The 118,931-nt window shown below is 40.1% G+C and overlaps 3 protein-coding genes, 1 long non-coding RNA gene and 1 pseudogene across 9 annotated transcripts; 4 read left to right on the top strand and 1 right to left on the bottom strand.

The window, feature by feature from the left end:
• The first annotated feature begins 38,841 nt into the window (after positions 1 to 38,841).
• LOC143857285 (NAD(P)-binding Rossmann-fold superfamily protein) lies at positions 38,842 to 57,502 on the top strand. Of its 2 annotated transcripts, none has more exons than XR_013238571.1 (6): positions 38,842 to 39,182; positions 40,439 to 40,598; positions 43,732 to 43,919; positions 46,726 to 46,849; positions 56,431 to 56,515; positions 57,180 to 57,318. XR_013238571.1 is itself a non-coding variant. In XM_077367704.1 (6 exons), the coding sequence occupies exons 1-6, from the start codon at positions 38,955 to 38,957 to the stop codon at positions 57,309 to 57,311; spliced, it is 963 nt and encodes a 320-aa protein (XP_077223819.1). In that variant the 5' UTR covers positions 38,842 to 38,954; the 3' UTR covers positions 57,312 to 57,502. The 2 variants fall into 2 exon arrangements, 1 of the variants encoding a protein (XP_077223819.1); XM_077367704.1 differs by having other exon boundaries at positions 56,385 to 56,515; positions 57,180 to 57,502.
• A 14,117-nt stretch (positions 57,503 to 71,619) lies between these two features.
• On the top strand, positions 71,620 to 102,262 carry LOC143857339 (serine/threonine-protein phosphatase 7 long form homolog). 5 transcript variants are annotated; one of them, XM_077367767.1, is made up of 12 exons: positions 71,620 to 71,768; positions 71,918 to 72,009; positions 76,636 to 76,740; positions 77,496 to 77,645; positions 80,577 to 80,662; positions 80,821 to 80,978; positions 82,386 to 82,481; positions 84,059 to 84,751; positions 84,836 to 85,413; positions 94,207 to 94,317; positions 101,072 to 101,202; positions 101,960 to 102,262. In XM_077367767.1, the coding sequence occupies exons 8-9, from the start codon at positions 84,101 to 84,103 to the stop codon at positions 85,367 to 85,369; spliced, it is 1,185 nt and encodes a 394-aa protein (XP_077223882.1). In that variant the 5' UTR covers positions 71,620 to 71,768; positions 71,918 to 72,009; positions 76,636 to 76,740; positions 77,496 to 77,645; positions 80,577 to 80,662; positions 80,821 to 80,978; positions 82,386 to 82,481; positions 84,059 to 84,100; the 3' UTR covers positions 85,370 to 85,413; positions 94,207 to 94,317; positions 101,072 to 101,202; positions 101,960 to 102,262. The 5 variants fall into 5 exon arrangements, with proteins under 5 accessions (XP_077223882.1, XP_077223883.1, XP_077223884.1 ...); XM_077367768.1 differs by having other exon boundaries at positions 80,556 to 80,662; XM_077367769.1 differs by lacking the exon at positions 77,496 to 77,645.
• LOC143857390 (uncharacterized) lies at positions 86,884 to 89,883 on the top strand. Its single transcript, XM_077367820.1, has 4 exons — positions 86,884 to 88,546; positions 88,644 to 89,019; positions 89,108 to 89,439; positions 89,527 to 89,883. Exons 1-4 carry the CDS (start codon positions 86,884 to 86,886, stop codon positions 89,577 to 89,579), a joined length of 2,424 nt encoding a protein of 807 aa, XP_077223935.1. The 3' UTR covers positions 89,580 to 89,883.
• On the bottom strand, positions 98,682 to 99,979 carry LOC143857161 (small ribosomal subunit protein mS75 pseudogene; annotated as a pseudogene).
• Positions 102,263 to 108,662: 6,400 nt separating the features above from the next.
• LOC143856921 (uncharacterized) lies at positions 108,663 to 109,744 on the top strand. The gene is made up of 3 exons (XR_013238431.1): positions 108,663 to 108,891; positions 108,991 to 109,116; positions 109,208 to 109,744. It is a non-coding gene; the product is annotated as an uncharacterized LOC143856921 (long non-coding RNA).
• The last annotated feature ends 9,187 nt before the right edge of the window (positions 109,745 to 118,931 follow it).

The following is a 118,931-nucleotide window of genomic DNA, read 5'->3' as shown; positions in this document are numbered from 1 at the left end:
AATGGATAATTAAAAGTTAGATATGTGTGACATGCTACTTGTTATTGACACGTATTTGTCCTTAGGTAGCAAAGTATGAAACTCATGCTCATGGATTCACAGATCCTAGGGAGCAAGGATATATGGGATTCTGGTTGTTTGCAGACCTTAATAGTTTCTAGTTGGATACCTTCTCCTGTATACAACTAACATCTATCGTGTCTACATGCACAAGATGTGGAGTGACTTATCTCAATCACTCGGGTAGTGGACCCTAAGCAAGATAGAATGGGTACGATAATGAGATTACGTATTGAACATGATCACATTAGAATAGCTTGTGGACAGAAGACAATTGAGCTATTCTACCAGACAGGACCCTTTACATGTTCTTTAACCTGAGGGGTCATATTGTTCTGTTGACAAGTCTCTCATTCTTGGTCTATCTAACCGTGATTCTCTTGGAGGCATCAAAGGGTAGTACTGGAGTGTTAGACAAACCTTCGAGGTCAATAGTGATACCCGATATGAAATTCTCCACCTATATGTTGCATTCCTTTCCTAACGATATTGTTTCTAATTCTCCAACTTTTCATGGAGTCAAAGTGGGCCATCTAATTTCCAAGGCCAAGGCCAATTCGACCAACCTAGGCCCACCTTCCCTCCCACTTTTGTTCGGCCATCCCCTTCCCCTCCTACTTTTCAAAACCCCATATTAATAATGTTTCAAATCAGCAACCGCCGGATTTTTAAAAACAAGGAGAGTCGGCCCGCATAGCTTCCTTAGAAAAAAGCATAGAACTTCTCACTAGCACTTTCATGACAAGCCAACACAACATGGAAAAGCAAATCTCCCAACTTGCCATGGCGTTGCATGAGAGAGAAAAGGGGAAGATGCCAAGTCAACCCGTTCCTAATCCAAAGAACGTGAATATGAATGTGAATCAACAGGTACCGTCAAATCAGTTGAATACCATTCAACCAATTTTACCGCCGCAAGAGCCCTCCAACGAATGTAATGTCGTATATGTTTTAAGGAGTGGTAGAGATCACCACAAGGAAAATGTCATATATGAACCTTCTATAGATATACAAGATACATCCAAAGAAGTAGGAAAAGACTCCCCTCCAACAAGCTCAGTTGCAGAACCCATACAGGTAAGTGAAGAGCAGGCTGTTTCTCTACTTAAAAATGAGTATGTGCCTAAAGCTCCTTTTCCAATGAGACTTGTTAATAATAAGAAGGTGGATGCCATGGATAAAATTTTAAATGTGTTTAAACAAGTGCAAATTAACATTCCTTTATTAGATGTGATTTCTCAGGTTCCTACTTATGCCAAAGTGTTGAAAGATTTGTGCACACAAAAGCGCACAACTAATGTGCCCAAGAAAGCTTTATTGGCCGCAAATATAAGTTCCATCTTGTCTCAACAAATGGTGGCTAAGTATAAGGATCCAGGATGTCCTACTATTTCTTGCACTATTGGTAACACAAATATTGAACATGCTCTTTTGAATTTGGGTGCAAGTGTAAATCTCTTGTCTTTTTCTGTATTTAAGCAACTAGGATTAGGAGACCTCAAACCAACCACCATCACTCTTCAATTGGTGGATAGATCAATTAAAACACCCAAAGGGATGGTTGAGGATGAGTTAGTTAAAGTAGGTGATTTTTTATTTTCCGTAGATATTGTTGTGTTAGATACGAGCCTGTTGCTAATATCAAGGATCAAATTCCTATCATCCTTGGTAGGCCGTTCCTTGCCACTAGCAAGTAGCAACACTCTAATTAATTGTAGAAATGGATTAATGAAATTGTCTTTTGGAAACACATCGGTTGATTTTAATGTCTTTAGATTGGGTAAGCAACCAAATTTTCATGAAGAAATCAATATGTTGCATTCCTTTCCTGACGATATTGTTTCTAATTTTGAAATTGATTTTGATGCAGGATTCCAAGAATGCTTGGACGAACTAGGAAATGATGGAGATGATTTCTTTTCCAAAGCTTTTGCCATCCAAAACGTGGAGCCTGTTGGACCACTCGCAACATCTCTTCCAAAGACATCAATCGAAGAAGCGCCACAGTTGGAGTTGAAGCCCTTGCCTTCTCATTTACATTATGCATTTTTCGGTGATAATTGTACTTTGCCTGTAATAATTGCTGCGGACCTAACCTCCCCTCAAGAGGAGGAAGTCATTAAATTGCTAAAAGATAACAAGGAAGCCATAGGTTGGACAATGGCCGATATCAAAGGAATTAGCCATTCGATTGTGCAACATCACATCAATCTCGTTGAGGGTGTCAAACCTTCAAGGAAACATCAAAGAAGGGCTAATCCTGTGATGAAGGAAGCCATCCAAAAAGAGATTTTAAAATGGTTAGATAATGGGATCATTTATCCCATCTCGGATAGCCAATGGGTGAGTCTCGTCCAAGTAGTGCCTAAGAAGTCGGGAGTTACCGTTATACAATCCGCCACCAATGAACTTATTCCTACTCGTATTCAAACAGGATGGCGGGTTTGTATTGACTACCGAAAGCTTAATGCCGCTACTTGGAAGGATCACTTTCCTTTGTCTTTTATTGATCAAATGTTAGAAAGGTTAGCGGGTCATGAGTATTATTGCTTTCTTGATGGATATTCCGGTTACAACCAAATTCCCATAGCTCCTGAAGATCAAGAGAAAACGACATTCACATGCCCCTTTGAAACGTTTGCTTATAGACGCATGCCTTTTGGGTTATGCAATGCACCAGCAACTTTCCAAAGATGCATGATGAGTATCTTTTCTGACATGGTGGAGAACTTCTTAGAGGTTTTTATGGATGATTTTTCTATTCATGGCTCCACCTATGCCGAATGTTTACATCACTTAAAATTGGTCTTAAAAATGAGTAGAGAAAATAACCTTGTCCTCAATTGGAAAAAGTGTCAGTTTATGGTAAAAGATGGCATAGTTTTAGGTCATGTGATTTCTAAAGAGGGAATTAAGGTTGATAAAGCCAAGGTGGATCTCATTATCCATCTTCTACCGCCCAAAAGCATGAAGGATATTGGATCATTTTTGGGCCATGCGGGTTTTTACCAGCGTTTTATAAAAGATTTTTCTAAAATTGTTAGGCCTCTAACCAACTTGTTAGCAAAAGATCAAAAATTTGAGTTTTCCAAAGAATGCTTCGATTCTTTTGAGTGTTTGAAAAAGGAGCTAACTACGGCTCCCATTATTCAAGCACCTAATTGGACCGAACCGTTTGAAATTATGTGTGATGCTTCCAACTTTGCAATAGGAGCTGTGTTGGGTCAAAGATTCAATAAATTACCGCATCTAATCTATTATGCAAGTAGAACTCTCAATGATGCACAACTCAACTACACCACTACCGAGAAAAAATTTCTAGCTGTTGTGTTTGCATTAGAGAAGTTTCGGTCCTACTTGATTGGATCGCATGTGACAATTTATACCTACCATTCGGCAATCAAGTATCTTGTTGGAAAGAATGATGCTAAAGCTCGCCTTATTCGGTGGGTTTTACTTCTTCAAGAGTTTGATTTGGAGATTAGAGATAAAAAGGGTACGGAAAACTTGATTGCCGATCAGTTGTCTAGACTTCCTAATGCAAAGAATGACGAAGGTGCAATTAATGAAAACTTCCCTGATGAGCAATTGTTTGCTATTTTTAGTGAGCCATGGTATGCAGATATTGTGAATTACTTGGTTACAGGTGCTACACCGGATCATTGGTCCAACCAAGACAAATACCGGTTTCACTCACAGGTAAAGTATTTCTTTTGGGATGATCCCTATTTGTTCAAAACTTGTTCGGATCAGATTATCCGACGATGTGTGGCCAATCATGAGCACCAATCGATTTTATCTTTTTGCCATGATCAAGCCTGTGGTGGCCACTTTAGTGCAAAGAAAACCGCGCACAAAGTTTTACAATGTGGTTTCTATTGGCCAAGTATTTTTAGGGATGCTGTAGACACCCCATTTTGACGGGACCCAACTTCGCATTACTTGTGCAAAATCTCATCAAATCGGTGAGTTGGGGTCCCAAATTGAACCTTAAACTAGCTTAGGGTCCCACCGAGGTCCCCGTAAAGTTTCGGCAAAATCTACCGAGAAATGGCAAATAGGACGAGCCAAGAAGGAAGCGTAGTATAAATGCATAAGGGGAGTGAATTATCTGCTGAAGGGGATGTCCAATTGAGAAGGGGAGTGAATTATCCTGCGATGGGCGCGCCCGAGCCGAATAAGACAAATCTGGCGGGCGCGCCTCATCAATTTCCGCGCACTTCATCAAGTGGGGGTGCGGATATCAACACTTTTATTTTAATATATAAAAAAAATCATCAAAAAGAGAGAAAAACTATTCATTTTCGTCGAAAAAAATTCATAGAGAGATAGAGAGAGAGGGAGAGAGAAAATTTCTTCTTTTTAGCCTTCTACATCTCAGATCTGTATCATTCAGTTTCCAAATCCTAACCGATCATCTGGTTCTTCTTCTTCTCCGGTTGATCTCGCCTGAGATCTGATCTAATTTCTAATTTTTTTCTCCTCCGATCTTTAGATCTGAGAGTGAAAGGAAGCTCAGACCGAGATCTGAACAATACTGACTCTGATCTATGCATTTGAGGCTTGGATTGGTGCTTTTCAAGTATAAATTGGAGTATAAGTACCAAAGGTAAGAGCATCTTCATGTTTATTTACAAATCTTGTGTTAAAATTTCTTGAGAGGTGAGCCGTAATCAGATCTTTCTTATTTACTCAACTTTTGAGATAGTTTAAATCTTTGATTTTAAGCTAGTAATTTTAAAAGCTATAGATCTGCTCATTTATATTTGATTGTGTGCCTGTTCGTAGCTTGATGAATGATTCATGAATCCATATCATGTGATTTTGATTTTGAAATTCAATTAGAAATTCATGTTTATATTGGAGGAGATTTGAAGCAGAGCATTAGCTTTGGAAGCATTTTTGTGATGAGAATTTTATAAAATATGTGATGTGTAGTTATACTTTGTGATAAGTTTTAAATTTTGTTTTTGAAATTTCTCACTCAAACTTAATCGTATCTCATGTAATTTCATCAGCCAAGGATTTGAAGGGCTTGTGTAAGCGGTTGGCAATTATAGCATTTTCTTTATTCGCGGATTCATGTTGAATTAGTGTTTAAGCTCGTAAAAATAAAAAATAAAAATGGAATGAGTTTGATTTGGGCATTCTCTTATTTTCGTTCTCTCATTCTCTTATGGCTTAGATTGTAACATAAGATCTTCTTGTTTTACTTAATTGGAATTTACGCTGTTTGGTTTTGATATTGGCACAATATATATGCTTTCATGTCACACATCGTAGTGTTGAGTGTTGTATAAAGTCTATATGTCCTGTTTCTGTTGTGATTAATCACATGTGGTTTTAAAAGGGATACAAAAATCTGCAGGACATGTGATGATATTGGTTAACAGGCTTATTATCACTTTGATCAAAATCCCTCATCAGCTGCTTAATGGAGCGAATGACTTTATTCTTTAATATCTTAAGATGTGTGTATCACTGGCATGGTATTGGAGTTTGGTTTTCATTGATTGATTTGAAGCCTATGATTGTGGATGGATTAGTTTAAAAACTTGTTATGGTCTTCGTTCAGTTTGTTTGCTAATCAGGTTGTGCTTCAGGGTGTATATTCTCACGTGAATCATCTAAATTTTTTTCACAATTATAGCACAGTTTCTGCCCTATATGCTCATACATTTTACTGTCATAATTTTTCACGATTGTACCACAGTTCAACCCCTGTTTGGTAAACACAATTCAGCCCACCATTCACTTGTAAAATTGTAGCTGCCCATGCTGCAGGTTTACATTAGTTTTGGTTCTGTCCATTTATGTTGAGACTGCAAGTACAGATTTGTGTGGAATAAATGTGCCATGATCCGGATTTTCCCATTTGTTCTCATGCATAGTTTTAAGGATTTGTAAGTCACTTTTAAGAAAAACCATTTGTTTGCTCATTCTCTGCACATTTTTTTTTAGTCCACAAATCTGCCCAGTTTTGGTACAAGACTTGCTCATTCTTTGCACAGTTTTTAGTCCACAAATCTGTCCAGTTTTTGTACAAGACTTGGCTCATTCTCTGTACAGTTTTTAGACCACAAATCTATCCAATTTTTGTACAAGATTTGGCTCATTCTCTGCACAGTTTTTAGGCCACAAATCTGCCCAATTCTTGTACAAGATTTGCTCATTCTCTGCACATTTTTTTAAGTCCACAAATCTGTCCAGCTTTTGTACAAGATTTGGCTCATTCTCTGCACAGTTTTTAGGCCACAAATCTGTCCCATTTGAGCACAGGTTTAAGCACAAGTCTGTCCCTGTTTTAAGCACAAACCTGCCCCATTTATGAACTCAAATTTGCCCCGTTTGGTCCCAAGTTTTTGTCCATAAAACCTGTCCCTGTTTGGCATAGTTCATGCATGCCATCTGTTTGCATTGTGAACATTTACTAGGCTACTGGATTTGATCCACCTGAGACTATTTGACAGTCTAATTTTGATGATGGGAATTGATTATTACTGTGATTCTATTATGCTCGTTTGATAGGGTTTGATCTGGTAAATAACTGTACTGACAGCTGCTATGCAAATGTTCACATCTTCCTTAGGCTCATAAATCATCTGTCTAGTGTATTTTTTTATTTTTTTATTTTTTTTATTGATTTTGAGCTCATAATTCCAGTGAGGAATCCTTCAAGCCTTCGTGTGTGGGAGTGGCTGTGTGTATCCATGCACACATGAATGAATACATGTGATTATGAAAATACATATGGCTTTGGGTGAATATATGTGAAAATGTGTATATATTGGTGTATGTATGTGACTAGTGAATATATGCGAGAGTGTGTGATATGGCAGTACTTAAGTTTCTCCATTATATTGCATTTTGATTTGTATAGCTATCAAATTCTGAGCGAGAATCAGTTCATAAAATTCTCATAATCTTGGTTTATCTCAATTACTTGTGGCCTTTAGATTCTGATTATCTAGAGTTTTATTCTACCTCTTACAATGCATGATAACAGCTAAGGTTACTTATTAAGTTGGTAAAGGTCTTTTGATTTAACAAATTCAACACATACCTTTCTTCATTTTGCTCATGAATTCTACTGAGTGTGTTCTGCAAGTTGAACTGTTATTATATCATTGGGCTTATCTGTACTGTGGAGGCAAAATGATTTAAGGGCAAGTTATATGTGAATATTTGCCTAGTGGTTTGAATCTAAGTTCATTTCTCACTTACAAATTGAATTAAAGCATAAGATTATGAGAACCTCGGTCTCTTATATTGCAATGGCATTTTGGCATCTCAAATTTCAGGTCACGTTAGCTTACATATTAACCTGAGAAAAGGGATGCAATTAATAATTTGAATCTCATCAGCTTTCAGGAGATTTTAGTTTTCTTCCAAATCTTTGAAATCATGTTTTTAATCTTTTCTTTGCTTTTGCCCTGGTATTTGTTATGACTGATTTTATATTTATACTAGTGCAATTGAGTTATGATCAATAGACTTGCTCTTTCTTAATCAGGTTTATGACTATCATAATACTCATTTGAGAATAGTGGTAATCTTTTGGGTTAAGATCTATTGGGAAGAGTTAACTGATTCTAGTGCCATCACTGAGATTAAGGGTAATATTGTTAATGGCCCTTCTCGCTTTCTCTTAGCATTTATCGATTTTATAAGGGATCAAATTCTTTATATATCTGTGTTAAGGCATTAGAGATTTGGAGGAGAATTTAGTTCTATAAATTGGATAAGATAGGTGGTGTCTGTTGGGATAAAATTGGAAATTTGGAAGATAGTTCAAGTCATTTGATTTGCTCCTTATCTCGGTTTGTAGTAACTGATTTTAATCAAGGAAAATTGTAGATGTTGAGACATAAATGGACCTGTTTCATAGTAAAAAAGAAAGAAAGAGAGAAACTGCAATGTGCATCAGTTTAACCAGGTTTTGATAATTATGCACTCTTGGTCGGTTTTCACTCTTAAAAATTGGTGAGCAAAGAAAAGCATAGCTGCTGTCTTCTATGGTCATATGCTCGGCAGTTGTAATTTTGGTGGGTTAAAAGGCACATAACTACTGAATATCATTACACAACTGCTGTCCCATAGTTTCTACACTTTATAATTATGATTTCAGTTGATTTAAAAGTGCATATGTGCTGTCCATAATTGCGTAGTTGTTGTCCCTTAGTTTCTACACTTTATAATTGTGATTTCAGTTAATTTAAAAGTGCATATGTGCTGTCCATAATTGCGCAGTTGCTGTCCCATAGTTTCTATACTTTATAATTGTGATTTCAGTTGAGCTAAAAAGGCATATGTGCTGTCCATAATTGCGTAGTTAGTGTCCCATAGTTTCTACACTTTATAATTGTGATTTCAGTTGAGCTAAAAAGGCATATCTGCTGTCCATCAATGTGTAATTATTGTCCTGCATTTTATAGGCTTTGTAATTATAATGTGGTTTGGTTTGCATGATATAGGATGTTTTTCTTTAAATATAATCCACTCCTTTGTATGCTATAAGTATTTGGAGCGATTGTCTATACTTTTGATACCTTCAGACGTTGGTTTTTCATTTAAAGGCGATGAAGGCGCTAGCCCAAGCCCATCCTTAGGAGACTTACTCAGTCCAAGTAGTGCTCCCCTCTTTATTTAGTAGACTAACACAGTCTTTTAGACACCTCTTAAATAGTAGAGCCCTCATTAGGAGACACACTATGTCTCATTAGGTGGTTCTCATTTGGAGATAATCCTAGTTTTAATTTTACCCTTAGGGAGTGTTGTTTGGTTTAATAGAGAGATACCCAGAGGAGGCATACAGTGTCTCATTTATAGAACCTCTCATACTTGTACCTCAATTTGTAACCCTTCTTTAGTTTTGTCTGGTTTAGAGGTTTATCCTTAGAGACTAGCTTAGTCTTGTTCGGATTTGACTTGTTAGGAACCTTATCCTTTCTCTTTTACTTTAGATTTCAGTTACTTGTTTATAGTTTAGTTCAAGTGTCTTTGACACTAGCTTGCTTGTTCGGGGTTTCCCCGTAGCTTTAGGGTTTTGCCCTAGTTTGTTGCTTTGTGTGTTCCCTTAGGTCTTTGACTAAAAGGGTGAAATCAGAAATTAAAAATCTAAAAACATCGGAAATTCGAAATCCAAAAACATTTGAAATATCTTAAAATTCAAAAACATATGAAAACTTTAAAAAATATCAAAAGCTTTTTAAATCATTTGGAGGGTTAAGCTTTTCAGTGGTAATTAGGAGAGTTCGTTTCGAAGTACGTTGGCTTGATCCTCTTTCACGAGGTACGTAGTGCAGCTTGGGATCTTTATCCCAAGTCCAGCCAAACCTCTAAAAATAAATTTGTCAAACCTTCCAAAAATGCAAAAACTTCTTCAAAACCTTTTTTTTTTAAAGAGATCTTCCCCTAGAGTTAGGAGTCTGTCCTAGCCGTTTGGTTTGTTTTAGAGTTAGGAGTCTGTCCTGATTTGTTTGATATGGTGTGTCCTGTCGTGTGAGTGTCCCTAGAGTTAGGAGGCCTCGAGTCGATCGGTTAGACATTTAGTCGAACCGATGGCTAGACTAGGAAGCATATAGTCAGCCCATGATTTTCATTAGGTTGCACAACCTAGATACACATAGGTTATAGGACCCACCTGCATTAGTTTAAGGCTAATCAACTTGCATTAGTTAGGACATAAAGAGAGTCCTAAAAATTACAATTCACATGAATTTAAGCAGTTATACAAAAAGCTTTAAAAAATCAATCAAGTCTAGTGGATCGAGTCTAGGTTAGTGGTTCTAGATGGTTAGGCATCGTAGTTAGAATAGGTCATCGAACTACGTTGACTCCGATTCTTCCCGAGGCCGGGATACGTAGAGCAGCTGGGATGGACGGCCATCTTGGTCCGAGTCAGGTCGCATTAGAGTTAGGATTTGTTTCGTTCTGTCATATATATATAGGATTGATTTGTGTTTTATGTTTTGATGTGTTTTCTTACTTTCTTGTACTGATACTATACCTTTAGCTATAGCTTGTATGTGTATGTCCACCAGAATTTAGACACCCATTAGGTTTGTCACTCATAACCTAGCTATGCTTAGGTGACACATCTTTCATTTTATTTTATATGTGTTTATTATCTTTATCCTCAGGAAATGCATGCTTAGGTAGACGATTCCTGATGATTGTTCCCATTTCACATGATTTTTACCCAAACTCCTTTGGAGTTAATAAAAATGGCATAAGAGACCAAGTGCTTACACTCGGACGAATTGGGGGTGCTCTCAGACCTTCCCCATTCGTAACCAGGCATGAACCCATATATATTTCTGGTTATCCATTGCACAGAGGATTTGATTTTAGGGTTCCATGGCATATCCATGGATGGCGACTCTGAGTTTATTTCAGGTATGTCTTGGTTTTGAGCCTTGGCTCCGGATCGAGACATATCTCTTTCTTTTGTATATCGCCACTCGTGCTATGCTATGAGGGTGGCATCCGTTTTGAGAGTTCCTTGGTAAAGCTTTCCTTCACACGTGGATGATCCAGAGTGCGTTAGGGACCAGTTCCCTCGCCGCCTATCTCGGATCGGGGTCCACAGATGCTTTTGATTTTTGTAAGGCATGTAGATCTTGTCAGTCGTTAGGAAGAGTTACAAAGCGAAATATGATGCCCCTCAACCCGATCTTAGTGGTAGAAATCTTTGATGTATGGGGTATTGATTTTATGGATCCGTTTCCCAACTCTTTTGGAAACTTGTATATTTTGTTAGGTGTAGATTACGTGTCAAAATGGATTGAAGCCATTGCTTGCAAATCCAATGACCACAAGGTGGTGGCCAAGTTTCTTCAAGAAAATATTTTTCCGCGCTTTGGTACACCTCGTGCCATCATTAATGATAGGGTTAAGCACTTTTGTAATAGATCGTTTGAAGCTCTTATGAAGAAATATGGTGTTACTCATAAGTTGGCAACCTCTTATCATCCTCAAACGAGTGGTCAAGTAGAAGTTTCAAATAGGTAAATTAAGCAAATTTTGGAGAAGAGAGTGAATCCAAACCGCAAAGATTGGTCCATTAGATTAGTGGATGCCTTGTGGGCTCATAGGACGGCATTCAAACAAATCTTTGTCAGTCTCCTTACCGCCTTGTGTATGGAAAAGCTTGTCACCTCCCGGTTGAATTGGATCATAAAGCTTTTTGGGCTATTAAGAAACTAGACTTTGATTTGCCTTCTGCAGGTGTTCAAAGGAGATTACAACTTTTCGAATTGGAGGAGTTCCGCAATGAAGCGTACGAGAATGCAAAGATCTATAAAGAGAAGACAAAAGCTTTTCATGACAAACATATTTTGAGAAAATCGTTTCAAGAGGGTGAAAAAGTGCTTCTCTACAATTCAAGATTGCATATCTTTCCAGGTAAGTTAAGGTCTCGATGGGATGGACCATATGTGGTTAACAAAGTTTTCTCTCATGGTGCGGTCGAGGTTCTTAATCCAAGCATGGTGAGATTTTTATAGTTAATGGTCAAAGATTAAAGCCGTTTATTGAGTTGTCAAAGTCGGATATGGAAGAGGTCTTGGATCTCCATGAACCTTCCTATTCGAATCATGCCTAAACAAATACGGTACGTACCCTCCTTTCTATTTTTAGTCCTCATATTTTTTTTCTATTTTTGCATGCATTGAGGACAATGCAGAATTCAAGTATGAGGGGTAGCTTTTAGAAACTTTCATTTTCTAGTCTTTTCTATAAGTTAAAGTTAGAAATTTTCTTTTCGTTTTGATTTTGGTAATTTTTCAAATTAGAAAGAACTTGATATTCTTAAAAAGAAAGTTGTTTTCCTATTTTAAGAAAGAAAGTTAGTGGATATTTTAATTTTGAAATTTGAAAAATTAGAAAGAATACTTTTCTTTCTTAGTTTTGTTTTCTTTTGGAATCTTTCTTTTAAAATGATTTGAATAAGAAATAGAAATAAAAACTTACTTTTTATATGGTATGGATAAAAAGGAAAGAAAGGTTGAAACAAAAGAAAGAAAGAATGATTTTTAGAAATTTTGTTTCTTGATTATAGTTTTGATTTGTAGCCTTTTTCACTTGAGCTATTAAGTCTGAAGGATTTTTATGCCTAGTTCCTTAAAGCCAACTGGCCTGAGAGTAACTGAATGAAAACTTGATACATGGGTCAATTAGAAAGCTTAATAAATCAAAGCATTGCACATAATCAAAAGTGATTTTGGATTCATATGCATCAATATCTATGACATATGCAAATCAAAGATTAGTCTGACACTGCTTAGTAGCCTGGGTGTCTGGTGCATGCCCTGCATGTCATTCACGCCAAAAGTAGTAGAGGATTACAAAAAGTGAGTTCTATTCGAAAGTGTGGTGGACCATATAAATTTGTAATTTTTCTATTAAGTTTCAAATTCAAATTTCTTTTATGGTATGATTACATTAGAGGCAAGTTTAAGGGAGCAAAGTAGGACAAATTCAAAAGAAGATTCTTTGATTAAAATATTTTTCTAATTTTTTTCAACTTGGGATGGAATCCAACCTGGGTGTCTAGTGCATGCCCTGCATGTCATTAAAATATTGTAAGTTTAGCTTATAAACTTATTTTACTAAAATAGTCATAACTTACTCATTTAATGGCCAAAATTAATGTGTAAGTACTTGTTTCGAAGAACTTTGAAAGATCTACAGCTTTGTAGTTTATGATTTTTTCTAATTCGGCCATTTACTTGTCCAAAAATGAGGTCGAAATTTGACCTACAACATTATAGCGGAAATGTAGAAAAGAAAAGAGTGTAGGAGATATTTTAGAGATTTTTTTATCCAATAGAGCAACCCTCATTTTTTACATGAAAAAAATCAATTTAGGGATTTCTAAAAGTCCAAGAATTTTTAAAAACATTCCCACATTGTTTGGTTTGTATTTTGAAAAAGCAAACTAGCTTGTTTCCAAATTGGAGCTTCCAATTGTGGCTATTTTCCATTATTTTTGGGATTTCTCTATAAACTTTGGATTGTGATGATGCCGAAATCCGCTCTACACGATCTAGTAGTGATAGAGTTATTCCTATAAGCAACTTGCACTCACAGAAATATATTAATAGTATTGAAATTATGATACTTCAAAGTTTAAGCTATAAATCGGAATCACAGGTGAATTGAAGGGAAGGAGATGAGATTCAAGAGCATTACCAATGAAGAAGATGGGGAGATGATTGTGACTGAACCTGGTCTTCCCAAGCTGCCTACGCACCCCTTTTTTTAGGATCAAATCTAACGTAGTTCTATTATGAATATGAGGATCCCTTTTATAGATAATAGAGTCCATGATGATTAGAATCTTACTATTTTAGGAGTCTTTCCTAATTGGTCGACTTCCTTGGGAGATCAGTTTAGATCTATTTTCAATAGATATATTGTTTCCCTGTACAAGTAAGTTAATAGTAATGGGTCTCCTTTTCTTAGAAAGCCACTGCCTTAGGGCGAGTTGCCTCTTTGAGAGGCGGTTTCCCAATTATGGACGTTGTTAATTATAAGGAGAGGATAATATCTCATTCCCTTGTCCCGTAGATCGGTTTCTAATTAGTCGGAAGTGTCACGTGTCATTCATCCTACGGTAATGTGGACCCCGATCCGGGACGGGCGTGAGGGGACGGGCCCCCGCGCGAGTCTCTAGACCATCCACGTGAAGGAGAGCCCCACCAAGGAACCCTCGAAAGAGTGCCCCTCACAGCATGAGCGGCGATGTGAAGTGAGATACCTCTCGATTCGGGGACTAGCCCGGATTCGAGACGCACCTTAAGCAAAGAAAGAGTCGCCATCCAAGGAAGTGGGCCCTGGATCCCATGCTGTGCTCTGTTGCAACGGATAACCAGAGATATAAAATAGGGTTCGTGCCTGATGACGAATGGGGAAGGGATTAGGCGCCCCCAATTCGCCCAAGTGCTAGCACCTGGTCTCTTATGCCATTTATTATTAATTTTGAAGAGTTTTGGGCGAAAATCATGCGAAATGGGAACGAATATCTCCGAGATAACGTCTAGCTAATCATGCATGTCTCGGAGATGAATAAGAAGCACACACAAAAGAAATGAAAGATATGTCGCCTAAGAATAGCTAGGTTATGAGTGCCATGCCTAATTGGTGTCTAAGTTCTGGTGGACAAGCACATGCATGCTACAGCTAAAGGTATAGGATCTGTACATGAAAATAAGAAAACACAGCAAAATACGCAACACACGACTCAACAAGACAAATCCTAAAATTCTAATGCAGGACTTGACTCGGACCAGGATGGCCATCCATCCTAGCTGCACTACGTATCCCGGCCTCGGGAAGAATCAGAGCCAACGTAGTTCGGTGTCCTATGCTAAACTACAATGCCTAAACCTCTAGGACCGCTATCCTAGACTCGATCAACTAGACTCGACTAGTTTTTAAAGCTTTTTGTGCGATTGCTTAAATTCAAGTGGATTGTGATTTTTACGACTCTCTATATGTCCTAACTAATGCAGGTTGTTTAGCCTTAAGCTAATGCAGGTGGGCCCTACATCCTATGTGTATCTAGGCTGTGCAACATAAAGAAAACCATGGGCTGACTATATGCTTCCTAGTCTAGCCATCGGTTCGACTAAGTGTCTGACCGATCGACTCGAGGCCTCCTAACTCTAGGGACACTCACACGACATGACACACCACATCAATACAAATCAAGACCGACTCCTAACTCTAAAACACCCTAAATATCTATGACAGACTCCTAACTCTAGGGGAAGATCTTTTTGAAAAGGTTTTGAAGTTTTTTGTATTTTTGGGAGGTTTTGAAGTTATGAAAAATGGTGAAAGTTGTGAGAAATATTTACAAAAATGGTGACTGAAAATGGTGAAAGGGTGTAAAAATGGTGACTGAACTCAGGGTGCCAGCAGCACGCCTGAGCTGCCTACGTACCCCTCAGCTAGGGATCAAGCCATCCGTAGTTCGGAACAGAATTCCTAACTACTCTGCACATGACTCAAGATTTTTTGAAATTTTGATTTTTAAAATGTTTTTGGATTTTGAATTGTTTTTGAGATGTTTTTGAATTTTCAAGTGTTTTTTGGAATGTTTTTGTTGTTTTCAAGTATTTTTGAAATGTTTTTATTGTTTTTTGACACCAGAGAATAAAATCCTATCATCATACGGGTAGGGAGACTTCTGGAATCCCGCAAAGGTTGGATAGCATCCTATGCTTTGCGGGGGAACGAACAGGAAAATAACTCGGCAAGGGTTGGACAGCATCCTATACCTTGCAGGAGCGGGTAAAGATCACGACTTGATGAGAGGATGGACAGAATCCTAACCCCTATGATGATAGGAAAAACTCCTGGACTGACTGAAGGACTGACTCCTGTGCTGAAGACTGTTATAATTACTATTTATAATTACTATACAAGATTACTATTCAAAAATACTATTCATAATTACTATTTATAGGTACTATTCAAAACTACTATTCATAATTACTATTTATAAGTACTATTCAAACTACTATTCATAATTACTATTTATAAGTACTATTCAAAACTACTATTCATAGTAGGACTCGTTGATGTGGGACCCGCTGATGTGGGACCCGCGGATGTGGGACCCTCTGTGGGACCCGCTTTGGGACCTGATGTGGGACCCGCTGATGTGGGACCCGCTGTGGGACCCACGGATGTGGGACCCTCTGTGGGACCCGCTGTGGGACCCACGGATGTGGGACCCTCTGTGGGACCCGCTTTGGGACCCGCTGTGGGACCCGTTGATGTGGGACCCGCTGATGTGGGACCCGCTGCGGGACCCGCTGTTGTGGGACCCGTTGATGTGGGACCCGCTGATGTGGGACCCGCTAATGTGGGACCCGCTGATGTGGGACCCACTGTTGTGGGACCCGTTGTGGGACCCGCTGTTGTGGGACCCGCTGGGACCCGCTGTGGGACCTACTGATGTGGGACCCGCTGTAGGACCCGTTGTGGGACCCACTGTGGGACCCATGTAGTGCAAAGAATGAATAATTAAAAAATAAAAAATAAAAAAAAATGAACTTACGCCACAAGAGATCCAGGAAGGTGTTGACAGAGTCGTGCTTGTGTGGGGCCCGCTGATGTGGGACCCGCTGATGTGGGACCCGCTGGAGGTGGGGTGGAGGAGATGTGGATGCCGGTGGAGCTCCGGTGGTTGGTTGGGAGGATGTCGGAGAAGGTGGTGGTGATCGGTGGATGGCCGGTCGGAAATGGGTTTGGCCTCGCCGGATTCCGGCTGGGTTGCCGGAGGAGAAGACTCTCTCTCTCTCTCTCTCTCTCTCTACAGATCTCTCCTCTCTCTCTCCCCTCTGCAGATCTCCCTCTCTCTCCCTCTCCCCTCTGGTTTTTTCTTCTTTTTTTTTTTTTTTTCTCTTCCCTCTGGTTTTTTTCTTCTCTCCCTCCTCTCTTTTCTCCCCTGGTCTTTTGGTTTTTTCTCGCGAGAGAGAAAACAATCATGAGTCATCATGATTTTTTTTTTCTTTTTTTTTTTTTTCGTCAAATGGGAGGTGTGGGCCCAAGAAAAGAGAAAAAGGGGGGACAATGATGATGGGTTTTTATTTTATATTATATATATATATATATATATATATATATAAAAGAAACCGACGATTCGCTTCTCTCTCTCTCTAAAAAAACGGATTTTTTATTTTTTTTATTTTTTTTATTTTATAAAAACAGGGTGGTGATATTGGCACTACCAATATTGATGGGCGCACTATTGGCGGAAAAATTGATGGGCGCACCATCCAATCGTGTCTTATTCGAAATCTGCTCTGCACCGTTCCAGGATAATTCACCCCCCTTTTCTGGTTTACACTACGGTCCTTTCTCTGCTCGTTCGCTAGGCGAACGTACTCGGATTTTGACGAAATTTTGCGGGGACCTAGCTGGGACCCAAAGCTAGCCTAGGGTTAAGTTTGGGACCCTAGATCATTGATCTGATGGGGTTTTGCACAAAATTGGAAGGTTTAGGGCACGGTCAAAATGGGGTGTCTACAGATGCCCCTCTTTGGCAGAGCGTGCTTGTCGCGCGAATGTCAAAGCTGAACAGACAACACATTTTGACTGGCCCAAAATCAGAGGTTTTTTTTTTTTTTTTTGATTTTTGAAAATGATACTCACAAAGATAACATGGTGAAATAGCCTTTCACCGGACTCTGACTCTACAAACGCTGGTGAGATAGCCTCTCTTGAACTCGTAACTCAATAATGGATGTATGGATGAGATAGCCTCTCTTGCAGAACCTTAAAAGATTGATTTGGCTGCGAGAGAGCCGGGAAAGATATTGGCATGGTTGCGATTGAACCAGAAGCCTAGAATTGACTTGATTGCGAATGAGTCGGAAGGTCAAAAATTTGCTTGGTTGCGAGCGAACCGAGAAGCGAAGGGTTGACTTGACTGCAAAGGAGCAAAAATCAGGGATACTGGCCGAGTTGCGAATGAACTATGAGACCGAATAATTGACTTGGTTGCGAATGAACCAGAAAGTCAGGGATTGACTCGACTGCGAATGAGTCAGAGTTAGGGAGATTAGCTTGATTGCGAATGAGTCAAAGGAACGGGAACTGGCTTGATTGCGAACGAACTGAAGCGAACGAACCGAAAAGCAAAGGGTTTGACTTGACTGCGAGGGAGCCAGAGTCAAGGATACTGGCCTAGTTGCGAATGAACTAGAAAGTGAGGGATTGACTCGACTGCGAATGAGTCAGAGTCAGGGAGATTAGCTTGATTGCGAATGAATCAAGAAATCAGCAAGAAACTTGGCAGCGAATGAGCCGAAGAGTCTAAGATTTTAGCTTGGTTGCGAATGAACCAAAAGGATGGAATTTGATTTGAGCTGTGAATGAGTTAAGAATTGAAAGATTGACTCGACTGCGAAGGAGTCGAAGTCAGGGAGATTATCTTGATTGCGAATGAATCAAGAAATCAGCGAGAACTTGGCAGCGAATGTGCCGAAGAGTCCGAGATTTTGACCCGGTTGCGAATGAACCAAAAGGCCGGAATGATGACTTGGTTGCGAACGAACTGAAGTCAAAGAGATTAATTTGACTGCGAACGAGTCAAGAGTTTAGAAAACAGGCCTGACTGCGAATGAGTCGGAAACCTAAGATTTTGACCCTGTTGCGAATGAACCAAAAGGTCGAGGATACGAGCTAGACTGCGAATGAGCCAAAACTCAAAGGATTGACCTGGTTGCGAATGAACCGAAAGGTCGAAGATATGCAAACCTGAATTGGGATCTGAGAAGATAGCATCTTGGCAGATGAACAGGGCGGAATGATTAGACAGTTATCATGATCAAACCTATGACCTGGTTGCGAATGAACCGAAAGGTCGAGGATATGAGCGAGACTGCGAATGAGTCAAAACTCAAAGGATTGACCTGGTTGCGAATGAACCGAAAGGTCGAAGATATGCAAGCCTGAATTTGGATCTGAGAAGATAGCATCTTGGCAGATGATCAGGGCGGAATGATTAGACAGTTATCATGATCAAACCTATGACCTGGTTGCGAATGAACCGAAAGGCCGAGGATATGAGCGAGACTGCGAATGAGTCAAAACTCAAGGATTGACCTGGTTGCGAATGAACCGAAAGGTCGAAGATATGCAAACCTGAATTTGGATCTGAGAAGATAGCATCTTGGCAGATGATCAGGGCGGAATGATTAGACAGTTGTCATGATCAAACCTATGACCTGGTTGCGAATGAACCGAAAGGTCGAGGATATGAGCGAGACTGCGAATGAGTCAAAACTCAAGGATTGACCTGGTTGCGAATGAACCGAAAGGTCGAAGATATGCAAACCTGAATTTGGATCTGAGAAGATAGCATCTTGGCAGATGATCAGGGCGGAATGATTAGACAGCTATCATGATCAAACCTAAATTGGGATCTGGGAAGATAGCATCTTGACAGATCAACATGGTGGAATGATTAGACAGCTATCATGATCAAACCTAAATTGGGATCTGGGAAGATAGCATCTTGACAGATCACCATGGCGGAATGATTAGACAGCTATCATGATCAAACCTAAATTGGGATCTGGGAAGATAGCATCTTGACAGATCAACACGGCGGAATGATTAGACAGCTATCATGATCAAACCTAAATTGGGATCTGGGAAGATAGCATCTTGACAGATCAACACGGCGGAATGATTAGACAGCTATCATGATCAAACCGAAATTGGGATCTGGGAAGATAGCATCTTGACAGATCAACAGGGCGGAATGATTAGACAGTTATCATGATCAAACCTAAATTGGGATCTGGGAAGATAGCATCTAGACAGATCACCATGGCGGAATGATTAGACAGCTATCATGATCATACCTAAATTGGGATATGGGAAGATAGCATCTTGACAGATCAACATGGCGGAATGATTAGACAGCTATCATGATCAAACCACTCTAAGAATCAAGAGCACGAAACTCAAGGAGGAACAATTTTGATTCAAGAAATCGAGATTTCGATCGATTCCATTACATGATTGATTGTCTCTTGCCGAGAACGTTAGGAGTGCGCGATCTCTGCTGAGAACCAGACACAGGTAACTTGCTGAGGTTTTGAGTATTGACCATTTTTCTGATTTTGCCGGGGATTGAAGGCTGAGGGAGCAAATTCTAGACTCTGCTTGGGAAACTGATTTTCTGGGGAAGTAGACCTTTTAGATAGTGCACTCGTCTGAGAAGTTTGAAGTTTGGCTCGAGATATACTCGTACATCTCTTATCTCAAATTACTGAAGACATTGGCACTGATTGCCTTTTGTGCTTGATATCTTTTATGACGCAAGTCATAAAAGATGCCCCTAGTATATTGTGTTTCCATGACAGGAGTTTTAAGGAGGCAGGGCAATGATGGTTGAAGAAAAGATGCTTCGTTTCATGAAGGCTCGAGAATGCAAAGTTCTTTTGTATGGAGAGAATAGGACAATAACCATGATGGCTGAGTCTGGAAATCTCTTCTTTCGCATGGCTCACTTTTGGAGGCTTAAGGTCTCGGGTAGGTTTGAACAAGATGTCTCCCGCCCCTTCTGATACCTAAACCAGGATTTACTCTGAATTTTCTTCGCAATTTGGAGGACACGCTCCCATTCTTCTAGCACCCGACAGTTTGGACTTTGCAAGGAAAGGGAACACAAATATGAAGGAGGAATAGATTTCCAAGGACTCGGTCAAAGAAGATTCTTGTTGTTCGGAGGACTCGACTCGCTTTCGACTCACTCTTGGATCTGATGTGTTATTTTTCAAGGGTATGGCTTAGCCACTCTTAGAGTATTTCGAAGACCGTGTCAAGAGGCACTATTCTCCTTTTTCGGTGTTTATGTCATGATTATTATCCCTTTCGGATTGCTCGGTTTCAATGCCCCTAGTTTAGATGAATGTTAAAGTAAGCTTGCTGGCACTACTTGGACTCCAAGATTTTACCCTGGTTGAAGACTGTTTCTCCACCTCAATGATTCGCTTTTTCGTTGGAAGTCATTGCCATTGACCAGATTGCCTTGTCAGGTTTTCAATCTGGCGGACCGCTTGCCCTAACTTTTGCCTGGTTCGCCCTTTCGGGTTTTCAATCCAGCGGGCTCGATACCCTAACTTTTGCCTAAGCTGAATTTTCAGTTGTCAACTTAGCGGGTAAATGACCCTAAATTTTGCCTAGACCGCCCTCCCGGGTTTTCAGCCTAGCGGGTCTTCAGATTCCATCGTTTTTTGTTCTTGACTTTGAACCTCTGCTTGTTCACCAGAAGGACTTTCTAAGTGGGCTGGGGTTCAAAACGGTTGGATATTTCTCTTGGATTTCAAAGTTTCGACTATACTTGGATTGGCCAGGTTGCCTAAGTACCCCAACAATGGAGGATCAGGTTCGAGTGGTTCGCTGAGGTTTGGAACAGAATGATTTGGCTTTTAAGCTCAAAGGTTGAAAGGGAATAATTTGACTTTTATCCCAAAGGTTGAAAGGGAATAATTTGACTTTTATCCCAAAGGTTGAAAGGGAATAATTTGACTTTTATCCCAAAGGTTGAAAGGGAATAATTTGATTTTTATCCCAAAGGTTGACCGAACCTGAATTGATCAGGTTGCCTACGTACCCCCGAAGAGTTGGGGATCAGGTCAGACGTAGTTCGGGACGAACTACCCCTGATTTGTAGGTGCTTGAAAATAATGTTTGATTTTGTTGAGGCTTGAAAGTGTTTGCAAAAGGATTTTTTTTTTTAAACTTGGGATTTTGGCATTTAAGGCTCAGGCGTCCAATGATGGCCTTCTGGTGTTTTGGCATACAAGCTTCTTGAATGGCTAAGGTTCAATGGCTTTGAACTTTTTCTCTTTTTCTTTTAGGAGTCTGGCGGCATTTCCTGGCAAGACTTCATCTGTACTGCGCAAACTTGACTGATTGAATTCCCACTTTGTCTTTGGGATCTTGCACTGATGTTCGGGATTCTACGGCTCTGGGTCTTCTATGAATGCTGAAGATGATTTTGAAATTTTCAATCCATTTATCGACTCTGCTTCCTGCGATTCTGACGTTCTTGAGGAGTTGACGTGGGGCATGCTCCCTTCTCCTTTCTTCTCTGGATTCTATCTTATTTTTCTTTGTTCATTCTGATTTTTATTTTTTTGCTTGGATGTGGGGAATGCCCCTACGCCTGGAATGCTTTAACTTGAAATTTCATCGCAATGTATAGCCCAAGTATTCTTTTTGGGGTTCATGCTCTATGCTCATGACTTTGTTGTCTGAAAGTCTTCTCTCAATTTTTCATTCACTGCATTTGATGTTTGGTATTCTTCATTTGAATTTTTTTGCTTTTTTGACCTGTCTGAAGCCGAGGGTGACTCACATTGAACGATGCCAAGGCACGCTTCTGGTTTATCCTCATAGGACCAAGCAACACTTCTTTGAACCCTCTAAATAGGTTTATCGATTCTTTGCGCTCTTCGGGAGATTTTGCCAATCCTTACTTCCCGAGTTTCGGATTTCGATACCACTATCCACGGTATCGATTTCATCTGCAAGTGGCTTTGCTCGACGCTCTTCCTCTCGTTTGATTATCTTTCAAATCACGAGGAGAATTTCATCGGCATCCTCGTCCGAGGAGGGTGTCTTTAGTTATTTTAAACATTAGATCCAAGAGTGAATCATAAAACATTGAAGATATTGAAATCAAACTTTATTGAATTGAAAACTTTCAAGTACATCAATAGTTCTCAACACGCCTCAGTGGGCTCTTCATCAGACTTGACAGAAAATAAAACACCGACTCTAAATGAAAAAGACTGACAAACAGGACACCCCCTTCTTCTTTTTTCTTTTTTTTTGACATTGACACTATGACTCACCAACCTTCAACACAAGAGTTGGTATACACTCGATAGAAGTTAAATCTTGAAACATGATATTTGGAACACCTCACTTGAAACACGACACTTGGACACGGACAAGGACTAGGCACTGAAGTTCAGAAGTACACGTCTTTCTCCATGATGTTGTCGGCTAGTGGTTTCGGTCCTGGTATAGGAATCTCGGAAGAGGTGGTCCCATGTAGTTCTGTCGACCTGGCCCAAACTGCCCCTGAAAACCTGCTGGTGGCATCATGCTCTCTGCCCTGACATTCTTCGGAGGCTCACATTCTGACATTTTTTCTTTCCCTTTTGATGCATCCCTCTGCTTTGATGCAGCATAAACAGAGGTGGTGGAACCGTTGAAGGGTTGAATAGGTCTAACCGGTGCATAATTCATGAAAGCACAGAGTTCAGGAAGAAGGGAAGAGTCTTCATCTATCTCGTCCTGAATTTTGTGTTTCAATGCCAGGCACTTTTCTGTTGTATGACCAATACCTCTATGGTACTCGCAATACTGATCTCTTCTCCAGTGCTTGGGGAGTGGGTTAGGAATAAGCTTCGGATCTAAAAGTGTCAAACGACCTTCGCTGACCCATTTCTTCATGATAACTTCCTGAGAACATGGTAGCTGAGCACATTCCCTCCTCAGTCTCTGACCCATCCTCTCTTCCACTGCTATGATTGGCTTCTTAAAAGGTTGACGATAGGGTTCAACATTCTGAACTTCACTGGGAACAAATACAGGCTTCGTCCCACTATGCAAATCAACATATCTGTCAAGAATTAAACTCTGAACTGATGTTTCTTCTGTCATAGTACCCATATCGGCAAACTGCTTAGGAGCTGAATCACATCCGGTAGACAGATATCGTATCTGAGTTTTCATCTCCTTCACTTCTTCAGTTAACATGGACATCTGACCAAAGAGTTTAACCATCCAGTTTTCCATTCGGATGAGGGCCGACCTTTCAAAAGATTCCTCCATTGGTCGAAAGTTTGATGGAACAGGTGGCATTTCTGAGATAGGACGAATAAGGGATGCAGGATCCAATAATGGTTCATCTGTAGAGATAGCTCCTACCATCGGTAAAGGGCTAACTGATCTTTGCACTGGTTTTTTGGTAGCCCCGGGTTCTCCAACAACTACCTTACCATCCTTGATAAGTTTTAGGATCTTATGCTTCAAGGCTTGGCAACTGTTGGTTGAATGTCCATGAACTCGATGATACTCACAGAAGTCTCGTTCATAAAAATTGCTAGGAAGAGGATTTGGAGGAGAAGGTTCAGGAAGTTCAAGTTTACCCACTTCGACCAATCCTCTCAAAGCTTTTTCAAAATTCTTCGGCAATGGAGGAATCTCTTTACCTGGTTTCTGAATAGGCTTATTTCTTTTCTGAGCCACCTTCTTGAAAGGTTGACGGGAGGTCTCCACATTACTGACTTCTTCAGCTGCTACCATAGTCCTCTTTCCGTCTCTAACATCAGTTGAGGTCCTTGTCTTTAGGCCTTTAGCCAGTGCATCCTCTACTTGGATTCCCGTCTTGATGAGATAGTTGAAATCGAGAAAGTATTGGATAGCCATATGATGGTAATACGGTGGAGACAGATTTTTCACCACAATTTTAATCTGATCTTCATCGGACAATCTGTGGGTCATCTGAGCAGCTTTTCTCCTCCATCTTCGGATGAAGGAAGTGAAAGTTTCATTATGCCCATGTTTCAACATTTTCAGATCCCTTTTGGTTACCTCTATCCCTTCCTCCATGGAAAATTGATCCACAAACTTGTTAGCAATGTCTTCTAAGGTTCGGATCTCTTCAGACTTCAGACTCAAAAACCATTTCTTTGCAGTTCTGACTAGAGATCGAGGGAATACGAGGGCAATCTGCTCTGGAGAAAGTCCATGTTGCTGTAGAAGAGGAATGACAGATTTCAGATGACTGGTGGGGCATCCCGTCCCATCATACTTGTCAAGATCAGGTACTGTGAACTTAGGAGGAAGAACAACTCCCGGGACTATCATGAAGTCGGACATGCTCAACTTCTTAGGGCCTTGGAACTTCATGCTTTCCATTTCTCGGGTTAGCTTATCCAACCTATCTGTTATCGCTCTGCCCTCATTGGCTCTCTCCAGATGAGGGAGACAATTATCTTCTGCATACTGCTCATCCTCGACATCGTCTTCGACATTCAAAACAGCAAGCCTGGCCATTGCAGGAGGTGGGGGAGGTATAAGTGGAATTTGCCGGGGTACAGGTTCTTCAGAAGCAGAACCTCTATCACTTTTCAGACGGACTATCTCCTCACTCATACTATTCATCTGTTGGAGCATAGACTTCATCAACTCATTCATCTCGGCCAGAGTATTTCCAGATTCAGCCATAGGTTCTGGTGTGGGTTGAATAGAAATAGGTACTGCAAATGAGTGAGGTCAATAAGGTCAGACTCTCGCCATGGAATTGACAAACACTAGAGTTCAATATAGGGCAATCAAATGAAAATCCCATATACAAGCTGAGACAAAAGATGATACGAGTATATCCTCCCATGGATAAAATCCGGCAGCATAACATCTATGCAAGGAAATGTGGTAAGATAAGCACATAGAGTTTGTGAGCAAGTCTAAAGGATAATGACCAAACCCAAGGTATCTGAAAGAAAATCAGCAGCATGACGGCTATACTAGGAGGGTCTCAGCAACTAAACATGAAGAGTATGCCGTCATGATCAAGATAAAGCAGGGCTCTCAGCAAGAACACACACTCCGGTAATGATGATGGCAAGATAGACTCATAATCGACATGCGGAGTGATCTGATCAGGATCGATCAAATGATCAGGCTTACGGAAAACAGATCATGACTAAAAGAGCCAAGAATCTGATGATAATCCACAGAATGGATAGATGGGGAAAAATTGATTAGATTAGAAGGAAACCTAACTAAGAAGCAAGCCCTAATCTAATAATAAATATATACATATATATACATCCTAACCAGGGGCACCAACCCTAGTCTAATCTAGCGCAGCCAAGAAAATCTTGACCCAGAAGTGTCTGTGAGTGTACTAGATAACGCGGCGGGTAACCACGGTGTGACTTACCCTTCTACACTACATGGGTAGGCTGACTTCTATCCTAGGCTTACATATGCTGGTCGCACATGTTCGTCCTATATGAGTACATATATATAGTGTCCTAGCAAGGGTTCCCTAATTTTGGTTCTAAAGGGAGAAACTAATATATATACATAATATAATGAAATAAAAGTAGGGCCCGGGCATTTCTGCAGGGTACTATGCTTATGACCATACCCTTGATGTATAACGCCAGCACACCCAGCATTATACAAAGTATGTTCATTGCTCATCGGCTGCTGTAGAACACCAGCACACCCAGTGTCTACGGCTGCAGCTCCGGCGCATAGCTCGGAAATAGATACAACGGTTCCCATCTGGTACGCGTCATATCTATTCCCTGAGGCCAATAATGAAAATGATGAAAGAAATAAAGAATATGACAATGTATGATGTGCGATGTGTGAATCCCTTGTTTTATTTACGCGCCTACTTGGTGCCCCTGGATTTCTAACGATAAAGTTCCCATTTAACTCGATTTTGGCCCAAATTTCCTCAAAATTAGTAACAATGGCATTTTTACAGAGTTAGGCAATGTTTCAAGAAATCCCCAGCAGAGTCGCCAGTCTGTGGACCCCGATCCGGGACGGGCGTGAGGGGACGGGCCCCCGCGCGAGTCTCTAGACCATCCACGTGAAGGAGAGCCCCACCAAGGAACCCTCGAAAGAGTGCCCCTCACAGCATGAGCGGCGATGTGAAGTGAGATACCTCTCGATTCGGGGACTAGCCCGGATTCGAGACGCACCTTAAGCAAAGAAAGAGTCGCCATCCAAGGAAGTGGGCCCTGGATCCCATGCTGTGCTCTGTTGCAACGGATAACCAGAGATATAAAATAGGGTTCGTGCCTGATGACGAATGGGGAAGGGATTAGGCGCCCCCAATTCGCCCAAGTGCTAGCACCTGGTCTCTTATGCCATTTATTATTAATTTTGAAGAGTTTTGGGCGAAAATCATGCGAAATGGGAACGAATATCTCCGAGATAACGTCTAGCTAATCATGCATGTCTCGGAGATGAATAAGAAGCACACACAAAAGAAATGAAAGATATGTCGCCTAAGAATAGCTAGGTTATGAGTGCCATGCCTAATTGGTGTCTAAGTTCTGGTGGACAAGCACATGCATGCTACAGCTAAAGGTATAGGATCTGTACATGAAAATAAGAAAACACAGCAAAATACGCAACACACGACTCAACAAGACAAATCCTAAAATTCTAATGCAGGACTTGACTCGGACCAGGATGGCCATCCATCCTAGCTGCACTACGTATCCCGGCCTCGGGAAGAATCAGAGCCAACGTAGTTCGGTGTCCTATGCTAAACTACAATGCCTAAACCTCTAGGACCGCTATCCTAGACTCGATCAACTAGACTCGACTAGTTTTTAAAGCTTTTTGTGCGATTGCTTAAATTCAAGTGGATTGTGATTTTTACGACTCTCTATATGTCCTAACTAATGCAGGTTGTTTAGCCTTAAGCTAATGCAGGTGGGCCCTACATCCTATGTGTATCTAGGCTGTGCAACATAAAGAAAACCATGGGCTGACTATATGCTTCCTAGTCTAGCCATCGGTTCGACTAAGTGTCTGACCGATCGACTCGAGGCCTCCTAACTCTAGGGACACTCACACGACATGACACACCACATCAATACAAATCAAGACCGACTCCTAACTCTAAAACACCCTAAATATCTATGACAGACTCCTAACTCTAGGGGAAGATCTTTTTGAAAAGGTTTTGAAGTTTTTTGTATTTTTGGGAGGTTTTGAAGTTATGAAAAATGGTGAAAGTTGTGAGAAATATTTACAAAAATGGTGACTGAAAATGGTGAAAGGGTGTAAAAATGGTGACTGAACTCAGGGTGCCAGCAGCACGCCTGAGCTGCCTACGTACCCCTCAGCTAGGGATCAAGCCATCCGTAGTTCGGAACAGAATTCCTAACTACTCTGCACATGACTCAAGATTTTTTGAAATTTTGATTTTTAAAATGTTTTTGGATTTTGAATTGTTTTTGAGATGTTTTTGAATTTTCAAGTGTTTTTTGGAATGTTTTTGTTGTTTTCAAGTATTTTTGAAATGTTTTTATTGTTTTTTGACACCAGAGAATAAAATCCTATCATCATACGGGTAGGGAGACTTCTGGAATCCCGCAAAGGTTGGATAGCATCCTATGCTTTGCGGGGGAACGAACAGGAAAATAACTCGGCAAGGGTTGGACAGCATCCTATACCTTGCAGGAGCGGGTAAAGATCACGACTTGATGAGAGGATGGACAGAATCCTAACCCCTATGATGATAGGAAAAACTCCTGGACTGACTGAAGGACTGACTCCTGTGCTGAAGACTGTTATAATTACTATTTATAATTACTATACAAGATTACTATTCAAAAATACTATTCATAATTACTATTTATAGGTACTATTCAAAACTACTATTCATAATTACTATTTATAAGTACTATTCAAACTACTATTCATAATTACTATTTATAAGTACTATTCAAAACTACTATTCATAGTAGGACTCGTTGATGTGGGACCCGCTGATGTGGGACCCGCGGATGTGGGACCCTCTGTGGGACCCGCTTTGGGACCTGATGTGGGACCCGCTGATGTGGGACCCGCTGTGGGACCCACGGATGTGGGACCCTCTGTGGGACCCGCTGTGGGACCCACGGATGTGGGACCCTCTGTGGGACCCGCTTTGGGACCCGCTGTGGGACCCGTTGATGTGGGACCCGCTGATGTGGGACCCGCTGCGGGACCCGCTGTTGTGGGACCCGTTGATGTGGGACCCGCTGATGTGGGACCCGCTAATGTGGGACCCGCTGATGTGGGACCCACTGTTGTGGGACCCGTTGTGGGACCCGCTGTTGTGGGACCCGCTGGGACCCGCTGTGGGACCTACTGATGTGGGACCCGCTGTAGGACCCGTTGTGGGACCCACTGTGGGACCCATGTAGTGCAAAGAATGAATAATTAAAAAATAAAAAATAAAAAAAAATGAACTTACGCCACAAGAGATCCAGGAAGGTGTTGACAGAGTCGTGCTTGTGTGGGGCCCGCTGATGTGGGACCCGCTGATGTGGGACCCGCTGGAGGTGGGGTGGAGGAGATGTGGATGCCGGTGGAGCTCCGGTGGTTGGTTGGGAGGATGTCGGAGAAGGTGGTGGTGATCGGTGGATGGCCGGTCGGAAATGGGTTTGGCCTCGCCGGATTCCGGCTGGGTTGCCGGAGGAGAAGACTCTCTCTCTCTCTCTCTCTCTCTCTACAGATCTCTCCTCTCTCTCTCCCCTCTGCAGATCTCCCTCTCTCTCCCTCTCCCCTCTGGTTTTTTCTTCTTTTTTTTTTTTTTTTCTCTTCCCTCTGGTTTTTTTCTTCTCTCCCTCCTCTCTTTTCTCCCCTGGTCTTTTGGTTTTTTCTCGCGAGAGAGAAAACAATCATGAGTCATCATGATTTTTTTTTTCTTTTTTTTTTTTTTCGTCAAATGGGAGGTGTGGGCCCAAGAAAAGAGAAAAAGGGGGGACAATGATGATGGGTTTTTATTTTATATTATATATATATATATATATATATATATAAAAGAAACCGACGATTCGCTTCTCTCTCTCTCTAAAAAAACGGATTTTTTATTTTTTTTATTTTTTTTATTTTATAAAAACAGGGTGGTGATATTGGCACTACCAATATTGATGGGCGCACTATTGGCGGAAAAATTGATGGGCGCACCATCCAATCGTGTCTTATTCGAAATCTGCTCTGCACCGTTCCAGGATAATTCACCCCCCTTTTCTGGTTTACACTACGGTCCTTTCTCTGCTCGTTCGCTAGGCGAACGTACTCGGATTTTGACGAAATTTTGCGGGGACCTAGCTGGGACCCAAAGCTAGCCTAGGGTTAAGTTTGGGACCCTAGATCATTGATCTGATGGGGTTTTGCACAAAATTGGAAGGTTTAGGGCACGGTCAAAATGGGGTGTCTACAGGTAAGTGCCGATTTTACCCCTAACATATTGTGCATATAGAAATTGAGAACTCTATAAATATAAGACATATTGCTAGAGTTTTCATGAGCTCTTCCATAATTCCATGTGTGGAAATTGGTAGAGACACCCCAAAGTCTTTCTCTTCTTCTTCTCCTTCAATTCCATCAACTAGTTTTATCTTTTCTAGATCAAAGACAAACATATATCCAACAAAGCTCCATTGATCTAAATACATATTCTCGTATTATAATTTGATTTAGATCAAATTATAAAGTAAACAAAGAGTTGTTTACAAGATCCTTTGTGGAACGAAATGAATCCATCGATTCAACTTGCAATTTCACATCGATTAGATCGTTGGCGGATCACACAGACGTTTTTCTTCCCATCAACAAAATAATGTATTTATATTTATGTTTATTAAATCACTGATGAGCACATTTATGTGTGAATTTTAGGTAGGACAAGATTATCTTTTTACTTTTAGAGCAGTGCTATTTGATGTGTTTTACTTATTTTTGATGTTTCAGGGATATTCTCGAATTTCACAAAAAATGGAGCTAAAAAGATGAAAGTTCAAAGGAAAACTCAAGTGTGAGAACAACAATAGGATTACCACCATTGTTGACCGTCATTTGAAGGATTTGGATTATTTTATAGCCCATCAATTGGTTGGTTCGATTGGCCTTTGGAAATGCTTTGAAAGTACAATTCATTCACATTTGTTGACCGTCGATTGAGTGGTTCAAATCAGCCCATAGAAATCAATATGGTAGGGCCACGACCAATTCACACAGGGGTCTAATAATTTGATGGTTTAGATCCTCCTATGAAAATGGTTTTGGGGCACCACCTATTTGCTTGGTGATGCATAAAATGGATGATTGAGATTATTTTGTAAGATGACCCATCATTTGAACAATTTGGATCAACCCAATAATTGGATCGTATGGATCATCCTAGGGAAAGATTGGGAGGTACAACCCATTTACACTAAGGCTAATCAATTGATCGGTTTGGATCATTCCAACCTATAGTGGGGCCCACTGATTTGATGGTTCGGCCCTACATGAGGTCTCTACATAGTGACTCATTGAATAGAGAAGTGCAATAGAAAGTGGAACGGAACCAGCTATTACCAATTTCGAAAGTTATGGGCTGTTATTATCAATTAAAATGGATGGGCAGCTTTGTCAATTGTGCTTGAATGGGCCCAAGATGTGATGGTCTACCCACCAAATTGGACAGTTAGAATTATTCCATGGAAATGACACAACTTATATTTATACTATGGTCCATCAATTGAACGGCTTAGATTAATCCCCGAAAGTGATTTAAAGAGTGGGTCCCATCTATATAAGGCCACCCATTTTGGCGTGAATGATATGATTACAACTACTTTACATAGATCGGATGATCAAATAGAAAGCCAACACACATGTGCATGCATGGTGGTAATCCATATTACTTACATGTGCATGCATCTTGCTAGTTGGATGGTAATCGGATGATAAAAGTGGGTCCCATCTTTGTATTGCCATAGAAATAGAATGCTATAATGGAAAGTGACAACAAGGATTTTTATTTTTTGAATTGAAAGTTTAACTTATATGGCAACAGTCCATATTGGAGCCACGTACAACAAGAATGCCCTCTACTCGGATTTCCTATTTTGTTAGAAAATATTATTTTCTAATCCAAGCAATAGAAAGTGGGACCCACATGGACTTATTATAAAAGCATGCAAGTTTTTGGATACCCAAAGTAGCCCACGTTTTTCTTTGGAGAAGAATAGCATTTTCTAATTTTGTAATGCATACACATACATTTGTGGGACCCACTTGAAGTTTCAAAATAGCATCCCACGGTTTTGAATTCAAAAATAGCATGTATTATATATATATTATATAATGCAAATGGGACCCACTTACTAACTTGTTTTACTTGTTTGCACATTTAATATAGGTGGGGCACACCATGAAGAAGGAGAGAAAGTTGCCAAAATCCCACCCATTTCTACGTAAGAGAAGAGGAAAAAGTCAACAAAATGGCACAAATTACCAAGACAAGGTACAAAGTTGCTGAAATTGTAAGGAGAAAGTAAAAGTTGCTGAAAATTACAAAGTTAAGCTAGAAGTTGCTGAAATTATACACACGAGGTGGAAGTTGCTAAAATTTTAAAGATGCCAAGTTATTTTTGTGAACTTCCTTGGGGCTTGTAAATAGAAAGAGATTCCCTCCATATATTGGTGTAAAGAATAACAAAGAGCTCTTTTCCTTACTCTCTCTCTCTCTTTCCCTATACCCTCTTTTCTCTAAAAAGTTCCATGCTCTCCTCTCTACACACTCTCTTTCTCTCTACTTCTCCACCATTCTCAAGCTCTCTCTCTCTCTTAGGTTTTTTTTTTTCATGCTCTTTTTCTTTTCTACTCTCAACCAAGGATCAATCATCCACCGTTCATTCCAAGGTGACACTAAAGCTTGAAGGTGAGGATTTGGCCAAAGTTGGAGGAAAAAAAGACTAAGTTCTATTTACTTTTTGTTATTTATTTTAAGTTCAATTTGATGTAATTTTGTTTCAATTCAAGTTAGTGAAGAAGTAATTTGCTTTTGTTTCATTTCCTTTCAAGTTCTATATGGCAATTCTTCTATCATCTATCTCTTCTTCTTTTTTTTTCTCTTCTTCATGAATAACTAAATCCTATTTACTTAGGGTTTAGTTGAAGCCATGGGGAAGGAGAAATATTTATAATTAAATCAATCTACTCAATTGAAAAATTGTGTAGGATTTTGTGTTTGAAATATCCCAATCATTCATGCCATTGGCTTTCCCCTTTCGTATGAATAATTGTTGATTAACAAATATAAAGTTCTATATAATCAATGTAAATTGGAGAGTGAATTTGATTAATTACTTATAAGGAATGACATCCCTTTGATCTTATTCCTTATTGACTAGTTAATCGAATTTTCAACCCAATTCAAGAGTTGTTTTAATTAATCAATTTAATCCAAACCCATGGTGGATTCTAACCCTAAGTAATCTTTTATATTGAATTAAAGTTTTTACATTATTTCAAATTATTTTTGTAATTTTCCAATTAACTTAAGCCCTTAGAATTTTGGTTTTCTAATTAAATTAGATAAGTAGTTAAAATAGATCAGTAGAACCTTGGTACACTTTGCCTAAATTAGGATTTTAAATAAAAAAGATATTAGTTAAATTTGATTCTTAGATTGATTAGAATATACGCTTATATATAGTGTTGCCTCCAAGGTCAAGTCCACGGAAATCCTGAGTCCATTCCAGGCAACATTATATCATAGCTAGTGTTCTAATCGGTACAAGAATAGGATTGACAACTAGATTTCTCTTCCCTGAGTTCGACCCGTATTTACACGATCCGTGCACTTGCGGTTATTTAATTTCTCAATCAATCATTATGAAATCAATTAGTCCCTATGAATCCTGGGTTAAAGCAAAAAAATTGTTCTACACGGTTTAATTTTTCGCTACGTGTAGCAATTTTGCTTGAGGTTTTTCTAACCTTTCTAACTGTCTTTGTCATGGTTTTTCTCTTCCACAACAAAATCTAGAGTGTTGAATTTAAAGGAGCAGCTTATTCACCTTAATAAAGGCACGACCTTGATGGTTGATTATCTTGCCCATTTCAAAGGCATTTCCAACGCGTTGACATCTGCTAGCATCCCTTATCCTCCAAAGATTTGGTAGTGTATGCACTTAATGGTCTCACGTCCGAGTATAAAAGTTTTGTCACTTCGGTGACCACTCGATCAGAAGGTCTTCCCTCCCTTTACGAACTATCTGAGACGCTATTGACCTAATAGATTCTTCTTGAATCCATGGCCAAAGAGAAAACAAGTGATGTTGACTTAGTTGCCTTCATGTCCTCCAAGGTCGTAACCACAGTACTCATCGTGGTGGTCGTGGATACGTCGGATCGTCGTCTACACGCAATTAGAACCCGCGTGGTGAGTTTTTCCAATGCCCTCCTCATGGATATCAACACAATCGTCGTGGGTGTGGTGGCGTTATAATCCACGTGGAGGACGGGGACAACCATTAGATATTAACATTTGTCAAATATATGGTAAACACGGTCATACTGCCCTTGATTGCTATAGACGATGGGAGCGGGCCTACCAGGCCGATGATGTTCCATCCTCCTTCGCAACCATGAGCATAAAGGATATGGCGTGGCATCCCTATACTAGCACGACAAATCACCTAATTGTTCAAGGAAAGAGTCTTCTAAATCGTTCCGACTATCGTGGCATGGATCATATCATGATTAGAAATGGTACGGGTTTACTGATATCCGACACTTCTAACACAGCTCTACATACTCCATTGCATGAGTTTAGATTAAAGATTTTGTTGTATGTACCTCACATAAAGAAAATTTTATTATATGTGGCTCAATTCGTTAGTGATAATGACTCATCTTCAAGTTAACACTTCCGATTTTCTTATATAGGATCAGCGGACAAAGAAACTTGTCTTCGCGTGAAGTGATATCTATCCACCTTTTTTTAGTAACTGAACTCGCGTTTTAATCAGACACTTTCTTAACCAGCTGTTAAAAGAGGTTTATGATTCCCATAAAACCATCTACGCCTAATTTTTTCCTTTTGATTATTTTCAAACAATGCCCCTATCGTTATTACAGCATGACAATGAAATTGGTCAGTTTTCCTTGATTCGTCCTTTTACGTATCATCTAAAATAAAGATAAAAAAAGAAAAAAGAAGAAAAGAAAGGATACTCATATCGACGAAAAGGTGACATACAGTTTATGGGTTAGATTATTTGAGCCCTTCCATACTTTTGCATCACCGATCGAGAGATTTCATTTTCATACTAACCTCCATCATTTGTACCTCATACTTATGATAAAAAGTAACATAAAGAATCAGCCTTGATAAATCAGGTGGTGTAAAAAAAAAGTACAATCGCCCGTCCTCCATAGAATTATAATTAGAATTACTTGCCCGACAAAAAAGGCAAAAGTACAATTTATATTTAAGATTTTGCAACACGTTTCAATTTTTCATTTTTTGCATTGCAAATTGCAACTACAGGAATTTAGGATTTTATTTCTATTTCTATTTTCATTACATGCAATATTTTTTGAAATTATACCCATTATAAAGGCACGGTGTGCCAATATCTATGTAAAATCTTTTGTCGACATGATCGTGATAACTCTATTCGATCCGCTCAGAGGCTAGCTCTATTCACTTGCCACCAACTCAGAGACATTGAATTCTCAAAACTTAAGGGTTAAGGTGTAGACTGAGTGCAATTCAGTTCAGTAATAAGCTACAGGAGAGTTGCGCGCTAGGCGAGTGTTTCCCTCGAAAGAAGCACGAGGTGAACGTCTTTCAATGCTTTATTTCTTAGTTGAGTGAAGCAAGAATAGTCCCGTTAGGTGAAGGGAGGTTCTTTTCGTGGAGAACCAAAGGTAACTCAGATTCCATTCCCCATACCGTTAAAAAATAAAAAATTTGCATTGTCTTATTTGGTCTACGTACCGGCATTGATAACATTCGAGATTATGCAGGATTATACACAGAAGATCAATTTTTTTCATGAGAGTTTGCGATTACCAAACTTTGAAAAAGTCAATTAAAAGATGTTAAAATTGATGAATTAAAAAGAAAAGTTCAATAGTTAATAAAACATAATTTGGGTGGGATGTCATCAGTACGGATTTCCCTTTTTTTATAGGGCAGATTTGCAAATTTGAGGATGTGAAGGGGAGGCAAGTGATCATCGAGCTCATTATCCCAATGTGGAGGCAGGATGTGATGATTTAAATGTGAATTTATCTGAATCTGAATATAAGATTACACATCATAAATATATTAACTAACTTAATACAATTGGGTGGATTGTTCATTATATAGAATTGTTCCGACGATCTCATTTTCAACAACTATCCTTATCATAGAGAAAAGTGACCAAAATACCAATATTTCACAGAAAATGATAACAGTACTCGTGACCAAAATGCCATACATCTTTATTATTATTTTTGTTTCCAATTATTTTCCAGCAATGCCTCTATTTCTATTACAGCACAACAATGAAATTGGCCAGCTTTTCTTAAATCGTACTTTTTACATATCACCTGAAATTAAGACAATAATGAAGAAAAAAAAAAGACAGGATAGTTATAGTGACGAAAAGGGAGACATATACAGTTTAGGGGTTCTATTTTTGTAGCTATTTCATACTTTTACATCACCCATCAAAACATTTAATTTTCTTACTAATATGATACGTAAAGTGCTACAAGATCAATTACTTGCTCGACAGAAGAGGCAGAAGTACAATTTATATTGAAGATTTTGCAACACATTTCAATTTTCTATTTTTTTCTATGACAAATTGCACCTACATGAATTCTCCTCTTTTTATAGGGCAGCTTTGCGAATTATCAGGGTGTGAAGTGGCGGCGAGTGATCATTGAGCTCATTATCCCAGTGTGGAGGCAGAATGTGATGATTTAAAGGTGGATTAATCTGAGTTTGAATATAAGATTACAACGCATAAATGTACTGATTAACTTAATCAGATTGGGTGGATTGTTCATTATACAAAATTGTTTTGAGGATCTAATTGTCAACATCGATCCTTATCACAAAGGTAAATGACCAAAATACTAATATTTCACAGAAAATGATAAAATACCGGTGACCAAAATGCCATACATCTTTATTAAATTTTTTCAATTATTTTTCAGCAATGCCCTTATCGTTATTGCAGCAGGACAATAAAATTGGCCAGCTTTCCTTAAATTGTACTTTTTACGTATGAGTTGAAATAAAGAGAAATACGAAGAAAGAAAAGAAGAGAAAGGCTATTCATATCAACGAATGGGTCGACATGTACGGTTTAAGAATTAGATTTTTTGAGCTCTTCCATACTTTTGCATCACTCATCGAGTGCGTCATGGAGTGCCTCATACTTACGATGAAAAGTAAATATAGAGTCAGCCTTGATAAATCAGATGGTGTCATAAAGAGCGTACAACCGCCCTTCTGTCAAATATGAATTAGGTTGTGTTCGGCAATCATTCTAAATAACGTTTTTCCACATTTTTTTGGGTGTAGGATGAGTAAATCAAAAGAATGGCGTTTGTTACAAAAAAAAGTCCATTTTCGGTTGACACAATCACTCATAACTCCCATTATTTAGAGCGACAATTTGTCGCTTCTTGAAATCAATAAATGCATTTTATCGGGGTACCCGTCATTTCCTTTTATCCCCACGTCACGAAAGAGGTGCGACTCGGACCCCTGCAATTTCTCCTACCAACAAAAACCCTAGAACCGGAACACATCCTCTCTCTTGTTCCCCCGTCCGAAGCTTCTCCTCACTGCCTTCATCCATTTGTCAAGCCCTCACTTTTGGTTCATCTATGGTCTTAGATAAGAGTTTTCTCGATTGTCAATCAAGTGGATGGTAGTGGAGGTCCATCCTGGTACACAATGTCGTCATTTGATGGAAGGGGCTATTATTCTAACTTGCCTCTATCGAATTGAACAGAGGCAAGTTAGAGCTTTATCCTCCAGTTTCTCCAATCCAAGAACAACAAATAATTGCAGTATGCATATGGAAGAAATATCAAATATGTTAGGTTATGAAAATTAATGGCTATAATAAAATAAGGTAAATGATATATGCGCCAAGGTGATTCGATAAACAACCGCTCCACTTGTTTGTCATGTAGGATTTAAAGGGATTTCAGATGATATTACGGTTCTCAAAAAGCTCTTTAAACCCTTTAAATACTACACGACAAACAAGTGGAGTGCATGTTTATTGAAACACTTGGTGCATATATCATTTCCCTAAAATAATAGAGAAGAAGATTCAGCATATACATATATTTTTGCTAAAATATGTATTTGCTTGTTTGAGGAATTATATTTTGCTAAAATATAACCTTTATTTGTTTTTAACATGGATTATTCTTTTTCTCCGAACAATTTAAATGCATCTTTTTTTATCGTCTATTTTTTCTTTCTTACTCCGTGTATCTCACGGGTTGCTCACTAGTTTGTTAGTACACTCGAGTCTCGACTCCTTTGACCTTAATAGTGAGCATATGGCTCAGCTCTTTTAGCTCTCTCTTACCGGACAACTTGCTGATGGTTTTTGACCTTAGATTAGTCCCGCACCAAAACCTGAAAAGACATCACAAGTCAATTTATTGATCAATTTTCATATGACACCATGACAGAAGTAATCGGGAAGGGACTTAAAAGATTACCGCTATGACGTACAAGAATCATTTGGATAAATGGTTCTAGTGGTTGATTTTTAAAATGACATCTGAGAATAGAAGATTTTATATGATGTATGGAAATACAAATCCGTATTTTTCAAAAAAGTATGGTATGGTCCACGCCTCACGACTGGTCCCTCTATAGATCGGAGGGTTAGGATCAGCCCATGAAAATGAATTTTTGGGGCACAACCTATTTACGTTGTTGCTCAACAAATGGACGGTTTGGATCATCCTAAGGTGTGGACCATTCCATACTTTTTTGAAAAATACGGGTCTGTAGGGCCACACATCATATAAAATCTCAAGAAAACCAGCAACAAAGCGTCCAATATGAACCACAAAAACAAAGCAGAAATCAAACAAACAAACTAGTAGAAGAAAATAACACAACCACCCCCCCCCCCCCCCCCGGCTCAGAGAATAGCATTCAACAGTCATGGCATAAAAAAGACCTTCATCCATAAGACACAATACTCACAAGGAGAGCTTACACATGGGTGCAACTCGGGTTGGGTTGAGGCCAACCCAAACCCGATCAAGGAACCATTTACTCAACCCGAACATGAACCTGACCCGATTTCCAACCCAACGAAGTTCAACCTATGGAAGTCTTTTTTTCCAACCCAACCCAACCCAACTTGAGTTTCTAAGCTTACTAAAAAAATGATAAAAAAAATGTCGGGCTTCAGTCGGGTCAGGTTGCCCAAGCCCTCAACCCGAATCCGACCCGAACTCAACCCAAGTTGGGAAAACTCAACCCGAACCCGAACCCTAGTTGTACCCCTACTTACACTTCTGTTTTATTGTAAATTTCGACTAGTTATCTACGCCAGGCAAGGATCAACGGCTAAGATAAACTGATAGCCCTTATTTGTTGCCCATATCCCATCCGCCCACTACGTGAGCGATCCAGATTTATTAAAATTGCCGTAGCAAGTTAGCAACGGCTAGCAAAGCTCCTTAATATCCGCACTTAGTAGTTGATAGAAAAATTCCTTTTCCCCTACCCTCATCCCTTTCTCATTCACGCGAAAAAACCTTGAAGAAGAAGGAAAATGGGTAGGAAGCGATTGTTAGTTGTGGGAGGAACGGGCTACCTGGGGCAGCATCTTTTGCAAGAATTTTCAAAAATTGATGGGAAACCATACGATTTGGCTTTGGCTTTCACTTATCGTTCAAATCCTCCTCAGCTGCTATTAGATGCTATTCCTCCGGTGCTCTCTTTCCATGTCGATCTTCAAATTGGAGAGGGCTTTGATTCAATTTCTAAGATTTTTGGTCAGGTAGGATTTGATCGAAAAAATGTGAACTTTTTGCTTCTTTTTTTTTAACAGTTCTGATTGTTGGGTATTTGGTTTTTTTATGTACTTTTCAATTTGGAGAGGGATTGCATTCATATAAAGTGCATTTGGCCAGGTTGGTTTTGATAGAAAAATGTGAACTTTCTGGGTTTTGTTTTTTATTTTTATTTTTGAATGGTCAGCTCTGATTATTGGGTATTTGGGTTTTTATATAGAAAAATGTGAACTTTCTGTGTTTTTTTTCTTTTTTCTTTTTTCATTTGATTTGAATGGTCAGATCTGATTGTTGGGTATTTGGGTTGGGCTTTGAAACTAGGACATATCGATTTGAAAGAAGAAAAATGAAAAGGAAAATCTACATTTACTCTTAGGAGCCAGGCATTCCTGTTTTTTGTATGCTCTTTTTAAACGAGGCCTTTATATCATCTCCAAAACATTGGGACAGATAGGTTTTATGGTAGAAAATACAAAAGATCTGCAACTTTTTCCTAGAATTTTCTTGTTGGATATTTTGGGTTTTTGTTGTTGTTTCAAGCAAGACATGTATAACATTCATAAGACATTTATTCAGGTTGGTTTTCATAGAAAGGGTGAAAAATTCTACTTCTTTTCCTAGTTCTGATTATGGGTATTCTGGATCTTTGTATATTCTTTCATAAAAAGGCTTTTATGCCATCCTCAAGTCATTAAAATGTGTCGATTTTGGCAACAAAAAATAAAAAAGTATGAATTTTGATAACAGGATTGCATATATAATCACTTGTCTGTCAACCATAGTTTCAAAACTCTCCCGCATCATCGTAGATTCCCCCGAGTCTACTCCTTTTTACCTTGGTCGCGTTCTTGTCCGAGTCCTTGTTTTTCTCTATAAAGTCAATCAAAGCTCCTTTGATTTTCCCGAGTTATGACCGCGTCAACTGATTACTTAGCTGCGCCAACCAAGTACTCGACCGCGTCGTACCAAGTCGACTCGGATTTGCTTTAGCGGTGTTTTGACCCATACCCGCTTTTTGAAACACTCCAGTGTCAGCATATAAATGCAAGGATATTTCTATACTTGCATATGCTTTCTTTAGTCATTTGGTTTTACTTGAGTTTTGCAATTGGAGGTTCGATCTATGATAGATTTCTTCTTCTTCCATGGTACTTCGAAGCATTGTTGATTCCAACATGTACATATCAACAATTTTGATTCTTCTTCATCCTTTGCTGATATTCAATTTGTACTTCATTTTCAGCCGGATGTGGTTGTCAATTGCGCTGCAATCTCCATTCCCCGTGCTTGTGAAAAGGACCCTGTGGCTGCGATGGCTACTAATGTACCCTGTTCTCTTGTCAAATGGTTATCATGCTTTGGCAATAGTAATACGCTTCTAATTCATCTATCAACTGATCAAGGTAAAGCACATCCAATCTCAGTTTTCCCAGAAACAGTAGCTTTTACTCAAGCAAGCCCCTAGTCATTTGTCCTAACAAAATTTCCTATCACCGAAATGGATTGCTGAATTCTATTTCCCACAAAAATAGATTGCTGAATTCAATTTCTTTGGTAGTATGAATATGGCAATTTGTATTGTCAGTCAAATAAAATATATCTTATTTGGATTGTAACTCGATGGATCATATTCCAAGCATGTATTCTTACAATGGATGGAGTGTCTACGGCATAGTTATTGGCATAGACTTATCTCTGAATGAAACATTTACACCTTATTGCGTTCTTACAATGTGCATGGTGTACCTCTTTCAAAAATCATTTTTTCAGCACTCGTAGAAGAACTGCATAGGTGAGAGGCAAGAATCACCTTAATTAGACTCTGATGACTATAATTTCTTCTATTTTATTCTCGTGCTTTGATTTTTTTATTCATTATATTTTTTGAACGAGTGAAATCTCATCTTCAACTAACAATAGAATAAACTTAAAAAGAAAATTGCATCATCCTACTATTTGTGGGGTAGGCAGTCAAGTTGACGACAGTCTTGATTGACTTAGCCGACCTGATGAAAATTGCAAGAAAGTGGGGAAAATCATATAATATTAAAATGAAGAATGAAGAAAGTGGGGGAAATTAGGAGAGAACAAAAATTAGGAGAGAAAAAATATTTATAGAGGAGGCGATAAGGGTTAGGTGGGGGAAATGGAAAAGGAGGAAAGGTAAGAGTGAAGGTGATTCTTTAGTTCTTTTGGGGGGTTAAAGGGAGTTTCACATGATGGTGAGGAGGGCCGTGGTTTTTAAAATTACTCTAATGGCCTCTTAAACAAAGAGAACTTAAGAAGACATCAAGAAGAATCTAAAAGAGCAACTGTAAAGACCAAATAGAAACAAGCAGTTACCTAGAAGTAAGATAATAGTTTTGGCCTCTCATAAACTTATCCAATTTTATAGAAAAAACAGGCTCCTCTACCGCAGAACTTCTGAATTTTTAGGATTTGGTGCCTGTATCCATCCTAACTTATTAACTTGGCCAAGTTCTGAGCCCTAGTCTCAATTTTTTATATTGAAGCTTGCTCTTAACTGTACCGGAAACCTCTGTCGTGTCTTAAAATCCATATGACGATGAGGGTGTTTAACGATAATGTTGACGGTAAAGAAAACTCTTCTTATAAAGCTGGCATGGAATCATGCTATGCTCAACGAACCATGTTGAGCTGGTCTCCCTTGAGCTGAAAGATTTCTCCCTCTTATCCTTCCATATTGTTTTTCTAAAGGATTCATTTTAGCCGACCCCAACTAGTTTGGGACAAAGGCTTTGTTGAGTTGAGTTGAGTATCCTTCCATATTGTTGATGACCTCTAGGTGATCTGAGATTTTCTAAACCACATCTTCCATCACATTCTTCAGCCTCTCTGACCTGTCTCAGAGTAATCCAGTAGATGGCTTCTCAGATTCCCATTCTTCAATCTTGGCAGACACTTTGCTGCTGTTTTCTGCAAAACATTGTGGAAAATATGGGTTGCTTGCAAGTTGCCACAAGGCTAAAGTTTGAGGTCCATAAAACTATACACGGTGAGGATTATCATGAACATCAAATCCTTCAATCAGGACCTCAATACCCTGACTGATGATTTTATTTGTTTATCAATCAGAAACTTCAAATCTCTACCCTTCACTGGCACCTAAGATCATCCAAATAAATGGTGGCATGGGGCCCCTCCCCCAGATGGTTTGTGCAAGCTCAACACAATTGGCCCTTCCAAATGCCATCCTGGACTGGTGGGAGCAGTGTTTATAAACTCTGAAGTGGACGAGAGCTCAGCAAACATTAAAAGGAGTCTACTCGGGTGAGTTGATGATTAACTTTGTCAATTTTTCATCAACTCGGGCAAATCGAAGCAGTTTTTGATTGACTTGGTAGGGCAAAACTCCAAATCGGATGAGAACTCAATGACTTAAATTTGGCGAGTCGATGATTGACTCGAGCAGTTCTTAAACAATGGGTGGGAGGAAGTTGTATTTTCAAGATTCCTGAGGGAAGATCCTTTGAAGCTTCACTACTGATGGGTACCTGCTCCAATAATGGAGCCAAACTCCTCGCCATTCTTTATGGAATTAGGATTTTCGAAAGCTCTCCTTTTTATGGATCAAAAGTGATTCCAAGTTCACGCAGAATGCTGTCCTTGGAAAAATATCCATTCCATGGAAGGTCACCACCTAATCTCTTTCATCCAAATGACATTATAACCATCTACCTTCACCCTCTAGACTACTGACCAGATATTGGTTGAAGACAACACAGGACTTCCTCAGTTTGGCTTGTAAGCTAATGCTCCTTTGCTGTTCCTCTTTCCTTTTTTTCCTTTGTTGATTCTCTTCTCGGCTTAGGGTGAGAAGATCAACGTTATCGGATCAAGTCCCAAATCAATCTTTTATAAATTTGTCTAAAAAATACAAAATATCAAAAATCATTCTAAGCTGGATATAATAGGATTATAACCTAGCTGGTTGCATCTTTCGATGGACTTATCATTTAAATACAGATATTCTTTTGCATTATATCATACATATCAAATATAAATATTAAATCTTGGAACCAACATGGACGTTGTTCTTTTGCTTTTCATGTTCAACAAACGCACACAGATGAGTTGAAATATTTCTGCCTTTTGTAAAGTCAGAGTGTGGACTCGGAAGTTGGAGTCCAGCCAGACTGAGTTGAATTAGTAACTTTCAAGTTGATCAGTGAATTTTTGAACAATGATACAGATATCACCAACTTAATTTTTGGCTCTTAGCATTATTTTTCTTCAGTAGGTAGCCACTCCCTTCTCAGGGAACCGTATGTGAGACTTTCGCATCATACGGCTCCGTCCCGAGCTTCCGTCATCGACCCTTGTCAATAAACCACTATCTATACATGCTATTATTCTTAAATATATTATGGTTAGCTTCTTCTATTTGTTATTGAAAGTGGAAATGTTGCGTTCTCATATATCTCAATATAACTATCCATTCTGCTCTGTTGATTCGTAATTTCATTAGTACTGGAATTAGCACTCCCAAAGTTGTAACTTTCACTACACTGTCAGTTTATGAAGGGGAAAAATCCTTTTACAAAGAAGAGGATGAAACAGATCCTGTAAATATCTATGGGATGTCAAAAGTGGCAGCAGAACAGTTTATTTCAGCAAACTGGTCGAACTTTGCAATTTTGAGAAGTAGTATCATTTATGGGCCGCAGACAATTGCACCTGTTTCAAAGTCTCTTCCAATACAGGTGCACAAATAATATTCCTCAATCTTTTTTTATTTATTAACTTTGTATACAGCATGTGTTACGTTCCAAACTGATTTTATGTTGAACAGGTCCTTGCGAAGCAGTCTTCTTGCTGCCTCGAGCTATGGTGTCTTTTAAACACTGCTCAAAGAGGGAATTACAAGAGAGAAATAAAGAGAAAAACAGAAATAAGAAATACTGAACTTCGATTGATTTTATTACGTATGAGAATGACTTCTTATATACAAGAAGTCTCCCAAAACATGCCTTATTCTCCTATAAATCAGCAACAAAGCTTGCCTTATTCTCTCCTTCAAATCAGCTATAAAATCCTATTAGATAAATAACAAAAGAAACCTATCAAACCATACTAATCATATCTCTAAAAAATTTGCTTCCCTAGCCGTTTCTAAAAAAGGCACACATCAACCCACGTCCCTTACAATGGCCTTGTCCTCAAGGCCAAACCTGGGGCAATGAAGACCTTCTCCCTCGTCATGAAATTCAATACATTCCACCCAAAATAATTGTTGGAACTTGCACCGATGGCCCGGGAGAAATTTTTCATTACAGTTGTAACATAACCCACGATCTCTTCGATCTTTAGCTGCGGCAGGTGTAAGGCGCTTGATGGGTGGAATCGAAGGATCCCTTGTGGTGGTAATCGAACCAGAAGACAACATGCTTGGTCGCATCACCTGAAGGCGAATAGCCTCCTCTTCCTCCTGGAGCCTTGCTAAGTTGAAAACTTCAGGAACTGTAACCGGTTTCATCTTCTGTACACCAACCCTTAACTCGTCCTTGAGGCCACTGATGAAAACCTCAATAAGATAGGATTCAGATAACCCTTTTACCTTGTTGGACAGCACTTGAAATTTCTTTTGATAATCCAAAACCGTGGAATCTTGGCGTAGCTTAGATAATTGACCTGCATAATTTTCGCTACATACGGGACCGAAACGGGCATCCATCGCTTCCACCATGTCGTCCCATGTTGCCTCCGGCTTATAATCGGAATACCATTGGTACCATTCAAGTGTGTCACCTTCCATATTAAGAGCAGCCACCATTGGCCACTGCTCCGCTGGTACCTGATGGTACTTAAAATAATGCCTTGCCTTAACGATCCATCCGTTTGGATTTTTTCCATCAAAGCGGGGAAAATCTAATCGCATCGATCTCGTTTGGATTCCTCCGTTGGTTCCGAAGGATTGACCATTGCCCCCAGTCACGCCGCTACCCGAAGTTATGCTTCCTTGTGCTTGAGAGCGATTGATAGAGCCTTCTACGTAGGTGATGGCTGCAAGTTATTCAATTTTTCCTGGATCTCACGTAGCATTACACCATGTCCCTCCGTTGTTTCCTTGAGCGCATCGGTAAGAGGCTTGGAGTGCCCGCACCCTCTCATCCATGTGGGATAGTCTTGTTCCATCTGACATCAGATCGTACTGCTCTGATACCAAGTTGTTACGTTCCAAACTGATTTTATGTTGAACAGGTCCTTGCGAACCAGTCTTCTTGCTGCCTCGAGCTATGGTGTCTTTTAAACACTGCTCAAAGAGGGAATTACAAGAGAGAAATTCTCCCAAAACATGCCTTATTCTCCTATAAATCAGCAACAAAGCTTGCCTTATTCTCTCCTACAAATCAGCTATAAAATCCTCTTAGATAAATAACAAAAGAAACCTATCAAACGATACTAATCATATCTCTAAAAAAATCTCCTAATTTCCTTCCCTAGCCGTTTCTAAAAAAGCACACATCAGCAGGGCGATGTTCTAAAACTAAGACTCCACTCAGAAATCTGTCCTTCAACTTCCACTTGGCCAAGTCAATAGAAAACTGATTGGGAAAAGTGTTTGTGAACTAGAGCTCAAATAAGCTTATATGAGCTAGAGCTCACAAACATAGGGGCCCCACATTGTTTGAATGATCCAAAGCATTCGTTTGATAGGCCCTCGTATAGATAGGGTGTGCCCAAGAGACCAGCTTCATAGGATCATCCTAACCCTTCCATTTGTGGAGGTTAAAATGGATGGGTATAAACCTCCGTAATCTGCCCATTTTTTAACCTCCACAAATGGAAGACTTAGGGTGATCCTGTGAAGCTGGCTTCTTTGGCACACCCTATGTATATGAGGGTCTATCAAATGAATGCTTTGGATCATTCGAACAATGTGGGCCCCCTATGTTTGTGAGCTCTGAAGAAGCTTATACGAGCTCTATCTCATAAACACTTTTCCCAAACTGATTTTATAAAACCACGAAGTTTATAAGAAGTTTATGGGACTTATCTTTCATGATCTGATTTTGAAATTTACAAGTTAGGGAATGATTTATATTGAATAAAAATTGCTTTGCTTGCATCTCTTCTAAGCTATTGAGGTATGAGACACAAACACAAGATATAGATAGGCCCAGAATATGTGGGAGCTTGCACCTGTATGACTACAACAATAATGAATGATATATTTTTTACTTTACAATTCAATATTAGTTTATAAATGCATGGAAAAGAGAGTTTATCCCTAGTATGATTTTTGTTCTATGACCCGATTGCATTCCTTGCAATTTTATCGTATTTTGCTTGGACTTGATCCAAAAAGAACAAAGAAATTGTAGATAAATGAAATGCAATAACACTATATTTATAATAAATAATATAAAAAGAAGGAAAAAGCTTAGGTTTTGTCCTAGTAGTCATGTCAATATGTGTCCGACAAATGAGTATTACATGTTAAAGTTTGAAAATTACTGTATCTTTGTTAATGGCTTCTAAATAGTGATCCTTGCCTTTCTGCTGTAGTGGATTGATAGTGTCCTTTCTCAAGACGACGAAGTTGAGTTTTTTAATGACGAGTTTCGTACCCCAATTTATGTCAAGGATGTGGTGAAAATCATATTGGCTTTGACAGAGAGGTGGATATCAGGTATGGAATTGTTTTTTTACAATTACTAAAAAAATGATTGATTCTTTATTTCTTGGTTTTCTATATTTTTTTGGAATGGCAATATAGTATATTGATGAACAGAGAACAGTGGAAGTCCTCAAAGATTACATGGAAGAAGAAACAAAAATTACATTGATCTCGAAGAGGGAGGAAATCAAACCACTTTGGTTTTCTATATTAATATAATATTTAGTAATAACCCTATACACTTACAAATGTAAAATTTTATACTCTCTCTATATTAATATAATATTTAGCAATAACCCTATACACTAACAAATGTAAAATTTTATACTCTCTCTCTGTCTCTCTCTCTCCCCACGACCGCCCAGTAATTGAAAAAAAGACCATCCTTACTCTAAGAGGTTGTAAATGAAAATGAGGGAATGCCTCTCTCTCTCTCTCTCTCTCTCTCTCTCTCTCTCTCCACGACCGCCCAGTAATTGAAAAAAAGACCATCCTTACTCTAAGAGGTTGTAAATGAACATGAGGAGAGGTCTAGGTAATCTTTGAGCTTGAAGGCGATTTCTTGTCCTTACATTGGGCATTCACTTGTAGAGGGTAGTGTCTATTTTAATAATTATTATTATTAGGGGAGTGATAAATCGACTCCCCATGTGTCTTTCTCTCTCCTCTAAGTTAGAGAGAGAAAGAGGAGAGAGATAGACACATAGGGAGTCGATTTATCCATTTGGGGTCAAGGTGGCAACTTGGCCGTGCTGGCCCGAGGCACGCCATGGGCCTGCCGGCACGGCACGATTGCTACAGTGGGCCGTGCCGGGCCGAAGGTTTAGGCACGAAACGGCACGGCACGAAAAGCGGCAAGAAACGGCCCGGCACGACAAAAAACAGGGTAAAAAATGGTTTATGTGGCTGTTTTCTCGTGCCGGCACGGCACGACATGGGCCACGGGCCGTGGCCGTGCCGTGCATGGCCCGCGGGCAGTGTGGGCTGCAAAATTTCATACCGTGCCGGCACGTACGGCCCGTTTGCCACCTTGAATTTGGGGAGTCGATTCATCACTGCCCTATTATTATTATTATTATACTTATGCTATTATGCAAAACTGTACTAGATTTTTTATTTTATTTTGAAAGACAACGCTGCAAATATATTATTAATAGGGAGATGATAAATTTGCACCCACTGTAGGATGATTCACACCCCTTATAAGGTGTATTGCCTCAGATTTTTAACCCTTTTGTCGTCAAATCACGTTATTAGGGGTGCGACTCATCCTACCGGGGGTGCGAATATATCATCACCCTATTTATATAGCAAACTGGATACAAAAAACAGGGACAAGGTTTCCCACTCCATTTATGCAACATCAGAACATCTCACAAAACTGAAAACATGACAGATTACATCCTTGAGGATCAAGGTGGCAAATGGGTCGTGCCGGCCCGGCAAGGCACAGCACGACATGAGCCATGCCGGCACGGCCCGATTAGCTACATTGACACGGGCCGTGCCAACACGGCACGAAGTTGCGGGCCGTGTCGGGCTTGGTTTGGCGGCCCGTCGGGCCGGCACGGCACGGCATAGCCCATTTGCCAAGGCACGGCACGACAAAATCAGGCCCGGAAAGGTCCGCGGGCACGGCACGACACGACACGGAAGGGTTCACACGCCGTGCCGTGCCGGCCCGTTTTTATTTTATTTTCAAACAGAAGTATTCACGGAACTCCGGAATTCACGGATCCCCACGGAGTTCCGAGAAAACTGCTGGAAAAAATGGTCATTTTTTGTGTACAATTTCCTTGGTCCCCTTTTTTGTCAATTTTTGTTTACAATTTGCTTGGTCCCCTTTTCGATACCTCCATAGCATTAGTCCCTAGCTTTCGGATATCACTAAACTTTACAATAGTAATTTAAAAACAAAGATCGATTGTGCCCGGAATATTTATCCAGGAACCCAAGCGGCACCTTTAAATTTTATTAATATACAAAAATTATAACAAGAAAAGAGGAGCTGAGGAGGACATAGAACATTGCCTCAACCCACCAACATTAAAGACAAAAAATAAATACATTGACATTGAATTACAACTTCTAAATTAAAAGTCTTCATCAATCTTCAGATGATGAGCTTGAGTCTTCCAGTCCTTGCATCTTATCATCTGCATCAAGCCAGTCCTTCAAACACACGCATATCTCCAATATTTTTATGACATTTTGGATCGTTTGTCATCTAAAACCCTGTTACCTATACTAAAAGCGGACTTTGATGCTACTGTAGACACCGGTGGGGGGGGGGGGGGGGGTTAGTAGATTACGTGCCATGACGGATAACACTGGAGATAAGTTTTTTTATTTGCTTTCCACCATGGCAAAATTTTAAAAGTTTTCCATTATTCGGAATTGATATAATGTTCATTTTCCAATTACAATGATAACTCATTGCAAGATGTAGCACCAACACTACCAGATTTTGCTCTTTTTAGGTTTATTAATGTAAAAATTGGATTATTTTTAGGCCCTGAGCTCGTAGAAGAACTCGGTCTTATTTGTCCATGTTCCACCTGATATATATGATACATAGACCTTAATAATGATCTAATTTCATTTATAATATTCTTCAGGATCATTACCGAGGTTTTTATTGCACTCTTTTAACAAGACTTATAAACTTTGTAACATAAACCTATGGTCCATTACTCTACTTAAGAAATATAAAGTAGAATTTCATTGAAATATTTTCTAAATTTAGCCTACATGACTTCAATTATTTGTTCATGTTGTTCATTTCTATTTTTTTTTAAAGTAAGCGTAATGTTAATATAAGTTACTCATAATTATGTTTGAGGTTGGTTTGTAAACAGCAGAAAAAGCATTAGTTGCAGTATAAAAAACTTCAAGCAAACTAATGAAACTTTCACAAGTGTTCCAATCTTGTAGACCTGCAGTGTAATAGAGAGGTTGAAGTATATTTTCATTACAAAATGATTGAACTAAATTTTTATATTGAAGGCAAGGTTTGAACATTAAATAAGTTGAATTCTACCAATGTCTAACATCTAATTTGAATTAAGAAAATTCTTCTCCATAGGTGTTGAATAATTTTGCAAATTTTTGTCTTCTATGCATTGAAGAACTGATACATGCAAGATAAGTTTTAATTTTTTCTATTTGTGTGTCAATAAGAGTTAAACCATCTTGCACAGCCAAATTTAAAATATGATATGCACATCTAATATGAAAAAGTTGTCCACTTAAAATAGGTTTCAATTTATTTTTTAATAACTCTACTACGGAAGTATTATTACTAGCATTATCTGGAGTTATAGAAAATATTTTTTTTAGAATATTATATTCAAGAGCAGTAGATAATATAGATGTTGATATAGTATTTCCAGTATGTGGGAAATCCACAAGACTAAAGCTAATTATTCGTTTTTCTAAAACCAAATTAGAATTGATATAGTGTGCGGCTACACAAATATATGATAAACCCTTTTGTACTCCAAATATCGGAAGTAAGTGAAATTTTCCCATTAAATTTTTGAAAATATGAAATCAGTTGTTGTTTATGTTCATTAAAAAGTTTACAACTGTCTGATTTTAAAGTGTTTCTAGGTACCATTTTAAAAGCAGGATTTAAAGCATATTTAACATATTTTTTAAAATGTTTATCTTCTCCAAAAACAAATGGTTGTTCAGAGTGTATAACGTATGCTGCTAGTTCTCTTCTATTATTATCATGAGAGTAGGAAAATGTTCCTAATAAACTAGACGTGCGACTTAGTTGGGTTTGCTTAGGGTCTAATAGTCCATGCTTTTTACCACAAGCTTCGGCATGCCTTTTAAGTGGCCCGTTCCACCAGAAACATTACAACTAAGATCCCTTTTACAATGTTTACAAATTGCTCTAATTTCTACTTTTCCATCGGGACATTTTATCTCTTTACGAGTAAAGGTAGACCAAACAGTTGAAGTTCTACCTCTTTTAGGTTTAGAGCCAGAAGGAGCTTGGCTCCCACTAGCATTAAGGTTGGGTTGATTTTAGACTTCAAATTCTACCTCGTCTTCACTCTGCTGACCTCCAAAACAAGCTTCCATTAACTCATCATTGTCCATGTCTTGGTTGTTGTCATGGCCAACGTTGGGGTAGAAACTTCTTCGGAACCGGCCATTAAGAGGTTTAAAAAAAAATTGGTGAAACGAGAATTAGAATTAAATATTTAAATCGGTACCAACGTTAACTTAATTGAGCAAAATGTCTTCCTCTTGTTGATCGCCCATCGTCGTCCTCGTGTTAATCGTCAATCACCGCCCTCTTGATGGGTAGTTAGTGCTACTAACTAGAGAGAGGGGAGAAGTTGATTAAGGAGAGAGAGAAGTTGATTAGGGAGAGAGAAGTTGATTGGAGAGTTTAGAGAATAGAGAGAGAGAGTAAGCTTTGGTGAGAAATGAAGGGGGAGGGAAGTTGTATTTATAGGATTGGCTTGGTTATTTTTTGACTTCCCAAACTACCCCCCAAAACTAGTTGGTGGGGGAGGGTAATTTGGTAAAAGACATTAAATGACTTAAATATCCAAAAAAAGAGTTGCTGGGGAGTGTGTTTAGGGAAGGTAAAACATTTAAACGATGAAAATCCAAAACTACCCCCAAAAACTAATTGTTGAGGGGGGGGGGGTAATTTGGTAAAAGAAATTAAATAACTTAAATATAAAAAAAAAAGAGTCGTTGGGGAGGGTATTTAGGGAAGGTAAAACATTTAAACTATGAAAATCCAAAACTACGCCCCAAAACTAGTTGTTAAGGGGGGTAATTTGGTAAAAGACATGAAATTACTTAAATATTAAAAAAAAAAAGTTGTTGGGGATGGTATTTAGGGAAGGTAAAATATTTAAACCATGAAAATCCAAAACTAGTTGTTGGGGGGGTAATTTGGTAAAAGACTTGGAATGACTTAAATATCCAAGAAAAAGAGTTGTTGAAGGGTGTAGTTTCGAGATTTTATAAAATATATAAGTTTTGGACGAGAATACCCCCCAAACTAGCCGTTTGAAACATCGTTTGGGGGGGGGGCGTATTCTCAGGTTAAAAAAAACACTTTTTTGAAAGGGGGCATCCGGGCTCACGGACCGGGCCGGGCCATTTCGGTGGGCGGTGCTATGCCGTGCCGTGTCGGCCCGACAGGCCGCCAAACCAAGCCCGGCACAGCCCGCGACTTCGTGCCGTGCCGGCACGACCTGTGTCACTGTAGCTAATCGGGCCGTGCCGTCCCTTGCTGGGCTGCGGGCCGGCACGACCCGGATGCCCCCTTTCAAAAAAAAAATTTTAAACCCGAGAATACCCCCCAAAAGGTGTTTCAAACGGCTAGTTTGGGGGGTATTCTCGTCCAAAACTTATATATTTCATAAAATCCCGAAAATACCCCGTCAACAACTCTTTTTCTTTAAAATTTAAGTCATTCCAAGTATTTTACCAAATCACCTTCCCCCAACAACTAGTTTTGGGGGGTCGTTTTGGATTTTCATGGTTTAAATGTTTTACCTTCCCTAAATACCCTCTCCAACAGCTCTTTTTTCTAGAATTAAGTTATTTCATTTCTTTTACCAAATTACCCCCCTCCCCAACTAGTTTTCGGGGGTAGTTTTGGATTTTCATAGTTTAAATGTTTTACCTTCCCTAAATACCCTCCCCAACAACTCTTTTTTTTAGATATTTAAGTCATTTAATGTCTTTTACGAAATTTCCCCCCCTAACAACTAATTTTGGGGGGTAGTTTGGGAAGTCAAAAAATAACCAAGCCAATTCTATTCTCCAAACTCTCCAATCAACTTCTCTCTCTCCCTAATCAACTTCTCTCTCTCCTTAATCAACTTCTCCCTCCCTCTCTCTTCATTCAACTTCTCTCTCTAGTTAGTAGCACTAACTACTCATCAAGAGGGCGACGATTGGCGATTAACACGAGGGCGGTGATTGGCGATCAACAAGAGGACGACATTTTGCTCAATTAAGTTGAGGTTGGTATCCATTTAAATCTTCAATTCTAATTCTCCTTTCGCCCCTTTTTTTTAAAACATCTCTTAATGGCCTGTTCCGAAGAAGTTTTCTACCCCAACATTGGCCATGACAACAACCAAGTCTTGGACAAGGATGAGTTAATTGAAGCTTGTTTTAGAGGTCAGTGGAGTGAAGACAAGGTATGATTTGAAATCCAAAATCAACCCAACCTTAGTGCTAGTGGGAGCCAAGCTCCTTCTAGCTCTAAACCTAAAAGAGGTAGAACTTCAACTGTTTGGTCTACCTTTACTCGTGAAGAGATAAAACGTCCCGATGGAAAAGTAGAAATTAGGGCAATTTGTAAACATTATAAAAGAGATCTTAGTTGTAATGTTTCCGGTGGAACGAGCCACTTAAAAAGGCATGCTGAAGCTTGTGGTAAAAAGCATGGACCATTAGACCCTAAGCAAACCCAATTAAGTCGCACGTCTAGTTCATTAGGAACATTTTCCTACTCATGAAAATAATAAAAGAGAACTAGCCGCATACGTTATACATTCCGAACAACCATTTGTTTTTGGAGAAGATAAACATTTTGAAAAATATGCTTTAACTCCTGCTTTTAAAAAGGTACCTAGAAACACTCTAAAATTAGACAGTTGTAAACTTTTTAATGAATGTAAACAACAACTGATTTCATATTTTCAAGAATTTAGTAGGAAAATTCCACTTCCGATATTTGGAGTACAAAAAAAGGTTTATCATATATTTGTGTAACCACACACTATATCAGGAATAATTAGCTTTAGTCCTATGGATTTCCCACATATTGGAAATGTTATATCAACACATATATTAACTACTGCTCGTGAACATAGTATTCTAAAAATATATTTTCTATAACTCTAGATAATGCTAGTAATAATACTTACGCAGTAGAGTTATTAAAAAATAAATTGAAACCTATTTTAAGTGGACAACTTTTTCATATTAGATGTGCATGTCATATTTTAAATTTGGTTGTGCAAGGTGGTTTAACTCTTATTGACCCACAAATAGAAAAATTAAAACTTATCTTGCATTTATCAGTTCTTCAATGTATAGAAGACAAGAATTTGCAAAATTATGCAACACTTGTGGAAAATAATTTTCTAAATTCAAATTAGATGTTAGATATAGATGGAATTCAACTTATTTAATGTTCAAACTTGAATTCCATATAAAAATTTAGTTCAATCATTTTGTAATGAAAATATACCTCAACCTCTCAGTTACACTGCTGGTCTACAAGATTGGAACACTTGTGAGAGTTTCATGAGTTTACTTGAAGTTTTTTATACTGCAACTAATGCTTTTTCTGCTGTTTACAAACCAACATCAAACATAATTATGAGTAACTTATATAACATTACGCTTACTTTTAAAAAAAATAGAACTGAACAACATGAACAAATAATTGAAGTCATGGAGGCTAAATTTAGAAAATATTTCAATGAAATTCCACTTTTATATTCCTTAAGTACAGTAATGGATCCTAGGTTTAAGTTACAAAGTTTATAAGTCTTGTTAGAAGAGTGTAATAAAAACCTCGGTAATGATCTTGAAAATTCAGGAAATAGTATAAATGAAATTAGTTCATTATTAAGGTCTATGTATCATATATATCATGTGGAACATGGACAAAGAAGACCGAGTTCTTCTACGAGCTCGGGGCCTAAAAATAATGCAATTTTTACGTTAATAAATCTAAAAAGAGCAAAACCTGGTAGTGGTGGTGCTACATCTTGCAATGAGTTATTATTGTATTCGGAAAATGAACATTATATCAATCCCGAAGAATGGGAAACTTTTGAATTTTTGCCATGGTGGAAAGCAAATAACAAAACTTATCTCCAGTGCTATTCGTCATGACACGTGATCTACTAACCTCCCCGGTGTCTACACTAGCATCGGAGTCCGCTTTTAGTGCAGGTAACAGGGTTTTAGATGACAAACGATCCAAAATGTCAGAAAAAACATTGGAGGTATGCGTGTGCTTGAAGGACTGGCTTGATGAGATGATAGGATGCAATGACTGGAAGACTCAAGCTCATCATCTGAAGATTGATGAAGACTTTTAATTTAGAAGTTGTAATTCAATGTCAATGTATTTATTTTTTGTCTTTTCTTTCCTTTAATGTCGGTGGGTTAGAGGCAAGGTTCTGTGTCCTCCTTAGCTCCTCTTTTCTTGTTATAATTTTTTTATATTAATAAAATTTAAAGGTGCGCCCGGGCACAATCGATCTTTGTTTTTAAATTACTATTGTAAAGTTAAGTGATATCTGAAAGCTAGGGAGTAATGCTACGGAAGTATCCAAAAGGGGAACCAAGCAAATTGTAAACAAAAATTGACAAAAAAGGGGACCAAGGAAATTTTACACAAAAAATTACCATTTTTTTCACGGAACTCCGTGAGGATCCACAGAGTTCCGTGAATACTTCTGTTTGTAAAAACAAAAGGGCCGGCACGGCGGGCTGCGGGCCGTATCGTGCCTAGCCTCGGAAGAAATCGGCACGGCCCGTGAACCCTTTCGTACCGTGCCAGGCCCGCGGGCCTTTCCCGGCCTGATTTTGTCGTGCTGTGCCGGCCCGAAACAGCACGTTTGCCACCTTGAGTTGAGTACAACAGCACGTTTGCCACCTTGAGTTGAGTACAAGAAAAGATGACATCCTCCTCTAGACCTTCTTTTGCTAGTCTGTCAGCCACGGCATTAACAGTCCCGTGATTGAAATCAAGGCGCACCAACCTGCAAAGGTCTTGAATTTCCACTATATCTAGCTTCAAGGAGCCTTACCGTAGCCCATCCCATGGCATTTTCTGAGTCACCTTTGATGATTAATGGCTTGGATTTGTGTTGAGCCAAGCATTTGAGGCCACAAGGAAGATCTTTCACCTCTGCCTTGTTGGAGTCGCAAATCTCTGCGGGACCTGAAAAGGATTGGATGGTGTTTCCTTTATCGTCTCAGAAGAAGATTATACCGATTCCCGCCTTTCCAAGTTTACCTAGCGAGCTAACCTCAAAGTTGAGCTTAATCCAACCCGGCGGAGGCGATATCCATCTAGGGGCAATACTTAACAGATGAATTATATGAATATCTCATATAAATAATAATAATAATAATTTAACATTCTGTCTATACTAATATGTTTTGTTTTCTCTTCGTAGATTTTCTTTTTTAGAAGTTAAACAAATTTTATTCCAGAATCGAAAAGATGCTCAACAATAGGAAACAAGATGTCTCCAAAAAATTATACATATAAGAACGATTCACACAAGACCAAATGACCCAACCATCACAATAAACATTCTGTTCATAGATTTGTTTTTTGGGGGGTATTTATTTTTCATTTGTCCCTTCTTTTGTATATTTTCTTTGTTTAGTTTTCCGCCTGTCATTTTGTTTCATCACATGCCCGGAGCTAGCCATGTAGGCTATTTGAAAAACCATAATGTTCTTTCTTTCCTCCCATGCTTTGACATTTATATTAATCTTTTTCTGTTCATTGTGCTTATCTTAGATGGTAAACAAATGCAATTGCTTTTAAATGTTGGTGGACGGGACAGGGTGTCACGCCTTCAAATGGCCGAGGCCGTAGCAGCTTATAGAGGATACAACACTTTGCTAATTAAATCTGTGTCCGGATCATCGGTATGTCCTCGTTTAAAAATACCCCACAAAGTTCCGGCCTTTATTAAATATAAATTTGTTTTTCATGCCCGCGTCCAGGATGCTTCTTTAGCCATAAATTGGCATGTTGGTTTGTTAATATAGGTTCCTGGGAAAAGTTGGAATTACCTTTTTTTCCCCTTGGACTCTGTTTGTTTTGGATTTTGAAAACCGATTGTGAGTCCAAAACTGATTATTGGACTCAAAATTAAGCGTAAACTTGAGTGCAATAATCAGTTGGACTCGCAATCGGTTCTCAAAATCCAAAACAACCATGGCATTAAGCCATGTTTGGATTGCAGTAAAAACATTTTTGTGTATTTTTTTCTAGGTAAGTTTTTTGTTTCTACAATTTAGAGGGAAATGATATGGTTATAAGTTATTTAGATGGATATCAATATAAATTTAAGCCTCTCTAGATAAAACTTGAAGTGTGGTAGTTCAAGATACTTCTTTTCATGTGTAATCAAACAATGGAAAAGCAAGCAATTCTGGAAAAGTTTTTTCTTTTTCAAACTTTTCCAGAAAATTCCTGCAATCCAAACAAGGCCTTTATGTCTTGGTAGTTGGTATTATTCTTGCATATGCGTCAACTAGAATTTTTGACATGTTGGATATGTCTTATACACAATATTTTCTTTTGCAGGTTACTCGTGGAGTCGCCTCTCCAGCTGATATATCCATGGACATCAGTAGATTGGTTCAAACTCTGGGTATTACTCCTGTATCATTCAAGGATGGTGTGAGATTAACACTTGAAACTGGAGGTAGTTCTTGATGTTTTGAGGAAATAAGACATGTAAGTTGGCTTGGATTCCATATTTCTTGTATGACTTCTGCATTGTTTTGGTCATAATATTCATAAATACACTGAGAATAAAATTTTGTCTGTAATTTAGTTTTTTTGCCTATTCCAACTGCAATTTTCATTAATGAATACCTCATTTGTGAGGTCGAGCTTTCTGTTTATCAGTTATGTCATGTCCCAAGCACTGAAACCTTGAGTTCATGGGGTGAATAGTTACTGCTCGTTGGAAATGTTCTCTGTGATAAAATTAAGAATTTCACAAATCTTGGTTTCTTAGAGTACAATCAATCTCAAAGTGTGCTTATATAGAGGACTTACATGATAACATAGTAACGAGTGATAATTGTGGAAAGATACATTAATAGAGAGGAATGATAGATGCAAGGGCGCCCTTGCATTGATATATTAATAGAGAGGAATGTTAGATGCAAGGGTGCCCTTGCATAAAGAGCCGGAAAAAGGACCTTGATTGGATCCACGTCATTAAGTGCAACCAAATTTACTTTTTCAACTGATTATAAAAGGTTACCGAAAATGACGTGGATCCAATCAAGGGCCCTTCTCTCGCATCAAACATTGCTTATTAATGGAATATTCTAATATGGTTGCCTAATCCAGCTAGGTTACCTCAGTTAACCAGCTTCCCTAATCTACCACTAAACCTGTACAGGTGTGGCTCTTTGGCTTAAAGTCATGGGTATGCTCCCCAGTGCGCAGTGACTAGAGTTCGAATCCCCGGGCTTACCTGTTGCGCACGGTTTACGGGTGTGCGTGCATAAGGAGGGAATAATCCTGCCCTAAAATTGGGGTGGGGATACCGTATGTCATAAAAAAAAAATAATAAATCTACCACTAAGTTGATCCAACGATGAATCTCAACTCAATCTAATGGTGAGATCTCACATATTCTAACACTCCGTGGAGATAGTAAGCAGGGTTTATTTTATCCTTGGATTGTCTTGCTATCTACTGTTTGTTCTTGAGAATAGCCCCAATGGGTAAGATATACTACAGAAGCAGGGTAACCAATCCTAGGGTTTATTCGAGATAAAATTATCCAAGCAGGGTAGCCAGGAACACATTATTCAGGGATTTTTTGTTGGATATTTTAAGCATTTAAAGGCTTTAAAGGATAATTTGACTTTTGAATCAAAATTTCAAAAATTTTATATGGTGTAACTGATTTCCCTAGACACCTTTTATTCTATCTTTAATATTTTATATGCTTTGGGCCATGTCTCTTCAACACTTTTATGATTATTTAATATTTTATTTGCAACTCCTTTTTGCAATAAAGGGAGAAACGTTTGGGTATGAGAGAGACATTGAGGATTGAAGGCTTGTTGCTATATACACTTCTTTGGTGTGTCCTACAAAAGGCCATCTCCTTCCTCTTGTTTTTCCTCACTAAAAAACAGTCCCTTGATCTTGCTCTCCGTTTTGAGTTTTCTTCTTTTATACTTGTAATTTTACAAGTTTCAAGCTTTAAGCATTTGTAAGATTTCTTTTGGGCATATATCGTGTTCACAAGGTCCGAGCCGGTGCGTGCACACCGTCAAAGACAAGTCTAGTGGTGTTGTATCCTGGAGATAGGTCGCAAGAGAACCCGATTGCATACCAAGCGTGGTGGGGGCGATAATCTATCTTAAGGGTAGCGTTATTCCGTAACGTGCCTCTACCACTAAATTCTTCTCAATTTCTCACATATATGCTTTGATCTTTGGTTACGGATTTGCGGTTTACATTCGGGATCATCAAAGGTGACCCTTTCTTTATTTCATTTCAATTAAATATATCACTAGTTTTGTTGAACTAATCTATTTGACCCCTAGATTATTTTCCAACAATCTTAAGATAGATTATTGGATTAGTTCAACATGGCCGGTGAAGATTACACTCGTCCAGAGAAGTTTGACGGATTGAACTTCAAGCGTTGGCAACAACGCTTATTCTTTTGGCTTTCAACTCTTAAAATTGCCTATGTCTTGACCACACCCAAGCCTAGTCCCGAAGAGCTTGAGCCCGCTCAATCCGAGGTTACTCAAAAATGGGAAAATGATGACTTTTTGTGTCGTGGTTATATACTTAATGCCATGACGAATGTCTTGTATGACGTGTATTGTGGAATGAAGACCACCAAAGAAATGTGGGAAGCTTTAGATAAAAAGTATAAGACCGAAGATGCCGGAGTGAAAAATTATGTAGTTGGAAACTATCTTAGATTTGAGATGGTAGATAGAAAACCCGTCTTAGGACAAGTTCATGAATTCCAACTCCTATTGAATGAGATCCTAGCGGAAGGAATCAAAATGGATGACCGTTTCTATTCGGCGGCCATTATTGATAAACTTTCACATTCATGGAAGGAATTCGGAAAAAGTCTTAAACATGGAAAAGATGAATTATCTTTAGAAGATCTCCTAGTAACACTCCGAATAGAAGAAGAACATAGGAACAAAGAATCGGAACTCCTTTCTAAGGCCAATCTTGTTGAGACTACTGAGAAGAAAACAAATAAAAACTTTGGGTCTCATCAAAACAAGAAGAAGATGGAGAACCGAAACCACTTCAAAAGTAACAAAAAGATAGACAAAAATAAGAAGAAAGAGGGTTGTTTCAATTGCGGAAAACTTGGACACTATGCTAGACAATGTCGACATAGAAAGGGAAAAGACACTTTCCAAAATGTCGGAAACTCTCAAGCGAAACCCGCTCCTCAAGCCAATATGGTGGAATTTGGAACTGTTATTCACGGAACCGAAGTGAAGAAGCTTATAACCGTAGACTCTGAAGTGAACATGGTGTTCAATGTGAGTGATTGGTGGGTAGACACTGGAGCCACTGTACATGTCTGTTGTGACAGAAGTGCGTTCGTCACCTATCATCAAGTAGATGAAAGTGAAATGCTTTTCATGGGTAACTCCTCAACGGCTAAGGTCATGGGGAAAGGGAAGGTTGATCCCAAACTTACTTCCGGCAAGATTCTCACACTGCACCAAGTTCTCTATGTTCCAGAAGTTAGGGAGAACTTAATTTCTGGCTACTTGTTGAACAAGCTCGTCTTCGAATCTGATAAGTTTATTCTCACCAAGGGTGGGATGTTTGTGGGAAAGGGTTATGCTTGTGGAGGTTTATTCAAGCTCAATGTATCCATCAATGAAATCAATAAAATTTCTGATTTTTCTGCTTATATTATTGAATCGTATGACATGTGGCATGGTAGATTAGGACATGTAAATTCTCAATCTATCAAAAGGATGAAGAATTTAGGTATGATTCCAAATGTTTGTATTGAACAAAAACCAAAGTGTCAAATATGTGTTCAATCAAAATTTAGCAAAAAACCATTTAAATCAATAGAAAGAAATTCAGAAATTCTAGGACTAGTACATAGTGATGTTTGCGACCTAAAGAACACTATTACTAGAGGAGGAAATAAATATTTTATTACCTTCATAGATGATAAATCAAAATTTGCAATGGTATATCTTCTTAAATCTAAAGATGAAGCTTTAGAAAAATTTATAACCTATAAAACTGAAGCGGAAAATCAGTTAGAAAAAAAAATTAAAATACTTAGATCAGATCGAGGTGGTGAATACACCTCAAATGAATTTTTTGAATATTGTAGAAAATATGGAATTATTTATGAGGTGACGGCACCTTATTCTCCACAACAAAATGGAGTTGCAGAAAGAAAAAATAGGACTCTAATTGACATGGTAAATGCCATGCTAACTAGTTCAGGGCTACCACTTAACATGTGGGGGGAAGCCTTATTATCGGCTTGTGTAGACACCCTCATTTTGCTCCTCCTTAATCAACAAAGAAGTCAGTGTTTTTCTATCGGTTTTCTAGTGTCTCTCCTTCCCGCGTCCGTCTCTTACATTTTTAAATCTTTTCGGTCATTTCCGTCATGTTTTGCGTTTTCCTGCTAAGTGTTGAGAAGGGTTATTCGCAAGAATCAAAACAAGAGAGAATTTGGACTCACTGGATGAGCCCGCATTGAACATTTCGATTGGAATGGGATCAAGCAAGTGTGCCCTGCATCGATATTTATGAAAAATAATTTGGGGGATTTAGAGGTACAACTTGTTTGCGCCGCGGCCCCATTAATTTGATAGCTCGAATTAGCCTATAGAAGCGGCTTTTGATGTATAACCAATTTACACCATGTGACCCATCTAAATGGACAGTTTAGATCATCATTGGAAATAAGTGAGGGGGCGCAACCAATGTGCGTGTTGGGCCCATCAATCAAACAGCTTAGATCATCTATGGGAATAGGGGGTACAATCGACATATTAGGGCCCACTATTGCCTTTTTAAATGTTTTTTTTTTATTATCAAAGATGAAAATTCGAGTTGTTGAGGGAATCAAAATTCGGCTATGAAGAAGGGTCCACCATTCTCAGAGTTTAATCTCGTGAGGATTCGATTAACAAGAGTTGTACATCATTCAAAGTGTTTTGATATTTGAAGTACACTAAAAGAAGGAAATTAGGAAAGCTTGGTAGGGCCTACTTTAAAATTATCTTAAAAAGGCTTTACTTGGAAAAGAGATCTGTTTGGGCTGATATTTTGGGAGGCATTACGACAATGGCTCTCTCATGAAAAAGATCGACAATATGATTGGGAAAGAGCGGCCTTTAATTTGTCAACATAGCCACATTCCATCTATAAAATTTGTATCGATTTTCACCTTCTAAATATTGGATCAAATCGTTCTCTTTTTAAAGGAAGTGAGTAGTCAACTTTGGACTCTCTTTGATTAAAGAATCCAAGCAACCAATTTTAGGAGGAATTCTATAGAGGGCATCTCACGTTGGTATTCTCTGTGGACGAAAAAGAAAAAGAAAGCATGCACTTAAAAATGGCAATAAGAAGTGATAAAAAAAGGAATGCCCAATTGTCTCTATAAGTTAAATTCTAAATTATAGAAAGTAGGGTCCACCAATTTCACTAGTACTGGACATGTGTGGGGCCACCATCATTAATCTATGCGTCTGTGGAACCACTATTTTTCTTGTATGGGTGGTGCTACTATCATTTTGAACTTCATAATCTGATGTGTGGGGCCTACAATTTACACATCAAGCTGTGGTTGGATGAGGCCCATCATTTTATACTTTGAATATGATTGGAACTCAATGGTTTGATCTACAGGGCCCACTATACCCTCAAATACATGCACGTGATGTGGATGACCACAAGGTTTTCGGTCACCTCTTTTTGGGTTGCCCCATCTTCATGTGTTACGTTGGGTAATTCCACCTCCTAAAAAATAAATTCGGCAATGTCTCCCCATTCTACTTACTACCTTATTATGGCAGCTATCTTCATGCTAAGATTTAGGCAATTATTTCTTACCCAGCCAAACGAATAGCTACTCTGAGGAAGTCATGTGTCGCTATTTTGTAGAGGAGATATTTATAAGAAAAGCATGGTGTAATTTTTCTCTCTCTCCTTGAATATTTTGGTAATACCCCCCTCTTTCTAGAAATAAGATTCGGATATTCTCTTCCTGGAGGATTGTTTTTTTTAGCAACACACCAAATGTGGGAAAATGAAAGCATTTTATGAGGAAATTCACAAAAAGGAGGGCAGCCTTACAAAAAGAGGGGGAATTCGGGAAAAAAGGGGAGAGAAGTTTTTCTTCAAGTTGAATAAAAAAAAACCCATTAATCTATCCCTCTCTCTCTCTCTCTCCTCTCTGATTCTCTCCTCTTGATTCCTCTCATAAGTGCAACCTTCTCTATTATTTGGTGAAAAAGGAAAAAAAGAGTTCACTCATTCTCTCTTGGTGGTGTTATTTTTTCATTGTGCCGAGTCAGCCATCTTTCTGCGGGTCGTCACACATAGCTTCTGTTCGCGACTTCATCAAAGGGGTTTTCTAAAGCGTATAAAAGGGTGCGACAAAGCGTATACCTCGGATTTATGCACCCTAGAGACAAGGAGCATGCTTAGGGCCGTTTCTTCTTTGTTTTCTTCATGATTTTCGTAAATGCTACCATGCATGATGTAATATGATTTTGGTGGGTCAGTTTATTTGATTATCAATTTTGGTAAATAAAAAAAAAGAATCGTTATATGAGAAAATTGGGCGTTTAACTGATTGGGATATCTAGTGGCTTTTGAATCATTTTTACAAAATGAGTGTTTTGAAACCAAGGGTTTTTCGTGAAGCTATGTTTTCTGAGTCTTAATGTGGTTAAAGTAGCACCAAAAATTTAAAAATTCCGGTAGATTTCATTTGTTTTGATGGCTCAAAAATTCGTTTAAGTAATACCCGGAAATAGGATTTTGATGGTTCTAAAAATCGTTCGTATAACAAAACAATTCGAAACTGATTGAAATTTGGTCCTCATTAGATTTTTGATGTTTAAATATGTCACAAAAATTTTCAAAAGATTTGGAGTTGATTTATTATTTCTACTGGAATTGTTTTGATAAAATCACTGATTTTCATGTATATGAAGGACATATCATTAAATGAATTCCTTGAAAACTGAAATTTGGTAGCAAGATGAACTGACCAATCAGAATCATATTGTGAATTTATCAGAAATTTTGGGCATATTTTAATATTTTGTATTGATTTTTAATTGCTCTGACCAGAACATGAATATATCTGTTAAAAATAGACAATTATCGACATAATGTCTGAATGTTTTCTCATAATTTTTTATTTTTCCGAGAATGGTCTAGTAAAAGTTTGGTTGGATTTGAAATTAATTTGCTATGTTTGTTAATGTAATGTCATAAATCTGACCCGAAAGTGGAAAATCAATTAAAAATCGAATTTCAATCTTTAAAATCATGAAAAATTAAAGCAGAATATATTTTTCAAGAACACATTATATCCTAAAGTTTCTGGAACAGATAACTTAATTAGCTATAGGCTTCTTTGTAAAATCATTAATCTGATCCAATTGTGATAAATTCATTTAAAAATCCAAATTGATTTAAAGCACCTTGAAAATTTTCAGCGAACTTTAACTTTTCATCATGTATTCAATCAGTAAGCCATTTGAAACAGAGATCTTAGGAGTAATAGATTTCCTTTGTAAAATTACATGCTAGGATAATTTAGCTGCCGAGATTGCAACCGTAATCGTATACTAATTGCGATTAATCCTGCCTAATTGGAGTGCGTAAATTATAGTATGATATTGGCTCCGAGGTCCACTGTCCACGGAAATCCTGAGAAATATGCCAGGCAATAAGATACTATAATTTACGTGCTAAATTATACAAGTGTTGAGAGCACGATTCCCTTCTATGGTTGCGATTCGAGGCCGAAACTTGCGAACCATAGAGCCTTTGGTATTCCTTAGATGTTTAGGAATCGAAAATTCTCAAAAATAAAAAATCCTTAAGTTTAACAACTCGAATTAACTCGATCCGCGTCTTAGGAGCCGTTGGATTACGGTCTCCTATCGTAGGAATCTTTAGGGCCCCTTAGGAACACTTACGTCACGTTGTGTCCTAAGTTTCAGGGAGTCCTAGAGTTAGGAGTCCAGTCTCATCACGGGCGTTTGCTATGGATAGCAACCGTGCCGTAGATGTAGTTACACTAGTCACCTCACTTTTCTCTTAGGACAAGCCTAATTACCTAGGATGTAGGTTTACGTGCATTAGTCTAAGGGGTGTCTTGCACTTAGATAGGACCATATAGCATCTCAGATGAAGTCCTAGGATAATAAATCTTCAACTTGAACTAAATAATTTCTCTTAAACTGTTAAAACAGTAAATCCAGTCTAGATCGGTGTCCTAGATGAGTTAGGCATAAGTAGCTTAGTTCAGGTGCACCGAACTACGTCGACTCTGATCCCAGTGAGGCTTGGGTACATAGGCAGCTTGGATACTTGAGTGGCATACCAAGCCCGAGTCTGCTCCACACATAAGTGGTGGGGTTTTATACATTAATCCTTAAATTAAAAATAATTAAATCCCTTAGGACTTTCCATGAAATTAGAATTTTAGGAGAACTTTCACTTAGATTGAATTCAAACAAATTAAGAAAATCAAGATATACATTTAGGAATTACACTGAAATTAGATCTTAGGATGCATGTCACGTAGTTCGCACATTAATATAGAGTTAAATGAGCCATTTAAAAGAAATTCAAAAGAGTTAACTTTTGGAATTGAAGACCGATTATCGGGCAGGAATGGTGCATGTGGTGGTAACTCCCTATACCTTCCATTCTCGTAACCAGGTAACGAGTTTAGATTTCTGGTCAATTGTGGGTTCTAGATCCCTCATCTAGGTGGCGACTCTGTCACTCTCTTTTGCGTGGAATTCGGATTGCCTTAGTGATCCCAAGTTCATGGAAAAGATGAATTAAATCACACCTCGCTAGGCTCGGCGGCTACCCCTGCCCTTATGGGTACTGGGTTGCACGTTTGTTTGCACCCTATGGCTTGGTTGCTGCCTGCTTGATTGGGTAATTAAAATTAATAATAAAAAGCACACGCCATTCGCATGGGTACGAGAGACCAAGAGAGAGCGTGACGCCTCGTCTCACACCTCTCGCGGGATCGGGTCCCACAGTTTGGCGACTCTGCTGGGGACCACCTAACTTCATTAAAATTTCAAAAGATAATTCGTTTGAATTTATTTTAACTTGCTCATAAAAAACTCTATCTTATATCTTATACTTGTTAGATTAGTTTGTATGTTTTATTTTCTCATCACATTTTACTCAAACTTAATCTAACAAAACCTGAAGGCATCATAGATTGCGCAAACATATTGCACATACTTACATCACTTGCATCTAAACCCTTGCATCTCACATGCACACACGTCCTATTTTAGGAACCCGGAGTGTTATCTAGCATGGTTGACTGGGATTTCATCACCTGGTGCCTCTGTGCTAGAGAAGCATTCCACCCTTAGCCTAGTACCTTTATAGTGCGTAAACGGATCTCTTGTTCACGTACTGATACGCTGGACACTGGTACAGTATATTGAGCACGGATTCACGCTAAGGGAACTCTTGGCCTTACCCCTAGATTAACCCACACATGCATGTAGTATACGAACACACGTGCATCACGTGTGTGAGCTTAGATTAGGATATCTTATCCAATGGTGTCTAGGTTAGGCCGTAGTCCATCTTCCAATGGCTACGATCGGTCCTTAGGTACACAAACAAAGTCATGAGTCGAGATCCTCTCTCCACTCCGTTAGATTAGGATTAGGATTGATGCCTTCAGGTAACCCTGGTCAAAATGTAAAAAGATTAAAAAACTTTCCCTTTGGGGTTCGGATATAAATCCCATCTTTCCCAAGATTTTATATGATTGGTCTATTCTTGATCTATCCGTTGAAAGCAATCCTATGCAATCTCATCTAATCTTTTGATCATCTGGCTTTCATTCTTCTATCATGTGATTCGATCATGTCTTCATACTTTCTTTAAACTGGCAGGAACTTATCCCAATCTCATGTTCATGTAATCTTGATTCTTCTTGTATCCCTCCTCTTGGCTTACAGGCACCATGTCTACTCGTAAAATCCTTGATTGGATCCGTGGTACATTAAAGGAATCACACATCTATGCCATAAGTGAGCAAGAAAAATCACACCTTGATAGGCTCGGATTGCCTTAGTGATCCCAAGTTCACGGAAAAGATGAATTAAATCACACCTCGCTAGGCTCGGCAGCTTACCCCTGCCCTTATGGGTACTGGGTTGCACGTTTGTTTGCACTCTATGGCTTGGTTGCTGCCTGCTTGGTTGGGTAATTAAAATCAATAATAAAAAGCACACACCATTCTCGTGGGTACGAGAGACCAAGAGAGAGCGTGACGCCCTGCCTCACACCTCTCGCGGGATTTGGTCCCACATCTTGTCATATACTAAACAAAATACCCTATAAAAATGAAAATGGAACTCTATTCGAGTTATGGAAAGGTAGAAAACCAAGTCTTAAATACCTTAAAGTGTGGGGGTGTTTAGCTAAAGTAAGCTTACCTCCCCCTAAGAAAACAAAGTTAGGATCTAAAACATTGGATTGTGTATTCATAGGGTATATACAAAATAATGCAGCTTATAGATTTCTGGTGGTAAAATCTGAACATAATTCCATAGATGTAAACACTATATTAGAGTCTAGAGATGCAGAATTTTTTGAGGATGTATTTCCTCTTAAACAAACTAGTATGAGTCAATCTCTAATACCTCAAACAGAAGTTACATCTAGTAGTCGTGGTATTCCTCAAATAAAAAACCAAGAACCTAAAGGAAGAAAAAGAGGTAGAGAAGAAGGTAACCTAGAGATAGAACCTAGAAGAAGTCTAAGAGCAAAGAAAGCTACTAACTTTGGCTCTGACTTTTATACCTTCTTGGTGGAGGATGATCCATCTACTTTTAAGGAAGCTATGTCTTCTTTGGATGCAAACTTCTGGAAAGAAGCTAAATAGTGAAATAGAATCCATTATGTCAAATAACACATGGGAGTTAACGGATTTACCTCATGGGTGCAAACCAATAGGTTGTAAATGGATTTTTAAAAAGAAACTTAGAACCAATGGATCTATAGAAAAATTTAAGGCTAGATTAGTAGCCAAAGATTTTAAACAGAAAGAAGGAATAGATTTTTTTGACACCTATTCTCTTGTAACTAGGATTGCAATAATAAGAATGTTGATAGCTATAGCAGCTATCTATAACTTAGAAATCTATCAAATGGATGTTAAAACCGCTTTCCTAAATGGAGAATTAGAAGAAGAAATTTACATGGAACAACCTGAGGGATTTGCAGTCCCAGGTCTAGAACGTAAAGTGTGTAAACTTATAAAATCTCTTTATGGTTTAAAACAAGCACCAAAACAATGGCATAAGAAATTGGATAAAGTAGTGTTATCAAATGGTTTTACCATAAATGATTCTGATAAATGTGTATACAGTAGATTTGAAGGTAATTCTGGAGTTTTGATCTGCCTGTATGTCGATGATATGTTAATCATTGGTACGAGTCTGGATATTATAAATGACACCAAGAATCTTTTGTCAGAGAACTTTGACATGAAAGATCTTGGATTGGCAGATGTAATCTTAGGGATTAAGATAATTAGAAATTCAGAAGGGATTGTTTTAACACAATCTCATTATGTTGAAAAGATCCTTAGAAAATTTAACAAATTTGATTGTACTCCCTTGAATGTACCATATGATCATAGTTCAAAACTTAAGAAAAATACTGGAAAAAGTATATCCAAATTAGAATACTCCAGAATTATAGGTAGTTTAATGTATCTAATGAATTGCATTAGACCAGATATAGCTTACGCAATTGGTAGGCTAAGTAGATACACTAGTAACCCTAGTGAAGAACATTGGGATGCACTTTTCAGGATTTTAAGATATTTGAAAGCCACAATGGAGTTTGGACTTCACTATGGTTGTTATCCTGCTGTATTAGAAGGATATAGCGATGCAAATTGGATTTCAGATTCAGAAGAAACTAAATCCACAAGTGGATATGTTTTCACTTTGGGTGGTGGTGCCGTCGCTTGGAAATCTACCAAGCAGACCTGTAGAGCACGTTCCACCATGGAATCTGAATTTATTGCTTTAGATAAAGCAGGTGAAGAAGCAGAATGGATTAGGAATCTGTTAGCAGATATTCCTCTATGGTGCAAGCCAATTCCAGTTATATCTATTCATTGTGATAGTCAAGCTACAATAGCAAGGGCTAAGAGTAGAACATATAATGGTAAATCCAGACACATACGTCTAATGCATAATAATGTGAGGCAATTGCTTTTAGATGGAGTGATTGCAATTGACTTTATAAGGTCAGAGAGAAACTTGGCAGATCCACTGACCAAAGGACTAGCTAAAAAGCTAGTGGCTGAAACATCAAGAAGGATGGGGCTAAAGCCTATCAAATAGAATCACCAATAACAACAACCCAACCTATATGACTGGAGATCCCAAGAACTAGGTTCAATGGGAAAAACAAGTTATTCGAGTGATCGGTGAAAGCACTGTACTTAAATTTTCAAGAGAATGAAAGACTTCTCTTGGCCTATCCCTAAGATGTAAATAGTACTAACTGTAACGATATGGAGGAAGAGCTTTGCTCTGAATGGGTTTATAGCTGTTTATAAGCAGGGTGCGTGGTTACAGGTACCCTTGATGGACTCACCTATATGAGTGTGGAAGTGGGGCCGCTTCCTATGAGAATTAAGGCTTGTTCTCTAGAGCGCTCATAAAACAGGACCAGCGCATGGCCAAAATGTGCTACCCCGATAGAACACGGTTACATTGCCGATATCGTGTGTGTAATATATGAAGGTCTATTACTCAAGGTTCTTAGTTCAAGACGTAGTTCACTTAGAACTTTAATAGACTCAAATATATAAACGCTAAGTGGAGGTTCAAGTCCACAAGACACCTTCACCCATTGCATTATATCTTGATTTGCCCATATTTATTTAACATAATTTGATTTGAATTTTGATTCATGTGGGGGATTGTTGGATATTTTAAGCATTTAAAGGCTTTAAAGGATAATTTGACTTTTGAATCAAAATTTCAAAAATTTTATACGGTGTAATTGATTTCTTTATACCCCTTTTATTCTATCTTTAATATTTTATATGCTTTGGGCCATGTCTCTTCAAGACTTTTATGATTATTTAATATTTTATTTGCAACTCCTTTTTGCAATAAAGGGAGAAACGTTTGGGTATTAGAGAGACATTGAGGGTTGAAGGCTTGTTGCTATATACACTTCTTTAGTGTGTCCTACAAAAGGCCATCTTATTCCTCTTGTTTTTCCTCACTAAAAAACAGTCCCTTGATCTTGCTCTCCGTTTTGAGTTTTCTTCTTTTATACTTGTATTTTTACAAGTTTCAAGCTTTAAGCATTTGTAAGATTTCTTTTGGGCAAATTGTTGGGCATATATCGTGTTCGCAAGGTCCAAGCCGGTGCGTGCACACCGTCAAAGACAAGTATAGTGGTGTTGTATCCTGGAGATAGGTCGTAAGAGAACCCGATTGCATACCAAGCGTTGTGGGGGCGATAATCTATCTTAAGGGTAGCGTTATTCCGTAACGTGCCTCTACCACTAAATTCTTCTCAATTTCTCACATATATGATTTGATCTTTGGTTACGGATTTGCGGTTTACATTCGAGATCATTAAAGGTAACCCTTTCTTTATTTCATTTCAATTAAATATATCACTAGTTTTGTTGAACTAATCTATTTGACCACTAGATTATTTTCCAACATTTTTATCCATGTGGAGAATAACCCCAGTTTGGGTTTTCATTCACCACCTGGATAGCAAGACTTGGATAAGCTGTTCTTGGGATTTGGCTATTCTGCCCGAATAAGGTTTTATCTTTAAAGGTGGACATAATAAATATGTATTTAAAAAAAAACAAAACTTGTGTTTATTGAGTTCAAAGACCCAAACCATTCATTTGTTGTTACCCAATGTAAATAGGCCCTGCGTTAAAAACACATATCTCTGGGATGATCCGAACTCTTCAATCCGTAGTTCATATATGTTATACATCAAAGGGCATAGATCATGGAAATGATTTTTAGGGCCAAACTATGTACATTAAAGTTCAACAAATGAATAGTTTGGATCTTCGAACAAATTGGCCCAATGTAAATAGGCCCTCCCCCAAAAATCATCTCCATATGATGATCCTAACTATCCGATCTATAGAGGCTGATCATAGGATTTGGATCATCCTATGCATAAAAAATACATGTTTTATACATGTTTTATGATGTCCACCTTCCTAAAAGATCTAGACCATTCATTGTTGGGCCCACCTAGGACATGTGCTCAAAGAGAGAATAGAGACTACTATAGGTGAGAATTTACATCTGGACGTATCTGGTTCAAAGATCTAAACAAGTCACTTGTTGGTCCCGTCAAAGGTTCATGTTTGGAGGGATGAATTTATCACCACTCCTCGTCCTTTTATGAAAAGGGACGGGTCCCACCATTTCACACTTCATGTTTTGATGTGTGGGTCCCATCTTCTCCTGCCAAACCTATGCGGTTATGCTTAGGGTGTGTTTGATGGTGTGCCGCTCACAAGTTTACACGTCATGTTTGATGGTGGGAGCCCACCATTTTACACGGGCCTACAATACGAAAAACTAACGGAAATAATTTTGTCACCCATCATGTAGGGTAACAAGGGGGGCTCATAATCCTACAAGGGGTGAAAAAACCATCTCCTAAATTAGATTAAACGGAGAAAAAACGAAAAAGTGCTTGGGCAATCTCCTCATTATATAATCTCTCTTTCCCCGAAACCCTTGTTTCACCTCACAAACCATAGTCGTCTCTCTCTACCGAAACCCTAGTGTCGTCACCTTTGAAGACTGTAGCTCGCGGTTCTGTAAACATTCTTCATTTTTCTTCCCATCGGCAAAGGTAAATATGTTCTCTTGTAAACATTCTTCACTTTTCTCTTGTATTGGGTAAAAAACATTGTTGATTGACATTTTTGTACTCTTCGGATATTTTGAGTGTAAGCTTTTTGCCACTGCTCAAAAAGAATATTTTTGCTTTGGTTGATGTAGGGGTTGAGTAATGGGTAGAGAGATGGACGATTTGACAACTCGAAACATCTTTTTTACTCATGATGATGTTAACACTGCAGATTTTGGTTACTGTAAGTTTCACAAACCATTGAATTTGAGCTCTTACTATTTTCTCGTTTTCAATTGTTTGAAATTGATGAATTCACCTGTTTTGCTTCCGTTTTTAGTGGGTTCCTTGTTTGTTGGAATAAGATGAGTAAATATGGTATGAAATGTAGAGGTGCTTGTCATTTAGGGCGGGTTAGTGAAGGTCGGGAAACATGAACATGTGAGAAGACCCGAAATTCTCGAGAAGTAACTTAGTATGAAGTTATGTTGAAAATCTACATTCGTACTAGGAGCATGAACATGGAGAATAAGAGAAAATTTGTTTGCGTTTGGCTCTTTTATATGTATGTAAATCTGCAAACAATTGAGAAAATTTGTTTGTGTTTGGCTCTTTTATATGTATGTAAATCTGCAAACAATCAATTATATTCTGTTCCTTATGGTTGATATTCGAGGCTTTTCCATAATATCATCACTCATTATTCGCAAATCAACTACGATGCACATGAACCCTAAAATGCGTGTGACCTATATATCTTTATTCAACTAGGGATGTAGAGAATGAGCATGCTTCAGTTTCTGCAATTATTTATAGATCTGATACTTGGCACCATTCATGGTACTAACCTACTAAAGTAGATATTGCATGGAAATATGGGGAGAAGATTGTTTGGAATCTGGTATTTGTATGGTGTAAGGATTATGGGAAATCATTATGCCTTTTGAGCATGTGCATAGGTGAGTGTGGGGATGTTGAAACTGTTCAAGCATGCAATCTTTACGTCTGTTACTAGCATCTTGCCCGTGCATACATGATAAAATGTGCCAGTAAAAAGGTAATTTTTAAGAGTGTCAATATGATCGTATACCATTTTTTTAAAATGGTATATGATCATATACCATTTATGAGTGTCAATTTCTCATATGAGAAAAAACCAGAACCTCCATGGATATTACCATAATGGTAAACAGCACGCCGAAATTTTGAAATATACATTACACAATCTTCATTCATTCTAAATCATTACTTAGAGTTGTAGTAATTTCAGAGCAATGAAGCTTAGACTGCCTCTTTTTCTACTAATAAGTGCTTCATTTTTGTATTCTAAATATATTTGATAATAGAGTTATACTCCATTTGAATTTATGTTGATGACAGCTAAATACTTTTGTCATTCACACAAAAAATAGGACCAAGCTTCCAAATATAGAACCTTAGTGATGAATAATATATTTAAATCTTAGGATTTGCTAGGGACCATCGCAGAAGGTATTTCGTGTCCGGCTGTTCATGAGAGCGCAGCGACACCAGTGAATAAGACAAAATCTGTTTTGAAAAGTGAACTAATGTGGCTGCTCTCTCATGCAACAGCCGGACTGCGAAATGCCTTCTTAGATGGTCCCTAGCAAATCCCTTAAATTTTTGATGTATGATACAATATGCATTTACAACTCAACAAATTGCCAGCTTATGGTTTCATATCCTATCAAGAGTAATCCAAATTTCTAGTCAAATTTGAAATAATTCTGAGCAAAAAATCAATCACGGCACTCACATTCTTTGTTGTAACACATCCCAGATAAAAATTGCTTCAAAAAGCTGGACCATAAGCTAGATTGATTACAACCATAGTAGTCGTAATAGGATAAGAACTTTTGCTACAAAATCCAACTTAAACCACAAATATTTTATTCTGTTTGTCTCTACTAAAATTAAACTTAAAACTTAACAGCAGGGAAACAAGACAACTAAATATGTAACATAAAATGTGCAGCGCTTGGGTGTGGGCCCTAATCGCAGCAATCATAATTTAGAATGGAATGAGACATCTATGGCTGGACCGGATTCCAATTTTCACCGTTTTGCAGGGATTTTCTACCGCCCATCGTGTCATGTTGTGTCTTCTATCTTGGATGACGAACAACCCAAATACTTTACTTCCTTGCGTATGTCTTTATGGATTATGAATGTTCCAACTATTGCACATGTTGTTCCACTTCCTCAACCTCAATGTGAGCTTGTACTTCATCAGCCACCCGTTTTGAACAGAACTCGTCCATAATATCACTTTCATGTTCCGAATAGTAAGGAGGAAGATGCACTATGTTTAAAGTTTAATGGAAACGCAAGTCTGGTGGCAACATTACCTCTCATGAAGTCATGAAAGATACACGCATTCTTCATCACCAACTTCAAAAGTTAGCTCTCTACAATGAAGATCGGCATCCTATTTGTACTTTGCTCTCACTTATTTTTGAACAGTCATCAAATCTTCTGTCAGATTTTTTGCTTCTCCGCCGTCCCAACACTAGGATAGAAATAAGATCAAGTGGCTTTTGTGGATTACTACCAAGACGATGATGTGGCTTTTGAGTATTACCACCAAGAACAACTTGAGTGTAGAAAAAAAAAAAAAAAAACCTTCCGTTGTGTGGTTCTTGGAGCAATTAAACTTATACTCTATCTTTGGAAGTACAAGGTCCTAATTTTCCATTACCTTGACTTGATAACTCAACATGCTTATGATTGTATGGTTCACCACCTTTGTTTGACTGTCAGTTTGAGGATGACAGGAGCTACTAAACTTTAGAGAAGTTCCAATTTTCCTCTATAAATTGTTCCAAGAATTCAAAAACTTATTGTGTGATTCTTTATAATAGGCTTCTGCAATCCATTACATCTAACAACCTCTTTGAAAAATATATCTTCAATCTTTCTGACATTATTTATATATTTCCACGGAATGCAGCGCTCCATTAAAAACCGGCCAACAACCACAAATATGCTATCCCCTCCCCGGGTCAGATGTAATTGGCAGTGGAGTGTACAACCCAACATTATTATAAGATATTTGACAATTTCGGCCCTTTGATTAGAGGGAAATGTCACGATCCGAGCTCAACCAAAAGAATTTCTCCTGTAGTAGTGCAATGCCCTTGTCCTTTCCAAAATGCCCGCATTATGTGCTACTTTGATGATAAGTTGTTGGAGTGACTTATTTAAGAATGCACAGGAAAGCCACCCATCCAACACCAAGTAATTCTGAATTTCTGATTGTTTCCTAGTTCAACTTCCGCCATTGTCTTACCAAAATGTTCAACTTCCACAATCTGATTTGGGCCTCAACTTTTTAATTGCTTGCACTTTTGGTTCATCCGGCTTTGATTCCTTTGCTTGATACGTCATATCCCAAAAGGATGATTGAACAACCGTTTTGTTACCTTGAGTATCTTTTGGTGTTGCTAGTTTTGGGATTGTCAGTAAATGAAGGGTCAGAATTTCTCTCCTGTCAATATTTTCATTTCACGAGTATTAGTTCCCAGTTGGGACAGTGCAACCCTTTGAATTTCCACTGACTCCGGCCATGCGGCCTCCCAAACTCCATGCTCCAAAGCATCTAGCAATATCCTTTTATGTGCGACACCTTGTAATCATGAGCTTCATCCTCCGTGGTTACCCAATCAAGATACACTTCAGCTTCCAATCAGCCACAAAATTTGGCAATTTCAATCTTAATTCCATTCTCTCACAATTGTTTTTTTGTGAAAGTAGATTGATGGGCTGAAATTGCTGTGACTTGGGATATCTTTTGGTTGGTGATTAATACCTACATGTTTCAATGCACTCGGAGTTTGTTGCATCTTTTGATTACGCAAAGTTAAAAAGGAGCAACACAAAATAGTGTGAATTGGTGCCTCATACCATCTCATGGTCATGTTTCTTCCCTTTGGTTTCGAATTAATTTCACTTGTTGAATTAATTCCCTAACTTCTAGTTCTTTTTTTCTTTGGTTTCGAATTAATTTCACTTGTTGAATTAATTCCCTAACTTCTAGTTCTTTTTTTCTTGAATCTCTTCACCATAAGCAGGATCGAAGGGCTTTCTTGTTGCCATCTCAGCTTCAATACCAATTTATGATGACTCAGTTGCTAAAAATAAGAACCAAAAGGCGATTTCTACCTTTTGGTGTTGCATATTTATCAAGAATCATTCAAATCTCACGAAAGAGTTAATCCGGTACCAGGTGAACTCGCTTAAAGGAGCTTACCCAGGATACGAACAAAAGGACAACTGGTTCCCCTAGAACAGGAGTGGGTCGCCAAGTAAATTTTGAAATAATTCCTAGCAGAAAATCCATCACAACACTCACTTTATTTGTTGTAACAAATCCAAGATGAAAGTGCCGCAAAAATGAATATCATAATCTACGTTGATTACAATAATAGTTAGATTTTACAAGACCCGAAAAAACACCTGCAAAATCTGTCGTACAGATGTCTCTTTCTCAATGAAATCCCCTAGATTGGCTAAAACCGTTGCAAACCTACGACAAAATCCTAATTAAAACGCACGAATTTTTAAGATTGACGGTTCCCACTAAAACAAAACCTAAAACATTATCAACATGACAATAAAAGACAACTAAACATATAATTTTAATATGGCTGTTCTTTTTTTCATTGTTGTATATAGATTATCTATTATGTCCATGCCTCTTCATACACCTCCTCTCTCTCTCTCTCTCTTTGTGTATTATATCGATTTATGGTCTATTTTGGTTAGTTATTTGGAAGATTTTAATGTTTTTGGAACAACCTAAACTAGAAAGCTCACAAGATTTTGATATTTTCAATGTTGCAACAAATAGGTACACAAGACTATAGACCAACCAAGTCACATGTGCCAAGAGTGAAAATGAAGCAAGTACAATTGCTATATCAATGGAACAGGTGATATGGGAAAAAAAATAAAGGTATATTCCTAAATGAGATTGAAATTATTACACTTGCTTTGATTTTTTATATGTTTTTACACATGCATATATAATTGAAGTTGTGATTACAAATTGCCCATATATGTTGTATGTGTGTGTGTATTATATCTATTACATAATAGCAATAAAACAAAATTTTTTGGAGTTGTTTATGTGAAAATTGTATCTAAATCGTTTTATGGAAAATTCTTTTTGGGAAGTGATTTTGCTATTGAATTCTGTTTGATATTCAAATATCTTTGAGAAGGGAATATGCTATTGAGTTTTATTTGATAGATGGTATTGTTTTAAATCAATTACTCAGATTTAATATGCAAAATAGTTATTTAATGTGTATCACTAGAGATTGCTTTGAATTCTATACTCAAAGCACTGATTCTGAATTGTGAATGCATTATCCTTCGTGGACTCTGGATGTATTGGGGATCTTCAAACTTGAATGTATCTATAATCTATAAACCTTTTTTTTTATGTCGGGACTTGATTAAGGGCCTGGGGCATACCTCTAAATTTTATTAATCACACCCATAAATGTCTGGTGATTTCTTAGTTTATGTGATAATTTGAGCATTCATATTTTGATTATTCTTTTGTCTATTTTCCATGGTCATGCTCATGAAAGAACGAATCACATCCATAAAGGTCTATGGTGATTTCTTCATGGACTCTAGATGTATTGGGGATCTTCAAACTTGAATGTATCTATAAACCTATTTTATTTTTTGATGACGTAGGATGTCCCCACCCTCTTCGGGAGTAGGACTAGTCCCTACGGATACACGCAACGACCCACTCACCACGTGTATCAGGATGTCCCCACCCCCTTCGGGAGTAGGACTAGTCCCTACGGATACACGCAAGGACCGACTCACCACATGTATCAGGTAATATAAACCTATTTTTTATGTCGGAACTTGATTAAGGACCTGGGGCAGACCTCTAAATTTTATTAATTGCACCCATAAATGTCTGGTGATTTCTTAGTTTATGTGATCATTTGAGCGTTCATATTTTGATTATTTTTTTGTGTTTTTTCCATGATCATACTCGTGAAAGAATGAATCACATATTCTCAAAAGGTCTGGGAGCATTGATCTCCTCTCAAAAGGCATGGGAGCATTGATCTCCTTCCTTGCACACACTAGCATGAAAGTTTGTATCTTTTAATTTCCTATCCATGTATGTTTTGCGTTGCATTGCTGCCATGGATCAACCCCAAATTCCCCTAGTAGTATCACCAAATGATCGGGTCCAAGAGTGGACGGGCTTACCACTTTAGGAACACTACCAATTCTAAGCCTAGTACTTGTTTGCGAGTGCGTCAAATGGATCCTCACGTACTCTTTGATTGGAATCTCTTCCTATAAAAAGAGCTTTCCAAAGGGAATAAGGAGGCAATGTAGTGAAGGACGTGCTAGTCTTATCTTTTTCCTCCCGACATTCATAGAGTGTTCCTAAAGACCCAATAAAGATGTGGTCCAGTTTTCAGGGCTAGAAACTTGCAAAAAGAAGTGGAATTTGATTCCCTCTGTTGAATCCTGTGTCGTCGAAAATCCAAATTCAATAAAATGTTAGACAACCTAATATGCTATTCATTCCGTTGATCGATGGAACAACAATTGTTTTTTTTTTTTTTGGGTGAAATAATGGAACAACAATTCTCAATGACTGCTGATCCGACCAATGCCGCATCCACCAATCAGATCACTTGGGACTTGACCTCTAAATTGACACTGTTTATGAAAAAGCAAGAAGATACATATCAACAGGTTGAAGCCCTGTCAAGTACTCAGTCGGCCTCCCTAAGAAAAGGACTCGTCTTTACTGCCGAGTCAGGGGTCACATTCCAAGTTCAACCATTCTCTGTGCTTAATTCGTTGGAAGCCAAGAAAAGAGAAATTCGAAGAAAAAGAAGTCTCACCTGTGGCATAATTGAAATCTGACCTTGCTCTGATACATGGTTCTATATTTTGGCCGAAATACCGAAATTTCGGATTTTTGTTGGAACCAAAACGGAAATCACCCAAACCCGAAATTTCAGAATTTTCAGTAATTTCGGCCGAAATTTTGGGAAAATAAGATTTTTTAAGTTTGTTTACAAAATTTCGGCTGACGTTATCAAAATTTCGGTACACTAATGAAATTTGCTTTGATTTTTTGTACCGAGTTTCGGCAAATTTCGGTTTCGCTATGTCCGAAACCTAATAAATCCACGGATAGAAGAGGTCCAAAAGTTGAAAATTGCCTTTTGCAAAGGAGTGGAAGATCATCCTCTTAGTACTAAAAACCTTTGTACATATCCCAATGCGAGGCTGCCGAAGGGATTCAAAATAATACTCATTTTTTTATTTGCTTGGACATCCACTTTGAACGTACGGTGGCAGGGTCACGACGATGAACAACATATTGATTCTATAGGACCTAACATAGATAGGGTGTTCCTAAGAAATCATCTGCATAGGATCGTGGTAAGTGTTGATTTGTGGAGGTTTAAAATGGACGTCTAGAAAATGGGTCCATTTTGTGCTTCTACAGATCGAATGGTTAGGATCATTGTATGGAGATGGTTTGTTAGGAACACCCTATTTATGTCAGGTTCTATGGAATGAACAGGTTGGATGAGTCAAACAACATGGTAGATGGTGTATTTATAGTGGCTTGCTCAGATAACTTATCTGAGCTATAGCCCTGAAATATGTAGTTCAGGAGTCTTTCAAGGAGTGTGAAGAAGGCTCTATGTCTCCTACTTTTTCCGATGATGAAACCCCTCTCGCCTATGTGTTCACTGTTCGGTTTTGGATCGTGGCCTCTGGTGCCTTTTTTTTATGCAGTTATTTTTGTTTAATGACGCATAATCGATCCATCGGAAGTCTCTAGCAGCAACGTTTTCTGAAATCTTCATTGTTTGTACTTTTCCTTCACTTACAACCTCCTACCATACCCTCCCCCTTTTCACACTTCTACTTTACCCAAACATAAAAATTGGAATTGACATTCCCTTTACCGGGGGAATTGGAATGGGATTGGAATTTGGTACCAATACCGATTTCTGATTCCTGTAAAACCCTCCAATCTCTAACCTCAGTAAAACATGGGAAGCAATTGGGATTGAGCTTGTAGCTTAATTGAATTGACCACCGATTAAAACTCCCAGGGTAAATCATCGACTCACCCAAGTTGACTTGGTTTTACCTTGGCCAAGTTCTCACCGAGTTCGAATTTTGTCCGACAAAGTCACTTAAAACTCTTTGACCCACGACCTGAGTTAATAAAAAATTAACTGTGTCAATCATTGACTCGCCTAGATCGACTCCCTTTTACCTCGGCCGAGTTCTCGCCCTGGGAATTCTTCAAGCTCTAGCGGATGGGACAAAACTGCTTTTCAAAGAAGATCTTAGCTTCTTTTATCGTTTAGTTCAGTATTAATTTAGGTTTATTCTGTAAAATGAAATGTCAATAAAATAAGGAGTCTTTATGTCTCGTTACCGAGGGCCTCGTTTCAAAAAAATATGCCGTCACGGGCATCTTTCTTTTCTATGTTATATAGACCTGTATGTCACTATTGAGAGTCAGGATATTCTACATAATGTGAATATTCCACCAAAAAGTTTTCTTTTAGTTCAAAATGATCAAGTTCAAGTTTTTAAACATTGGGATTAATCTTCTGTGGGACTATCTTGAGATTACATGTTCAGTACTAAATTATATATTAAAAAAAAGTTCAGAAGCCATATACTTTCCCATGCTAGGTGAAGTTTAATGTGTTTAGTAATTGATGCATGTTTTCTAACCAGCGACTGTGGATATACACATAGGTGGCATTTCAAGATGTCGAGTATCGTAGAAGGATTTGTATTGATCATGTCAAGAGTGGGAAGCGGTTTGAACATGTTTAGCATGGGTAAGAGACCATACTTTACTCTTTTATACCTAATTACCATGTAAGTAATTGGTTCTTTTACATGGTATCAGGGGTTAGAGTAATTGGTTTGTTTCACTATTTTATAGTCTGATTAGTTATAGAGTTGCATTTAAAGGGCTTCGTCGTGTTGTTTGCAGGATTGTTTATGGCTTTACAAGAGAAGCTAATTGTATGTGGCGCAAACATAACTTTGTTCAGTCTGGTGTTGCGATTTATCGCCGGACCAGCTACCGTGGCGATCGGAGCCATTGCCATGGGCTTCAATGGAACCATATTACGTGTTGCTGTCATTCAGGTGATTCATCTTCAAGCTAAAAAATACATTAGTAGCATGCACTTACCCACTATTAAACAACATAAAATGCAATTTAGGATCTCTTTAGAGACACAAAAAATGGTCCTTATTTAAAAAGTATGTTTTAAGTTAAATCTTATTTGGTAATTTAATCATCAAGGCCTCTTTGGAAGCCGTTAACAATATCATTTATAAAACTATTTTAACTGTATTTGTAAATAATCTTCGTTTTAACTTCAAAACTTTGTGAATGTAAGATTTTATGCAAATGTTTTTTGAGGAAAACAAAGATGCCCTTCTTCTGGATGTATGTATGCATATCAGGAATTTTCTAGCGTCCCATCGCAGAAGGCATTTTGCGGATGGGCTGTTGCATGTGAGAGCAGCCACACTAGCTCACTTTTCAGCAGATTTTGTCTTCATTCATGATGTGGCATCTCTCGCATGCAACAGCCCATCTGCGAAATTCTTTTGCGATGGACGGTAGCAAATCCCTTGTATTATATATATGTACAGTGAAATTATATTAAACGGCGTTTTTTTTTTTGGAAAAAAAAACACTTTTTATGAGTGTGCCGCTTAAAACTCCGTTTAAAACTTTTACAACGAATAAAACTCCGTTTTTTTTAGGCAAACGGTTTAAACATATTTAAAATGCGTTTTAAACCTTTTAAACACGTTTTTTTGGGCAACTTACCAATTCCCCCCCCCACCATATTTTGTAAATGACAAAATTCTATACTCATTTTCTTTTGTTTCCGTTTTTTTACAATGTTTTTCTGAACCAGTACCGTATTAAACTCGAATTTTTGTCGTCCCCCTCCCCCCCTCTCTCTTTTTTGCCGAATCACGATTTGCTAACTATGGTCAGAACTGCGGTAATAAGGTCGATTTGGTAGTGTTGCTTATGGAATAAGGTCGATGTGGTTGCACCGAAGGAAGCCGGATTCGCACCCGGAGTTGGGGATTCGCGATTCCCCGAATCGCGAATCGGAATCGCAATTCGATTCGATTCCCCGATTCTGGGGAATCCCGAATCCATACTATCGGAATCGCGAATCGTAATTTGGGAATCGTGATTCTGTTTACACCGGAATCGCGATTCGGGAATAGTAAAAACGCGTTTTATGGAAATAAAATCCGCGATTTTTATTCATTTGGATTCGGGAATCACATAATTGGAAATCGCGATTCCCATAAGATCAAATCCGGTCTTTTAGTGATGGGAATTGCGAATCCCAACTTTTGATGTGAAATTACTTATATAGCCTATTTTAACAGTAAGGGTTTTTTTTTAGTGGGGTTATTTTGGTAATTTCACTTTAAAACCTATAAAAGCTTAAAAAAAACCCGTAAAAAACGAAAAAATCAGAAAATCTAAAATCCCTCTTCTCCTCCTCCTCACAGCCGCCCCTCTCCCCCATTCCTCTCTCGCCGCCGCCCCTCCTCGCCGCGATTCCCGCCGGCAAGAAGAAGAAGAAGAAGAAGAAGAAGGGAGTAAGGGTATGTATATTATTTTTTCTATTTTTTTTATAAATACTAAAAAAAACGGAAGGGTTTGAGAGGGTTTCTGTGTGGATGGTTTCTGTGAGAAACCATTCTCACACAGTTTATGTGAAATGCACAATTATGTTTTTGATTTTGAATTTTTGATTATGGTTTTGATTTTTGATGAGGGCACTCCTCACGGCATGGCCCGCACCACAGGATAATCCAAACCGTGGATTATCATCACGGTTTGGAACTTTGGAGTTTTGATTCTTTTGAATTTTGATAATCCATGATTTTTTATTTTTTGTATTTTTGATAATCACGGCATGGCCCGCACCAGAGGATAATCGAAACCGTCCATTAGATGGGTGGCCTAAAAATATTTTTTTTGCCCCAAAAATCATTTCCATAATTTGATCCTAAGTTCCTAAGTCTATGGATCCGAGTTAAACTGGGTTTTTTTTTCTGAATGGTTTAACTATCTGCAATACTTTATGTTCACAGATTCAAGCAAATCCATTTTATCCCATCTGTACACTCTACTTGCACATTAATTCATTAAATCAGCACCTATCATTTGTGAGGATAATTTAAAGTTAGTTTGAACATTTCATCTTCAACCTGAGGTTGCATCCCAATTTTTTGTGCAAAGTGGATCATGAATTACTGATACGTGTGTTAATCTTAGCTTAAGAAATACTGTTATATTATGGGGTATTTACAAGGGATTTATTCTTCATATGTTGTTAATTTTACCTCCTGATTTTTATGGCTAATGTGTAAAGGGTGCTTGTGATTAGAGAAAAGGCTAATATAACTTGGTTTTCTTTATGGCTGTTCTTGTGTCATACTTTGGGAGTGTTGAAGAGGAAAGTGTATTTGAATTGGAGCGCCAATAAGGAAAATTTGTGCTGACACATTGATTTAAATGTAGCTATTGTTATGTGACTTGAGATTTAGGTCCCTTTTCTGATTCTTTTATCACAGTTCATGTTGTTTATGTAGCCTCTAATGTAAGAATCAGACAGTAGGAGGAAATGTTCTGAAGGGGTTAGCTTTAACCCTAATCCTAATACCAATTCATTGTTTCTTGGCCCTCTAGAATAGTATCAGCACAATTTTGTTTGATAATTTCACAAGCTTTATCTGCTTCCATAGTGTCATTTTGAAGGGTTATAATTGTTGTAGTCTGTTGATATAAAGATAGTGAAGAAGTTGATGCAAATTGTCGGAGTGTGGTTAAGGGGACATTCATTCCATGAGTAGTGACATGGTGTATGCATCTGCGTGTGAGTGTGTTAGTGACATGGCGTGTGTATATGCGTGTGAGTGTGTGAGTAACATGGTGTGTGTATGTGTGTGTGAGTGTGTGAGTGTATGTTAGTATATATGTGTGTGTGAGTGTGTGAGTTTATATGTGTGTGTGTGTTAATATGTGCTAGAGCTGTGTGGTTCTTTACCTCAATATGGTTTGTATGTGATTGGATTTCTCTTATGTTATGCGTTTACTATCCACTTCATCAAGCTCGAATATTATGCACCTGTTTGAGCTAATAAGATATTGTTTATCATTTGCCATTCGATAATAGTACGAGACTACATAACGAGCCTACGTGGGGCCTTTATGAGTGATGGCGAGCGGAATGGCTGAAGTATCCAACAATGGTTTACTGGCATGGATCAATGGGTTGCATCAAGTGGAAGGAGTTAATCTTGGCACGGTGGGCTTATGCACCTTACGCAATATTGCCACTATCTGTGTCGATTGGGGTTTACTTCGTGCCGCAATTAGTTGTTGGGATCCAGATTCGCATGTGTTTCATTTTGGAATGCAAGAGCTTTGTCCGACTCATGAAGATATTTGCATGATGCTCTGCATTTCTCCAGATGGTCCCATATTCAAGCCTTCCTTTAAGGAAGGCTATGATAAGGCATTGAGCCGTCTGATTGGCGTGCCACAGAAGTCCCTACGTCACTACCGTCAGGCAAGTAGTATCTTCGTGCATAAGCTAGTACAAGTCTTTTCACCAAGTAGAGAACTGGATATGGAGTATCGTCGTTGCCGTGAAAATGCATTAGCATTGTGTGCTTATCTAATGTTTCTCTTTCCGGGCCGATCAGAGTCATCAGACTTGATTCCATTATATTTTGTAGACTTGGTTGATCAAGTTCGCCAAGGTGCAAATCTAGCTCCTACTGTCTTAGCGGAACTTTTTGATAGCCTAGATAGTGCTCGCCGATCTACTGGATCTGACTTCTTGGGAAGTTCCGTCATTCTTTATGTAAGTATTGGATGGTTTATTAAAAATGCTTGAATGATGTACTTGGTTATGGATAATTATTGTTTCTAACTTTTTTTTATTTAGGTTTGGCTAGTGGAGAGATTACGAATTTTGGCTCCACCACCTTTGCCAAGACGAGCCTGGACGAGGAGTTTTAATACTCGGGAGGTGTTTGTTTCATTCGATGATCACGACAGTTGGGCTATATGGCTTAAGGGTCGCGAAAGTAAGGACATTGAGTGGACTCTCCCATGGGCTCCCATTTCCTCTGCAGTCCTCGAGACTTCTGGCCAGAAGTGCGTTCGGATAATGGGTTTCCAGAACAGTTCCTTTTACTTGCCTCTTCGGATCCTCCGACAGTACTTTGGAGCCCAACATCACATAGCGATGATGAATGTTTCGGTACCAGACTCCATTCGCCCTCAATCCTTGAAGAAGATGACAGTGAATGCGATTGATAGAGACTGGAATCGGCGAACCATCGTTGTCGTTCAGAACAACCCCACCCCTGGAGAGGTGAACAACTATTTTTGGGAATGGTATGGGACCGGTGAGGCAAGTGATGCTCCTGAGTCAAGTGCTGCTTCTATGAGCGGTGCTTTTGAATTAGTTGATTGAGTGATTGACTGGTGAGGCACAGTCAAGTGCTGCTTCTATGACTGGTGAGGCAAGGGGGTGATTTATTTGTATTTTGATGATGTATTTTGTTGAATGGATATCAGATCTATGTAATAGTTAATTAGTTGATTACTATTTTGTATTCTCAAATACGGCTTATGTAATGGTAGTTGGATACAAATTCAATGGATTCGACACTGCGCCACGGGAAACCCAACCCTGACCCTACCCCTGCAAAATAGTGAACACCCTCCTCGGGAATTCCCACGTAAGACGGTCTGTTGGATATAAATCCAATGGATTCGACACTGCGCCACGGGAAACCCAACCCTGACCCTACCCCTGCAAAATAGTGAACACCCTCCTCGGGAATTCCCACGTAAGACGGTCTGTTGGATATAAATCCAATGGATTCGACACTGCGCCACGGGAAACCCAACCCTGACCCTACCCCTGCAAAATAGTGAACACCCTCCTCGGGAATTCCCACGTAAGACGGTCTGTTGGATATAAATCCAATGGATTCGACACTGCGCCACGGGAAACCCAACCCTGACCCTACCCCTGCAAAATAGTGAACACCCTCCTCGGGAATTCCCACGTAAGACGGTATGTTGGATATAAATCCAATGGATTCGACACTGCGCCACGGGAAACCCAACCCTGACCCTACCCCTGCAAAATAGTGAACACCCTCCTCGGGAATTCCCACGTAAGACGGTCTGTTGGATATAAATCCAATGGATTCGACACTGCGCCACGGGAAACCCAACCCTGACCCTACCCCTGCAAAATAGTGAACACCCTCCTCGGGAATTCCCACGTAAGACGGTCTGTTGGATATAAATCCAATGGATTCGACACTGCGCCACGGGAAACCCAACCCTGACCCTACCCCTGCAAAATAGTGAACACCCTCCTCGGGAATTCCCACGTAAGACGGTCTGTTGGATATAAATCCAATGGATTCGACACTGCGCCACGGGAAACCCAACCCTGACCCTACCCCTGCAAAATAGTGAACACCCTCCTCGGGAATTCCCACGTAAGACGGTATGTTGGATATAAATCCAATGGATTCGACACTGCGCCACGGGAAACCCAACCCTGACCCTACCCCTGCAAAATAGTGAACACCCTCCTCGGGAATTCCCACGTAAGACGGTCTGTTGGATATAAATCCAATGGATTCGACACTGCGCCACGGGAAACCCAACCCTGACCCTACCCCTGCAAAATAGTGAACACCCTCCTCGGGAATTCCCACGTAAGACGGTCTGTTGGATATAAATCCAATGGATTCGACACTGCGCCACGGGAAACCCAACCCTGACCCTACCCCTGCAAAATAGTGAACACCCTCCTCGGGAATTCCCACGGAAACCCAACCCTGAGCTTACCGCTGCATACCCTTGCATGCATGCATGTAAGAGTAAGACATTCACAGTAGAAAATATCTATCAGACTATTCTAATATTTTACAATTTGATTTTGTCAGAGGAAATTGAGGAAAGATGGATGAGACTGTCGACCAACAATTTCAAGGCCAAGGTGCAGGTGATGATGACATAGTTTTTGAAGGGGACCTGGAATACAACTATGAGGAAGAATATGTGGAAGAAGATTATGACGAGGACATAGTGTTGACTCCGAACGCAAGGTCAACGACAATTTTATGGTCACACGTAGTCAAAGGAAAGAAAGCTAGCGAAGGACATGGGGGAACCAAAAAGTGGAAATGTAAGCACTGTAAGAAGGTTTACACTGGGACTTATACAAGGGTGCACGCACACCTTGTGAAAGCACCAAGAGGTCAAGGTCAAGGAATAGCATATTGCAGTGCGGTTGTAAAAGACAAACAATTACAAGAGCACATCAGAAGCCAAGTCCAAAGAGCAGAGAATTTACCTGGGAGACTACCACTGAAGAAATCACGGTTAGACATGCTTGGCAAGTCTTCCAGCTCCGGTGCGACTTCTTCAAGTAAGGTTGGTGAATCACCACTTGGCAAGTCTTTTAGAGCAAAGGATAGAGACGATGTTGATCATAAAGTGCTGAGATTTTTGGCCGCCAATGGGATTCCCTTTAACGTCCTCCGATCTCCATATTTTCAAGAGATGATAACTGCCGCCAATTGTGTGCCTGGATACAAGTTGCCTTCTTATGAGAAAGCAAGAACAACTTTATTGGACCATGAGAAAGATAATGTAACAAAAGATCTAGGTGTTGTGAGAGAAAAATGGCCTGAACATGGGCTTTCTATTGTCTCTGATGGATGGACAAACGTGAAGAACAAAGCCCTGATCAATGTACTGGCATCGAATATGTTCGGTTCAATGTTTCTCTATGCGCACGACTTCTCTGCCGTGGAGAAATCAGGGAAAAACATTGCAAAGTTTTTGTTGAATGCCATTGAAGAAGTAGGGCCTTTTAATGTTGTGCAAGTGCTGACAGATAATGCAGCCAATTGCAAGCTTGCTGGGACAGAGGTTAATAAAGTTTATCCCCACATATTTTGGTCTCCTTGTGTGGTTCACACATTAAATCTGATATTCAAAGACTTGACCAAGCATAAACACCTAGGTTGGATTGGAGAGACTTACCGTTCCTGCAAGGATGTCGTCAAATATATTACCAATCATTCGCAGGCTCTTGCTATATTTAGAAGCAATTCGAAGTTTGAGTTGCTGAAAGTTGCGAAGACGAGATTTGCAACTCATTATACTACACTTAAGAGACTTCTTGATGTAAGGGAGGCGTTGCAGATGACAGTATTAACAGATGCTTGGAAAGATTGGTTGAATGCTTGCACCGACAAAGTGATGATAGAGAGGGGCGAGATGACAACTACTTGTGTAGTCTCTGATGAATTTTGGACGAACATAAAGTTGGCATTATTAATTACGAAGCCCGTCTATAAAATGATTAAGTTCACTGACCAGGAAGGCTGTCTGATATCAGAAGTGTACGAAGGCATGGACAATATGTTAGGACAAATAAAAGATAACTTGAAAGATGTGCCTGACATGTACAATCATATTCATGGTATTGTGGTGGGACGATGGGGGAAGATGAATGTTCGAATTCATGCCTTGGCTCATGTACTCACTCCAAAATATTATGACCCTGCATATCTCAATATTCCAGCACCAGGCGGTGGTAAACGAGTAACCCCAGGTATGTAATTGTTTCTCATATTGTGAATTTTCATAATGTAATTGTATTTATCTTCATTTATGTTATCGACTGATCGATTATTCAATTTTATTTTCAGATAAAGACCCTGAAATCATGGATGCTGTATATGAAGCCATTATGGATCTCTCCCCTGATGATGAGATGAGTGGTATGATTAGACGCCAGTTATATGATTTCATAGGAAGGGTTGGAAGGTTTTCCAGTAAATTTGCCAGGGACGATGCGAAAGATCCCAATGTGTGTGTCACCAAATGGTGGAACTTTCATGGAAGTCATGTACCAGAGTTACAGTCAGTGGCCATCAAAATTCTCTCACAGCCTATTAGCACATCTTCTGCAGAGAGAGTATGGAGCACGTATAGCTTCATTCACAATGTAAAGCGTAATCGCTTAAATTCACATCGTGCTGATACTCTTGTGTACATCCACTCAAATCTTCGACTCCTATCCAGGTTTAAAGTTTGTTTCGTTTTTGCATGCAATAATTGTTTTTTATTATTTATGTCAGATTATTTATTTAATTTCGAATCTATTATTTAGATTTAATGCGGCTGCATACAAAGAAGGACAATATAGAAAATGGGACATCAACCCAGAGCTCCCACTTATGGATGACTCCTCTATCAGAATGGAGGATATGCGATGGCAAGATCTCGATGATGATTTCCTTAGACCTTCTACATTTCGTGCGTCATCTCAGTCATTACTTTCAAGTCCTTCACTCACTATTCGTGACTTAGATGACAATGACGAAGCTGCAGGATCTGGGACTCCAAGAGTGGGCAGTAGCTCGGAACTTGAAATTGGACGACCATCCAACACTCAAGGTCGTATTACTAGTTTCCTGGGGCGTGGAGAACGTACAAGGGAAGGTACAAAATCTTTAACACTTGCAATTTCCCAGTGAAGATATTAGTCTTATAAATATTAATTCATTTATTTAAACTTTTCATTTACAGAAAGAAGAGGACGAGCTGATCATGCTTATTTGAAGGGAAAGAGAAAAGCCTAACTTTATTTCTTTTTATTTGAAAGTACTGGAGAAATTATGTAATAATTTTGATATTTTGCTTTTTGGAAACTGAATTTTTTGTTTAATGGTGGAGTCCTGGTTCCTGAGGACCTGAACTCCTGGCCTCCTGGCTCCTTAATGAAGAAAAACTGTTATAATTTCAGTATTTGGAGAATCATGTTTATGTTTAATGGTGTATAGTTGAATGCTTAGATTTTGATTTTCAGGTATTTTTCCTTAAATTTTATCTTTTATTAATTTTCTATCGCTCTCCGACGACTCTCCGGCGAATCCCCGGCGATCTCCGGCGACTCCCCGACGAATCCCCGGCGAATCTCCGGCGATTCTCCGGCGAATCCCCGGCGAATCCCCGGCGAAAAATCGAATCCCGCTCCCAGCCATCCCCGGAACCTTCGAATCCCGCTTTCGATTCCCGAATCGAATCCCGAATTCGAATCCCGACCTGGCAACCTTGGTTGCACCACATTGATAAAATGGAATGTAGTTCCTCTGGAAAACATCATATTCTTCCAATAATACTTACATGCATGGACAGATCTAATTCACTTTGCAGTTCAAAAATCTTCTCTTTTGAAAAGTGTGTGAAAACCACACTATTGTCTTTCAACTAATTCTTCTCTTCAAAAGACACGCTAAGCCTTCTTTATGCCATCACGCATAACACTCTTTATGACATTGCTAAGGTCACCTCAGAAAATTTGACACGCATCAAGCGGACCTATATCATACCAAACGATATTTATACTTGTTTCCTATAGAATATGAAACCAAGCACTGTTGAGACTTGAGAGGCTTGTGCATCGTTAGAATAATTCAACCATAGTAGTTTGTATGATTGATGATGTGATTCCATTATGAAGCTTCGGATTTTATATTGCTTCTTGAGAAATCCTATTCTGACAACTTTTGAATTAATTATGAGCTTGCTTCTATGTCCTACAATAGAGCACATGGGAGAAAATATATCATCTCTCAACTAATGTCAAGTCTCCTACTAATCAACCGAGGGCCTTTGAGAGTCTTCATAAAGAACATTAATCTGCTCTGCTGGAACACCTCCATTCCCTCATCAAATTCTTCCTCATAGACATGTTCTCCCATGTCTTTCCCGTCTCTTATTGTGCTAGGAGTTGTTGTCGAGCTCGGGGATATTCATATGAGGACATCTTTCTACATCGAAAACATTTCACATTCGCTCTATTATAACTTGTGTTGCTTGGATTCTTTGCCCCCTGTGCCAAATCTGTGTTAACCCGTCTCCACACCGGAATCGGACATGGATTCACTTGGGACACACCCGGATTCTTGACGTAGCCGTGTCCTACACGAATCCTATTTTTAAATAAATATATATAGGCTGCTTTATATATACTAGTATTCTGGATCCATGCTATGCATGGGTGTACAGTAGGGCCCCACCTAATATTGTGGGGCCATAGTTGATTGGCCGTACCCAAAAAATGGGGCCCGTTGAATGATCCCATCAAAATCAAATTAGGGACACAAATCAATAGGTTGTGATCATCCAACAGTCCTCTTCTCCCTGAACTCATGGGGCCACAATTTTAAACCTCATGTGTTTATGGGATGGGGTCCATTATTTTACAATCATGGATAGCACAGGCTAAGAAATTCAAGAATGAAGAAATTCAAATCTCACATAATTCCATAAATGCATGTAATAAAAATTGAGAAAGAAGGGTGCATTTTACAGAAATATGAAATAAGTGAAGAGTACCATTTGTATCGCTTATCTAAAATTAAAAGAGAAATGAAAGCACAAACAACATTGAGTTAGTAACATATGCATGTTTTCAAGAACAGGAGAATGCATAAAATAGGTGAAGATAGCATTAATCGAATATGCAGATAGATCCTAAGAAAAAAATAATCTAAGCCATTCGTGGTTTCTTATTTTAACCTTCTGTTTGCAGACTTTAAATCAAATAGTTAGCATTATTTCATCGAAACCTTCTGTTTGGAATCCTACAGGCTTGGTGTGTGTGTGTGTGTGGAGAGAGAGAGAGAGAGAGAGAGAGAGAGAGAGAGAGAGAGAGAGAGAGTAAACAGTTCCTGCGCTCGAGCTCAGATAGCTTATCTGCACTTGAGTGCAGTAAAGAAGGGTGGGAGAGAGAGAGAGAGAGAGAGAGAGAGAGAGAGAGAGAGAGAGAGAGAGAGAGAGAGAGAGAGTAAACAGTTCCTGCGCTCGAGCTCAGATAGCTTATCTGCACTCGAGTGCAGTAAAGAAGGGTGGGCTCACATTTTTTTGGGTGATCGTAAGCATTCATTTGAAAGGCCCCGTCATGGATGGGTTGTGTACCAAAACTCAGCTCCATTGTATCATCTCAGGGTGTCCATTTGTGGGTGAGAAAATGGACAGACACTGTTTGTCCACAAATCTGCCCATATTTTCACCCCACAAATGGAAGGGTTAGGTTGATCCAATGGTGCTGATTTTTGGTACACACCCCATACATGATGGGGCCTTTCAAATGAATGCTTAGGATCACCCAAAAAATGTGGGTCCACCATGTTTTCTGCACTCGAGCGCAGATAAGCTTATCTGCGCCCACCATGAAACGAAGGTTTTCATGGCGCCCTCTTTTGAATTTATTCAATAGCTTGAGCCGTTATTTGGGCATTGAAAATAGTCCTAAAATTATTGATGCATAAAGCATCATGGATGGATAGATTCAATCCGCTCAAGAACCTCGCTCTTGAGGGTCTCCCAACCTATTTTTACATAAGAGTTTATAGAATTCCTACGTATATCGAGCAATGCTTTCTTACCTTGAGTAAGCTTATGGAGTTTAATGTTTAGGGATTGTCAGTAAATGATGGGTTGGAATTTGTCTCCCATCAATATTTTCATCCCCCAAATATTAATTTCCAGTTGGGACAATTCAACCCTTCGAATTTTCTTTGATTGCCGCCATGCCGCGTCCAAAACTCCAAGCTCTGAAGCATCTACTACATCCTTTTATGTGCCATACCTCCTTGTAATCAAGAACTTCCTCCAATGTGGTTACCCAATCAATATACTCTTTAGCTTCCAATCAGCCACAAAATTTGGTAATTTCTATCTTACGTCCATTCTCCCAAAATTGTTTTTTTTTTTTTTTTGTGACACTAGATTGATGGGCTGAAGTTGTTTTGAGACCGGATATCGTTTGTTCGGGGTTAATCCCTACGTGATTCAACCCACTCGGAATTTGATGCATCTCTTGATTACACATAGGTGGAATAGAAGCATCACCAAATAGTGCGAATTGGTCCCTAATCTCCATCTCTAGTTCTTGTTTTCTTGAATCTCTTCATTAGAATCAGGATCAGAGTGCTTTCTAGCAACCATCTCCGCCCTAATACCAATTTATGTTGAATTATTTTCTAAAAATAAGAACCAAAGTCGATATGTGCCTTTAGTGTTACATATTTTATCTAGAATCATTCAACTCTCCTATAAATTTTGAAACAATTCCCACAAGAAAATCAATCACAACACTCACCTTCTTTGTTGTAACCTATGAAGCACGGGTACTCTCTGGAGGCCCGCGCACCCGTATCGGGTGCGGATACGCCCTGGGTGCGTTCCGGGTATGCACCCAAACATCATCGGGAGTATGAGGGCGTACTCGGTCGCACTCGACTCTCCGGAGGCCCTCATCATCCGCACTGGGTGTGTACTAGACTACCGGGTACTCTCCGGAGGGCCCACACACCCGTATTGGAGATATTATTGTTATTTGATTGTTAAATTGTTTGAATTCTTTAACAAAATATTTAATTTTTTAATTTTTATAAATATATACTAAAATATAAAAATATATTATATTAATCGTACCCCCACCGTACCCGTATCCTATTTTTTTTTAAAATCTCGTTTCCACGTACCCGTATCGTGTCGTACCCTCACTCCGTACCCTTATCCGTGCTTCATAGGTTGTAATCAATCCAAGTTGAAAGTGCCACAAAAACGAATATCATAAACTCCGTTCATTACAACAATAATCGGATTTTACAAAACCTGGAAATACACTTGCAAAATCTGCCGTATGGATGTCTCTTTCTCAAGGAGATCCCCATAATTGGCAAAAACCATCAAAAACGTTCCACCAAAATCCTAATTAAAACCCATAAATTTGTAAGATTGATAGGCCCCACCATAAAACATAAAATTTATCAACATGAAAATAAAACACAACTAAACGCATATTTTTACTGTTCTTCTTCTTCCATTGGTGTATGCAGATTATCTATTCTGTCTTTGCCTCTTCATGCCCTCTCTCTGTCTCTCTCTTGCTTTATGTATTATGTCGATTTGTTGTTCTATTTGGGCTAGTAAAATAAAAGACAACTAAACATATATTTTTACTACGGCTGTTCTTTTTTCATTGATGTATGCGGATTATCTATTATGTCTTTGCCTCTTCATGCCCTCCTCTCTTCATGCCTCTCTCTCTCTCTCTCTCTCTCTCTCTCTCTCTCTCGCTTTGATTATTGTTTCGATTTGTTGTTCTATTTGGGCTAGTTGTTTGGAAGATTTTAATGTTTTTGGAACAACCTAAACTAGGTAGCTCATAAGATTGCGATGCTTTCAATGTTGCAGCAAATAGGTACACAAGACTATAGACCAACCAAGTCATATGTGCCAAGAGTGAAAATGAAGCAAGTACAATTGATTTATCAATGGAATGGGTGATATAGGAAAAAAATAACGGTAAATCCCTAAATGAGATTGTAATTGTTACACATGCTTTGATTTTTATGTGTTTGTACACATGCATAAATAATTGAAGATGTGATCACAAATTGCTCATCTGTTCTGTTTGTGTGTAGATATCTAAGGGAAAGTGATTGTGAGCGACCCCTCATATAAGCATATATGAGGTGACCGCTAAAAACATGGTGGGCCCACATGTTTGGGGTGATCGGAACCGGTCATTTGATAGGCCCCTGACATTGATAGGGGGTTCCCTAAAAATCAGCTCCATAGGATCATCCCAACCCTTCGAACTGTGGAGGGGAAAGAGGGGAAAATGGGCGGGTATAAATTTGCCCACTTACCCGTCCATTTTCCCCTCTTTCACCTCCACAGTACGAAGGGTTGGGATGATCCTATGGAGCTGAATTTTTAGGCACTCCTTATCTACGTCAGTGCCTATCAAATGACCGGTTCGGATCACCCCAAACATGTGGGCCTACCATGTTTTTGGCGGTCACCTCATATAAGCTTATATGAGGGGCCGCTTACAATCACTTTCCCCATATATCTATTATATAAGCGCAATAAAACATAAATTTGCAGCATCTCAGAGTGGATCCCATCTATGGCTAGACGTTTTCCAACGGCTGTGTAGGGGCCTTTCTTTTTGTAATGCCGTAGCTCTTATATTGTTGGGTCATAGAAACTGAAACGTTTTCAATTGAAAATTTCAGTAAAATTCCTATAACCTCATGGAAACATATACAAATGATAGAATATTTAGATAGATTTTTCAAGGGCAGGAACGCCGATTTCTCTTTCTGTTGACTTGGCAATCATGTAATCCACCTGGAGCTCCACTGCATTATGGATATGTCGTGGATCAGTGCAGTGTCTACCCTTTGTAATGTGTCGGTCATTCTTTAAGCCAAATGACATTTTCTTGTAACAATAAGTCCCCTAAGGTGTAATGTATGTAGTTTTTTTTTTTTCCATATCTTTAGGAGCCATCATGATTTGGCTATATCCCAAGATTTGGTTATATCCCAAAAACCCATCCGTAAAGAACAAAAGATCATGTCCTTCTCTGTTGTCTACTAAAATGTCTGTGGGATGTAAGGAAAAATTGTCCATTCAGCTCACTTTATACGAGTCTCTAAAATGTATGCACATGTACACTACGTCCTGGATATCTGCACGATGGGCTGATTGGGACTTTCATGTTGATCAGTGATTTTTTGAACGTTGATACAGTCATCACCACCACAATTATTTTTCTTCTTACATGCTCTTATTCTCAACACAATTTTTGCCTCTTACATTATTTTTCTTCTTTACATGCTGTTATTCTCTGTTAAAGTATAAAAGATTTAATAACAACAATTCTATCCGCTTAAGCTTTTGGAGTAATTGGTATGAAAGTTTTAACAACACCTTCTCCAACAGCTTATGCTTTTGGAGTAATTGGTTGTTTTCATATTCTCAAATATATTATGGTCGGTTTCTTCTATTTGGTATTGAAAGTGGAAATAATACATTCTCATAAATCTCAGTATAACTGATCACTCTGCTCAGTTGGTTTGTAATTCCATTAGTGCTGGAATTAGCACTCCCAAAGCGGTCTGATGTAATTTTCTCTAAATTCTCGGTTTCTGAAGGGGAGAAATCCTTTTACAAAGAAAAGGATGAAACAAATTCTTTAATTATCTATGGGATGTCCGACGGTCCAGATTGGATCGCTGAAAGGAGGCGAAAAAGTAAGGATCCAGTGACATGTGAATCGTACGAAAAAAATGTGTCGATCAATACCGTCCATTCAAATTTGGATGGATCGAGGCGGGAAAATGTTACGTTGCTGCGTCGGTCCGATGGTGCTGGACACGCGTCCTCCACAGACAGGGCATACATCTGGATGGATAGGGATAAAGCTGGGAGTTCCTTGCTGAATACTGCAGCTGGCCAGTTTGTGGGTGACATGCATGGCAACACGTTGTGAGCAATATCAGAGCCTAGACTATCACGCGGGTTCTCTCTTGGCCCAGATTGCCCCACGCGTCCTAATCGTAGTGATGGGATGCGTGGTGGTGACAGCTGGTCTCAACTTAAAAAAAGACACAACAGGTATCCTTCTTCGTGGCGGGAGGCCAATATACGGATGAACGGTGTAAATTACTCCCGATTAAAATATCGAAAGGTTTCTTCTTTTAGAGGCTACCTTTCCTCTCGATAGAGGAAATGTTGGAATCATAGGGTAGTAAAAATCCGTCATCCGAGAGCTGAAATGAGTCGGAGGGTGCTGAAGGACGGCCCGAATCGTGAGGAAGTGATTCAGGAGTATCTCTTCCTAAAATGGAGGAGGTCAAATGAAGGTGGAAGCTCCTGTGATAGTGCTGATTGTGAACCACATAAGGGTGACCCTGTGCCTATGTTAGGTGCCTGTGATAATCAAGATGTGGGTTCTGTTTGCATGAACCTTGACGCTGAACCGCAACAAGGTACCTCACAAGGCAATTCTGGTCAAGTTATGGCGGATAATCCCTCCGAGATCTGGAATTTGGGAGTGATTCTTTGGAGAGTCGACTCCGGGAAAAATTCAGGAATGTCTGCATCGGGTGGTTGAGGAAATTACCACGGGTGAGGGTGTAAAAAATGATGACTTTGGGAAATGACTGCGATGTCGGTGAATCTTGGCATACAATACGAGGAGAATGCCCCTGCAACCCGGAATATGTACTTGGAGATCGAAGAGAGGGACAAGAAGGAGATGCCACCTTCCAGTAGCAAGTCTAAGGCGAAGGGGTCGAGGGAGCTTAGGCGCCTATTGTGATGTGGGTGTCTTCCTCCTTGGATATCTGGGTATTCAATTGTTACCATGGAGTTGATTTTTTGGAATATAAAGGGAATGGGATCCGATCGTAAGATTTTGGCTGCAAAAGATCTCTGTCGATGCCGTGGTCCTGACATATTTGTAATTATTGAGTCGAAGTGGGCTGGGTTTCCGAAGGAGCATTGATCTCCTCCCTTGCACACTAGCATGAAAGTTTGTATCGTCTAATTTCCTATCCATCTAAGTTTTGCGTTGCATTGCTGGCATGGATCAACCCCAAATTCCCCTAGTAGTATCACCAAATGATCCGGTCCATGAGTGGACGGGCTTACCACTTTAGGAACACTACGAATCCTAAGCCTAGTACTTGCTCACGAGTGCGTCAAATGGATCCTCGAGTACTCTTTGATTAGAATCCCTTCCTATAAAAAGAGCTTTCCTAAGGGAATAAGTAGGCACTGTAGTGAAGGGGGAGCTATTCTTATCTTTTTCCTCCCGATATTCATATAGTGTTCCCAAAGACCCAATAAAGATGTGGTCCAGTTTTCAGGGCTAGAAACTTGCAAAAAGAAGAGGAAGTTGATTAGCAAAGTGCATGCCCCATTCCATTCTCCCTCTGTTGAATCCTGCGTTGTCGGACATCCAAATTCAATCAAATGTTAGACAACCTAATATGGTTTTCATTCCGTTGATTGACTTTCTAAAGTCTTTATTGATGGAACAACGTTTTTTTTTTTTTTGAGAAATAATGGAACAACAATTCTCAATGACTGCTGATCCGACCAATGCCGCATCCCCCAATCAGATCACTTGGGACTTGACCTCTAAGTTGACACTGTTTATGAAAAAACAAGAGGATATATATCGACAGGTTGAAGCCCTGGCAAGTACTCAATCCGCCTCCCTAAGAAAATGACTCATCTTTACTGCCGATTCAGGGGGCACATTCCAAGTTCAACCATTCTCTGTGCTTAATTTGATGGAAGCCAAGAAAAGAGAAATAAAAAAGTCCCACTTGTGGCATAATCGAAATCTGACCTTGCTTTGGTACATGGTTCTAAATTTCGGATTTCTGTTGGGACCAAAATGGAAATCATCCAAACCCGAAATTTCAGAATTTCGGCCAAAATGGTACAATATTGAAATTTGCTTTGATTTTTTAACGAGTTTTGGCAGAAATTTCGGTTTTGGCTATGTCCGAAACCGAATAAATCCATGGATAGAAGAGGTCCAAAAGTTGAAAATAGCCTTTCGCAAAGTGAAAGGAGTCGAAGATCATCTTTTCAGCACTAAAAGGATAGTTACCAAAATTGTAACACTGTCATCCTCTAATCTATTTATTCAAGCAACCCAAAAACCATATCCATTCCTCTACATTTTCAACCAACATTTTCAACCAATAGCACTAACTACATTACAAAAGAATAAAAGATAATAGAATCTTAGTAGCTTTCTCATAGTCACAGAATGAAAGATACAGAGTAATTTAACAATCAAAATACTCAAGATAGCTTTTGCATTATCAATTAAACATATAGGGGGAAATTATTCCTTACTCAGGGCAGGTATCAAATAGATCTAAGGGTCGACCGAGCTTCTTCTCTTCCTCCTCCTCAAGTTCCTTCAACCACAAAATCGCATGAACTCTCTGCCTCATTGTTCTATAATCCTTGGCTAATCTCTCGATAGTATACACCTCTGGATCCTCCTTATGTAATTTATACATCTCCGCCTTCTCTGAATCCTTCAAATACGAACCCCTCGCCCCGGGCTCCTTGACCTGCTTCATCAACACACTCACCTCCCTCATCCTCTCACTCCAACCATGCACAAACGTCTGGTTGCTCATGTTCTCCTTCTCTAACACTGCCGCGTCATCGTACTCCTCTGGTGGCTTCGACAAAACTGCCACGTCATCACCGCCACCTGGTTTCACCTGACGCCCGATGGCTTCTTCGTCGAAATGCACTTTTGGCAGTCCCGTCGACCACGACGAAACGGAATCCCACTCGAGATCAGGGATTCCGTTCTGATCGGTTTTATCGGCATTTCTTGAAGATCCGATGCTCTCCCATCCCTTGTCCCAATCGTCATTTCCTCCACCCGATTTTGACGAAAATGTTTGCGAAGCGTTGATTGGATCCCCTGAAAAGGGTTGAGAGATGAAAGATTTGAGGGATTCGAGACTTTTGGAGGCGATTTTTTTATTATTGGATGGGATTTTTTTTAGGGTTGTGGAAGCTGAGAATCGAGAGAGGATGTGATGGAGGTTTTGCATAGTTACTTGTCTCTGATTTTTTATTCTGTTCTGAATAAGAAGGATATGAGCTTCTTCAAATTTTCCAGAAATCAGAGCAGTTAGGGTTTTTGCTATAACCGTTAGGGTTTTTGCTTGAACCCTCTAGTTAAAAAAATCAGGTTAAAAACTCAGAGTCAGAGATGGATATGAGCTGATTTTCCAGAAATCGCAGTTAGGGTTTTTGCTACAACCCTAGAGTTAAAAAACTCAGGTTAGGTCGGGATAGAACTTGGGTCGGGTAGGGATGGAAAGAAGGGTTCTTGGGTTGGGTCGGGTCGGGTCGGGTCGGGTCGGGTTGGGATGGAAAGAAGGGTTCTGGAAAATCAGAACCCTTCAACCCTAACTGCGATTTCTAGAAAATCAGCTCATATCCATCTCTGACTCTGAGTTTTTAACCTGATTTTTTTAACTAGAGGGTTCAAGCAAAAACCCTAACGGTTATAGCAAAAACCCTAACTGCTCTGATGTCTGGAAAATTTGAAGAAGCTCATATCCTTCTTATTCAGAACAGAATAAAAAATCAGAGACATGTAACTATGCAAAACCTCCATCACATCCTCTCTCGATTCTCAGCTTCCACAACCCTAAAAAAAATCCCATCAAATAATACAAAAATCGCCTCCAAAAGTCTCGAATCCCTCAAATCTTTCATCTCTCAACCCTTTTCAGGGGATCCAATCAACTCTTCGCAAACATTTTCGTCAAAATCGGGTGGAGGAAATGACGATTGGGACAAGGGATGGGAGAGCATCGGATCTTCAAGAAATGCCGATAAAACCGATCAGAACGGAATCCCTGATCTCGGGTGGGATTCCGTTTGATTAAACCGATCAGAACAGAATCTCTTAATCACATTCATAGGGCACTGAAAAACAGATAACTGGTACATCAGAATGTTAGCGAGGACAACTTTGATTAAAGTTATCTTACCTCCAAGGGAAACAAGATTACGCTTCCATGAATCCAACCTCCTCTCCAACCTTCCAACAATATGATCCGATTGATTCTTCCTAGGCCTGCCTTTGCCCTACGGTAAGCTCAAATACGTAGAAGGAAGGGAGTCATAGGTACACCCCAAAATTCTTGCTATTCGCTCCACTTCAAGTGGAACCAAGTGAATTCCATTGATTTTTTGCTTAGAACACTTACAAATGTAAAATTTTACTCTCTCTCTCTCGACGTTGTAAATGAAGATTTGTGGAGGTCTAGGTAACTTTTAAGCTTGAAGATGATTTCTTGTTGTTACATATGGACATTTACTTGTAGAAAGCACAATATCTATTTTAATAATAATATTTGAAAATAATACTTATGCTAGTGTACTAGATGTATTATATGAATATATCATATAAATAATAGCATAACATTCTGTCTACACAACATTCTGTCTATATAAATAATATTTTTTCCTCCATTAAAAAATAATATATATTTTTTCTCTTTATAGATTTTTTGGTGTTTATTTTTCAACGGGAAGTGATATTATCGCCCCCCTTTTTACTTGGGACTGCCCCCTCTAGTGTATTTATGACTACTCTTTTAAACTAAGTAGGCTATTTTAAAAATCATAATGTTCTTCCTTCTTTCCTCTGATGCTTCAACAGTTATATTAATCCTTTTTCTATTCATTGTGTTTATTTTAGACGGAAAGCAAATGCAGTTGCTTTTAAATGTTGGTGGACGAGACATGGTGTCATGCCTTCAAATGGCGGAGGCCGTAGCAGCTTATAGAGGATACAGCACTTTGCTAATTAAATCTGTGTCTGGATCATCAGTATGTCCTCTTTTATAAATACCCCCCAAACTTCCAGCCTTTATTAAGTATAATTTCGTTTTTCATGCCTGTGTCAAGGATGCTTCTTTTGCCAAAAATTGGCATTTTGTCTTGTTATTTTGTTAATATGGGTTGCTGGAAAAACTTGGAGTTGCCTGATTTTTTACCCCTTGGACTCTTTGTTTTGGATTTTGAAAACTGATTTTGAGTCCAAAACTGGTTATTGTACTCAAAATTAAGGGAAGTGATATTGTCACCCCCTTTTCTCTTTGGGCCAGCCCCCCTGTAGTATATTACTTCCCTTAATTTTGAGGCCAATAATCAGTTTTGGACTCACAACCTGTTCTCAAAATCCAAAACAACCAGGGCATTAGGCCATGCTAGCTTGGATTGCAGGAAAAACATTTTTTGTGAAATTTTTTTTTTTTCATTTCTACAATTTAGAGGGAAATGATACGGTTAAAAGTTATTTAGATGGATCTCATTATAAATTTATGGTCTCTCTGGATAAAACTTGAACTGTGGCAGTTCGTGTTACTTCTTTTCATGTGTAATCAAAGTATGGAAAAGCAAGCAATTCTGGAAAAATTTTAGTTTTCAAAGTTTTCCAGAAAATTCCTGCAATCCAAACAAGGCCTTATGTCTTGGTATTTATCCTTTTTTTCTTTTTGAAACTGATAGTATTATTCTTCTATATGCTTCAATTACATTTTTCAGTATGCTATATATGTTTTGTGCTCTATTTTTTCTTTGGCAGGTTACTCGTTGAGTCGCCTCTCCAGCTGATATATCCATGGACATCAGTAGATTGGTTCAAAATCTGGGTATTATTCCTATATCATTCAAGGATGATGTGAGATTAACACTTGAAACTGGGGGTAGTTCTTGATGTTTTCGGAAATAACACATGTAAGTTGGTTTGGATTTCATATTTCTTCTATGACTTCTGCATTGTTTTGTTCATAATATTCATAAATACGCCGAGAATAAAATTTTCTCTGTAATTTAGTTTTGTTCCCACACCAACTGCAATTTCCATTAATGGATACCGCATTTGTGAGGTCGAGCTTTCTGTTTATCTGCCGTGTCCCAAGCACTGAAACCTTGAGTTCGTTGGGTGAATACTCACTGCTCGTTGGAAATGTTTTTTTTTTTTTTTTTTTTTTTTTTTTTTTTGAATTATAAATTCTCATTGGAAATGTTCTCCATAATAAATTAAGAATTTTACAAATCATGTTTTCCTAGATTACAATCAATCTCAAATTGTTCTTATAGAGGACATTCATGACATAGAAACCAGTGATAATTGTGAAAAGATGTATTAATGTAGAAGAATGATAGATGCAAGGTCGCCCCTGCATAAAGGGCCGGACAAAGGACCTTGATTGGATCCACAACATTAAGTGCAGCCGAGTTTATTTTTTCTACCGATTATAAAAGGTTGCCGAAAATGACGTGGATCCAATCAAGGGCCCTTTTCTGGCTCTTTATGCAAGGGCGTCCTTGCATCTGCCATTCCTCATTAATAGAATATTCTAATCTAACTTAATCTGGTTGGCTAATCAATCTAGGTTACCTCATTTAACCAGCTTGCCTAATCTACCACTAAGATGATCCAACGATGAATCTCAACTGAATCTAATGGTGAGATGTCACATATTCTAACACTCTGGTGATAGTAAGCTGGGTTTCTGTGGGTTTATTTTATCCTTGGATTGGCTTGCTATCTACTATTTGTTCCTGAGAATAGGCCCAATGGGAAAGATATACTACAGAAGCATGGTAGCCAGGAACATATTATTCATGGGTTTTTATCCATGTGGAGAATAACCCCCAGTTTGGGTTTTCATTCACCACCAGGATAGCAAGACTTGGATAAGCTGTTCTTGGGATTTGGCTATTCTGCCCGAATAAGATTTTATCTTAAAATTATCATACCCCCTGTTTGTGAAAAGCTGTTTTCTATCCTGAAACAACTTTGTCTGCTCTTTAGTTAACAGTGGACCGTGTTGCACTAAAACAACAAACTCGAAAATTTGAGTTGTTGGAGGTTGGAAAGATGAGCTTTTCTGAACAAAATGCATTTCCCTAACACCCTTTGGGGCACTCCAAAATTTTTAAATCCCAAGAGGAAGGGAACGTGTGCTAGGTATCCAAAACCCAGAACGGCAAAAACACTCTCTACCGAGTTTGTACAGTTCACTAAATAAAATGAGAAGTTGTGAAGAAAAAAAGGGTGATGATAAATTCGCACCCCCTGTAGGATAATCCGCACCCCTTTTAACATGATTTGACGTAGAATCTAGGATTTCTTCAAAATTGAAGCTAAGAGACTAGAGAAGAAGCGGACTAGCTGTCGTTTTTTTTTACTCGTTTTTGACTTCTTGCCCTTCTTTCTGTCCGCAAGAGAGTAGCAAATCCTCCCATATTTTCAGGTTTTAGAAATCTCAGGATGCAGGAGACATTTTTAAAACTTGAATTTCTCACTTAAATCCAAGAAATGCTGTCAGGACAGCATACAACAACTTGATTTTAAACCCTCTTTTGCACTGTTTTCAAACTAAAAACCTGGATTCTAAATTCCTATCCAAACGGCCCCTAAAAGTCTGCCACAATTCACGTTATAAGGGGTGTGAGTTATACTACAGGGGTGCGAATTTATCATCTCCTAGAAAATCTATAAGGCTCCGTTTCTTTGGACGTAAAAATGGATGTAAAATTTGTTTTATGTTCATTTTTACAATACAAAACAAATTTTACGTCCATTTTTCTAATATGGGATTTACTGGGAACTTTCGCAGGAAGGCATTTTGTGGCTTGCTGTTGGCTCATTTTTTGAGTAGATTTCGTCTTTGATGGTTTCTCTCTCGTGCAACAGCCGGCCACTTTTTTTTCCTGGATTCTTCCTTTTTAAGGTGTAGAAAATGAGAAAAGCAAAAATATCTCAAAAATCTCGTTCGGCTAACTCACCCACTGAGCAAGTTTCTAAATTATTGCCTTCTTTTTTCGGCTAAAAACTAGGATTCTTCGGAGCAACTATTAGTTGGGCGATAATGAGAAGCCTTGACCAAAGCGGTTACAAAATAAAAATTATTAGAAAATCTTTTTCCTACAAAGTCGGTTTTGCACTTTTTAGGTTCTCTCAGGAGCACAAACTATTTACATTGTGGCCCATCAAAAGGACGGTTTGGATCATCGTATGGTGTGGGTTGTAGGGTCCATTTTGAAGAATACTTGACCATAGACGCTTACGCTATATAAAAACCCTATTCTCATGACCAGTACTCTCTTTATCTCTCCCCTGTATATGAATATGAACCCTTAGTGGGGCCAAACAATGAATGGTTTAGATCTTTAAAGGTGGACATAATAAACATGTATTTAGAAAAAAAATAACTTGTGCTTACTTTGTTCAAAGACCCAAACCACTCATTTGTTGTTACCCAACATAAATAGGCCGTGCGCCAAAAAACATATCTCTGGGATGATCCTAACTCTTCAATCCGTAGTTCATATATGTTGTCGTCATATTACATCAAAGGGTTTGGATCAGAAAACGATTTTTGGGGCCCAAACTATTTACGTCGAGTTCAACAAATGAATGGTTTGGATCTTCGAACAAATTGGCCCAATGTAAATAGGCCTTTCCCCGAAAATCATCTCCATGACGATCCTAACTATCCGATCTATGGCAGCTGTTCATAGGGTTTGGATCTGTTGGGAAAGTTGCCTTATTTCCCAGCCACTTGATTTGCCCGGTGGATTTTCTCAACAAGTGGTATCAGAGCCAGGTTGAGCGATAGTCAAGGCCGGGTGGAGTGATCATGGGTGTTATGGTTGGATCGTAGTTAGAACGATATTTGGGAGTAGAATGATTGTCCAAGAAAAGATTCTCGTTCGAGGTGGAGCACTACACCGTGAAGTGCGGATTAATCCGAGATGGTGATAAAATCAAGTTCTAGTCAAATCAACATTGACAAATTTGACGGAAAGGGCAATTTCACCCTATGGCAGATGAGGGTGAAGAACATCCTAGTTCAATCAGCACGATTCGACTATGTCTGTCAGATAGCGTTATGTTTAACGTTAAGGAAGAAGAAGATGCGCCTAAATTATGGGAGAAGTTGGAAAAGCTTTATATGTCAAAAAGCTTGGCCAACCAGTTGTATCTGAAGCGGCAATTGTACGGGCTGAAGATACAGGAAGGTGAAGATTTTCTGGAACACATCACGATGTTCAACGGGCTTGTGGATCAACTCTACAAAGTTGATGAAAACTTGAAGGAAGAAGACAAGGTCCTTTTGCTTCCTACTTCTCTTCCTGATCCATATGAGAACCTGGTGATGACTTTATTGTATGGTAAGGATACGATAAAGTTGTAGGAAGTCACGGCGCTGCTCTTATCGAATGAGATGCGAAAGAAACCTGTTCTTGGTGGAAATGAAGAGCATCGGTTGGTTGTTCATTGTGGGAATCAAAGAGGAAGGTCATCTGACAGGGGATCAATGAAAGGAAGGTCAATATCTAGGGTCAGAGTAAAGGGCATGCAATGTTACCATTGTAAAGAATATGGCCATATCAAGCGAGATTGTCCAAAGCGAGCTGACTAGGAGGACAAGGGTTTTACGAATATGGTGGTGGCAGTAACGGATGAACAGAGCGAAGAGTTTGGAGATGTTCTCACAGTCTCCACAGGTAATCACACTTCTCCTCATGATGAGTGAATTTTAGATTTAGGGTGCTCTATTCATATATGCTCCAAGATGGAATATTTTGATACGTTCCAGGAGACAAGGGCGGGTGTAGTGTCCTTGGGTGATGGGTCTACTTGTGACGTCACGGGAGTTGGGACGGTGAAGATCAAGATGTTTGATGGAGCGGTTCGTACTTTGGGTGGTGTGGCATATGTCCCAAAGATACGGAAGAATCTAGTATCTCTTGGCCGGTTGGACTCCAGGGGTTGTAGTTTTTCAGTTGCAGGTAGAGCCATGAAAATCACGCGCGGTTGTATGGTTCTGATGAAAGGCGATAAGTGTGGCGGATTGTATCGTCTGGTCGGGGACATGGTGACTAGTGTTCCTAAGATCTTGATGGCTAATTGGAAACAGGGTAAAAGTGTGCGCACGTGTAGGGTCCCTTTCGCAGTTGGTGCAGAGACGGATTTTCAGGTTGCAGACGATAGTGAGAGGATGACAGTACCTGCGTTGGGGATGATGGATCGAGATCCCTCTCCCAAGGTTGACTGGGTGAGTCAACGGGGTGGCAGCTACACATGTGCATTGACCTTGTTGATCGAATCGGGAGGAGTTAGAACCAAGGTGATTCGAGGGTGTGTAGTTGGTACTTTAGAAGGCCAATGGTGGTTTACGGCGATAGCGGACCGGTGACGACATCAACGGAAAATCTTCAGGTGGCTGGAAAATAAGCCAAGGTGGAGATTGTTGGGAAGTTGCCTTATTTCCCACCCACTTGATTTGCTTGGTGGGAAGGCAAGAAGGCAAAAAGGGAAAGTATGTTATTTCCCTTGTTTTGTTCCTTTTTGGTTGATATGCCAAAATAGCAAGTGTGGCTTTTAGGTTTCTTAGAAAACCTAAGTATAAAGAAGAAAGTTTCACTCTCTTGGTAAAAGTGAGGACTCTTTGGTGTGTCGGCTGCCAAAGGAAGAGAGAGATAGAAGAAGAAGAAGAATAATAAAGGGTTTTCTCTTTGGGTTTTCTTCTTGGGTTATGCTCTTGGGGTTTTCTCTCAGCGTACGATCTTTTCTCTCGGAGTACGATCTTGGGTTTGAGAAGCAAAGAAATGGTTGCGGGTTTGTGGGTTTGAGATTAATCCATTGTAATCATTGTATTTTGTTTTTCTCATAGTGGAAGATCGTGTTTCTCGCCCGTGGAGTAGGCTTGGCCGAACAATGTAAAATTTCGGTGTTCATCTTGTGGCTTGTTTGGTTTATTTTATTATTCTGTTAAATTTGTAAGGGAATTTGACCGGGTAGAACTTACCCCTAAAAGCTAGCCGTTAGAGGGAGGGTGCCCATTCCCTTATAACCCATCCCCATCCAATTCACTTTACCGATGTAGGACTATTTGCTTTTGCTTGGAACTCCAACAATCTCCCCCTCCACGCAGAAGCACCTAAAAGCTAGTTGTTAGAGGGAGGGTGCCCATTCCCTTACAATCCATCCCCAATCCCCATCCAATTCACTTTACTGATGTGGGACTATTTGCTTTTGCGTGGAACTCCAACAATCTCCCCCTCCACGCGGAAGCACCTAAAAGCTAGCTGTTAGAGGGAGGGTGCCATTCTCTTATAACCCATCTCCATCCAATTCACTTTACTGATGTGGGACTATTTGCTTTTGCGTGGAACTCCAACAGGATCATCCTATGGATAAAAAATACAACGTTTTATGATGTCCACCTTCCTAAAAGATCTAGACCATTCATTGTCTGGCCCACCAAGGGTATGTGCTCAAAGAGAGAAGAGAGACTACTATTTGTGAGAATAAGTACATTTGGGACCTATCTGGTTCAACGATCTAAACCAGTCACTTGTTAGTCTCGGCAATGGTTCATGTTTGGAGGGATGAATTTATCACCACTCCTCATCCTTTTATGGGGCGGGTCCCACCATTTCACACTTCATGTTTTGATGGTGGGTCCTATCTTCTCCTGCCAAACCTATGCTTAGGGTGGGACTCACACCATCTTATACCTATGTTTGATGGTGTGCAGCTCACAATTTTACACCTCATGTTTGATGGTGTGGGCCCAACATTTTACATTGGCCTCGAATACTACAAAACGATTTTGTTGTTTTTTCTATGACTTTAAATTAAGGGAGATGATTTTGGGGCCACCATTTTACATTGGCCTGGAATAAGTAAAAAACGCTTTTGGTGTTTTTCGATGACTTTAAATTAAGGGAGAGGATTTTTTCACCCCTACTGTAGGATTATGCGCCCCCCTTCATAGGCCTGGAATAACTAAAAAACCTCTTATTCTGCCTCCGTAATTCTACATTTTTATGTGTTTAATAGTCTAGTCACTTTGTGAAGAAGTAGTTCCTCTGTGAAGAGGGTTTCATAGTGTTGTTTAAGATGCAAGGGTTTGTGACTCGTTGTTGGGTGGCGAATGATGATGGATTAGTAGAAGAGCATTTTATTTGGTGTAAATCTTTTTTAGATTTTCACGTGTTTAATAGTCTGGTCTCTTTGCAAAGAATTTAGTTCCTCTATGTTTCTGTTCCCTTTCTGCCTTCTTGCTGTTGCTTTTACCTTTTACCCATTCTCTTTTCATTTCATTTTCTTTAGTTTAGGGGAGAGAAAAAAAGATGCCAAAGGTGTATGTCGCATTTGTTGGCCGAAAGCCTGGGATATATGAGAGTTGGTCTGATTGCTCCATTCAAGTCAATGGGTATAAAAATGCTGTGCATAATTCATTCAATTCAGGAAGAGGCTGAAATGGCTTATGAAAAGTTTTGTAGAGAAAGCCAGTTGTGTAAAGAAGTAAGGATTTTTTTAAATATATTTTTAAGTTGTCTTTTGTGTCAATTTATCTTCTTCAATTGCTATGATAGTGAATCTTTTGTGTGTGTAGAAACCTGTGTATACCTGCCCATTCAATGGAGGGGTTTTGAAGCATTTCATTTCATCTACTAGTCGGGCGTCACTTCTATAAATGTGTTGACCTTGTAAGTGTTTTTTATCTTCTTGGTTAGTGTCAGCTTATCAACTAAAGGTTGCCTTTCTTCTCCATCAGCTTTTGCCCTAAGTTTGCCATTCATTCCCAGGATTGCCAATTTTTCATGTGGGCGAACGAGATAAGAATGTGCCGCTGTGGTAGGGGGCTATGCTGCATTACAACAGTTACAGATGGAAAGGACGTTGGAAGTAGATTTTACTTCTGCCCATTTCCGGTAAGATCACATTTTAAAATGTGTAGATTTAACTTTAACATCTATTTTGACATTAAAACCTGCATTAATATGCTGTTAAATTTCTTTCAAGGATTCATGTGGCTATCGTTGCCGCATTGCCGCATCGAGAATGGCAATAGCAGCACTAGGTCTTCAGTTGGTGATGCCAATTCTAATCCTTCTCCAGTCTATGTTAGCAATGCGGTTAAGCGATCTGAGGCCCTTGGAGTTGAGCGTCAGAAGGTGTTGAAAGAAAGAGATGATGCCCGTAATATGGCTGATCTATATCGGGATCTCTTGCACAACTTTGGAGATGTCAATCTTGAAGACAAGTAAAAGGACCAAAATGCCAAATATCATTTCTATATATCCATGTATGTTTTGCGTTGCATTGCTGCCATGGATCAACCCCAAATTCCCCTAGTAGTATCACAAAATGATCCGGTCCAATAGTGGACGGGCTTACCACTTCAGGAACACTACCAATTATAAGCCTAGTACTTGTTTGCGAGTGCGTCAAATGGATCCTCACTTACTCTTTGATTGGAATCCCTTCCTATAAAAAGATCTTTCCAAAGGGAATAAGGAGGCAATGTAGTGAAGGGGGAGCTAGTCTTATCTTTTTCCTCCCGACATTCATATAGTGTTCCTAAAGACCCAATAAAGATGTGGTCCAGTTTTCAGGGCTAGAAACTTGCAAAAAGAAGTGGAATTTGATTCCCTCTGTTGAATCCTGTGTCGTCGAAAATCCAAATTCAATCAAATGTTAGACAACCTAATATGAAATTCATTCCGTTGATCGACTCTCTAAAGTCTTGATCGATGGAACAACAATTGTTTTTTTTTCTTTTGGGACAAATAACGGAACAACAATTCTCAATGACTGCTGATCCGACCAATGCTCCACCAATCAGATCACTTGGGACTTGACCTCTAAGTTGACACTGTTTATGAAAAAACAAGAAGATACATATCGACAGGTTGAAGCCCTGTCAAGTACTCAGTCGGCCTCCCTAAGAAAAGGACTCGTCTTTGCTTCCGCGTCAGGGGGCACATTCCAAGTTCAACCATTCTCTGTGCTTAATTCGTTGGAAGCCAAGAAAAGATAAATCCGAAGAAGGAAGTCCCACCTGTGGCATAAGTGAAATCTGACCTTGCTCTGATACATGGTTCGAAATTTCGGCCAAAATACTGAAATTTCGGATTTCTGTTGCCACCGAAATGGAAATCACCCAAACCCGAAATTTCAAAATTTTCAGTAATTTCGGCCAAAATTTCGAGAAAATGTGATTTTTAAAATTTGTTTACAAAATTTCGGCTGACATTATCGAAATTTCAGTACAATAATGAAATTTGCTTTGAATTTTTTTACCGAGTTTCGGCAAATTTCGGTTTCGCTATGTCCGAAACCGAATAAATCCATGGATAGAAGAGGCCCAAAAGTTGAAAATTGCCTTTTGCAAAGTGAAAGGAGTGGAAGATCATCTTCTCAGTGATAGGGTACAAATACGGCGTCGCCCCCAGATGTCGCCACGTGTCGCCCATGCACAGATAAAGCAGATCATCATGAAGGAAGGTGTGGGAAAATGGCAAGACCATACGGTCCCAACACGTGTCGTTTCCCCGCCATCCAACCCTCATCATCACAATATGGAAGGAAAGCAACCAGAAAAGCACGCGCGCCGGCAAAGCACGCGCGCCGGCGAAGCAGGGAAACGGCCCATTCTAACAAAAGATAGTTCTCCTTCCATAATGATGAAAAGGTCCGCCCGCCTCCCTTTAAAAGGGGAGGAAGAAAAGAAGAAAGGACCGCCGATCCTCCAAAAGGTTACCCCCATCCTCAGTTCCACAAAAAGCAACCAGAAATAGAGGCGAGGCAACGACAGAGGAGATTAGGGACTTGATCCCACCCTCCCTGCCAGTCCCCTCTGATCCACTCACCCCCACCTAGAAAAGAACCCGCGTCCTGGTCCTGGTAACCCTGATAAAACCCCTTCCTCTTCTCGCTGTCCTTTATATTGATTGGTCGAAGGATCTGACTTGGGTGTCGAAGTGGTCGTCCGGGACCCACCCCGGACCCCCTGACCCCCTTTGTTTGTGATTGCAGACCCCGCGGAGGCCCTCTACCGACCGCGCGATCGCAGACCCGGATTCAGACGCCATCATATTGGCGCCATCCGTGGGACCCTCGTCGAGTACTGAACGCCTTATGGCAATGAGAAACCACACCCAACAGCAAGAAATAGGGGTAATGACCCGAAGCCAGGTTCAACGCACGCCGCAGATGGTCCCCACCATGGAGATGTTCAACGAACTTCGCCGAGAACTACTCCAACGGTTGCCTCCTCCGGCCTCGGAGAGGCCCCCAATAACACAGGACCAGACAGAGGCCTGTGACGAAGGCAACGAGGAACAACCAGGGGAACACCATCCCCGGCGAAAGCGAGCACCGACTCGCCGGACACCGTCCCCATCAGCAAATAGCCCTCTGCCCCCTGCAACTAGGGGACACCAACGAGACAGCGGGAGGCAGGCTACAAACAGCCGCGCTCCCCCTGTCCAAGCTACTCGCCTCCAGAAACCGCCCCTGGCTCAGGCGGAAGAAGTGGCCACTTCAGCACCACCGCCCGGCGTGGATCCGATAGCTGACCTACAGAGACAGATCCGGGAGGTAAAGCTAGAAATGAAAAAGCCCTACGCCTACGGCATCCTCGATGAATGGGAAAGGGAGACGGCATCCCCATTCATCTCGGAGGTCTTAAAAACCCCAGCAGAAGCAGGCACAGATCTCTCCCGCTTACGATGGAAGCACAGACCCCCTCGAGTTCCTCCAAACCTTCAAAAGGGTAATGACGCTCCGGGGCGCGTCGGACGGATTCATGTGCAGAGCCTTCGCGTCCCTACTAAGGAAAACCGCCAACGACTGGTACATGAGATTGGAGCCCGACTCCATCGCATCCTTCCATGAATTCGGAAGGAAGTTCAGCGCACGATTCGCCAACAACCGCCTCCGCCATGATCCAGCGGATGCCCTCTTAGCCCTCCGGCAAGGAAGAAACGAGACCCTGAGGGACTTCATGTTGAAATTCAACGCCGAATTAGCCCAACTTTCTAACATGGACGTCCAAATCGCGGTCGCCACACTAAAGCATGCCACCACCGATCCGAATCTCAAGCTGCACCTCACCCTCAAGCCACCACGGGACCTACAGGAACTTGAATCCAAGGCTGATAAATTCGTGCGAGCAGAAGAAGCCTGCGCTCGAGAGCAGAATCAGCCTGGCCCCGACGAAAGAAAAAACGACGGCCGAAGGCCCATAAGGCCACGTGCCGACGAGAGGCAGGCGGGCAGAAACCCCGTCCCCGTCTTCGAGAGACTGGGAACCGCCCCGCTAAAGTTCCCCCTCTCCCACGTTCTACTGGCCATCAGGGATCAGGGTCTCCTGACCCCCCCCCCCAAGAGAATGGCCACAGACCCAAAGAAGAGGTCTGCCCGGAAATTCTGCGAATTCCACGGGGACCACGGCCACGAAACTGACCATTGCTTCCACCTCCGCCTCCAACTGGAAAAGTTGGCCGAAGAAGGGCACCTAAACCAATACCTCAGGAGCCCTGACGAAAGCTCGCGCGAGGTCCAGCGTCCCTCCAACGAGCCCAGGGGTAGGCATCGGTCACCCAATGGACGCCGGTCCAACAACCGTCGCCGATCCACAAGCCGACATCGATCCCCTAGCAGGCATCGCTCAAGGAGCAGACGACGATCCCGAAGCAGACACGACGCACACCGCCACCAGCGCCCTCGGAAAGAGGAGCCCCCCGAACAACCGCAGACCCGCGAACAGCCGCCCACCATTATCGGGAAAATCAATATCATCACAAGCGGGCCAGCAGCGAGAGGGCCGACAACCGTCGGCCGGCGGGCATACGCGGAACGAATATTCTCCATGGATATGCCTTCCAAAAAGGCCCGAACGGATCCACCCCTCCAAGGCCAGATCATCACTTTTTCCAACGAAGACCTCGACGGGCTACAAGTCCTGCACGACGACGCACTGGTCATCAGACTGATCGTCGCCAACTTCGATATAGGAAAAATCCTAGTAGACACAGGAAGTTCCGTCAACGTGCTACACCTCGAGACTTTCGAAGAAATGAAACTGGGCAGAGAAAGGCTGGGACCCGCATAATACTCTATCTACGGTTTCTCCGGCGCGTCCGTACGGGTCGACGGCAAGATCGACTTACCCGTAACTTTCGGGGCATACCCCCTCCAAAAACCATCCTGACCACCTTCCTGGTCGTAGATATACCATTCACTTACAGCGCCATCATTGGACGCCCTGCTCTAAGAGATTTGGGAGCAGTAGTCTCCACCCCCCACCTCAAGATGAAATTCCCCACTCCGATTGGGTAGGGGAGGTCCGGGGACAGCAGATGATAGCACGCCAGTGCTACACCGCAAGCCTGAGAGGAACCAATGCCCCGGCCGAAAATTTCACGATCGATAGCGAAGATCCCCGCTAGCGGGCCCGCACAGTCAAAGGAGAGCCCGCCGAGGAGCTAGACTCCATCTCCCTAGCCAAAGATCAGCCGGAGAGACAAGTCCGGATCAGCTCCCTGCTAAAAGGCCCCCTGCGAGACCAAATGATCGACTTCCTCAGAACAAACCAAGACATATTCGCATGGTCCGCTAAGGACATGCCCGGGATACCGAAGGAACTGGCCGTTCACAAGTTAAATGTGAACCCAGCCCTTAAACCCATCCGGCAGAAAAAAAGGAACTTCGCGATAGAGCGTCAAACTCACATAAAGGCCGAAGTGGAAAAACTACTACAAGCCGGTTTCATCAGAGAAATCCGGTACCCCGAGTGGCTGTCGAACGTCGTCATAGTCAAGAAAGCTAGCGGAGGTTGGCGAGCCTGTATAGACCTCACAGACCTAAACATGGCCTGCCCAAAGGACCCCTACCCCCTGCCGCGCATAGACCAACTCATCGACGCCACATCCGGACACGAACTTCTCACCTTCTTGGATGCATTCTCAGGCTACAATCAGGTCAAAATGCACGAGCCAGACATCCCGAAAACGACGTTCATCACCGACCAGGGCGTCTACTGTTATACTGTTATGCCCTTCGGTCTGAAAAATGGGGGCGCCACCTACCAACGACTCGTAAATAAGCTGTTCCAAGCACAAATCGGAAGAAACGTAGAGGTGTATGTCGACGATATGCTGATGAAAAGTCTGGAAGCCTCCAACCACATCTCCGACCTTCAGGAAACTTTCAGCACCCTACGACGAGCCCGAATGAAGCTCAACCCCGCGAAATGCGCCTTCGGGGTAACTTCCGGAAAATTCTTGGGTTTCATGGTCAGCCAGAGAGGGATCGAGGCCAACCCCAAAAAGATCCAAGCCATCCTAGATATGGAACCCCCGGCAACAGCGGTAGAAGTACAGAGGCTTGCAGGACGAATCACGGCTCTCGGCCGATTCATGCCCAAATCAGCAGAAAGATGCCAACCTTTCTTCAAACAATTAAAAAACATACGGGAGTTCGAATGGACCCCGGCCTGCCAAGAGGCCTTCAACTCCTTGAAGCAATACCTTCAGACACCGCCCGTACTCGCCAAACCCGAGCCGGGGGAAGAGCTATTTTTATACCTGGCCGTCAGCCCCACGGCAGTGAGTGCGGTGTTGGCCAAACAAAGCGACAAAAAGGAACACCCGGTGTACTACGTGAGCAAGACTCTCCACGGTGCAGAAATTCGGTACCTGAACATAGAGAAATTCGCCCTCGCAGTCGTCAGCGCCGCTCGAAAGCTCCGCCCCTACTTCCAGGCCCACCCCATTGTGCTCGTCACCGACCAACCCCTGAGGAAAATTCTCCAGAAACCAGAAACCTCGGGTAGGATGGTTAGCTGGGCCGTCGAGTTGGGAGAGTTCGACATACAAGTTTGCCTGAGACCAGCCATTAAATCCCAGGCCCTCGCTGACTTTATAGTGGAATCCACGGCCCTGGCCGAGGAACCAGCAACAACGGAAAATGGCGACGGCCCCCCCAAAGAGGCGGCTAGCAAAAACGTGGCGGAACAAAGCGACGAGGTTCATTGGACTCTGCACGTTGACGGCTCAGCAGGCCCAAAAGGGCACGGGGCGGGGGTGGTCCTCCACGGCCCAGAAGGATTCACACCGGAATACGCCCTCAGGTTAGATTTCAAAGCTTCCAACAACGAGGCTGAATACGAAGCCTTGCTGGCAGGACTAAGTCTAGCCGCAGAGCTCGGCGCAGGAAAGTTAAAAGTCCATAGCGATTCCCAGCTCATCGTCAACCAAGTGAACGGCGTATACGAAGCCAAGGGCCCCATAATGAAGAGATACCTCCAGAAGGTAAAAGAAAAGCTGCAGGGAATGGGAGGGGTAGAGATCCTCCAAGTACCTCGGGACATGAACAACCGAGCAGACGCATTATCAAGGATGGCCGCCGAAGAGACCCATGACTTCAATACCGTGCTCACAGAAATTCTGCCCCACCCCAGCATCGACGAAGTGCAAGTCTTGGAAATCCCACCTGGACCAAACTGGATGGACCCCATCATACGATACCTGAAAGATGGTATACTACCCGCAGACAAGCTGGAACCCCATCGCCTAATAGCAAGAGCCGCCCACTACGTGGTCCACGGACCCAGGCTCTACAAACGGTCATACACATGGCCGTACCTCCGGTGCCTGGTGCCCTCCGAATCAGACTACGCCCTGCGAGAAGTACATGAAGGGATCTGCGGAGACCACGGGGCGGAAGAACCCTGGCTCAGAAAATCGTAAGGCACGGCTACTTCTGGCCTACAATCCTCAGGGACGCCAAGGAGTTCGTCAAAAAATGCAGCCCATGCCAAAGGTACGCGACTACCCCCCACCAACCGGCCACACCATATACCGCTATAGCAGGACCCTTGCCTTTCGCCATGTGGGGCATGGACTTACTCGGACCCTTCCTGAAAGCCCCCGGGGGGCATACCATGTTGTACGTCGCCATCGACTACTTCACCAAATGGGTCGAGGTCAAAGCCGTGGCAAAACCCAATTCGAAAGCAACAGAGAAATTCTTCTACCACGACGTGGTTTGCCGCTTCGGCATCCCAAAGACACTTGTAACGGACAACGGTCCCCAGTTCGCAAGCGCCGAATTTGGCAAATTCTGCGAAAACCTAAGCATCGAACACCGTTTCGCCTCCGTAGCACACCCACAGGCCAATGGGCAGGTAGAGGTAACTAACAGGATCTTGCTTCAGAGCCTCAAGAAGCGACTAGGAGAAGCTGGGAAAGACTGGGTAGAAGCGCTGCCTAGCGTCCTATGGGCCTATCGAACGACGCCGCGGACCACGACCGGAGAATCCCCTTTTAGTTTGACCTTCGGGGCCGAAGCGGTCATTCCTTTGGAAATTGGCCTCCCCAGTTTCCGCACCGCGAATTATGACGAACAAGGAAATTCCGAGCTCCTCCGGAACACCCTCGATCTCGTGCTCGAAAAAAGAGAACAAGCCCTTCTCCGAACCGCCTCCTACCAGCAAAAGGTGGCGCGATACTACAATGCCCGGGTAAGGAAGCGCTCGGTAAAATCCGGAGACCTCGTACTACGGCGTACGGCCGTATCCGACCCCCTCAACACCAGAAAACTCGCACCTAAATGGGAAGGACCATACAGGGTCGTTCGAGCACTCCGCCCCGGGGCCTACCAACTAGAACGTCTCGACGGGACCCCAGTCCCTCGAAGTTGGAGCATGGACAACCTCCGAAAATTTTACCAGTAAAAGAACAGGGTAAGCTCAGTGTTTTCCTTTAAAAGCATGACGAATGTTTGTTTGTTTCTTTTTTTGTGTCTTTAGAAGCAAAGATGTATCTTTCTCCTTAAACAAATCAATGGAATAGCGTTTTTACTTAAAAACATACGTATCTCCACTTTCCGGCCTATGATAAGCGAGGGACCCGAAAGAAGACAGGGAGCGAGATAGAGGTAGCATCGGGGCCGATCCCCCCGAGAATACCCTAAAACGCTCCCCATGAAGAAAAGACCTCCCCCTAAAAAGGCAGGCGGGACCCATTAACCCCGAACTGATCACTCGAGGGGAAGATAGTCCTTCCACAAAAAGACACCCCTCGGGGTGCACCAGGAACATTCTCGACGACCAGATTAAAATTCAAAAAGCTCGAATAAAGGAAAAAGAAGAAAGCAGAAAAGAGAAGAAGAAGGATAATTCAAAAGTTATTACAGACCCACAAGCAAAGTAAATTATAAGACCCAAAAGACATCCTGGCATCACTAAGCCCCTCAGAAGTCTCGGTAACTACAGGATCCACCAGAGCAGCCACCTCCTCATCAGCCAACTCCAGTGCTTCTGTCGATACCGACGGAGGATCGACCTCAGCCTCGTGCATCAGTTTGTCCAGGGGAAAGGAAGGATCAACCTTGTGGACACGCCGCCGGCATTCGGCAAAAGCATCAATCTCAACATCCACACTGAACGCAGCCGCAGCCTTAAGGAACTCCTCTGAATCACGCCACTCCTCCCGCGGAGGCCCTCTACCGACCGCGCGATCACAGACCCGGATTCAGACGGCGTGGGAAAATGGCAAGACCATACGGTCCCAACACGTGTCGTTTCCCCCCCACCCAACCCTCATCATCACAATATGGAAGGAAAGCAACCAGAAAAGCACGCGCGCCGGCGAAGTAGGGAAACGGCCCAATCTCACAAAAGATAGTTCTCCTTCCATAATGATGAAAAGGTAAAAGGGGAGGAAGAAAAGAAGAAAAAGCCGCCGATCCTCCAAAAGGTTACCCCCATCCTCAGTTCCACAAAAAGCAACCAGAAATAGAGGCGAGGCAACGACAGAGGAGATTAGGGACTTGATCCCACCCTCCCTGCCAGTCCCCTCCGATCCACTCACCCCCACCCAGAAAAGAACCCGCGTCCTGGTCCTGGTAACCCTGATCAAACCCCTTCCTCTTCTCGCTGTCCTTTATATTGATTGGTCGAAGGATCTGACTTAGGTGTCGAAGTGGTCGTCCGGGACCCACCCCGGACCCCCTGACCCCCTTTGTTTGTGATTGCAGACCCCGCGGAGGCCCTCTACCGATCGCGCGATCGCAGACCCGGATTCAGACCCGGATTCAGACGCCATCACTCAGTACTAAAAACCTTTGTACATATCCCAATGAGAGGCTGCCTAAGGGATTCAAAATAACACTCATTTTTTTTATTTGCTTGGACATCCACTTCGAACGTACGGTGGCAGGGTCACGACGATGAACAATGGGCTTAACTATCCCAATTCACTCTCAAAGGCGCTTTCGTCACGTGGTTGACGTTCCTAGATTGGAGTATTGGATCAAGACCGTAGATAGGCAAAGATGAAAGAAGGGTTTTATGGGGTAGGCTATTGGGGATTGAAACAACAACCCCATAGTTGAGGTTCAAAGCTTCAACCAATTGTGCTACAATCCCAATCTCATCAAAGAAGAGTTGGACACACTTATTGGTACATCACTCAAATCGATTTGACCTACCCTGACTTAGAATTTACTCATCAGTAGCCAAAGGAAAGCTTCAATGTCTCCACTACTAGATGGAAGGCCGAGGCATCTCAATTAAACAATCAACCAGAGTCCAGACAAAGGACAAAGCAAAATGGTATTTAGGAATTTATCGCCGCAATGCTCCAAGTACTTATTTGCCCACTACTTGCCTACCTAAACAGCACTTGTCCGACCTGGCAGTCAAGTCAAAAATGCAAGATTATTATGCCTTCCATCA

This window comes from Tasmannia lanceolata, unplaced genomic scaffold, assembly GCF_043159265.1.
Source record: "Tasmannia lanceolata isolate RefF3 unplaced genomic scaffold, GAP_Taslan_0.1 ptg000024l, whole genome shotgun sequence".
NCBI lineage: Eukaryota > Viridiplantae > Streptophyta > Magnoliopsida > Canellales > Winteraceae > Tasmannia > Tasmannia lanceolata.
The sequence above is the reverse complement of the archived record's forward strand: the minus strand, read 5'-3'. Positions and strand labels throughout refer to the sequence as shown.

What these genes read in the sequence shown, in the direction of transcription:
- LOC143857285 (XM_077367704.1), top strand. Translation starts at nt 38,955, where the DNA reads ATGGGTAGGAAGCGATTGTTAGTTGTGGGAGGAACGGGCTACCTGGGG. An exon ending in TTTCTAAGATTTTTGGTCAG is followed by an intron (nt 39,183 to 40,438) that starts GTAGGATTTGAT and finishes CTTCATTTTCAG; the next exon opens with CCGGATGTGGTTGTCAATTG. An exon ending in CAAAGTCTCTTCCAATACAG is followed by an intron (nt 43,920 to 46,725) that starts GTGCACAAATAA and finishes TTTCTGCTGTAG; the next exon opens with TGGATTGATAGTGTCCTTTC.
- LOC143857390 (XM_077367820.1), top strand. Translation starts at nt 86,884, where the DNA reads ATGGATGAGACTGTCGACCAACAATTTCAAGGCCAAGGTGCAGGTGAT. An exon ending in AATCTTCGACTCCTATCCAG is followed by an intron (nt 89,020 to 89,107) that starts GTTTAAAGTTTG and finishes TCTATTATTTAG; the next exon opens with ATTTAATGCGGCTGCATACA. An exon ending in TGGAGAACGTACAAGGGAAG is followed by an intron (nt 89,440 to 89,526) that starts GTACAAAATCTT and finishes TTTCATTTACAG; the next exon opens with AAAGAAGAGGACGAGCTGAT.
- LOC143857339 (XM_077367769.1), top strand. Translation starts at nt 84,101, where the DNA reads ATGGCGAGCGGAATGGCTGAAGTATCCAACAATGGTTTACTGGCATGG. An exon ending in GAAGTTCCGTCATTCTTTAT is followed by an intron (nt 84,752 to 84,835) that starts GTAAGTATTGGA and finishes TTTTTTATTTAG; the next exon opens with GTTTGGCTAGTGGAGAGATT.